Below are 144,179 nucleotides of genomic sequence, written 5' to 3'. Positions count from 1 at the left end.
TATTTGGGTACCTACGAAATTAAGCAAAGGACCGAAATAAGTGTGTATGCACATTATCAAAACCGCAGCGAATACAAAACGTGCGAATGAATGCAACGTGCTCGCCACACAAAAAATACTGTATTTAGTTTAGTTAGCAGCGTAGTATTTCTAATAGGTATACCAAAAAATATTATACATATTCCTTAGTTATATGACAAACGAACATTGATATAGCATAGTAGAATAAGTCAATTGTGTTATCCAAATGGTGCAGAAAAATATACTGATTTTTAAGTGAGTATTATTGAAAAAATAACGTTGCGGACACCATTTTTACTACACAAACGTTGTTTAAAAATAAATATACTTATTATTTTAAATGCTCCAAATAGGCTTTTAAAATAAATGCTCGCAAACGAGCGCCATAAGTCGTATGCGTCTGAAGTGAAAGCGGTCTTACGACTTATGTAAACGTACGCTTTGATACAACGTGCAATACAAATGGAATACGCCATATTTATCACGTAACTGATGCTGAGAGTTAAATAATGAGACTTCTCGTTATTTTTCCGTAATAACGGCAATACTTTATTTGTTGTGTCACTTGACAGTAATAAAAATACAACAAATGTGAATAAAATATAGATAAGTTCGTTCCTGTAAATATTATTGAACAATAGTGTGTCTAGTCAGTCGGAAACCTTATTGGTGAGTAAACTAGAATGCAATATGTATTTTATTGTCATTCGCCGAGTAACAAATTAAGTGTAAACATTTTCTGAAGAGAAACGTTATATTATTCCTCAAATACTCATATTTTTGCATACTGCTGTTATTGCGTGTAGTTATAAAGGCCTCGTAAGGCACAGAAACGATTTTATAACTAAATCTTCAAAACATTGAATCGGAATCATGAACTTACTTACTATAAATATTATATCACATGAAAGCGATGATTAACTCATTTTTTTAAAATAATAAGCTAATAAGTACTTGCGATGTCTCGATGGGGTGCTTGAATATATTGCTGGATGCCTATTAAGCACGTTATTCCATTAAGTTTTAATGTATAGTACCAGTGCCTCTACCATGAGTTTACCTACCGAGCACCTCGCTATCGAGGGCGTAAAAAAATGTATGGCAAATTGTACAGCGCCTCTAGCGGTTAGTAGCTGAACCACAGCAAAACTAAAAACACTACCATGAGTTCATCTCAAATCGTTAGGTAAAAAACCTATCTAAATGAATACGATAGCGACTAAAGTTTTTATTAAGTTTCATACAAATAACTTACCATGAGTTGCAATTTTCAAAGATGTCATCGAAAAATACCTTAGCTGTCACAGTAACGTAACTCACTGGCTTATTGACGTGTGAAAAGCAAAATAAAATTGTGGTTTTAGGTCATTTTAGGTGTTTTTTCATTAAATTATGTCGGAAAGAAGTTTATTACGATGGAACATGTTATCAGCATGTGGGCAGACCTCCCACTAGGTGGACCGACGATCTGGTGAAGGTCGCGGGAAGAACCTGGATGCGGGCACATTGTGAAGATCCTTGGGGGAGGGAGAGGATGCTGCGTTTCCCAGAGATATGCGAGGGAATTGTGTCGTGCGAAGATGTCTAGCTGTGCTGTGAAAATGTGTGCGGGTTTCCACCAAAGCTGTGCGAGGAAAATGTATCGTACGAGGATGTGTAGCAGAGATTTGAAAATGCTCATTAGTGTTGTACAGCCTGAGCCTTTTCTACCAGAGATGTGCTGACCGAGGCGAGGTAAATGAAGCGATTCTATTGGTTCTTTACAAACACATCCTTCGCTACGCATCCTCGCACATCTCTGGTGGAAACGCAGCCTTACGAGATCATGATAGAAAGCTAATCCGACAATGAATATGTATTTTCATAAGTTGAAATTTACTTTTGTTTTTAATCAGTCTGTGTATTATGTGTATTAGGTTTTGTGAAATAAATAGTCAATAAAAATTTATCATTTTATTTTCAACTAGCTTTTGCCCGCGGCTTCGTCCGCGTGAAATTTAGTTTGTCACAGATCGTCATAATTATAGCCTTTATGTTAATCTGGGTTATAAACAATAATACTGTAAAGTTTCATCAAAATCCGTTCAGTAGTTTTTGCGTGAAAGAGTAACAAACATCCAGACATCCAAACTTTCGCATTTTTAATATTAAGTAGGATATTAGTAGGATATGTATTTACTTAATTATTATTACTGACGAGATTGCTACCATGTATGTTTAGTGACCATGAAAGATTAAAACAATATAATGTATTTAATTAATTATAATATCTTAAGTTTTACAATAATAAGGTAGGTATATCCATCCAGTTACCCTAGGTCTTTATTATGGATTTAATTTACAAGTAGTTATTTACAAGCACTCTGCTCTAAATCCTTTGGCTTCAGGGAAGAACCTGGACCGCCACCAGTCCAGTGTTCCCTTGGCAGCTCTGTGTATGCGAGTTGCCTTCTTCTTGCTGTTTAAAGTCACTCCACACCTTAACAAATAAACATTACAAATAATAATGACGAAATAAGATAAAAGCAATCAAAATGAATATAGTAGTAGGTATTTATACACACTTTTCTCAATTTCTCAGTAGTTTTCGTGTCGCCGGTGGCATCAGCATTTCACGTTCGCGTGTCCGTTAGTTCCACCCACCGTTGACTATTGTTGGCTCTTTCTTGGGGCCCTTCAGTGGGCATACTCAGATCGCCATATCTATAGAAAAACAACTTTATTGTATCTAGAAAATATAAATCTAGCACTCATATTACTGAATTTTAGCTAGGCACGTGGAAGTTATGCTGGAAAGGTTGTATTTCTCCAAAAAAACCAGCTCAAAATTATTCGTTTAATTTCGAAATTCCTCCACTACATAGTATGTTTATTTTTACTTAACTTACCTTTCCATAAATTCTACAATCGGTTTAAACGGATAGGCGCAGGTTCTCATTTTCCTATCGTGGTTAAAATCCAATTTTTTGTGGAAAATTATTCATCAATAATCCTTCAACAAAACATGTTTTGTTATCTGTTGTCATGACAACAGCTGCGTCAAAGTCGCAATGACAAGAAATAAACAATACAAATTTAAAATCATCATGTTAATTCAGCTTTAAGCACTGTTCTAGGACACTTAAATTTTGCTGTGTTATTTTTGACATTTTTGTTATTTCCTACTCTTTCTTTTCTGTATAGTTAGAAAGGAGCGGCATTCGTTCTTTCATTCATCCATTCATAGAGTGTGAAGTTGGATACGTTAACATGTTCACCAACATGACATCACAAAACCATCGAATTATCGCTGGCGAGTAAAGTATACGGTAATTGAACTCATGGTATGATTTTAATGCAAACTTCATCGATCCACGTTTAAACTCTATCGACTGTAGTATACGAATACAAGTTTTCGATGGCAACTCATGGTAGAGGCACAGGACATTTAAATTAATTTAGATAACTACTCTACTCAAATTAAGTAAGGTGTGACTGAAGAGTTGTAAAAGAAGCTGTACAAGTAGTTTAATACAGTATCATTCACACGATACAAGTTTTTTTGCTTAGCGCAGAGACCGTCAGAATAAAATTGCACATGTGACATCTTTTAGAACCTACTTTTTTACTTTTTTTACTTCCCGACTCACGCCCTGTGTACCCCCCTTTCACAGCCTCCATTTAACCCCTTCATCCCATTTTTCTTACTTAATCAGCCGACTAGACAGGGTTAATTTAATACCACTATCACGAGACAACTTGTCTAGATAACGTCAGCGCAAGTGTCGCTCGTTAATGAACACGATCCGTGAGGCACAATCACATACACGAAGCTCTAAAGCAGTGGCAGACATGCTTCTGTCAGTAGTCAGTAAGCTGCTTAGGTTCTTTTTGTAAGCTCGAAACTGTAATAGAACGGTCCGTTCTGTTCTGTTCTACTTTAAGAAGAATTTTAGGAATATTATAGAGATAATATTCCGAAAATTTGAACGGATTTTGTCGCCGAGATGAACCTATTTACCAATTTTATGTAAAAAAAAAAGAAATCTAAGTGTGCCTGTTGTACTTTAACTGTTTGTTGTAAAGGAACTACTTACATTCAATCTAAGGAATTGTTTTTCTCTAAAGAACACGGACAGTTCACTTACTTTTATCTTAAGTATTAAATATTTCAGTGTCGTTTATTTTGTTTCTGGTCGAGATCTGATAAACAGAACAAAACACAGAATACATTCAACATCGCAGCATAAAAATGAGCAATAATGCCATTATTCTATTATGCTACATGGCAAATGTTCCTTTCTTGTCTAAAGGTAAAATAATAATATCAATATCACTTAATAGGCCGTCAGCATTCAATTCGAAAGTAGATAATGACGTATCCGAAGCAGTTCGAATTACCTTCCGAGTTCCGACAGCGCATCTGATAGCGTCAACGTCACGGATACGTTTGGGAGCCTTAATGACCGAGGGCGGGTATACGCACGTTTACCCTACCGTTTTGATTAGAGCCGGGTTGCGTGAAACCTGTTCACACGGTACCTACAAAAGTTTAAATTATGCATTGTATGTTAGTAAAATATAAAATATAAATACGAGTAAATACTTATTATCGTACATACATCGCGTTGAATTATCGTATTGGAAACCTCTATGGACTTAGTTTTGATTCTCTCTACCCAGTTAGAAGTGTCAGCCTTAAAAAAAACAATCATCATCTTCATTTGTTTGGAGTAATCAAATTAGTTACTCGTTCCCCATATGGGTCACTTCGATTAACAACACATATTTAAGTTTCCAGTTTGATTCAAACGAATTTGATTTGAACGTTGCAAACATGAATCTGCTTTGACATGATAAAATAATTATTATTTTTGATTCAAGTTTTTTAAGGCATTGAGCAAACTCGGATTACAGCCCACATAATTGAAAAAGTCTGAAATCTCAATTCAAAGGAAACGACAACCATAATTGAATCATTCAGTTTGCTAATTCTATGCTTTTAAGGTAAACGCGACGACGTAAGCAGAAACCGCGTGTAGGATTCACACGATCCGATCCAATTTAACAATAGACGACGTACATAAGTAGTTCGAATTACCTTTCATGCCGCCGTCGCGATGGAATACGTGTTGTGTTCGCTAATGAGCGCCTCCCGCGCCTAGGAGAGATTTACACGGTGCGTCTGAGTCGGGCTTAGGCAATTTCGGTGCACCGTAGCGCGTTTTGGGTTAATTAACGTCGAAGCTTAAAGATTTAAAGCAATTTATTAGTTTCATAGGAGAATAGGCAACAATTACCCTTTCATTCGATGGTTCGTTTCAGCCGAATAATGTCCACTACTGGAAGGCCTCGTCCAAGATTTCCATTTTGACCGATTTGAACGACCTTTGCCAGATTAAGTTACCCTTTAATTGCTAAATATAGGTAGCTCATGATTTGCTACCTCAATCTCTTAATTCCTTGGTGGATTATAAAAAAAGATTGCCTTTAAAAGTAATAAAGTTTTTAATTTTATCTTTAAAAAGCTGCCCCAAATCCATTTTTCACAGATCTTCTGAATTCTTCTTCATTGGACGTCGCATATCAAACTAAATACTGTGGCATCTTACATTGTATAGTTATTTAATTTTTAGCGTTAAGAGTCGCATCTCAAACTAATTTGAAAATTATAAATAACTTGAAAATTTTACATTGTAGTTTTGATGAGTGCCATTTCCTAACTGAAATATAAGATAGTACATAATATTACCCAAGTCTGAAACCTTACACATATGTGGAAAAGCCCTTGTCTCTCAAAATAAACTCGCTTTGAAACTGTAGATGCAGATGAGGATGACAAATAGCAGTTGGAGGGTTCTCAGATGTACAGGCGACCGCAGAAGTGATGTTTGCCTGTCTCCTTATTTTTAAGGGCATAAAGGTCAAAGCGTTTAAGTTGCGAGTGGCATGTGTCACGGGCATTAGGGAGTCTGTTAGTAGTGCCACTTTGGGAACGTTATATGTCAACAGTTTTACCTTTTTGAGAGGCATGGTTGCCGCTTAAAATGCGAAACACAAGAGACTGGTGTAATTGCTACAGAAAATTATAGTAAATATTTCATATTTTGTTTGACACCTAAATTAACTTAATTAAATACAGTTGGGAAATACTAAATGCTAATAACATTTCATTCACAAATTGAGAAAAAATAATTTAGACAAGTATTTTTTCATTTCATTTCATTTTGAAAGTTTTGATGTAGAAATCGATGTTTTTTGCTTTTAAAATAAATTTATTTATTTATTTATTAACACCAACAAGACATACACCATTTTAGACAATATAATAGGTTAAGTGCTATCTTAATTATAGGCGTTACACAAAAGAAATTGAATAAACGTTTATGAAGTTTTTCTTTTTACGAGATTTAAAATTAATGTTATTAAATTTTCATTTATTTCGGTACCACTGTAACATTAAAGTGCAAGAATACGAGTGTACCTACCACCTGTATTCTATAGCGCTAGTACATACCTCAAACCATGTACAGTGGCATAAAAAGCAATGAACCAAGCCCGTGAAACTTAGTATATTATGAGTACTCGTAGTATGACATGCACTGATGCAATGTCTACAGTCTCTACACCGTCTCTAATCTACTCAGTGCTACGAAATTTCTGCTATGCTACGCGACAAGACGCGACTCACAATCAGTAACTACTAAATGCTATGTTACGCGACAATACTGAACACTGTCGTTTCAACCAATTGTAGGTACCTATATCAAGTACTTAATAGCTTAGTTGCGTCGTGAACAATAAAGAGTATATCTATGTTAGTATAATATCTTGTTGAAACTCAAACATCACTCATTCGCAGCTTGTGTTTCGAAAATGCATCTTTACACTGAATTGTATTTAGTAAAAAAAACTGTTAACATTTATGCTTGACATGGTGCATATTTTATAGCTACGTCACATAATTTGCATAAAATTTGTTAAAAGAAGAAGGGTAACAAAGACAAGTATTTCTTCATGCACTTGTGATTTAGTAAAGTATGTTTTCTGTTGAAAAGTTCAGAAAGTTTGATTCAAAATTTTTATAGCAGTCAAAACTGCTGACATCGTTCATCTTGTCATATTACTCACAAATATCTCACGCATCAGACGTATGCTTTGCGGTTTGGTTCCGAGCATGAAACATGCATGAACATGCATGAGCATTCATCTCCATGCGGCCAGCGAATCCGTGGCACAACTTCGGAACATTCCGAACTATGTGACGTCATAAAATTGTTCCGAATATTACGACACGTGTCCCGTTTCTGACGGGTTGCAGTTGTTTTAATTGTTGTAGAGCTTTTCAAAGTTTCATTGCCTATAATAATATGTAGTTTGTCCAGTGTCATAATACGAATATTTATAAAGAGCTTACTTAACTATACCTACCAAAGTAGTAAAAGTTCACATTAGCACTCAATCAAAGTACAGATATCTTGATCAAAGATATGGCAGTACTTAACTAAATAAAAAAGCGTAGTATGTACTCGTAAATGATTCCTAGTAATACATTCTGCTGACAATACTATGCTGTCGACAACCGCAACCAGTTCCAAACGACGATATAACATTTGATTCAATTCGATGTTGAATCAAAGTTGCTACAGTCAAATTCCACTTTCCAAAGAGAGTTCGCCTCAAAGACTCTCATGGTTGACGATCCTCAACTGGGAACACAGACCAGCACATCTGAATCAATATAAAGGTCTAAAGGACTCGGTCTGCGGCGCCTGTATCACGGTGACTGCATTCAGAAAGCAATGAGTGATAATATCAGTGTAACGGTAGTCGATGTTACAACTCTATTTTGAAGGTAGAATGTTGTGTGCACTTGATATTGGACTTGCAACAAGTTTTATTGCATTATTTAGGGTTGCATTTCTGTTATGTCTACACAAGTAAATAAAATAAATAAATTAAAAACATATTTATAATTTTAATTAGTTATTTCGTTATACCATTCGTCTGAAACGTTACACAGCACCCAAAACCTAAACAAGATTGTACGTTGATGTAATTAATTCAGCAAGAAACAAACATTAATGTTTACGTTCCCATTAATTAATGGGTTAGGCGCAGTTTAATTAATTACAAAACAGATTCCACTATTAATACAAACAGGGCATTAGTGTATTAATTTTAATGAGACGACTCATTTTGTAGCTCCAAAACGTTTAATATTGGAAAATATCGTGCATTTATTTCTGTTACATTTACGTTGCTGGTTCCGAACAAAGGGCGAATTAAATCAAATGCGATTATGAAGTAACACAAATTGCAACATTTCGCGTTTTCAAAGCAAATTGTACTCTATTCCGTAATATTGTAACTTGTTTGCGCCATAATATCCTTACGTACACGAGCTAAAGACGAGCGCAAGCCAATCTGTCTTTTATAAGACATGGAGACATTGCTCGAAGAGAACCGACAGCACTTCTCATGCAAAAGCATAACTTCAATTCACTTGACTGTCACTTTTTTTTAGGTAGAACAAGATAGAACTTGTTATACTTTATCTACTTTTCTTTCTAATCAATTAAGCCTAAGTAGTTTAAATTCGCAAAATACAATGCCTCTCTTCCTAAATAATTACCTCTGCCCATTCTCACGTATCTGATCGCGATCGTACCGGATCAAATATACATAATTACTTTGTCTTGTTCGTTCGTTCGTTTCAGCCAAATGACGTCCACTGCTGGACAAAGGCCTCCCCCAAGGTTTTCCACAATGAACGGTCCTGCGCTGCCCGCATCCAGGCTCTTCCCGCGACCTTTACCAGATCGTCGGTCCACCTAGTAGGAGGACATGGACCATGGACAAGACAAAAATCATGTCTAATGTCCGTGTTGCACCCACTCCTCTGAAGGTTGGAGACTCTACACTCGGAGTTGTCGACAATTATGTATACCTGGGACAAACAGTCCAGTTAGGTAGGTCCAACTTCGAGAAAGAGGTCAATCGTCGAATCCAACTCGGATGGGCAGCGTTCGGGAAGCTTCGCCATATACTCCGAAATACCGCAGTGTCTCAAGACGAAAGTCTTCGAGCAGTGTGTGTTGCCAGTGTTGACATATGGATCCGAAACGTGGTCGCTTACTATGGGCCTCATAAGAAGGCTCAAGGTCACCCAAAGGGCGATGGAGCGGGCTATGCTCGGAGTTTCCCTGCGTGATCGAATCAGAAATGAGGAGATCCGTAGGAGAACCAAAGTAACCGACATAGCTCGCAGAATTGCTAAAATCAGGTGGCAGGGCACATAGCTCGTAGAGACGATGGCCGTTGGGGCAGGAAAGTTCTCGAGTGGCGACCACGGGCTGGAAAACGTAGCGTGGGCAGGCCTCCTACTTTGTCTTGTGTTGAAGGTAATTTCAATCTTCATTTACATTTTCTTTATTTTTCCCTCAAAATATGAGGCTTGTAAGGAAGTTTCGGTTTCGGTTTCGGCCGAAATAGACACCGTTGCCGAAATTCGTTTTCGGTTTCGGTCGTAAAACTAGTTTCGGTCGGACACTATTCATTTCATTGATTTTGAATACTTATAGGGACGTATAAAAAAGTTCTTTAAAATTTTTACACTGCGCTGCGCCATCACTAGTCTGTTAAATAATAAAGCACTCTTTGGGACCTTATTTCAAAGTGTCGTGGCTGTTCTCCCTGTCCCTTGTAACATCGCTCGAATGCGCAAACAAAATGCTCGCTGCAAACTGCATTAGCAAACGAGGTTCCTGAGACGGCTCGCTCTTCACCACATTGACAAACTTTACGCTGGAATTGTATACGAGACGTGGGGAATGTTAGAGAAAGATATTTAATGTAACTAGTATTGCTAACAAAGTTATTACGGCGTGAGTCGTGGAAGTGATTAAGATGAAAGGTTTGGAAATGAAATATTAAGGTAAGTACCTATACTGGGATAAGTGAAGTAAATATTATGCATGGTTATTAAATTTTTTAGCGTTAAGAGTCGCATCTCGAACTAATTTCAAGCAAGCGGAAGGTCGTGGGCTCAATTCCCGCCATAGGCAGTTTTAGGTTTTTTCAAGTTATTTATAGTTTTCAAATTAATTATGTATGGTTATTTTTCAATCTTGGTTACATCCAATAATTGATGTGCTAATGTCAATTTGTACTAAAATTCTTATACTTAAAAAAATATTTACTGAATTCTATTACGTTTTATTTAACTTTAAATAAAATATTTATGACGACGTTTTCCTACATTTCAAACAAATTCTGACAAAAGCACTTTTTGTCCTTTACTTTTCTAATTGCCGACAACGCCAAACGCACCTCCGAGACTCGTAATAGCGTTTTAGCAAATAAACAATATTTGAATAAATTATTAAACGGGTCCCATTCACCGAATCAGTCGGCTGGAACCCCGCCGAGTCTTTGATACACCGCCAATTCAGAACGTAACAACAATTTAGTTAGGTACAGACAGCACGTCAATCCAAAATTGTAGTCTTATGCTATGTGTAATAGAAGCGATTTTGCTACAAAAAAGTATTAATCTCATGTGCCGAAGTCTGTACATACAGCTCTGATGTGGTTCGCGTTCAAAATGTAAGTTGATAAAAGTTATTACACGCATTCGAACAACTGAATTTGTTGTCTGTTACAAACGTAAACTACGTAAAATTAGATATTTCAGATGAAACGTTCTCGCTGTGATTCCATCAAGATAATGTTTGAAAGATTTATACTAGTGATGGGCCGACTATGGTCTTTGCCGACTAACCGACTAGCCGACTAATCGGTTTTCAAATTGCCGATTAGTCGGCCGACTAATCGGCAATGCCGATCATTCTAATATCTACTTGTCCGAAGAATAAATTATCTAGATTTTCTCAAAGAAATATGAATATCTAGATTTCTAAAGAGATAAATATAACTTTTTGAGAAATGAGATTTCTTTAATAATAAGATAAAATACAAAGCAACATTACAATCACCTAACAGTAACTGTACCTAAGGTAGATTTCATAATTTTCGGCGGCGGAGGGGTCAGAGGAGGTGACAATATGATCGCCTCCTGCTGGGTTAGGATGCGCGCCGTGATATTATTCTTACTTATCGACGACAAAATGTATGGTCAAAATTGCGCTTATCGCGGCACGCATCCTAGGCTCACTGATTCCTCTCCACCCTCCACGGTGATGGTCAGCAAGCTGGGGGCATGGGGGGCCGCCTGCATAGCACGGACTTACCACCACCGTCGGATAGGCAGGGCCCGCCATACAGGTGGTGGGCAATTGCCGGGACTGACTGTGATAGTTGATGGCTTTGTCCGGATTTCCATAGTTCTTCACACTAAGGCGATCGCGATCTCAGGGGTTATTTATGTGGGTATTCCTCATCCTTCCGATGAGAGGAGCCCCACATAATGTACCACTTCCCCGCAGGATAGGTATGCAATTCCATGCATTTTTTCCCCGAAAAAAGTGAAAAAAAATTTTGGACAAATGAAATTACATAAACTTTACACTATTTTGATGATTTCCTGGTAATTTTAACTAATGTTAACTTTGTATGAATTTAGACTGATTGCCAAAATTATAAATCAGGTGAAACCACTTTTTACTGATTTTTTGCAGTCAAAAGTGGTTTAGATAAACGCCCTTGGTCTACATCATAATCATCTTGGTGATTATGAGTTTATTTCATTCACATATTTAATTTTGTAATGCGCCGATTATAATCGGCATATTTTGCCGAATAGTCGTCACTAGTCGGCCGACTACAAATGATGCCGAATAGTCGGCTTTCCCGACTAGTCGGCGACTAGTCGGCCCATCTCTAATTTATACTAACCATTAAGATAGGTATGAACATTTCAGAGTTGACTCTTACGCGATTTTAATTTGCTTCTGAAACAAAAGACGTGTATAAAGTAAAACTGTAAGAAATCCCAAAAGTCTACCTTCCCCCATTGTTAAAAATCTGTATAAATACCTACAGCCTCAATTACATTCACATCTTAAGTTTGCAGTCACTTGCACATACATTATGCTGTCCAATTTTCTTGCAAAATCACACCTCTAGAGAATTTAAGAATCAAAAATATAACGGCTAATATTATGTAATAAATGAATAAAATAACCTATTATGAAGTCTGTTAAAAACAAGAAAAGACTCCCCAATGTTAGTTAGATGCGCCGTACAAGTTCACTAAACATTTATAAAGCCGAGAAAATTCCTCCGCGAAATCCTATCCGCTGTCAATCGGAGTTTTTGTATCTTTACGAGTTATTTAGGGGGGTACCCCCACCCCCGTTGATGTGTAATAAGGGACAGCTCTTAAAATGCCTCGGGTACTTTAAGGTTTTACTCGGGAGTTGATAAAAGTCCCCCGAAGATACTCGTAGCTAGGAATTGGGAATGGCTATAGTTTTGGCAGGCTTTTCTTTACGCAGCGTTTGTCTTGTAATTACAGTTTTAAAAGTTGGTATTACCCAACACTGACAGATTAATCAAACGTCTAAATGAAAAAAATCAAATAGTTAACATAACGCATAAGTTTAACATATTAAATTAACCAATTATTCCTGAATAGGTAAGTACACGACTAATAAATATGTCAATATTTACAAACGTTTGGCAGCCCTACTTGTTGTGACAGCTGACATTCAATGTGACACGTACTTTTTGTTTTATCCCCTGTGACATCTTCGTGAAAGCCAGGATAAAGTTGAGAAAAATAAATAGTTACCAAGTCTGCCGGAATATTTTTAAAGGAAAATTTCGATTTCTTATGAATGGCACGTGAAGGACACGTTTTATCGTGTATATTACCTTTAAAGGAAAATAGACTTAATATTTGTGTTTCATTCTTAAATTGGTTAATTCTTTCTTTACTATCTGGGGACTTTGATCTACACAACACTACACATCTGCCTACGACGAAAAATATTTTTTATTCATTGATATTCGGGAAACATACAATTTTCATAGACACAGGTAAATAATCACATATTAACATTACAATTATTTATTTATTCTGAAGTAACGAACCCTAACAATAAACGAAACATTATTTTTTATTTAAAAACTACGTTGTAATATCGCGTTAAAATAAAAGACTTCCTGTCGCAACAGTCATCAGTATCAAACAATAAGCGTGACAATTTTCCATCTCGCACAACCATCCTCCACCGCACACGTAGGCTCCACCACGACCCAATTACGGCTGGAAGTTCGCGAACTGATAATTAAAACGCATAATATTACAATATTTCATCCGTGTCGAAATTATCACAAGTGTTATACATACTGACTCGATTAATTTAATTGAGGAGGTGTTACAAGGTATTGTAAGGTGTTGCAAAATTTGTGTCATAAATTCATGAAACCGGAAAATAATGACGTTTCTTAAGGTGTTATTCATACTTTACTGTAAACAACAAAATATACCAAGCTTCAATCATCTTTACTAGTATTACAAGAGGTTTAGACATACTTACTTCAGTAGCTCAGGTTTTCAATAGGTATTTTGAATTTAATTTATCTTCGTCTAAATAACACAGATATGAACTGCAGTTATCTGAAATAGCTCTACAGCCACAACTGGCTACTTTTACATACAAATATGTCGATAAGTTAAAAAGTTCGAATAATGATTTACCTATACAAATACCATACACCTAATGTAATATACATCTATCATTACAATAACCGTGGTTATTGGGCTGAAACTTTCAGGAATCGCATTTGAGCGATCCTCAAGCTCCGGTTCCGAGCGGAGTTTCAGAACATCCCGGGAGTATAATTTGGAACTGGACTCGATGCTAACTACCCGCGTTCTCTACGTAATGGAACTAGAAAGCTAGAATGTGGACTGTGTTATTACAAGTATTGTCTGTATGAACTTATAAAATAGTGGCCTTTGCATGCGGAATTCGGTCCTCATACGGGAACTAAACGCACTGAAATTATAAAGCTTTTATTTTTTTTACAGTAAGCAGCCAATTTTTACCCAGAAGACGTTACTAAATTATCTTTGTTCATTCATAAAACAATAGAAATACCAAGAAAGTGTAATTTATGAAAAGACTAGCGGCCGCCCGCGACTTCGTACGCGTGGATCCCGTTTTACCCCCTTTTTCCGAATTTTCTTTGCTATAAACCTCACGGAGCCCGAGACCTTTCCAACGAATGCAAAACCGTGGAAATCGGTTCCTGCGTTCTGGAGTTATAGCGTCAGGGAGGAAAACCCGACTTATTTTTATATAGTAGATTAAAAGAATAAAGTTTTACTGTGTTATAAAAAACGTCACTATCGTCGGGACCAATAAAAACTGACGAAACGCCTTCACACGAAAACATGTTTGTGTAACTCCTGTCAACCAAGTTCAACATAAAATCACACGTCATTCTCACTCCAAACCAGCCACAAATATCGACAACCTAGACGTCCTTTCAGCACGATAAATTGTAAAGCTTTCAAAAACCGAGAATCCGAGTAAATCGACCGTAATACAAAACAATTTAGTCGTATAAGACATTATCGGGGCGTTCGCAACGTAATTTCACATAAGTGAAAAGGAGAATAACCCAGGTACCGATTCGGGTATGTGCGCAAACGGTCCATTTGTATTCATAGAGGCGTCGCTGGGTTGGGGCGCAATCTACACAACGCAACGGTGGGATGACCTTGGATTCCTTTGTTTGAGTTTGATTTTTCATGTGGGAACTGGGAAGGTATATGTGGGTTATCATGTCTTGATTCTGAATGAGTTTATCTATGGGAACGTAAGTGGGGCAATGTTAGTAGTATGCAGAACAATGGAATCTTTGGCTTGTTTGGTAATGTGTTTCAAAAACTAATTTAGGTTTAGCGCGTAACTCAGCGCCCGTATTCACAAACAATGCTTGCTTAAATGAAGCAGCAAATCGAACGCATAGCGTTGAATAGAGCTTTGTGATTGGTTCGTGTCTTACCCTGTGCTTCCACGCGCACTGTGAGACCTCATAGTAATGTTTGTGAATAAGGGTGTTATAGCCTGACCAGGAACATAAAAACCCTCGCCATGTTGCGGAAAACTAATGGTACTAATTTCTTTTAATGGCAACAGTAACTGAAAACTTCATTGACATGTCACCTTGCATGTCAGTCTATTGCTGTCAAAGTGTAAACAAACTTTATTTTAAGTGTGTAAAAGAAAAGTGGTTAACAATAATGTGTTAAAGTATTTGCGAAGAGAAATACTAAGGGTTCGGACAATATTTTCATTGAATAATGTTTCCGACAAAGGTTGTCAAATTGACTGACATATTTATCGTATAGTACAGTCCACTATGAAAATTAGCTGTGGTTTGTTTCAACTACCTATTTTAATTTTATTTTGTCACTTTCTAAGTGTTGAATTTTATGGAATTGGGAAAGAAGTACCGAGTTTGAAGCGTTCATGAGCAGACATTGCAGTTGAATATTCAAGTTCTGAATTTGATTATTGATGAATAATTAAATAAATCCTACTAGCTCGATTGATGGTTTCATTTAATTTATTTAAACCAGGTTACCTATAATAATATTTTTTCGTTAATTTATGAAAATATCAAATTAGCCCGTAATCCTAAATCCTGATACATAAAGTTAGCCTATTAATTTAACACAGGTACGACTGTACTCAGTGTTGCACTATCAAATGCAATTATGCCAGGCTGGGGTTTTTATGTTCCTGGTCAGGCTATAGGTATGGAAGCGGCGAGAGGGGTGACATTGACATACTATGACGTGACAGAGCATACAAATGTGAATGTGAAGCACATTTGAAGTCCCGCTGACGTTTGACGTCCCAAAAACACCCTCCTGTGCTTCTCCCATACCTCAGGCACTACTCGTATAATCATCCTATGCAACTGTTTATGCAACCATCCATGCGACAATAATTATTCTTAACAAACATCATATGATTCTTATCAAATGTTACAACAAACATCACAAGCTTCAAATAAAATGTTACAACACCTCACAAAGTGTCTCAATGCCCGTATCTACAGCTATAAACACTACACAGATGGCGCTGATAGAGGACGGAGACGAATGGCCGTGCGGACGGATGAAAAACTGCGGGTAGGCTTTGTTTAACTTGGACGAATAGGGCTGTGTGCTGGGGTCAGAGCTGTGAGATAAGAGGTGTGAGGTCCTCAGCTGTTTCAACACGATTGTTCGAGGACACTTATAATACCTTAGATTATCATACTTCCTTACCTTCTAGGTACTTAAAATATGTCCAACAATAACAGTTAGTAGTAATTAAAAGAAGTAACTTAGAATAGAATAATTGTTTATTTGCATAAAACATGGTATACCTACAGTTGCTATGCTATGTTGGTAATTTGGTATGCTTACTTTAAACATTCCACATCATACAAAAATATCGCAAAACAACAAACTCTAACCAAACAATGTATTTTGCTTACAATAATTATAACTGTCTAATTATCCAAATTCGCTAGATTGGAGTCAAAGATTTCTTATTCAGGGAGACAGGGTGGTACAAAAATAGTGCTACAATATTATGAGAGGTGCATCTTATCTCACCAGCGTAGCTCGAATCGATCAATCAACAATCGAATTTCACAATCGTTAAATGGTATTTGCTACATTAGGTACTGCATCATGAAGTTTACACTAGAAAGTAGAGTATAGACTACACAGGTTGCTATTCAAAAAGTCTTAAAGCCAAGTTGAAGACAGTTTAATTACGCCGAGACAGTGCGGCTGAGGCCCATTTATCAGCGAGATATACTGGCTAATTTATCGTGCCACACGTTGCTACAACTTGCACTAACTACAGCTGCTGTAAGGAAAAGAAGTGCATTAACTGCAGAGAAACAAACGTGTAAACTTATTTTTAGATATAGAGCGCTTTCGCATTAGGGCGTTAGTAGTGCGACTGCAACGCGGCAGCGGCGTTTTTATAATGTGAAGGCTCCGCTGTCCGCTGTCACATAGTATGAAATTTTCGGCAGCGCGTCTGTCGCGCGTTTGACGCGCTGCTAAATCGCCTAAATGTGAAAGCGCTCTTTTAGTTCGCTTATGAACAAGCTCGATAAGTAAATATCATTTTAAAAATGCAAAGGCCTTACTTACATACCAAACATATTACGTACTTATGTATGCCATCTTTTCATCATCTAATGACTGCCTTTATAAATGTTTGCCCAAACGTAATCCAACCTGCTGATAAATGGTTAACAATAGTTAGTCAGCCGCTCAGCCGCTTTTATAAATCCCATATATTAATCTTTGGATGGAGGTGTGGTTTGATGAGAAATGCTACTAACCACTCTTACTACCAAACATTCGTTGAAACTAACCGAAATCGTTAGTTACAAAACAGTAGGCTAAATTGATCCAGTAGAAATGTAACTGTAAACTCGGGTGCTATGCATTTGCACAGCAATTAATCAGCTCGTCACGAAAATTTATTAGGCTTACGAGTTCAGCTGCTGCAGCGTAAGACGAGAATTGCAATTAACTTTAAGAATTCACAAACATTACTATGAGGTCTTACAGTGCGCGTGGACGTATAGGGTGAAACACGAATCAATCACAGAGCTCTATTCAACGCTCTGCGTTCAATTTGCTACTTCACTTAAGCAAGCATCGTTTGTGAATGTTTACTTTGGTCTATCAGAGCAAATATTATGTCTTCAGGTGCCCCAGCCGTGGTAATATGTAGCACGAATAATGTTCTTGCAATTCTCGCTTTCGTGGTTTCAGTATAATTTTGACGCAGTTTAAAAATATTGATAAAAATCTTCATGATAATATCTTCATATCTCATTATACATGTACACAAGACAAAAGATCTACTCCTCAGGCAGACGATAACAAAATAAAGATTTTTGAAAGCCCTAAAGTGTTTATGTCAAAAAAATTGGTATCCGTCGAAACTCAACACATCAGTAATAAATCCAGCAATTTGTGGATACCACAGAAGTAATAAATAACGTTCCACGTGATGGATCATCTCTCACTTCTTGTGGCTAAAACCCTCTAATTTTTTGTGTCTGCGGGAATATTTCAGCCAGTTTTTATTTGAACTTTTTATGCCGACCCTGTAAAAAGATTCGATAATGTTAATATCTAATTCAATTTTTTTTAATATTGAATTGCAGCATCGAAACTTTGTACTGAAATACTCCGTATTCTGAAAGAAATGTTAAAACTTATTCAGGTGTAATACAATGTTATCACGTTTACACCTTTTTAAGAATCATAGAAGATTTTATTCACTTATTTTAACCGGGGTACGAACTGCGGTTGTGTTAATATTTCTTTTTTGGTGTATGCTCATTCTATATCGACTTGTTTTAAGGCAGGTTGTTATCAAAAAGGTTTAAATTTTCTTTCGATTCACTTACTCCTAAGCCAAGTTAAAAGCTCTGACCGTACCTATTGCAACCTTATCTCCGTTTTCCACTCCATAGTAAACTTTTACCTTTCAGCACTCGAGCAATAAAATGTACAACTTTGCTTTTAGCATAAATATCTTCAATAAATACCCCAAAAGTTTATTCAGTAGTTATTCGTTGTTGACAACAAAGCCGCCCGTTTCCGACGCTGCGTCGCTCGCGCAAACATTCGCGCGAACTGTTTGTGTTGGAGTCAGCGAATTCGCGGTGTGACCTACATCGTGAGGTTATTGTGTGGTCTAGAGTTCAGCGATTTAGAAAAACATGGAAACACTTCTATAATGTGAATTAATGGCTCTGGAAAAAGGAACCAGTAAAAACGAAGAAAAATAAGTTTTAAGTCTTGGATCTACAGGGTGTCATTTTGGCTCCATATGTGGTTGTTGTATTTGGGTGCTTTTTCACATAGCCATTTGAGCTAGTCTGATGAATGAACAAAAAGAGCTCATTGCTCATCGGTCAGCAAAGAAAAATCATCATTCATCACCATTTCTTTTTTACTAATGTTCTAAATCTAACTTACATTATAAACGCTTTTTGGAGACATATGAAAATAACTAATGCTTTAAGTAGGCACTACATGCTCAAAGGACGACTACAAATGCCGTTGTAAAAACAAGAATAAAACTCACTAGGAAATGAACTAATTAATTCAAGTACTTATCCTAGTACATGTATACTACCCGCCGCGTATCAAGACCCAACTTTAGTGTGACCAGCTGCATATAAACTTCGCAGACTATTTCGTACACTTTTACTAATGAGAAGTAGCCTAACATAAACTAGTTACATATGACCGTTCGACCGGACATCTCTAAGGCTAATGTGATTAAAACCCCTCTAAAGAACGACTTCCGGAAACTGAATATTGAGATGTCACAGGCTCCCTAAAAGCATAGGTAAGTTTTGGAGAAATTCGTAGACCAGGCGAAGTAGGTATTCATACTTGTTGCTCGGATATACCTAATAGTATGATTAATTTTAAATAGAAGCTAATAAATACATAGTTCGCAATTGATTTAATAAGAATTAGAGTAAGTAGCCTAGTAGTTGAATGTGTAGAGTAATCGAATCGTAAAGTTCTCGAATTAACAATGTCAAACGAAGTCGTCATGAAATTAGCTGGTATTGACTGGATAAAAAAGCAATGGAAGTTATATATTTTGTGGCGTTAATTTGACCTTACGTCTAGCACTAGACTGTTAAAATAATTTTGAAGCTATTATTATAATAAGTAGCTCTTCATGGGTACTTACTTAGTGTTATTGAATAGGGTTGGAAATCAATTACTACATACAATTACAGCTTCAGGTGATAAGATTGAAACCTAATAGCTCTACAATACTAAGCACAGCTGTTCCAATTACTATAATTATTACTATTACAGATTCAATTACAAACTGAACATGTAAATCATGGACTAAGAATATTGGCGCTACTAATTGAGGTGTGATAGGTTTGAATGTACCTGACTGCACAGTGGTGCGTCTTGGGAGGGGTATTAATTAATTTGAGATCTAGCCCATGGAGCGGAGAACCACGCTCCAGCGCACACCAATATTCGACGACACACTTCAGCTCACAGATAGCTCAAATTTACCTCTGTGCAAATGTACTTGGACCGAATAATATACAGAATATACTTTGGAAACTGTACTAGTTACTTCTCTTGGCCAAAGTACGGTTTAGTGGTCATTAGTGGTATAAATGCACATGTTTAATTTTGATAATTTCATCTAACAGGTACATGGGCGATGGAGCGGGCTATGCTCGGAGTTTCCCTGCGTGATCGAATCAGAAATGAGGAGATCCGTAGGAGAACCAAAGTAACCGACATAGCTCGCAGAATTGCTAAAATCAAGTGGCAGTGGGCGGGGCACATAGCTCGTAGAGACGATGGCCGTTGGGGCAGGAAAGTTCTCGAGTGGCGACCACGGGCTGGAAGACGTAGCGTGGGCAGGCCTCCTACTAGGTGGACCGACGATCTGGTAAAGGTCGCGGGAAGAGCCTGGATGCGGGCAGCGCAGGACCGTTCATTGTGGAAAACCTTGGGGGAGGCCTTTGTCCAGCAGTGGACGTCATTTGGCTGAAACAACAACAACAACATCTAACAGGAAGATTCTGACTTCTGAAATACAGTTTTTGCTACATCATCATTAATGAAACTATAAATTACACAAAATCAAGACGTTTTCCTCAGGATGTGATACTGTGAACAACACTTTCAAATATCATTGAACTAAATTATTTTAATCTCAAATCATTCCAGACTCTACAAAATAGAGACTTCTATAGATAGGTATTATGAAATGCAAAACATGTTACAAACTAAACGTCAGAGCGTGCCTCAAAGCGTTGTAACTTGTAAGGTAAAAAGGGACATGCAGAAATGTAATGTTCATATTCAATAACTTTGAAAAAGTGCTTCGTGAGTGACAACTCCAGAAACTGTTAGATCGGCCCTCGGACCGCGCCCGCGGCGTGTCACCGTCATCTAAATTCTTGTCACAGCAATGTTAGGATCTTAATTCAGTGACGATTGGATAGCGTGTTGGTAGATATAGTTTGTTGGCAATAAACTAAACCATAAAATGTGATAATAACCTTGCCATCCCCTAAAACACCATGTAAATATAATCGGCCTCTTTATTTGGAAAAATCTGCGCAGAAACTACCTATATACCCTACCTTTCCGGATTCCGGATTACCTAATCCGGAATTGAATTGAAATTGAAGACTCATTTTTACTTTGTAGTGACATTATGGCCAACCCATCATAATGGACTTTGTTCAATGATGGCCCATCCAATACGTATAAATCTTAAATGACAACAAAACACACACTGACAGCAGACGAATATCAAATGTGTACATTTCATATTTAACTTATAAAATTTCGCAGACAATAAGATGAAGAAACGGTGAAGTTGAACGCTCTGTAACACCACAGTGGTAAATCCCTAACGTTGAGTGTATTGTCTGCCATAATAGACTCAACTTGAAACAAAAGAAGGTTTTACCGAACAATTCGTGAGGTCTCAAGAGTAATATTTTGGGAGTCCAACCCGTTTCACTCCCAAGTTTCTATAAGGTTTATTTATTCTAATGACAATTGTTCTTCTTTCATTTGTTAATACTTCGCGTGGTGTGTGGCTTCTTCGAGACTGAGAATGTTATTTTAGTGGTATTATAAATTATTGAATTGCCATTGGTAGACATTTAAAGATGAAAAGTTTTTATTGTATTTTCGCGTCTGTAATTAGCCTACCAGAACTGAAAAAAATTGAGGCAAGCCTAAGTTCCAAGTATGAATCAAGTTCAAAAGAATTTGAAGAACCAACATGTCAAAGAATGAATGAAAAATATTTCACCAACCAATCGTAAATAGATTTAATGTTGGTTAAAACTTCAGTTCATGATAACAATATAAATTCTCACATGTGTTTTGGTACACAACTTAGCCACATTATCCTCTTATGCAGCTCCAAACTTTTAACAGAATTTAATAGTGTTTGTCAACATCAGTTATTGGGGCAAAAGGTCTGCCCAAGGTCGACCCTTTAAAGCTATTTGTGCCTAAACCCGCAAACTAGAAGTACATATAAGTACAGTCAGCAACACGATCCTGCATTCCATGGTGTGGTGTGGTAGATACCCGTAATAGAAACTTTGCTTAGACTGAGTTGTACCACGAAACTTTGACCGTAACTTTTGTGTGGAGTTTGACAGATTTTTTACTTTTGTCAAAGGTAAAGTAAGATGGTTCAACCCTGCCTTAGGTTAGTAGTCAGTTTAGTTAGTAAAGATAATATTAGGTAGTATATCAATTAATGTACTTTAAAAACGATGTAATATTGATTTATTAAAAAAAAGCTTTTGTGTTTGATCGTGCAGTTTTTGAAGGATAAAATTTACTCAGTTCTGATGATGACTGTACGAGCATTAGCAAGCCCCAAAGTCGCTCATGTTTAACGAAAAGGATACAAAGTGAATATACGTCCGCAGGTAGAGCCGCGATAAATAATTTAATTTCAATAGAAATGGATTAGGCTCGCTCTAATTGAAATAGGACAAGTTTGAAATGAACAAGTGAAGTAGGTAACAATGGACTGCTTAAATTTTAAATGTGAAGCCCTGTGAATAAATCAAGGCATCCAATCTAATTTTATCTTTCTGACGCCACTTTCATTTGATTGGTTTTATTCTGTGGAACTACTTAAATCATTTGTGTTAATCTGCGGTAAAAAAAGTTGCCAGTTTGAACTATTCATTTAAACAAAAAAAAATATCAGTAAAGTATCAACAACACTTAATAACACGCTACTTTCATAAATACCACACTGAATACATAAATCAGGAGGATACAACGACCGTATTTTCCCATATGGGAAAATTTACCCTATTTTCTTTCCATTACCCGTCGAATAGCGGGGACTATTACGCGTATCTAGGGGTATTCGCACGGCGGGCACTATGATGACGTATATATCGATGGGTCCGTACATAAATCAATTACTTTGCACAAGGCCATGGGTAAAGGGGCTTTCCCATTTGTCAACATCAAAGTTACACAGCGGGACATGTTGTCAAAATTCCATGTTGTTTGTTTTGGACACAATTTAATAATGTTGTACCTCTTGGCACACATTCGCTGAAGGGTGGTTGTATGATTCAATTAGCACTTGATAAATAAATCGTTTATTGAACCTATCCATACAAAGGCTGGGTTGCACCATCTTTAGCTTTAACAAATGTAAAAAAATCTGTCAAACTCCATACAAAAATCATCGGTTAATGTTATAGTTACTGTTAAAGTTAGGTGGTGCAACTCAGCTTAAAATACATGACTTACTTGACTTAAGGTCCTATGTTTCCTAGATGGGGTAGAGGGCGTCCACAACAGTCCTCCATCTCGTTCGATCTTGAGCTTCGCGCTTGATCTCGCTCCAGGTCTTGCCGATTTTCTTCGCCTCGTCTGACTGAAAACTTTAATACTCATGGAAATAATTTGTAATATGTAAATAAACACAGTTGCTTGCGACCACACCATAATTATTTTCAATAAAATTCTTTACTTTCAAAAATTCCCCCTTTACTTCTGAAACGTACATGAATGAAAGGAAACATCGATATTTTGTGTTAGCTTGATTTCCGACTGTACCTACTTACGTTCGTTCGTTCGTTCGTTCGTTCGTTTCAGCCAAATGACGTCCACTGCTGGACAAAGGCCTCCTCCAAGGCTTTCCACAATGCACGGTCCTGCGCTGCCCGCATCCAGGCTCTTCCCGCGACCTTTACGAGATCATCGGTCCACCTAGTAGGAGGCCTGCCCACGCTACGTCTTCCAGCCCGTGGTTGCCACTCGAGAACTTTTCTGCCCCAACCAACCTACTTACGTACAATGAAATAAATAGCATATCTCGATGCCATTCGCTAAATCCCTGGCGTAAACTCATAGCCCCTGTCGAATATGTTACACAGTACTAAATAATTAAATGCGTAAATTATGTAGCACGTAGTTTTCTGTGAAATACTTTAAACAAGTGTCCCCAACTAGTGTGGAGAGCCCGCAACAGCGGTCCTGTTAAGCGGCTCTCCCGCGGGACTCTCTTATTATCCCGACCCAATTCTGCCCAGTTCAGCTCACTGGAACTAAATATAATGAAATTATTATACTTTCCGGGGACAATATATTTTAATGGCGGAACATTTTTTAGTAACATTATTAAGTTATAATCATGACTGAGTTTAATGTAGGAGAAAACTAATGAAATCCGTCGGCACGGAGTGTACCGTGTGAGCGTTTTATTTTAGGTAAGAATAACTATGCGAATAACGATATTAGATTAGATTTAAAATATAAACCAAGTAACCTAAATTTGTCCTTTTATGATTCATTATTAAGGCTGAGTTGCACCACCAACCTTTGACCGTAACTATAACGATAACCGGTTTTTACTTTTTCTATGGAGTTTGACAGATTTCTGACGTTTGTCAAAGCTAAAGTAAGATGGTGCAACCCAGCATAAGTTGTGCCTATTCTTTTGCAAAAAACGCAGACTGTACTCATATATTTCAATAATTTAATAGTTGATTCGAAAATAAAGAAAATGCAAGCTAATATATTCATATTTTATTACTAACTAAAGCCACACGGAGGTGTAGAATTACATGACCTAACACGAGCCTACAACGCAAACAGTTAAAAGTGGAGTAATCGCTTAACCCACTTAAACTTTGTACCCGGTATATTTAAGAAACTTTTATAATACGCTGGAGGTTCCGTCGTCTACGCTTTAAGACTATAAAAAGAAATTCTCTGGTACTTAAAGCATTTTATTGACCAAAGTTTCGTCGAAACTGAACGAACATTCGGGCAGCAGCTTAACGTCCCAAAAATTTTTTTCATCGCTGTTATTTCATGCTTTTCATCTTCATGACTACTTTTTGTCTTATTTCATTGTGTTAGCTTGATTATTTGTCACGTTCTAATATAAAAAAGTTCGTATACCTTCACTAGCTATAATAGTGTAGTTTTATCAAAATCCGTCCGAATAGTTTAACACCTATCACTCGAAGGCTGAGTAGCACCATCTTACTTTAACTTTGACAACCGTGAAACATCTGTCAAACTCCATACAAAAAAAATAGGTTAACGCTATGTTATAGTTACCAAGTTAGGTGGTGCAACCCAGCCTAAACCATCCTACCTAACTATCTAGAGTTGTATGAAGTTAGACTGTCACTAACAGTTAATTAATTGATTGATCAACAACCTCTGCAACCCTCCTTACTTACAAAGCAGTACAACATACCATAATTAACCTAATCTCAATCTAGATAGGAGTTACTTTTCCTAAAACAAACGTAACAACATAATCAAAAACGTCATCAGGCGAAACTTCTAGAGAATAGAAGCCCATAAAGCAGGCGGCACTGGGGCACTCATTAACTCATCCCACGTTAACGGTGTCGTAAAGCCTGCCCTTCTGGACTCTACGCGGGTTAGCATACAATGTTGGAACTGGCTCTAGTGTTACTGGAATAACCGCCAAAAGCCGGAACCGCTAAATCTTGATTTTGAACCCTCCTAGGACGCGACGGGCAAACAGGCTGAGTTTTTGACATTTGTTAAGTTAAAGTAAGATAGTGCAACCCACCCTTAGAGTATGCCCGTCGCGTGAGCAGAATGCAAAAAAAATCATTTTCATTACTCTCTCGTCCCATCGTCTTTCATCTATTGAAATATTTTATTCGTTCGTTCGTTCGAACGAACATCTATTGAAATATTTTATTACATTTGGACTAAACAGAGAAGTTATAGAGAAAAATAGGGTAAGCTATCTATTATACATAGGTATTACAAGGATCGATTGCGTTCAGTAGGTTTTTGTCGCATTATTACTTTTTATGTATGTCCCGATTTTTAGGAAAATCTAGCAACGCTACAGCTCTGGTTCACTTTAGATAGCTTGAAGGAAATTAGATCTACCAAGCTTTTAGTGGATTTAAAGTTCACTATTAGTTGGTTAGTACTCGTACACGAGTATTTTGTCATCTTGCTCTACTTCAAAAAATATAAAGGTTTTGGTATACTAGTCTAACATAGAGTACAAAAATAGAGTTCAGAAATATTTATAACTTGGGAAATTCCCAATACTTCTGTAATAACCAAAAGACGTACTTCAACTAAAAAGTGAGTGAGGGTGAGTAAGCCTGAGCGTAATTGACTTGGATATTAAAAGTATGAAGCTTGACATAATAGAGAGAAGGTAATAAACCTAAGCAACGTTCGCTTTGCTTGCCCGTCCAATATAGCACGAATAGAAAATATTTCATTCACTGACGGAAAATTAAGCTAAACACCGTGGCATCTTATTATAGTTGTAATAGATGTCATTTCGCAACAGAACTGTAGTCTGGGGTGCTAGTGACTAAACAATATCGCACAGCATGGTATTTATTTAATTAACTTCTCTTTGAACAAGAGGTGAATAAAAAGCTACCAGGTATAAAGCACAGTCGATAAATAGTGCATAATTTTTACAAAGAATATTTTCGTCATACCTACTTAGCCACTTTTTGCAAAAATGCATTGCGACATTTTTGTATATTTTGTAAAAATGCATTTCTAGTAATCATTTGGACACCAAATTAGATATTTGTTGATTTATTTCGAAATCCGATCCTATTTTGAGATGAAGGTTGTAAGAGTGAGTCCCTTTCCAGGCTGTCAGTCGTTGTATCATGTTTTCTCAGCCGTAACTTTCATAGCCATAATACAAATATCAATTTTTATTTTCTATTCCATTAACCAACATTATCACGTTCCACGTCAACGTTTGAATGAGGGTCGGCCTAAACAACGTCATCGGCCACAAACACGGCCCGTGAACAATCCAACTTGTTTTAGATTGTTTTTCCCGAAGCAGGCGTTTTATTCCAATAACGCAGTCAAACACTCGACCGCGGTCGGATTCATTAATTAAAACGGAAGCCGCCTCAAAAAGTTCCAATATAAACGGAGTTACGCAAAGTTGGCTATAATAACTCACGGGGTACTTAGGACCCTAAACAAATTGCGTAGGTGAGGGGTAATATCGTTAAACCGTAATGAAGCATCCTCGACATCGGCGATTCATCACGTCATCTGCTCAAAAGCGTCCACTCCGGCCAGAGAGATGGCCGATCATTTTTCTTAAGTTCCATTAGTAACCAACGGCCGAGATGGATATGCGGGTAGCACAAACATAAACAAACTAACGGCCGCCCGTGACAAAGAACATCCCATCAGCGGGCGGAGCCTCGAATCAATACCGAATGGACGGGCCTTGCTGTTATTCGGAGCCGTGTGCCGATACTATCTGTCGCTGGTCTTGAGAGCTCGCAACCGCTTACAATGATTAAAGTCAGGGTATGAGTGGGCCCTTTGTGCATGGCTGCATTGTCCCCGCCTGTAATCTGCTCCGTCGATCGTCAATGACTATTCAGAGACGTCACTATTACTTGCAATAATTACTCTGTTAATTCGTGCGAGTGGCATTGTTTGGTGCGCGCGGCGCGTGATGAGGCGCCTAATGCGGAACTCTATGCATTTGGCTCTATCAAACCGAAGCCACGCACTGCATTGCATCGATCCTGTCAATATTTCAGCGCAAATACATTTAGCTCCATTTTCACCGCGATTGTACATCACACACACAATATCGCACTTAAAAATGAATCAACATTGCAGTTTCAATAATCCTCAGTTCCAAAGTAAACAACGGCTCGACGTCAATTCGTTCGATGGCGAGCGAAAATATTAATTTTCACAGTTGTTTTCGCAGAACCAATCGTAATTTAAAATGTAGTTGAGCACTCTATAATGTAGGGCGGGCGGGGCAGAATAATAATGTAATTATAATTGGTTTCTCGCTCAGTTTTTGTGTCTGCATTTCGCTGAAAAGTAGTGAAATGCATGCCCATATAATTATTTCCATTGAACAACCATGTAACAACTCATTATATTGTATGTGTGTGACTATATTTAATTCTTCCAAATATCTCTGCCCGTACCTGTTTTCCACTAATTGTTATGCTTCACGGAAAATCCTGTGCCCCGCAGGATATTCCTTGGAAATGTTTGTTTACCGAAGCTTTGTTCTCATAAATGTAGTTTATGAGCAACAATACACAATATCAATAATACCGAGTATCTATTTGCCAGCGTGTATTTACGGATATAAGTGTTATGAGGTGTGTAAGCAATATATCTGTAGTTAAAAGTAAAAGTCAAATGTTAACAGACTGTAAGGATATTCACGCGACTCTGTGGGCCAAGATTAATCTATTTACGACACTAAAATCTAGAGCAATCTGTCTGCAATCGACTCTGGAGCTAAATTCCTCCGCAGTCAGATCCATTTTCGGAAAATGGATCCTTCGCCCAAACAATCTCTACTTTCACCTAATTCAGCAGTTTTTCCCAACGAAAAAGGAAAGTATAAATTCGTGAAATTTCCGTTCATTTTCGAACGGCTTTGTTTGCGGACCGGCCCGTCCTAAATTAAAACCGAACCATGGAAATTAGGGGCCGAGAAATTATGTTCCAATATCGCTGATACCGCTGTAAAGCCTGTAGCGACTTACGCGGACCAGTAGCGAAAGCTGTTAACAGCTGCTTTGGCTTTGATTTAGAACTAGGTAATATCTTTGGAGCACCACGTTCTAATTCTAGTTAATCTATACTTACATTATGTGTCCTCGTAGTGCAACAAGGGAAGTGCGATTCTGTACAATGAGTAATAAGAAACAATATTATTGGGCCTGTAGAGTCCAAATATATAAATGGAGATTTGTCTGTATGTAACTCGTAGTATAAGTTTTCTACTGAATTAAAAAAGGCTAGTTGATCATTTATCACTGGTTATCTATGCTTTCTCTACAGGCAACAAAAGGTGCAATTTCTCTCGATCCAATACAAAAATAAATTAGAATTAAGAAACATAGATTTCTGCATATTTATACAATTGACAGCAAGGAAAACGTATTTTAGAATAGTCGAAGCTTCAACACAAAACGAAGACACCGTTTCTTCATTATTTCCACGACGTTGCGATAAGTCAAATGATTCTGCAATTCTGTAGTTACTGAAAATGCAGTTGACGAAGAAACAGAATATCGACAATGGAGTCGCGATCAACAGCGGAATATTTTCATTTTATAGAATCTGATGCGACGTTGGAATTAAATTGATGGTGCGAATGAATAATTTCAACACTCCAAAATTATAGGGAAGAAATATGAAGGCAATTGTTATTAAGAAGTGTCTGCTTCCTGGTTTTGTAACCAGCAAACCGTGATAACTGAACAGGAAAAAATATATCTGGAAATAAAGGGACAGTATTTCCAAGCAGTGAAACATTGGTAAAACTAAATATTGGTTCCAAGTGTCAAAACTTGGGGAGGTAGCTATACTGGTATTAGTAGGCAAACATAACTTGGAACATTTGCTTTTTATTTTCAATACCTAACTATAGTTATTTTTATCGGTAGTTCGTCATCCACCGTAGTTACTCTTCTTCCATTCTGTACCCACAAGATGTTCACAAGCTAACTCAAGGTTTTGTTCCACAGACTGCACGTCGTCATCAAGCGGGCTGCTGACGGGCATCACGAGGGTGTCAGTAGCTGTAGCAGGGCTGGAGCGTCCTCAGCTCTCCGCTAAGAAGGTCCGGCCGAAGCCCGCCTCGCCCAACCGGCAAGGGCCGCAGCAGTGCCAAGTAAGTGCCTATAATGAGGATCAGTACTGTTGTAGAAAATTCAATAAAACTAGTAACTACGTTAATCTTTAAGACATAAAAAAGATATATCTTTTTGAATTATCCAAATCGGACCATTACTTACGAAGATATTAAGTAATAAACATAGGCCGTTTTTGCCGCTAAAAGTCAACGTACGCAAGGCCGCGTGACGTCATTATATCCGAATCGAGCGCAGCCGGCGTACTAATGNAATCCGCTGCTGCGGTTTGAGAGGCGCCTTGGAGATGTTGTCCAGGGCTCGCCCAATGTCTTGCTCTAACGTCACGCATCCAGATGCCTTAAAATCGACACCGAGATAGCGCCAACGTTCAACGCAACTAACTTGACGCAACCACTTCGACCCAATACGGAAAACCCGGCCGGTCAGATAGTGATGCTTCTTGCGCTTCCCGTCGGGCACCATTGAAATCACCGCGCTTTTTGCACAGTTCAACCGTAACCCCACGAGTTGCCCCGTTTGGTATACGCTGTCAATGGCTGTCTGCATCCCCACTTTAGATCCCGCGACAAGGACTAGGTCATCGGCGTAAGCCATCGCCGAGACACGCTCGGTTTCAAGCCTGTAGCCTACCTCTTGTGGCAGGGACGCAAGAACAAGATCCATTGTCATGTTAAAAAGCCAAGGCGAGAGTGGATCTCCCTGGCGGACTCCTCTACCGACTTTCACAGGTTCGCTCGAGTTCCCATTCACGGCTAAGGTGGTAGTTGCCGTCTCGTACAGTCGAGCGATATAGTCGCAAAAGGCCCCGGGCAGCCCCCGCCCTCTAAGCACCTCCACAAGTGCCTTGTGGGACACTGTGTCGAATGCCTTCGAGAAGTCGAGCACCGCCACGTGACACTCTCGCAACTTTTGCCTGCTATCCCCCAGTACAGCGTCCAGTACCGCGGAATTCTCCAGGGTACCGTCGGCGCAGATAAATCCGCGTTGTCGTACATCAGGGGGGCAACACCTCTCCAACCTCCGCGCCAGGATCGAGTGCAGGTGCCTGAGCGGTACCGACGCGATTGAAATCGGCCGGTAGTCGCCCGGGTCTGCAGGATCATCCTTTTTCGGCACGAAGATGGTCCGGCATTGTCGCAGCGGTAACTTGTAAGCGATTTGTCAACTGAAGCTTTTATTTTGGCCTTGCGCCGATTCATGTCACGCCGAGGAAAGCCTCGCCAAATCTTTTGTGACAACGGCACTAATTTTGTTGGAGCTAGTCGAGAGATTGCTCGGCTTGTAGAAACCTGTAGTCCTTCAATGTCAGACCTTGCAAACGAAGGTATTAATTTTAAGTTTTCACCGGTTTATTCACCGCATTTTGGAGGCCTATACGAAGCAGCTGTGAAATCAGCAAAATTTCATATGAAAAGGGTTGTAGGGAACACGCATTTAACTTTCGAAGAGCTAACGACTCTATTTGCGCAGATAGAAGCCATCCTCAATTCTAGACCTCTAGTTCCACTATCTTCCCATCCCAATGACCTTTCCCCTCTCACTCCCGGGCACTTCCTCGTAGGGAGACCTCTAACGTCATTGCCAACGCCTGATTTAAAGGACGCTAATCCAAGCCGTCTTCACAGATATGCCCGCATAGAGCAAGCCAGGCAGCATTTCTGGACAAGATGGAGCCGGGAATACATTTGCGAACTACAACAACGCACCAAGTGGCAGACCAAGCACCCTAACATCGAGCCTGGCCAACTGGTGCTAATAAGAGACGAGCGTTGCCCGCCATTGAAATGGCCACTCGGGCGCATCACATCGGTGTACCCAGGTTCCGACGGCGCCATCCGGGTCGTCGACATTTTGACATCGCAGGGTCAGATCCGTCGAGCTATAAACCGGGTCTGCCCCCTGCTAGACGAGGAGTAGCAGCGGCACGATTCTTCGAGGAGGGCGGAGGTTGTTCACAAGAACATCACTACGCCGCGTGCCCCGCCGCCCGCGCCCGCGGGGCCCCGCGCGCGCCTGTCACATCTCTTTGGTTTTTACATCGTTCACATCAGAGCAACTACGCAATTTTAATGTATTTCCTTGTAACAAGATATTCTTGGTAGTAAACCGTTTGAAACACGAAACAGCGTCTCCTTCATCTATAAGAATCCCGAACAACAGGTTGTCACAAAAACATTGTGTCAAGCAGTCTAGATTGGGGGAGGACTATGTTCAGCAGTGGACGTCCTATGGCTGAAATGATGATGATGATGAAGCAGTCTAGAGAGCTAGAGCATCACCAGGGCTACCCGTATCAGGTACAGGATTTTGAACTTTTTTAGTTTACATTCGTTTTATGGATGTAAATATGTAGGGAATCAGCTCGACCTAACATAATAAAAAAATAGGTATGTACCTTAACTATTTGCGTCACATTGACCAAAAAAGAATTCGCGAAACATACATGAAGATGATTCGGGTAGATGATGCTCTATCTCTGGGCTTCGGTTTGACACGATTTTTAGGACAACCTGTGGGTCTAGACAAAGTGCAAATTATAATCGCAAACCAGTCGAAAAGTGGTCGAAAAGCCCCTTTTTTGTATGGAGTTTTGACGGATTCGATTTTCGATTCGATCAAAAAGTGCGTTTTGTCTAGGGGGGACTGTATCAAAATATATATTTTTTTTGTTGATACCCTTGTTACAACTACATAAGCTTGATGTGCTGTCGTCTGTACCATGAGTATCAAACTACTTACAACGGCTTTGACGAATTCATATTTTGTTAAATGTGTCTCTCTCGCTTATCTTAGCGTAGAAAAATGTTGAGGAGTATTAAAATCTTTGTGTAGAGAAAACTATCGGCAGTGCTGTAATAAACGTAGATTTGGTATCGCCATTTTTTCTCATCTGAGTCATAAGATCGATCATGAGTCACGGGAACAGTAGACAAGATAATGGAAACTGAGTTCAATTAGAAAATGCATGACAAAGGTGAATAATGCGGCAAGTTAAAACTTCCATTATACTCCTCTGATTGCATTTCGTAAAAACCAAAATCGCAAAAGAAAACCGACGTTAGTTCAGCTCCAATTTCAATATCGGATTGAGTCTACGGACCATTGTGACCACCGTCCGAGTGGTCGGAAGTAGAGTAGTAGCGGGATTACTACCTTTTAATTCCTTCCTACAAATTCTACAATCTTTATTACGTTTAGATACGATTGAATTTCGAATGGGAATGATTCAGCAGAAGTGAAACTGCCAGTTCGTATATTCCATTCAAATTTTTACCCTCAGAACGCGGCACGCTCGATGAGTGCTCTAACGGCCATTCAATGCAATTTGATGAAGCCAGCGCGGTGTACGCCATTCAAGCTGAATGGGATTGGCCACGACAATACCGTGATTTAATGGAACCATTCCCAAATATGCGTTTACATGCTGCCCGTACCGTGTCAACGTGGATTTGGTTCTGCTGAGGATTAATGCCATTACCGCAATTATTATGGATTAGAGTGGATTAAAAGCTTTGGCAGAATAGATTTTGTTGAATCTGAAGTTGTTAAACCGGATTTAAAATTAAAAGTAAATAGTACGTTGAAGTAGTTTCACTTACAGCTGATCATCATCCTTTCATAAATCATGGTGTCGTGGAAAAAGTTATCTTCGTAAGTATTATAATGTGCACTATGTACCTAGAAAACGAAGACAAAACTCTTTTATATTTGTCTGTCTAAAAGAAGAAGCCTGTGTGATATTGTTTTTCAATTTGAATTAAAAATCAGCAATTGAAGTCATAAACTAGCCCTTTGACTTTACCCAGTGTCAGTTACCCAGGTCAAAGTAAATGTACCTAATATGCGGGCTGTGTTTTCTTTGATCAGACCGCAGACCGCAGACCGCATCCAGTGTGACAAATCCCTTACTGTCCCTTACTGAGTAAAAAAAAAATCTAATCAATGACAAATTCTTCTTCTTCTTTAAAATTTGTGCCAATGGTGCAGGTGAAAATTGATGAAAATTTTGGATAATAGTGGTCTATTTCACTATCAAGTTGATGCTAATCTGCCTTTTACATCGCCTATGGCGTGTTAATTTGAGCCAATTAAACCAACACGATATCTGTCAAACAAAACAACTGACAAGGCGCTAATCCGTTGTTATAGCCTTGCTCCGCGACTTTACCCGCCTTTATTCTGAAAGTCCTTCCAAGCAAAAATAAAAATATTACTGTACTTTTTTCAATATTCTCATCTCTAAGCTTTTTTATACATAACAAGTCAGGTTCAGGACCACAATCGCACCTGGTATTAAATGTGTAATATATGTTTAGGTATTAGGGTAGGTATTTAGGGTGGATTCGACCAAACAAAAAGTAAATATTAATCTCAGAATAAATCGATAATGTGCTAGTAATACCAGGAGTTATTCTCGTATAAAAGTTTGGTCGCATCGGGCAAGTCTTTTAATGTTTACTACAGGAGTACGATTATCTCGAAATTAACGAAAGGAAAAATTCAGTAGCTAAATACCTAATTTGTCTTTACAATATATTTTTTTACCTGACTGCGCCAGAGAAGATTCATTATGGACGATGAATGAAAATATTTTTTCCTTATTGCAATCAAAAATAAATTGACTATTCCACTTAATTTTTGTTCTAATAAATCGATCAAGTCCCCTAACTGACCTACATGTGGGCGGCTCATAAGAATCCGCAGTGGGACAAATCCCCACGGAACGCTAAGCGAGGATAATCCCCTTTCATAGAAAAATGAACAATAGCTGCACTTTTATGTAAATTAAATGAAGGGATCGTGTGTACATTATCCTAGATAAGTATGAGATCGATTGCTTTTCGCGAAATTAAACGCGAATCCTTTAATTCTGGACAACTGTGCATTTCGTGTGATTGATTTTATTGCTTTTAAATCTTGCCTTTTACATAAACAATTTAAATAATACAATAAGGAGTTCGTTCGTTCGTTTCAGCCAAAAGACGTCCACTGCTGAACAAAAGCCTCCCCCAAGGATTTCCACAAAGGCCGGTCCTGCGCCACTCGCATCCAGGCACCTCCCGCGACCTTCACCAGATCGTCGGTCCACCTAGTGGGAGGCCTGCCCACGCTACGTCTTCCGGCTCGTGGTCGCCACTCAAGAACTTTCCTGCCTCAACAGCCATCAGCTCTACGAGCTTTGTGCCCCGCCCACAGCCACTTGATTTTAGCGATTCTGCGGGCTATGTCAGTCACTTTGGTTCTCCTAGGGATCTCCTAATTTCTTATTCAATCACGTAGGGAAACTCCGAGCATAACACGCTCCATTGCCCTTTGGGTGACCTTGAGCCCTCTTATGAGGCCCATATACAATAAATACAATAAGGTGTACTACATGTGAAAAAAACGATTTTAATTTTATCAATTACCTCATCATAAAAAAGTGGATCGTGAATTTAGCAGACACGACTAGGAGGACCTCGTTGAAAACTGTAATTTACAATATAATCCAGCATTTTGAAGGCGAGAGTGATTAGGCACTTACATGGCAGGATGGTACCTAGCCTGCTTATCACCCTCAACATCATAAGGTGCGATTGCGGTCCAATAGGTACCTGCCTTGTTTTGTGTAAAAAGAAAGAAAAAATAAACAATTTTCACGCGTACAAAGTCGTAGGCACAACTGACGAAATCAGTAATAAAATAATACCCGCAAAAAATCGCAAATAACAGTCCACAACAACTGAAAGTATCAATTTGCTTCGCTTTGACTATTTAGCGACATTCACTAAAGCAATAAATCTGCCAACGGCGACAAACAACTAAAACTGAGTTATAACAACAAAGTCAAATTACTGTAGGAGTTTACCGCAGAGGGCGGGAAGGAACCGACACCGGGCGTCGGCATGAGTCGAATACTGATGCAACCCAACTCCTAACTCACCCAAGATTTTCGGATAGGGATTTTCTTTTCTTTACAATGGGCCTACACTTGGGGCATATCAATTGCACGGTTATGTCGTTAGAAAGTTTCCTGAGAGGGCACAATCGTGCTGAGATCGATTTTCGACAATATTAGATGCGGATACCCTGTCTTTCTGTTACGTTTTCATGAATCAGGCGCTGAATCATGTAATACGAATTTTACAAGACATAGGTCTTTCGTCGTAAAAAGAAATCTTTGGGCGTAATATTGGAATTATACAGTGTGAGTCACGTTAACCTTTAACCGACGACGTGCGGTCTCACAGACCGCTCCGGTTTTTGAAATTTCTGGACTGCAATGTTCTACTTACTCCCGTGTCCCGAGCGTCTCAGTACCTTCGAGTTTAGTTGCCCATACGCGATTACAGGTAGTGGTTACATCGATAAGGGCAGTTTTGATAAGATAATTCGATTTAAAGTTCAACAGCGGTCTGTGGGACCGCACGTCGCAGACTACGTGACTTTTTTGTACCATACTAAAACATGTGTTTTTGTTTTAGACGACTCATTTTTTGTAAAATTGATGGATCCTGGGCCACCACAACCTAGCAAAAGACATTTCCTAATGATATATTGATATTAGGACATAATATTATGTAAAAGATGGTAGTCTGTAAAAAAATACCGCGAAACGGGTGGTAAAGCAAACAGTGACATCTACTCTAGGCTCTGACATGCCAAATCAGCCTGATGTCATTGCACCAGCTGCAAAAAGGACGTACATTAAATTGAAATCGAAATTATCTTACAGGTGTTACCTATGCATACCGAAAATGCTTGGCATGCGGTAAAAAATAATGTCCTGATTGTGCCTAATGTTTACCCTACGTCAATTTTTTTTGTGCATGTAATGTACGTGTCATTTATTTTTATTTTATTAATTATGTTCAGTATATTTTGGAAGGAGTATAGTTTTTCTTGCTTTGATTAAAATTTACAAGTTATATAGGTATTATTGAGCTCTAGTGTAATTTCAATGAAATTAAGGGTCAAAAAAGTTTTCGCCATATTTAAATAAATAATATACATTTATTCCTCACAAATTATACGTATGTTTATTTGTAATACTATAATGTTCTCAAAAAATATAAAACCAATATACTTTTATACAAAAAAATATTACTTTTTGAGTAAACAGTATAGCGGTCCCACAGACCGCACGTCGCAGAGGGCGTGACAAAAAAATCACGTCGTCGGTTAAAGTTTAAAGTGTACATATGAAAACAGATGAAACTAGACCTATTTTTATCGACAAAAAAGAGGTCAAAATTTTTTTGAGATTTTTTTAAAAAAAATTATAGAATTTTTTTTCTTCCAATTCATTACTTATTGTAAAGAAAACGTAATAACTTTTAAACTAAGCGGTATATCCTGATAAAATAAAAAAAAAATAATGCTAAATAACAGGCGATACTAAAAAAATACATAAGATACACAAAAAGGCCAACAAATAATAAAAAATGATACTTTTTGAAAAAATCTGCTTTTAAATTCGTGTTTTTTTGGTTATTTGATCAAATTCTCCAAAAAATGCCCCTATAACCGGTGGTTTTTATTACTTTGTATTATTCTCTATCGTATTACCTTCGTAAAACCAAAAATCACATGTCTCTATCCCTATCACAACGTTTGCAATGATCGTTTGAACTAAGCCTCTCCGGGCGCGCCATTTAACGCTTCGTTAACAACGAAACTGAAAATGGCTCTAGATTTGTAATTTTGATAAAGACAAGTTAGATTTCAAATAAAAACAAAATATTTCGAAGTAAAATAAGCATTTTAGTTAAAATTAAAATTGTCTCTACCTGTAGCGGAGAATAATGTTGTGGCAGGCCTTTGTTCAAACGATCATAGCAAATGTTGTGATAGGGATAGAGACATGCGATTTTTGGTTTTACAAAGATAATACGATAGAGAATAATACAAAGTAATAAAAACTACCGGTTATAGGGGTATTTTTTGGAGAAATTTATCAAATAACCAAAAAAACACGAATTTAAAAGCAGATTTTTTTCAAAAAGTATCATTTTTTATTATTTGTTGGCCTTTTTTGTGTATTCTTATGTATTTTTTTAGTATCGCCTGTTATTTATCATTATTAATGTTTTTATTTTATCGGGATATACCGCTTAGTTTAAAAGTTATTACGTTTTCTTTACAATAAGTAATTGAAAGAAAAAAAATTCTATAAAAAAATTTAAAAAAATCTCAAAAAAATTTTGACCTCTTTTTTTGTCCATAAAAATAGGCCTAGTTTCATCTACTTTCATATGTACACTTTAACGTGACTCACACTGTATTATGAAATGAAAACGCATTGTGATGGTCAAAAAGTATTTATATAATGGCGCATACCACATTCATGTTTTACATAGAATAATTTGTTTGTACACAGTTGACAAACATACAATAAAGTACTACATTTTTAGTGCAATAAATCATTTTTTGTACAATACAACCACTTGTAACAATTTTTAAGGCGTTCTCACACAGCTACGGGGCCTACGCGGGTCTTTGCGTGGTCTTTTCGTTCTAGTCGTAGCCAGAATGCTCTTACTGCAATAGTTCCGTACGCCCCACGACCGGCCCGCTTCAACGAAAATATACCTGAAGGTGGCAAAAATATCAAAAGGGCAGCATTCGAGCCCACCCTCTATGCGACAGACGACATCTGCTGAATACCCTCTATTCATTCTACGACTTTCATTCTCTAATGGAGTTGCTTTCAAGGTGCAAATATAACTTCAACACTCCAATTAATTAAAAGAGAGCACGGACCACTGCCCTAACAAACTTCGATGTATTTTTATTTAACCTAGTATTTTATTATTACCTACAATAGGAAAAAAATAGTTAAGCCATTGCTTTGCATTATTATGAGGGTACTAAAATATTCATACTAGACTTAGTTGACAGTTGTAGTTAATTATATTTATTCTAATTTTATAGCCAGGCTCTATCACTAATAGTATATTGACTACGACTTATCTATTTTATTATAAGAGTACACATAATAATATTAATTTAATTAATAAAATACATTTATTACTTAACAAAACTTAACCTAGATACTCGTACATTTGGATTCAGTTAAATAATAATACAATAATAGTAGATAATATTATTTAGCCCGTCTACACTGGTAAAACGACAAAATAGTAGGTAATTTATCTTTCGCTTTCATGTGATAGACAACTTATCACAGCGCGCAAAAGAAGCTTAGATGCTGAATAAATGGCTCGTATATTGAAATTTAATCCTCCGCTGATCGTAATAAATGTCGGGAATCCGAAACCCTCGTAAATTAAACATTATTTGACACAAAATAGCGTAAATAAAAGTATTCGAATCATTCGCTGTTCCGTATAATTTGAATTCGCATAAACGGGAGGCGGGATTCCGTTATGCCAACGCCAAACGCCAGTCTTCCTTTAGATCCAACATTCCATGCGCGTCATCGAAGAATCAAATGCTCTGATTTCGGTTACTAAGTATTTCGTTCGTTCGTTCGTTTCAGCCAAATGACGTCCACTGCTGGACAATATTAATCTAAATATATTTTTAAACTATTCAATGTACAGTCTTTATGCAGTTTATACTCGTATCTTCAAGATTTTTATTATATGCAACGAAGCACGATGGCGACCCAACTGATTTCTACTGATCGCCATCGCCATCGCCATCGCGCACACGGGCTGCACTGCACGCGTTAGTTTGGCCGAACCTCAAGTGAGGTAATCAAATTCCTTGAATTCGCCTTTTTTTCATATTTCTAACAAAACAATAAACACAGAGCTAGGTAAAAAATAACTTTAAAAGCTAAAATAAAGAAATAACTTTCAGAATGATCTAAACACATATCACATAAGTTAAATTTTATAAAAAAAAATAAAACCGACTCCAAAAAACCTACACTAAAAATTGAATAATAATTACTAATTACCTACTTATTTATTAGGACGAATTATTAATATTTATGTAGGTATACCATGATTGATACTTCTGGAGTCGGTGCCAAGATTATGAAACATGTAAAGTTTGCCTGCACCGACTCCAAAAGTATCAATCATGGTATACCTACATAAATATTAATAATTCGTCCTAATAAATAAGTAGGTAATTAGTAATTATTATTCAATTTTTAGTGTAGGTTTTTTGGAGTCGGTTTTATTTTTTTTTATAAAATTTAACTTATTTCTTGCTTTTTAGTTAACTAATTATTACCTTGATGTTACCACTGAAGGTAGGCAGTACATTGAGACCATATTCTTAATGTATATTATAAAAAAGTTCATCCCCAATTTTCCACCTTTGGGGGTGAAATATTTTCTTCAAATTCACATGAAACCACCCTTTTGATAATACCTATTCAACAAAAAAGTAATCGTTCAAATTGGTTTATAATCGGCGGAGATATTGCGTATAAAAAAAAAAAAAAAAAAAAAAAAAAAAAAAAAAAAAAAACATACGGGTCGAATTGAGAACCTCCTCCTTTTTTTGAAGTCGGTTGAAAATCACAATTTATAAGAATTTTAAAAATTATCCATTTCCATGGGTTGGGACCAAGGCTGTGAGCTACTAGTCTGACTATTTTCCGATTGATTCTCACTATACGTGCCTTGAGAGTCTTGAGACTCACTGATCACAGATCGAGATTCATCAGTCGAGGTTTGAGACTGGCTGTAATAAGATTGAGAGTTACCATGACTCTCTGACAATTCGCACTTAGGAGGTAACTTGACGAAAATTGGCTGATGGGGTGCGGGTATGTACTGATAGAATCCCATTTGATCCCCGTTAATTTTAATATTTCGGGAAAGCACTACATCATTTGGTTCTTCATTTGAAATGCTGCACGATAATTCCGTATTTATATTAAATTGATTAAAAAAGTTGATTAAAGAAGGTGACATAATAATATTTCCAACGAGAAATATACATTTTTCATTTCGTACATACTTAAGTATAAAATTTTTGACTGCTTCAATAAAATCATCGTCACTCAAGTCTCCTTTTACACCTGTTACAATGTATATAGAATTCTCGTATAAAAATAATGTCAAATACATTTTGTTTTCATCATCTAACATGGAACTAATAACATCTATCAATTTATTGTCCTTTTTATAGCAAATTATTCCCCCACCTGACCTCAAAGCGGTATCATTATCTGAACGAAAAGCTATCTCAAAATTTGGTATTTCAATTATATCCGATCCTATAGTGTTTGTTTCTGAAAATATTAGTAGCGAAGCATTGTCGTACCATTTGTCAGTAGTAACGAATTGGTAATGTTCGTTAAATGTTAATCCCGTATTTAAATAAATTATAACATCCCCATTATTATCCTCAAAGGTTTCATAAGCTAATTTAAGTTTCTTTTCATTCCGCAGTCTGTTTATTTCTTGTTCGGTGCGATTAAATTTAGCACTGTTCATTAAAGAAAAATTTAACTTCCCCATAATGTATAAATCTTCAAGACGCTTAACACGTGTTAGTGCAACATATTGCAAACTCTTATCAGTGCGTAATTTATCATACGCATCTTCTTGAATGTGTATACAGACACCCTCATGATAAGTCTGACCTTGACTTTTGTGAACAGTTATAGCCTCTGCTGCTTTCAAAGGAAACATGTTACCGACAGTCTTGCTAACTTTTGGATCTGATATCAATTTAACGACTATCTTTGATCGCGGTATGGGAACCCAGTTATCAAAACCTGACTTATTATGCATCTTCAAATAGTCGGACCTTAGTTTTTTACCAATCTGGCTGGAATGGAATTCCATCCAAATTGCAGATACACCGTCTTTATCATAATCAAAATCTTTGACTATTCCAGTTGTACCATTTGCTAAGCCATCACCTACGTCGATATTATTTGTTATCATATAACGTATACCAATTTTTACACGTAAATGAGATGGATTCCAGTTTTCAGAATCTTCAACCGCGTTAACGATTTCTTCTTTTTCAGTGGACTTATTTAATTTCAAATTGTTATACTCATCAACATATTTATTCTGATAAAAAATGTGAATAACTGATTCTGGTACTTGATCGTAATCTTCAATTTCTCTAGATCTCAACAAATTGATATCTTCTTCAGTCATTTTAGAATCTCTAAAATTGTTTAATGCTGTAATGAACTTTTCATCTTGCTGTCTTATGATCTTTGTTAATTCATAAAACTCACAACATGTCCATAATTTAGATTGAGGGTAAACTGGACGTTGTCTAACTGGATCAATTTGGTATAAATCACCAACTAATAAGACAAACCTGTCTCCATACAATTTATCGTTATCAAATATTTGTTGCAAACGCAAGTTAACTGCACTCATAGTTCTCTCACCAACCATTGAAATTTCATCGCAAATAAAAAATATGCAGTCTTTAAATAATTCTTTTTTAGATTCTATTCGTTTTTTAGAAAGTCTTGTTGTTTTATAAATAGGAATTGAAAAAGTATAATTTAAAGTGAAACCTTCAATATTAGAAGCAGCTTTCCCAGTGAACGCACATTTTATTACTTTTAAATTATTTGGTGCATCAGATGTTTTGTTCTCTTCCCACGTTATCAATTTCTCAATAAAATTTATGATAGTACTTTTACCGGTGCCCGCCGGTCCCTGCAATATAATTTTTGGGTTTTCTTCACAAACCTCCCCAGAATCATTCTCATAGGTAAATTTCTTGTTATTTCTGTACATGTAATACACGTGCATCACAATATTTCGTTGGTCATCTGTTAATTTGATAAAAATTTCTTTGATGTCATTTAAATCTATAGATAAACTTTCGCAGTTGAGTTTGTCCAAGTTATCTGAAAAAAGAAATGTAAATAATACAGCTACTCTTACAATAAATTGCTAAAATAATTACAAAACAATGATAATGATTCTTACCATCTGCAACTTCGGGTTTTAATCTCCTGAAGACATAAGGTTTGCCATTGTGATCGACGAAACATAGCTGTGAATGTAATAATTATATGTTATGTACAATCATTTAATCACAGGGTACTTAGAAAACCGTGCTCCTAGCAACTTAATCATGTAAAGAATGCGGTTTAAATTATATAAAATAAAAACAAAATATCATCACATTTGAGTGAGTGGTGTGGTGGCCCGTGGACCAAGCTAAAAGTAGGCCAAGTCGCTGGAAGACTCGTTTTAAACTGTCAAAACATATTTTTTAATCAGACTCAGAACCGTCATTGGCCAAACGCATCATCTTACAGCGCAAGAACTAGGTAATATTTCATTATTCAGAAATCTGTTCTGAGACTGTTGTTTACCTCATATAACTGATCCATCGGTGGCAGATTTAACTGGTCAATATTGACGAACCTCATGACTTGTTTCTTCTGCATATTGTAACCGGTGATTTCTTTTAATTTGCTCATGGTTCTAAAATAAAAAGGAATATTATTTCATTAAAAGAAGGCTTCGGGAAAGAAGGATGCCGGGCAGTTCATATTTAGAAATTTGATTTAGGTGTTAATAAAATCGCTTTTTAGTTGTACAAGGTAAAATATGCTCCAACATCAACTATTAAGGTTATAAACAAACAAGCAGAGTGTATTTATAACACACTTTGAATGTAGAGTTAATGCTTTGACTAATATTGGCGTTGTACTCCTTAATATATTGTTTTAATATTATTCTTTGTACTCCGTAAGTTGTTGCTTTAAATAATCAAATAACAAAACAATATTTAACATACCTGATTTGTCAAACGATTCAGTTTGTTAATCCTGTTGTCACTAAAACACAAACTGATGTAAATACTTACTTGTAAGTACCAACTGATTAATATCGAATGTGAAGCTATGATGCGCACACCACAACATCAAGGGCAGGCCTGCCAAACTAAACTAGACCTAAAACAAAGCGGGCGACGAACATTTAAAAGTCTGAGTCGGCACGCGGGCAGGTCTACCATACTAAACTAGACCTAAAAGCTAAAGACTGAAGGGTGATTGGGAGTATTTGGGAACATGTCTAACCGGTACGCCGCGCCGGCCAGTGATGATGTCATGGTCTCGCAATCTCGATGTGTGAATACCTACTAAATACGATAGATGGCGCCAGGCATATCACATATTCAAATTAATTTATTTTGCAAGTAGGCTCTTTTACATGTCCTAATATTATTTTAACCCTACCACTGCTTCAGGACAATTTGGAAAAAAAAATTACTAGCCAACTGGTTTCGGAGTCTGTTTTGGGTACAAATATCGTAGGTACCTACTTACAAATTAGCTTGACCTACTTCATAGAGTTTTAGTTACATTTTTAATCGAGTGTTTTTTTTGTATGTATGTTACCACCGCAGAACTCCGTCAATAATGAAACGATTTCCAAAATGTTTTTTTTTGTTCGATCTTATTGTGTATAGATATCTATACACAATAAGAGCTCTAATTCATTTTCAAGAGTATGGTTATATTTTAATCAATTTATGATAATAATAATAGAATATAGCGGCGTGCAACTGTTGATAAGTGCCATGTTTTGCAGTTTACAGGAAATACAATATTCATAATTTGTTAACACTAGAGTACACGCATGGCCTACTATGGGAGAGGTGACATTTTAAGCTATAACTTTTTAAAAACTTACGCCAGAGAGTTGGTATTCCGCGCGTGTATTGGTGTAAAAAATGGGGCGCGTGTACTGTAGTGTTAAACTTTATGTAACAGGGCAATAAAGTTTATTATTATTAAAAAAAACACTGATTATTCATATTGGAATGCGTATCTGCCTAGCTCGCATAAATATTTATAACTATGTATATTTCAAAGCCTGTAAACCTTTGAAAAAGAGGCTGACAATAGTGACTGAGTTTCTTGCGCTGCTTCTTCTCAGCACTGCACTGGCCCGTAAATTGTCCTGAAGCAGTGGTAGGGTTAATACTAGTAATGCCAGTTGCAAATCGCATAATCGGCAACAATAAACTTCTGCAACTTGAAATCTAAAACCTCAGTATGTGTACATTGAGTGAACCTATCTCTTATTACTTACTCGTATCTACGAGTACTACAAAGTGAAATAAAATAATGTTTACATATCACATTAAAACAGTTTGCATGAAATTTGAAAGAGATTGAAAATAACTTATGTGAAAATTTTCAAATTGATTACTTTCAGAATGAAAGTGTTTAAAGACACCTCGTACTGATGAATACTTAGAAGCGTATAATTACTATTTGCAACATGCAAAAGGCGTATGAAGGAAGGGGTTTACCCTAAAGAGTACTTTACACTAAAGGACTGACACGTCCAGGTCCAACTTGTTCCTAAGGAGAGACACCCAAAGATAAGTAAACAAAAATTAAATATGTCCTATCGAGTAACAGTGTGACTTGGTGGGAATTCTTTACATGTGTGAATGATGTGACACGTTGGGAACAAGAAACAAAATCTTAAAAATACACTTAGTCTTTATTAATATTATTGGTGGAGGAAGATAAAACTAAGTGGATAGTTTTATAGTATAAAAGTGACTCGTGCCTGTGGAGACATAAGATATTTTTTGTGTGAGCATTAACTAAAATAGTTGTGATATTAACCCCTGAGTTGCACCAGTTTACATTAGGTTAAACAAATGCCAAAACTCTATCAACTCCATACAAAAACACCGGTTATACCTAGACATATTACGGTTAAAGTTAAGGTGATGCAACTCAGCTTGATTATTCAGTGTGTCAGGAGAATAGGAGCTAAAGCAGTTATCTAAAAATGTTTGCACATTAAGGCCTGATTCGACCAAAATTGTATCCGAGAATAACTCCTGGTTTAACTAGCTCATTAACAGTTTCAGTATGGGAAATATGTCAAAACTGAATATTTATTCCGAGATAAATATTAACTCTTGTTGGGTGGTCGAATCCACCCTAAGAAAAATTTCAGCAAAAACACCCATAATAATTTATGGCCTTTTAAACAAACTTTGATACCAGGATAAACGCTCCTTAATATTTTCAATGATCGATTGAAAGTATTAGTGCGTGTGAGCGTATAGCCGACACGTTATTATAGTTTGCGACTTCCGCGCCGATAATGTCTGTGGAAACTTAAGGCCGGTTCGCATATATCACCCTGCAATTACAGAAATACAATTATTTACTTCGTATAGAAACAAATGTAAAAACGAAGAATGGACAGTTGACTTATGAGTACCCAAAGTGAGTATTTCATAGTGAAAAATAAATCTGAAGCAAAATCTGACTCCCAGTGCGTACTTATAACAATAATCACTTTGATCACAACGAGGTAGAGCGCTTTCACATTAGGGTGCTAGTAGCGCGACAGAAGCGCGGCAGCGGCGTTTTTGTAATGTAAATGGTGTAATGGTGCCTCCCGCACCAGCTGTCACATAGTATGAAATTTTCGGCAGCGCGTCTGTCGCGCGTTAATTTTCGGCAGCGCGTCTGTCGCGCGTTTGTCGCGCTGCTAAATCGCCTAAATGTGAAAGCGCTCGGTTCGGCCTAACAACGCGTGCAGCCCGCGTGCGCGATGGCGATGGCAATGGCAAACAGCAGAAATCTGCACGCGTTGGTTTGGCCGAACCTTTACAGATTCGGTTTCTGAAAGAGCGAAATGTCACCTATCGATCAGTAATTGTTAAAAATAGAAATTGTGAAAAATAGTTATTGCCATGTCCAAAAATCGCGTTTTCAATACATACTAGGCTCATACGATTTGATGGAATGCGGAAATGCACTGATTGTCTAAAACTTAGGATGACATAATAATAATTACTTCAAAAAGTTTTTACTTTTGTAGGTAGGTTAATAACATGTTCAAAGGCAGAATTAGTGGGAAAATTAATGTACCTAAGTATGTTTTAGTAATATTTGCTGAAAATTTTTTATTTTAGAAATATTTTAATTTTCTTTGGTTATTTAATTCCGTTTAATTTTATTTAAGCCAGTTGCAAAATATTCAAAGTCATAATGTCAGAAATATAGTTACAATAAGTCAAACCGATAAGCATAATCATATTTTCATCATCATCATCATTTCAGGCATAGGACATCCAATGCTGTACATAGTTGATTTCCATAATGACCGGTTGGTAGTGGCCTGCATCCAGCGCCTTCCTGCTATCTTTTTAGTCATCTCTTAAAACAATTTAATACAATCCACTGTTTTCCCAAACATCAAAGCCCATTTCCTGCGAAGGTCAAATACAAAAAAAGGTAAAATCAATTTCTTTTAAATTAAAAAATAAAAGAGTACGGTGTCCAAGGGGAAAGTTTCACGAGATTAATTCTCTTGATAAAATTTCACGGTTCGAGAAATCCAACTACCGGTTGCGTGGGGCGATGAGCGGTACTGATTACGTACGTCTCAACAGTTCGGCTTGAAATGTTTAGAGAGGGCAGGGCAGTAAACGGACTGGTAGATGGTTGATTAGCCTAAATTAACTGACGCCTTTCCTTAAGCAGTTTTATCATTATCTTATTAATCTAATTTAGCACTGGATATATTTTGATACTTATTTAATTCATTTGGAGAAAAAAAAAATAGGGAAGTATGTTTTGGTTTAAAAGAACATAAACTACCTTTTTAATTAGGTAATATTCAAATCACACATTATTTGAGATACAAAAATGACACAGGCAAAATGACTGCATAATTGTGATGGAAATAAAAAAATCATAGTCGACGGTTAATTTGGCTATAGCCTAAGTTTTTCACAAGTGATACGAAGTTAATGCAATTCAGTCACACAGCTCTGCATAGAGTGATGATGAACCTTATGAAATTCGTATACATAGTTCCTCAATGTTGATTTTTTTTAACCATAACGAGGAAGATCTTGGCTTGTATCTCATCTGATGGTAAGTGATGATCAGACCGAAGGTGGAAGCGATTAACTTTTTCATTTTTTAACTAATATCTAAATCTTCCTAAGTCTAGCTCCGTTACCGTATCGCTACGAGTTCTACGCCGTAGCTACGCCGTCGTAGCTACGCCTCCCCAGAGACCCGCTCGTAGCAGCAATGTCGGGCTCCGCTTAGAGCTAAGCTGCCTTATTATTTTCTGTATCACCTTCGAAGCCTGTTTATTAAGGTGGATAATTTTATACGGCTTTTACCTGCTCTATGTGACTAGTGTAGTTTCATGTATTAAGTGCTCATCAGGTAAGGTTGTACTTTCAGCGCACGTGAAGTCTTATAAAAGGCTTCCTGCCTTCCTTCCTTCCTATGGACCACTTTCCATAAGTATGTCCAGTGTCTTTGATTATGCAGACCATTGTCTCATTGCACAGGCAATTATTTGTCTAAAATGAGGCTATTTTTATTTTTAATAGGTATGGTTATATGGTAGATATGGTTTGATAAAACAAAAACTTATAAATAAATAAATCTAAATTAAAATAAATCTACGAGAAATAAAAGGAATAAAGGAGAGGGTTATTCGAACATTTAATTTTGTCCTGAAGCCATTCTGACTGGGCCATTAAGTGTGCAATATTAGATAAACTATCAAATTAAGTACGGAATTGAGCCACAAACTGTGAGGAACAATTTCAAGATGTTGTTATTCCTTTTTAAGAGTTGCTAGAAGTGACGGACATTAACAAACTGATAGGTTTGATTTATATTTTATGTATATTGCACCACAGGTTAGTTTGGTCCTCAGAATGTCCAGATCTGTTTATTAATCTTATTCCATTCTTTATTTTTTTCTTCTCACTCCTATTATTTTATTTTTTCCTTTCTTATTTTTATTCCTTCCTATTTATTCTTTTTTACTTTATTTATTGCGGATCCAGCTGCGTATAGACGTTAAGTTTGTAACTTTACGTAGTACATAAATAATGTGACAAGAAAAAATTAAAATAATTATCGTTGTTAAAATATTACAATTAATTAAGAAAAAACGACTCCAACTCCAACTCCAACTCCAACTCTTCCCGCGGGTGTCGTAAGAGGCGACTTAGGGACACTACACATCAAACAGAGAACGGGCAGCAGCGCTCTCTGAAAAACATCAATCTTTTAAACTGCGATCTCCAACCCGCCTGCCAAGCGTGGGGATTATGGCAATACCCTCCACTATAGTGAAGGAGGCTCATAGTCCAGCAGTGGACTGTAAAGGGCTGTTGATGATGATGATGAAGAAGAAACGATACATCCCTGGTAACTTGACTGTTGATCCTTATTTGTCCAGTGATAAAATTCAATATTTCAAAGTACACCTTTATGTTCAGCTGACTGTACTGCAATAAAAATGTAAAGCAACAAATATATTTAAATACGTTAATAAGTCCCGTTAACCCCTAGTGGCATATTTAGCCATAAATATGCTAAAGTTAGCATCAGAAGGTGCCAGTTCCATTATTTCATATCTCAGTATTATCGTTGTAAACTAACTTGTATGGAACTTCCCACTCGGAGTTGGCGCGGTTCAGACCTCAGGCCATGAGCCAGCCCAATTTTAGCTGTTATTCAACACAATTAAGGAACATTCCTCTTTGAGCCGATCTCAGACTAACATTTTGCTATGCCTGATAAGTTTTGTCGTCAAATATGACTTGCATCTTCTTGTTAACAGTCTGATCTGTCTGTTAGTGCAGACTTAGGAAAACATGGAACTAAAGGTCTTAAGGTTAACTCAGCCAGTGCTTGAGGCATGGGAGCGACACGGGAGGTTTTTGTTGATGTCAAACGTCAGCGAGACTTCAGATGTACGTATGTGTGAACGCCGATTATCCGAATTAATTGGGACCGGGGTCGATTCGGATAATCGAAAATTCGAATAATCGGACATAGAATGGTAATAAAGAAAAAGCGTGTTAAAACGAACTGTCACACATAGAATAAACTTTATTTAACTGTGTTTACAGTTCTACAATAACGTTCAGTTGAAATATATCTAGACTCCTGCGATTATCAACTTGTTACAACAAAACAATACAAAAATTAGACTTGGTTTAAATTATTTATATTACGCTTAGGACCGATTCGGATAATTGGCGATTCGGTTAATCGTCGTTCGGATAATCGGCGTTCTACTGTATGCTCTGTCACGTCATATGTCAATGCCTCCCGTGCCGTTCCCATACCACAGACACTGGCTGAGTTAGGCGTTAGACCTTTCATACATCCATAACTTGAGTTTTATTACTTTTTCATGCAGGGAAATTAAACTTCGTGTCTGCTTTTGTCTCGTCACATTCCTTGTCTCAGTAAGGTTATTACAAAATAATGTTCTTGAACATTCTCAGCCTTAACAAGGGCTTGACAGGCCATAATTTATGTGGTAGGGGACCTCCGTGGCCGCATCTGGATCCTATCGCGACACCTACTTGTACCGTTTTATTTTAAAGTGGGATCTAAATTAAAAACGTGTAGAAATAAGATTTACTTGCTAACAGACAGAGTTGCAATTGAAAAGAAATTGCAACATGAATGCATGTATGTTAACAATAGTGACTGAGTTTCTTGCGCTGCTTCTTCTCAGCACTGGCTCATTTATTGTCCCGAAGCAGTGGTAGGGTTAACACTGAGATGTGTAAAAGTGCTTTTGAAAATAAATGAGTTATTTACGAGAGTTTTTTTTATGTAAACGGAATACTATAGAATGATACCTACCGTTAAAGATATTATTAAACTAGCATTAAATTAGACTAAAAAAGAAGACACACGCCCGTATTCAAAAACATTACTATGCGGTCTCACAGTGCGCGTAGACGCACAGGATACGAACCAATCACAGAGTTCTATTCTTCGATTTGATACTTCACTTAAGCAAGCATCGTTTGTAAATACCGGTTTTAAATTTCAGTTACTCAGAGGCCACTCAGCTCCTATGGCAATATTTATAGCAATATCAAAACTGTTGTCTAGTGGTGCGATATTGCTGTCATTTTAATCCTAAAGTGATGTAAATGTAATACATTTTTCTCTCTTTTATGTCCAACTAGCTTTCCGCCCGCGGCTTCGCCCGCGTGGATTTTTGTCTGTCACAGAAAAACTTTATCGCGCGCGTCCCTGTTTCAAAAACCGGGATAAAAACTATCCTATGTTCTTTCCCGGGACTCAAACTATCTCTATGCCAAATTTCATCAAAATCGGTTGCGAGGTTTAAGCGGGAAAGCGTAACAGACAGACAGACAGACAGACAGACAGACAGACAGACAGACAGACAGAGTTACTTTCGCATTTATAATATTAGTTGGGATTTTTAAAGTGAAAACTTCGTATTTGGCTAATTACTGATTAACGCTTGTAAGAACCACCTAAAGGTTTACTTCAGCTTTATTTATATAAAAATGAAACCCGTTTTCCGTTGTCACGACATAACATGAAATCGGCTTGACCGATTTGGCTGATTTTTTTTTGTAGTTTTCTAATACTCTGTACAAGGTTTTTACGGAAAAAAATACAAAGAAAATCTCTACGCTAAGGCGGTACGAAGTTCGCCGGGTCAGCTAGTGAATTATAAAATATCAAGCAAAACCCGTCATAAAAGAGGATTAAATTACCTTTTCACGTAATAACAGTTACAATTTGTGCGGAGAAATGAGATCGCAACTTATTAATTATTATTCATGTTTCCGAGCCTCCTGTGCGTATTTCGGTTAAGTTTCGTAATGGAAAAACTTTTTTTAACTACCGAAATCTCCGCTGGGCCATAAATATCTGTAGCTGCAAGCTGCTCCGCACGGGTGCCTGGCCTGAGGGGTCAGCCTGCACGTAGGTAATTATTTAAAACAATGACCCCCGTAAAACATTTTGTAAGGGACGATTTTTCGCAATGAAACGTGGGCGGAATCAACCTTTTACTTCAAGTGTTTTGAAATAAAAAGTTTTGTTACAGAGTTTTGCAATTTATTCAAAAAGTTTATAATATTGTCAATAATCGTTTATTTCTTCTTCTAGTCTATGGACTAGACATGTGGATATGGACTAGATATGTACTGAGACATAACCTGGTATCAGATTTGGCTTATTAATGGGGCGAAGAAAAGACCTGATTGACTGAAAAAAAGTATAAAAGCCTGTTCGGGGCGTATAGAAAGCTAGTTACAGCACTGATTATAGGGCCATACAATCAAACCAAGCTATATCCATAGCGTGAATTAATAAAATAAAAAAAATGGACCACGAGGTGACCGCCATGTTGGATGTTGACTCGATGATCATTGTCCCGATAGTTGTCATCTAAAGGAGCTCTCGCTAGATGGTTAGCTCAATGGTCAGATACAAAAGGCGGTGATCCTTAGCACGGCACGCATTTTCCGGAGGTTCCTCAGTCGGTGACCCTGACCACCGATAGCTTGGGCCCTGCTCCGCTGCCAGCGGATTAACTAGTTTTAAGTCTTTGTTTATAATGTACTTTTATTTTTAGTAATTTACATTGTAAAAAATATTGCAAATTAAGAAAAAAAAATAATGAATAAAAAAAATAAACTCGTACATTAAGACTTTGAATAGGCATCTACAACACTTCGATTCTAAAAATTAGTATGTGTGTAGCTACCATTCACAACGAAAATGTAAATCCGGTTAGGATAAGAGAGTTTTATGTGCCAGTAAACACAACCGCTCGCGCTCGTAAAGCAAGAAAAATACCCAGTACACGAAAGCAAGTGCTTATGTCTTTATTAGGAGGGCGTTAAAAGTTAATAGAATCAGCTGATTCCTGGATAGCGATACTGATAAAGTTTATTCCACTTTTATAGAGGTTAAGTTTGCTCTGTTTAAAGAATGAAGCACACTTATCAACCCGGAAACGGATCGTGGCTGACCGCCTCATACTTTTATTCTTCGAATGAAATTCCGTACTGCAACGCACACTTATCCGCACCGTAAGGCCCGGTTTCCACCAAAGCGGAGCGGAGTGTAGAAGAGCGGAGAAGTGTTGGGCTGTCAAATTTCTCTATACAATTTGACAGCGGTGGCAGCGCGGCGAAGTGCAGAGTTGTGCGGAATGGAGAAGAGAAGTGGAAATAATAAAATCAGAGGTGGAATTGTGTAAAGCAATCGTAATCATTTGACAGTTCATAACGAACGATAAAGTCAGTTATACAAAGCGTTTGACAGAATAATCGTACGTTATGAACTGTCAAAATAATGATTACGATTGCTTTACACAATTCCACCTCTGATTGGTTATTCAAACACTTCTCCGCTCTGCTCCGCAGTGAAAGGTGATACGATGTTGTTCCCTTTCCAGGTTGATAAGTGTGCTATGTACTTTATGGTGCAATCGATAGCACATCAAAGTATACATTTTTGTTGGAAAATGTCACTTATTACAACTGCTTAAGATGCTGCAGTATCAAGCTTGATGAGCTCTCGTCGTACGTGTTGTTTTTATTATTTTTATGACGTACTATTAAGCTTATTTATAGGCAGTCTTCATGTTTAAACCGTAAGTTTGAGCTTAAAGTAGATTGGTTATGTAATATTATTTTCGGTAATGATCATGTAGGTAGGTATGTATTTTTATACGGTTACTACTTCATATTAGTATTAAAAAGAGCTTTAGTTAAATAGCCGTTTTAATACCAACAATCATTAGTTTTTATAACAACGATATTTCACTACTCTGTTCCATAATGGAAATTAAATTATTATTTTGTGATATAGTTGATGTTAAACTGCCCCACAATTTGAATATTTTTTAAACAAAATGTCATTATAACGGACACCATAGACTAAGGTCATCCTGAAAGATATCACACAGCCTATTAGCAATGATACATCGTGTATCGTACTAGAGTTGGGGTAGGTATCGATGCCGGAACGCTCGCCGGAAGTGGTCGGTCGTAACTCAGGCGCCGCTTCCGTGGTCGATAATGCACCACAAGAGTCGAGGTGATTGTAACAGAGGAGAGTTGGCAATGTCGATTTTTGAAAACCTTTATCAGCGAGCTCGCAACAGCGCGCATTTGTTAGCTCGAGACTTGAACCACAGAATAATATAAGTACTACGTACAGAAGTTTTACTTCACGAAGGTATTTAAAAAAATTATGCTCAATGTCATTAACAATATGGTGTAATTTAGCTTGTCTCAAGAGTCAAGCACCATTTTGTTGACAAACGTCAGTGATCGGCACTGCGCCGAAGCTTAGGGCTGACTTCGGTAAAATGATGTGACGTGAGGTGCCAAACTGCGGAAAATGGCGGAGGAAATACATGATTTAGCATGAATTATCATGAATAATATTAACTACTTATTTACTTCTCAGTGTCTTGAGGCAACTTAAAAAAGTACATTCTGTGTTTTTATTATTATTTAGGCAGTTAAATACTGCACAGTATTTAGTACACCATTTTCTTTATTTTCTTCCATCATACACAAGAATACGCGTGCGTGAGTCAATGTTCGCTCGTATGTGAGGCCTTGTCGAATAGTATCCTGTACCTACAGGATACTATTCGACAAGGCCTCACCACCTGGGCCATCGTGCGTGTTTTGTTTTCGATGTAAACTCGCGGAGATGAACAGGCCTGCTTGAACTAAAAACGCGCTCAGTTACGAGCTCGCTAGTATAACTAAAACTCCAAAAAATCGACAATGTCACAAACTCTACTCTGTTACAACTCAACTCGGTCTCCCCTTAGTAAGGTCTCCACAAGAACGAATCAATGCTCATGGTGAAAGGTTGGAGGTGAGGTTCATATTTTTTAATTATAATAAGTACAAGATTGTTTGAAAAACCTGGCAGGAATAGATAGCTAACATAAACAAAGTTCAACAATTTCATTATATGTAGGTACCTACATGATATCAGATTATGTTGTGTGAAATATCTAACTTACATTGAAATGATCTTCACAAAAATACATCCTTGATTTTGTTGATAAACAATGGACATCATATTTTACGTATATAATGTTACAACAAACACTTTTCAAAACTGGATCGCCATGCGAACAAACTTTAATATATTATGCTTCTATGATAAAATAAAATAGAGACAGAGAAATCCATAGTTCATCGGTCAATGTAATCGCTCATATATTACGAGTAATATGATAATAAAAAACCTCAGTAGTTTAAGCGCTAAATTACACTGAAGTTTAAGTAAAAAAAATGTTAAAATGAACTAATAACAATAAAATAACTAAATACGCAAATTACTAGATCGTATTACGTAAAAATTCATTTTTCCATTTACATGTACAGAATATTTAGGCATTCATTAATGTTTGACTTTCTTTCCGCGATGGTTCTCGCAACAAACCTCATAAATATGTAAGCCTGGAGAGCGGGCTATGCAAAATTTCCTTCCTTAAACAGGTCAACTTCAATTTAACATTTCATAGATTTAAATCAGAAATGAGTTAAGCGGTGATAAGGAGAAATGCTAAGCTTCATTGATAAACGAAATGAATTTAAGAGTTTAATGATTAATGTGCAGCAAGTTTAATGTTGATGCTGACACAGACTTGGAGGTAGGTAATTATTTAATTTGGTTATTAAATTCCACCGTTAAATTGTGTTTGGAGCCTGTAGAGCCAAGCAAGCAAGAATTCACTATAACGTCACATGGCTGTGGTGTGCAGTATATTTTTATGATGCACGTACTTTTATACGTTACAATAATTTCAATGATACTTAAGTCACAATGAAAAGTTTTTTGAGTATTAGGGTACTAATGCCCGTTTTCACCATCAATCCCTAATTTTTAAGTGTCCCCTATGAAAATAAACCTGTTATGTGTTACCATAGTGGTCAGTTAAGAATTAGGGATTGATGGTGAAAACGGGCGTAAGTCTAACGTCAAATGACGTCCACTGCTGGACAAAGGCCTCCCCCCAAGGTTTTCCACGATGAACGGTCCTGCGCTGCCCGCATCCAGGCTCTTCCCGCGACCTTTACCAGATCGTCGGTCTACCTAGTAGGAGGCCTGCCCACGCTACGTCTTCCAGCCCGGGGTCGCCACTCGAGAACTTTCCTGCCCCAACGGCCATTGTCTCTACGAGCTATGTGCCCCGCCCACTGCCACTTGATTTTAGCAATTCTGCGAGCTATGTCGGTTACTTTGGTTCTCCTGCGGATCTCCTCATTTCTGCTCCTCAAATACTACGGCTGTACCTATCTACCTGTGGCTTTTAGTATCCTGTAGAATAAGAATACACTGCATGCATGTTTCAACTCTAACAAACTGAATGGTTGAATTCTTGATTCTTGCTCGATCTCATTTTTAAATATAATTATTTTTCAATAACATACAAAAGACCAAAACTAAATATATTGCATGGTATCGTATTGACAATCATCTTACATTATCAAACATTACAAATTCTACTCCGTTTCGCATCAGCTAAAACTTGTATAAAAAGTCACCCCTTCCGCTTGACCGCTCGGGTCCTCATAACTTGACTCGTCCAATAATAACGTCATATTTTTTCCAGCATTGCGAAATTGGTATACAAGGGAGGAAGGGAAAGTTCCGCATCGAAATTGCGAGGGCCTTGTACTTGCCATAAATAATAGACGCAATCTGTTGGCTTGTAGGACTGGACGTGCGTTGCCCGACGCCGTCAAATGAAACTCTAAGCTACGTGACCATCAAGGTTTTTGACACAGTTCAGAATGAATAAGATCTTTTTTATTATGTCGTAGGAAATGCAGTCTATTCCTACTCATTGCACAATTCTGAAACTTCAAGTGGCTAAAATCGGAACTAATAACCCAGTATGGACAGTATATTTTTTCTGTAAATGGCAAAATCATTTTTCTGTAAAGTAAATGTTCAGTGTTTTCAACGTGGCAAAAATCGGAACTAATAGATAACCTAGTATTGTTAGCAGAGCCCCCTATCAATGTCATAGCTGGGATGGCTCAGTGATGGACAGTTAAACAAGTCGGCGACATGATTCTTTTGAAACAGCTGGGCAGCTGGCGGCGGCGGGCTTGGTGTGTACATTTCTAAGGTGTCAACAACTATAATGGGACGCTTTTTTAAACTGATTAGGCCCATGTGACTTGTAGTGACACTGACTCACTGATAACCAGTGTCAGGTCTCCATATTGTGATGTTCCGATTGGAATAAATAGAATAAAATATTCAAAATAAATGGCCAAGGAATCATAAGACGTCAGCTTTTTTATGTTATTTTCCTGATTGCTAATTTATTTAAAAAAACACCGCCTTGGACACTGAATAAACAAATTTTTTACATTAAATATTCATTTTCTACTTATGAATTTTAGAATCTTATAATTCTTAAAGTATAGTATGAAGTGTATAATAAAAAGTATAGTTGGGTAATACACATTCTCATAGTTTATATTAGAATAGGTAATATTCGAACTGGAAGCTGGCTTGACACGCTGCTAGTTGACAGTATCTGTGAAATAAAGAATTTACATCATATTACCAATTTATCCTAAATGAAGTTTTTAAAAATAATATTTATTTTTAACATACCCAGATAGTTATAATATTGGTAAAATACCGTACATAAAGATAACTGGTACATTTAAAAACAGTTGAGTTTATCTAAAAAACAGTTTTTCTTTTTTTTTTTCACCTTGCGATTCGTATTTTTCTGTTGCACCTTTTCTATCGCAGCTTGATTCCCTCCTGCACTTCAAACGGCCCTATCGTCAATTATCGTATATAAATGAAACGTATAACGTCACTCGGGGAGATAGCTGATAGCTGAGAACCGCCTCTTCCTTGTCTGTGGCAAATGAGACGGAGCTGTGTGCCCCTATCATCTCCTGGTGCTTTAAAGTAGAGCCAAATCAGAAGAGGAAAGCGGAAAATATAAATCCTGAGGAGACATAATGTTAGTGATTCTATTGATAAATGTTTAAACAACTGTTTATTTAACACCAAATGCTTAGGTACCTACCTACTTAAAGGCCAAATTTACCTTCCATTGTGTTTCCGGACAATCATCATTGGGGTTATTGCCAAAGGTCCACAACTCTATTCGGTCCATGAAATTTTACAATTTTCAAAATGCTTTTTTATTTTTGATGTCTTGGGTCTACGAATCAAAGTATGAACTAAACAGTAGAGCTTTGGAAATAAGCCCATCATTATCCTGATTATCTTGGGCAACTGAAATTCCATGTCAAAAGACATAGGCAATATTTCTTGAGAATAATATTTTAATTTATCTGATAGGCAGGAGGCTATGGTAATTTTAATTTGAGACACCATGTTTATCACTGACTTGAGATAGTTCAGTCTCTGCTTTCAGTCATTTTATGTTAAAAGTAATGTAAAAATTCAACCATAACCTTTCAATTTTATTACTAAAGTACGGCCAACGAGAAGCTATACCAAATGTAAACAAACCCAATGTCATGGTCATTTGGAATAGTAGGGGTGGGTTGCACCACCTATCTTTAACGGTAACTATGACGATAACCGGTGCTTAATGTATGGAATTTGACGGATTTTTGACGTTTGTCAAAGTTACAGTAAGATGGTGCAACCCAGCCTAAAGGTTTGACTTTGACATATTTTGGCGGGAGAACGAGACATTACGACAAATTTTAATACACAAGATGGGAAGAGACAGAATAGATTGTCAGTTTGACAGTCGAATCGACCTTTTGTATCGCTGATAGTTGGCCGTACTTTAGACTAGTTATATTTGTATACTCTTAACTTTATTTTGATTTTAGTCGACATGTGAAGATAAAAAACAATGAACAAAACGCCATCTCTTTAGAAATGCGACATGACCCGGATCCATGGCATCCTCCATTCAACCTATTCAAATAATCATCAATAGTCTTAGAACCGAATCCAAATCCACTCAGGATTCGAATAGCATAGAGTTGTGAAAATCTTGTTGTAAGTTTTGATGGAAAAATAGGTGAAAGGTAGGTATGTTAAAATGGTTTTGTAAAATTTTAAGCTTAAATCAGTAAGTTTCTTGTGAGTTTGTACTAAAGTGCTACTCCATTGTTACTGGTACTCTTAAAAATAAAGATAATAATGTTAAAAAGGTTATTAGAAACAATAAGAAATACTTGTAATAAGTACATAATTATAGCTACCTATATGTTTTCTATCATCCACCATTTAACATAATCTTAAAGGTTACGTTTACGAATATGACAGATTTTAACGCCCGTATTTACAAACGATACTTGTTTAAGTGAAGCAGCAAATCGAACGCACAGAGTTGGATAGAGCTCTGTAATTGGTTCATGTTCATGCGTCCACGCGCACTGTGAGACCTCATAATATAATGTTTGTTAATACGGGCGTAAAGCTGCGTGACTATCACAAGCTGACGTAATTGTCGTTAAATTGATTATGCATAGTTTGTTTACATTTACGAGTATTGTGTGAAACACCAGCTGTGTTTATTATACGTCAATTAAAAACACGAAATTCCAAAGTAGGTATCGTAACTATCCTTGAATGATTGGTTCATAAAAATACCAATGTCGTCTCATTGAATACTCTATGAAAGCCTCAATAAGTCACTGGGAATATAGTACCCATCATAACAGGTACTCATATTTGCTTTGAATGTTGATGTTGAAAAACAATAAAAAAATCTATAAGAACTACATAAATAATATACCACTCTCGGATTAATCACGAAAACCCTACAAACTTGAAATTTGACAGGTAGGTTCCATATAGGGTGTAGATATCCACTAAGAACGGATTTTACGAAACTCCACCCCTAAAAGGGAGTAAAACGGGATCCACTAATACGAAAGTCGCAGGCGGCCGCTAGTATGCGATAAATTATTTTGTAAGTAAGCCTGATAAGACGTTTTTTTTTATTGTAAGGAATGATACACTTTTCGTTTATTTTAGTTTAACACTGCAGTACACGCGCCCCTTTTTTTACACGAATACACGCGCGGCCTACTCTGGTAAGCCAATTTAAAATCACTGTAAATCAGTTTGTGAGCAATTTATGAATAGAATTATTATGTAAATGATAAAAGTGTTTATTATAGTTATTTTATAAACAAAGTTTCTTTATATAACTATTTGGGATCAAACATTATAAACAGATTTAAAAGTTGTAAATTTTTTGGACCAAAATTGCACTCTGAGACCAATGTTTAAAAAAAAAAATTTACTGAAAAATATGATTAGTTTTTTATCTGTCATAGTATTCATGACTTTCTACTGCCTGGTACACGGTGTAAATCCATTTGTTGCAAGTCTTTCATAATTTTTTTGTCGAGTGATTTCAGGCTTTTGAGTAGACCCGCAGTTTTGACGGCCAATTTCAGAAAAGTGCGCAGACTCTAGCTACCCAAGCTTTACTGGCTTACTGACAAATTTAGTAAACGAGGCTTTCCTGGAATGGCAGCTCTCTGGCGCAAGTTCTCAAAAAGTTATAGCGTAAAATGTTACCCTGGTCTACTATAGTAGTCCGCGCGTGTACTCTAGTGTTAATACATCTCACGATTTGTCAAAATCGAGCGAAATTATTAGACAGGAGCGCGCGCGCATTAGCATAATACCAAACAAGGCAGTGGGAACCCGCACGTGGGACAACATCGGGACAAGCGGGCTGACTGCGTACAAACGAAAATGTTCCACTCACATAATATAATATGTTAAAGGTTATTTGTGTTTCATGATTGAATGTTTTTAAATCGCTCATTCGTGTGAGTGATCAACGACATAATAGAAAGCTATGATCATTAAAGGACGCTCTTTGTTACACAGTAAAATAAAAAATAATAGTGTTTTTATAACAAATCTAAGGTAGTACAATCTTAGTTATCTATAATCTTAGCAAAAAAGCTTCTTTTTGACACTTGTTGTTAGACAGAGGGCATTTTAATATTATACACCACTACATTTTTATCACCGAAAAATTTTTAACAGGTTATATTGTAGAAACGTGTGAAAAATTTAAAGCAAAAGAAAAAGAAATGTTTTTCATAAAGTTATTTTTTTATTAAATTTTCTTTAGTCCGTATTTTACGCGTCACAGCTGGGTCACTCCGCTGGTCGCTAGAGTAGTCGTATGCGCTCGCATATTGCCCCGATCTGTCTGTCTCGCTCACGCCTCGACCACGCTTCCAGTGTTATTATTACATACGTAGCTAACTTAGACCATGTTGAGTTCTAATAAGTATTACATTATCTTACGTAAATAGTGCTAGCGACGCGTGTGTCCATAAATTACCAATTTTGAGAGGAAATTTTGAGTAACTTTATTTACCTTTTTTTTGCATAAATAGGATCAGTATCAATAACTTATTACCCACATTTTTTTTTCGGTGATAAAAATTTAGTGGTGTATTATATTTTCGAGTGTATCATCAATTTGGTGCTCAATACTTTATTTATTTTACCTATTTATTTTTATTTTATTTGTTTAACAATGTTTCAACAGCATTAAATTGTACATAAATGTGCAGGAAGATACAACTCGAACATAAGCCTATTAAAGAAACACATTCTATTACTAAAACATTTTTAAATATGTAACCTTGTTTGAGTCTTATATCACAGAATACATTTATATCTTCGGTATACATCTAATATAAACCAAATACATACGTAGGTCCCTAATGGCAAGTTTTCTTGTTAAATACATACCTCAAACGCAAAACGGAATAAACTGTAATACGCAACGCAGGAAAAAAACCTTTAAAGCATCCTTTTATTATATCATGCTAATGAGCTTATAATACATTTTTATTTGTGCTGCTCTTTATAAACCACTCAGAGGTCGTCATTCGTACCAAAAATAGCAACTCTTTGCCACTTCTAAATATTGTTAATACAAATAAAAATCATAAACATGTTGCGAAGTGGAAAATAACAATAAAACTTTATTTAGTTTAACTTTTAGCATCAAAACCGATGAGGCAATATTCGCTTTAAGTATCAAAATTAAGTCAAACTTGTTGAGCCTCATAATGAGTGGACGAAAACATCTACTTCGTACGTTAATATTTTAATTACTTCGCTCTTATTGTCTTACAAACTTTTGAGCGCATTGTGCCGCCCCTAGCCTAATTAAGAAGGCTTTTAATTAAGCCCTTCCGTACATGCCATCACGAAGATTTCACACGCGTGTTTTCTGTGTAAGCCATGTTCAAAGTAAAGGCCATGTCAAATGAGTAACGAGGCGGGGAATATTAGATATTTTGCACACTCTAGACTTTTTTGAGCTAGCTTTATTTTATCCGTTGTCTTTAGTGAGTACGAATGTTGGTTTTTGTATGTGATTCTCAGGTGGGACGCATATAACGTAAGATTACTTTGTGTATTGAAAAACAAGAATGTATCTGGCTTTGTATTCTCCGTAATAGTGAAAGAAGACTTGCCACTTTGTGTCAATAAAGTACCTTATCATCATTTCAGCCGTAGGACGTCCACTGCCGAAGATAGACCTCCCCCAATGATTTCCATTATGGCCGGTTGGTAGCGACCTGCATACAGCGCCTTCCTGCTACCTTTATGAGGTCAAAAGGTACCTAATTCTTATTTGTTAAGTTAATAATAAGAAAATTTAAAAGTTGTCTTTTTTTGTCGTCAGTCTGACAATGGCCTAAAGGCCTGCAAGTCTCTGAACTGCCGAAAAGCTGAAGCCAACATGGGTCAAACAGAATTATAAATGTACAGAGATGTGGACGGTGAGATAATGCATGAGTTTATAACGATGAAAGTAGGTCATTTACATACGAGTACGTTTCAGTGAAGACAGAATGTTATTAGGCATCACGTTTTAATGTTAAACTAGCGATCGACCCCTGCTTCGTACGGGTAGATCATTATACTCAAAAACCTTCTTCTTGAATCACTCTACATATTAAAAGAAACCGCATCAAAATCTAAAGATTTAAGAATGCATAGGGACAGACAGCGGTAAGCAACTTTTTTTTTGTTTTAAGTTCCAACATCGCAACATGAAGCAAGCACAAATAAATTAAAGCCAATAAATATATTGAAGCCAATAAAAGTGTAGTTTCAGTAAAAAGTATTAGCCTGCAATAATTTCTTACTTCCATTTGAAACAATCATTACTAACTTTCAAAGCGATTTGTGATTTGACTGCAAAGACCACTTTGTTGGGCGAGGCATAGATGCCACATTAGCCTGCAATACACGTTGGCCGAGGGTCGCCGAGTGAATGCCAATACCAAGGTGTAGACAGTTGCATTGTCTTGCCGTCGCTCGGTGTCGTTCGCCTAGTATCCGAGGTAAGTCAACCGCCAACGTGTATAGACCTCATTTGGCGTAGCTTGTTACAACTTGCGATCACTCGCGACCACTTGCCACACTTCGGAACGTTGTCGGTTTTTCAGCACAGATCAAAGGCGCTCGCGCGCTGTCGCCCAATAGTGTTCACATGTTTGTCCGCGTATTTTGCATTGGTTTTCGACAAACTTGCCAAACGTCGAGGCAGTACCACTTGCCTTGTATTAATTTGACTACGCTCGCGTTTGGCCTAAGCTCAGCCAACGTGTATAGCAGGCATAACGAGTAGGTACAACACACTCAACTCAACTTAAATGTAGAGTATTATTGTTAGTTGTACCTACCTAGCATACCTACCCCAGGTTATGTTTTCAACTGCAGTATCATTTTTTATAAGTTGTGTAATGTACTTAATAGTGCTTAAAATAATATTTAATCGATGCTCAATTCACGAGTGAATAAATCTAAATAAAAAAACGACGGTATCTAAATATACCCAATGTTGCTCACCTTTTCCTTATGTGCGATTTTGGAACAATCTTATTATTATCTGTGCGTATCTACAGTCAAACATACTTAGTCTTACTTGTTTAAGAGATAAAAAAATTGGTTGCCATAATAAACACGCTCGAGCTATCTTGTATCTTTCCTCATACTTATCGTATATACCTAGCTATTTGTCTTACAACCGAGAACCGAGTAATGTATTTTATATTTTGAAGTGTATACATTTATTTAAAATCTACTCTCTACGTATCAAATGTATAACTGACTCGATCTGACTGAAAGCTGGGGAAATAATAATTTTTTAGGGTTCCGTAGTCCTGACAAGTTTCGCTGTGTCTGTCTGTCTGTCCGGGGTTTTGCTTGGAATTTTTGGTAAACTTTGTTGTCGATAAAACACGTAAGTCTGAAAGTACTCTTCAAAATGTGTGAGTAAGGGGTCTATGTAATCAGCTATCTACATTTGAATGCCTATAAATAGTTTCCCTTTCAAAGAAAATTATGTGAACCGCAAGCCTGCCTCCTTTAGAATTCAAGACAACTGATTATCAGTGAACAGGAAAAAATAACGGGTTTATACGACAGTTCCCTTTGTAATTGAAGAAATTATGTATAAGTTAGTGTGTGAAAGTGCAGTCAGTTAGGCTAATGAACTTCGCAATCGATTATAGGCTGTAGCACTGTTGATTGGTCAATCACCAATGGACATGAAAATAAAGGCTTTGTATTCTACTGAAATAGTTATTGATGAATAAAATTGTTCTTTACTAGGTACTGATAATTTCAAAACGAAATCTTTGTAATGGTGACCTACAAGGCTCTACGTTGATAAAATTGTATGAATAAAATACAATAATAACCTTCAATCCCAAATTCATTTTCCATGGACAAAAAGATACAACATTGTAATTTGCGTAATCGTACAATTAAATAGAAAAGAAATATTGTTTCTGTAATTAACTACAATAATGAATCCATTCTTCCAAGGGAATACTCTAACGAAAATCTGGCGGAAAATTGTAGGTAATCGCGAGATTTTTCTTGTGGGAACCCTTCTGTGTAATTAACGTCTTTGTTGAGCCCACGGCTCTTTGTTTGGCCGCGGAACAATAACAAAGGCAGCAGACAAGAGGGCCGAAAACAATGATGTCTGCTAAGTACAAAACGCTGAGTATTTTCATGATATCAAAAATCAATAATTTCATGAGGATATTGATGGAAGAATACGGTACTATATTAGTTCGTTCGTTTCAGCCGAAAGACGTCCACTGCTGGACAAAAGCCTCCCCTAAGGATTTCCACAAAGACCGGTCCTGCGCCGCTCGCATCCAGGCGCCTCCCACGACCTTCACCAGATCGTCGGTCCACCTAGTGGGAGGCCTGCCCACGCTACGTCTTCCGGCTCGTGGTCGCCACTCAAGAACTTTCCTGCCCCAGCGACCGTTAGCTCTACGAGCTATATGCCATGCCCACTGCCACTATTATAATTAAATTTTAATGTTTGCGTAGGTAGTATATAACCATGAATGCTTCTGGATTTTTTTATGAATGGATATTGGTTTTGTTAAAAGGGTTACTATGAGTAGTTTTTTCATTTCACTATAATCAGTCACATCGCTTTTTGATTAGTTATTTTCTTATAATAAATTTGTGTAAAATTAATAAACAGATTTTAGCGTTGTTACAGTTATGGAAACACAGACATGATAAAGGTCCTTCACCTTCCAAAACCAAACTTCTCCCTCTCATTATTCGTATGGACCCACCTAAGAACTTTATACGAAAATTATTCACTCCAACGGCTATCCATTGATAGTTTTTCATCTGGCAGACATAATGCTCGATTAACACTCCATAACGGTCAACCGGAAGTGTGGACGCCATGTTGGCTGAGAGATAGCGGAAATATATCGCCGGAAGTCGGCGGCCATTATTCAGAAAGGAAGCCTTCCGTTGTCACTTCATAAGTGCTCTTAATATTTCGGAGACGTAAAGGCCCGGTATACGATACGGTGGGAAAGTTATTAATGACTGTTTATATCGCATAATGAATAAAGGTTTGGTATTAAATATCTCATACGAGTATATTATGATACTAGCGGCCGCCCGTGGATCACGTTTTACCCCTTTAGGGGTGGAGTTTCGTAAAATCCTTTCTTAGCGGATGCCTACGTCATAACATCTACCTGCATACCAAATTTCAGCCCGATCCGTAAAGTTTTTGGTCTGTGCGTTGATAGATCACTATGATAGTCAGTCAGTCAGTCAGTCACCTTTGAGTTATTATTTTAGATAGATATACAATTTGTCTCTTTCTCTCGTTATGGATCATATTCTATTTTTTAAATTGAATTTATTATTAGTATTGGTTCCAAAACAAGTTTCGTCCAAAAAAAAAAGAAAAAGAACTAATTTTAACAGTGGTTTTTGAATGACTGTGGTGAAAAACAAATAATGTTCCGTAGAAAATACTCGAAAACATGAGACATTATTTTAATTCATGTAAATTATTACTACTTACATTTTTTTTCTCTTTATTTATTTATAGAGGGTTTTGTAAATTAATTAACATGCCACCCTCATTGTAGGTTACATAAAGTAGGTACATAAATACAATAAAATTATCTACGTTTTACACCCTTAACTACCATTTTGTAAAGCATTCGGGCTTCCCCGGTCTACTACATTATTTATACAAACATTTTTTCTACTGTAATTTATGTTCATTGACATAATTTACTAAGAAAGAACTACTTAAAAATGTATAGGTAGCTACTAACAGTATTAATTAACATCGTTTTCAGCCAAATGACGTCCACTGCTGGACAAAGGCCTCCCCCAAGGTTTTCCACAATGAACGGTCCTGCGCTGCCCGCATCCAGGCTCTTCCCGCGACCTTCACCAGATCGTCGGTCCACCTAGTAGGAGGCCTGCCCACGCTACGTCTTCCAGCCCGCGGTCGCCACTCGAAAACTTTCCTGCCCCAACGGCCATCGTCTCTACGAGCTATGTGCCCCGCCCACTGCCACTTGATTTTAGCAATTCTGCGAGCTATGTCGGTTACTTTGGTTCTCCTGCGGATCTCCTCATTTCTGATTCGATCATTCGATCGATTAATTAACATACTTAAAGATAAAAATAAAACATGCTTTAAAAATAATTACCTACCAAATGACAGTAATACACAGTAATTGCACTAACTCGGTCATTGCAGTGGAAAGTAAAAAGCCACCCTTTCTCTAACAGCTAGGGTTGCAATTTGAAAGAGAGTAGCGTTTCTTCACTTGCATTTTTATACTTATTAGGTAAATATACACCGTGAAATTTTAGTGGTTGTTTTCCCGCAGTAAAATGATTGTATCTTACTAGTACAATAGACTAAGGAAGTTTTTTTTAATTCAAATAAAAAATTAGCCTGTACGGAGCGTGTGCAATTCAGTTTATGCTGTAGGAATTATGGTATTACTTAGTGCGAGAGCTTCTTTTACTTTAAATATTGATTTCGGGAGGCAAGCAGTATCGAAGCAGAATCGCCATAATAATTATAACAAACTAAATAGCTTAATGTTGGTACAATATTTCTCTGACAGAGCGAAATTCACTCACTGTCATTTCATTCAGTCGCCTGCAAAAGCTATGTTGCATTTTTCTTTCTTTATTTCTTTTTAAATGGCGAAACATACAAAATAAAAGACAAAGCGATAATTAGTTGCTTTGTCGCAAAACCGGTTACGTCAAACGTATGTTTACCAAATCCAATGTTATGATATCCAAATAAACAAAACAATTTAGAGGTCGGACACAGGAAAATTGTATAACAAAAATATTAAATTGAGTAATAACCCGCAGACAAGTTTAGTGAGCCAGACGGGTTTGTTTTCCTTATGATTAGGTATAAATAGTGCAGATATGGGCGCAGACTTCACACATCAAATCTTCAGCTCTGTGGATTCGATTCTCCTGACTACAAAATAAACAAAATGGCCGCCATGAAGACCGCCCTGATGCTGCTGCTCGTCGCCTTCGCCTTGATGGTGGTGACGGAGGCCGCCGTCCGCGTCGGGCCCTGCGACCAGGTCTGCAGCCGCATCGACGCCGAGAAGGATGAGTGCTGCAGGGCCCATGGACACAGCGGATGGAGCAGCTGCAGTGGCGGGATGTATTGCTATTGACACCACAAGCACCAAGCCCAATTATAGTAAATATTTACGCTGACACAACTGGCATGGAAAAAGCACTGATTGAACCTACGGAATTGTTTAGAGTCTAAGAATTGTTAGCTTTAAGTTTTTTTTGTAAATGTTGAGTCAAAATAAAACCTATTTTGTCTTTAATTTTTGTTTTTAAATTCTTAAGACCTAAAACTCTTGAGCGACGACCTAGATGAAGGTGACGTAGGAATTATGAAAGCCACATGAAGGAATAGCATACTTCTGGCCTAGTCAGGGACATGTTAACTGGGACTGGGTCGACCTTCCAGCAGTGGGACAGAACAAAACTTGACTGGAACTTTTTCTTTACAAGTCTTCGAGACCCTCATCATCATCATTTCAGCCATAGGACATCCACTGCTGAACACAGGCCTCCCCCAATGACTTCCACATCGCACGGTTGGTAGCGGCCTGCATCCAGTGCCTTCCTGCTACCTTTATCAGGTCGTCGGTCCACCTTGTGTGTGGACGTCCCCCCACGCTACGTTTTTGGTACGCGGCCTCCATTCCAGAACCTTGCTGCCCCATCGGCCGTCAGTTCTGCGTACTATGTGCCCTGCCCACTGCCACTAATTCAGCTTGCTAATCCGTCGGGCTATGTCAGTGACTTTAGTTCGTTTACGAATCTCCTCATTTCTGATTCGATCTCGTAAAGAAACACCGAGCATAGCCCTCGAGACCCTAGTCCTGTTTAAAGAATGATCAAAAGGAGGTGACATGAGGTTTTTGAAAGCCACTTATAAGAATTAAAACTTTACAGGAATAGGTAGATTCTGGAGCGACCTTTTTGTCCTACAATGAGACAGAATAAAAAATAGCCATTTAACAAAACATAAACATGCACTTATTTGAGCTTAGCTGTGGCACATGAGTAACAAAAAATAACACGTAGATGTGTGCATGATTGTACTTGTATTAAATGTATGGAAGCTCGGAACATTGGATTTTTAGATATATCCAGTTTATTCTGTAACCTATTATGATTCTGCTTAATGGAGCTCTGAAGCACTTCTAGGATCAGTAACCAGTTTTACGATATTATCTTGTATAGTTTTTAATATCGTGTAGCTGTACTGGCTGGCTCCATCAAGCTGGAAACATTGAATTTTCAGGTAGATCCAGTTTATTCTGTAACCTTTTATTGATACCGTTTGAAAGAGCTCTTGGAGCACTTTCGGGATCATTATCCAGTTTTTATCTTGTATAGTTTAGAAATAATCGAGTGAAATCACCTTATTGTTTCCACCCTGAATACATTAACATTTGCAAACTAGTTCCGATGTATATTTATTTTATGTCGTATACACAACACACACACAAAATAAAGCAAAAAAATGTGTGTTTACATCGTGACATCCTTTAAACATGAGGAAAATATGTAAATAAAAGATTTTACTTGCTTAAGTTAAATTATAGTTTGTTTACAACAAACAGTTGTAGTTAAGGTAAGTGTCGGTATAACAAAAAATACAATTTGTTAGTAAAAATCATAATTGACACAGTCGGGTAAAAAAAAGAATAAGTTTTATACTCTAATTTACCTACTGTCACTTATGTAAGCAAAATGTAAATACGGTTTTTAATGATCTAAGACCTACATAATATTTTTTATATTTTTTATCTATACTTATAATAAATCTGTAGAGAGGTCAATTCTGTACATGAAATATATTTTCAAAATAACTATCAGAGGGTGATTAGTGATCGATACTGATGCCAAAAATGCAATCAGTAAAATTTTTGTCTGTCTGTCTGTCTGTCTGTCTGTCTGTCTGTCTGTCCGTCTGTATGTTCCTTATAGAAACAAAAACTACTCGACGGATTTTAACGAAACTTGGTACAATTATTCTTCATACTCCTGGGCAGGTTATAGTATACTTAGGAATTCCCACGGGATCGGGAATTAGCGGGAAAATCCTTTTGTAAGAAAAATCTGAACCGCTTAAGGTAGACGCTTGAAATTTGGCATGCAGGTACCTTAGTAAACTTAAAGCTTAGTTACAACAGGATATTGCAAAATTCTCACGGGAACGGGAGTTAGCGCGAAAAAAACATTTGTATGAAAAAATCTAAACCGCGTAAGATAGATGAAGGGGGTAAAACGGGATCCACGCGTACGAAGTCGCGGGCGGCCGCTCTCTAGTACAGAATAACGCAAGTATTTGACCGCACTTGACGGTGCTTACTTCACTCTCGCCTAGAAAAAGCCCGGATTATAGTGTTCTTACTTATTCTGTGGTTCGAGAAAGACAGAAGCAGCACAGAGTAAGTAATAGTACCAAGGCAGACAATTCATTGTCATTCATCCAGTCCCTAGCGCTTTGTCGCGCTCATCCCTGTCTCAAAAACCTGGATAAAAAAAACCTATGTCCTTTCCCGGGACTCAAACTATGTCTATAGTAAATATTATCTAAATCGGTACAGTGATTTAAGTGTGAAGAGGTAAGTAAGACACAAAGTACTTTCGCATTTACTCGTATTAACACAAATGTGGATGTCGCCTCACCCAACCAAATGCGATGTGTAGCACTGATGTAGGTACATCATCGTCAAAATACAAGGTGATTTACAAAATCACCTTGTATCATCATTTTAATTTTTCAATTTTCATACAAAATAAATTTTATAAAATCCTATTTGTATGAAAAATAAAATAATTAAAATGAAGATGTCAATTTTCTGACTTCACCATACCATTTATATGACCATGTTAACATGGGCTAGTGTTGGCTCATATACCCATTTACCTAACACCCAGTATAGCTTGGCCGTTTCGTTAGTAGGTACAAGAAACACGAAGAAAAGTATGAACAATCAATAAAATTATTACCTTGTAGCCCATGTATACGATACGATAGAGAAACGGCCATACCCCATTTTGCCTAAGGTCTACTACAGTTAGGGCGTGTAGAGTTGCAACCTGGCTCTACCTGAGATCTGATAACTTTAGATGAAAAATTTTTGGTGGGATATCATTTTTCGGAGTAATCCCGCTGGTTCACTCAGTTTTTTCTTTATTTACCAAATAATATTACAGAAAATTAATTTGTTATGACAGCATTCAGGAGACAACTAAGGTTTGTGTTGATGCTGTTGCAGTTCTACATCGAAACTTACAAAGAATACGTTGCAATGTCCATACAAAATTACCCCAATTTGGACAGACAATAACTAATTTTACTGACAGAAACACCTTTAATCATCCCGAAGACATAAATTGAGAAGCAAATGCGTTTTAAGTTTATATTTAATATTAATTGGCGTTATATTATATTATATTATTTAAGCTCCGAGCGTTACTCGAGAGTTCGATCCCCCAGTGCTCGCCTTCGCAAATGACTTAAAGCACAGACCATGGCACAACTCATAACTACTCCCTCGAGACGCGTCAGGCTAATGACGAGCCTCCGCTAGACACGCGCCGGGCACGTGCCGGGATAACCCTAACTTTACCTATGTACGGTAAGTGCACTTTTTGGCAATTGTTAGTTCAGCACCCAGTGGGCGCTATACCAGGCCTGTTCATCTCCGCGAGTTTACATCGAAAACAAAACACGCACGATGGCCCACCTACCGGATACTATTCGACAAGGCCTTACATACGAGCGAACATTGACTCACGCACGCGTATTCTTGTGTATGATGGAAGAAAATAAAGAAAATGGTGTACTAAATACTGTGCAGTATTTAACTGCCTAAATAATAATAAAAACAGAATGTACTTTTTTAAGTTGCCTCAAGACACTTAGAGGTAAATAAGTAGTTAATATTATTCATGATAATTCATGCTAAATCATGTATTCCCTCCGCCATTTTCCGCAGTTTGGCACCTCACGTCACATCATTTTACCGAAGTCAGCCCTATAGCTTCGGCGCAGTGCCGATCACTGACGTTTGACAACAAAATGGTGCTTGACTCTTGAGACAGGCTAAATTACACCATATTGTTAATGACATTGAGCATACATTTTTTTAAATACCTTCGCAAAGTAAAACTTCTGTACGTAGTACTTATTATTATACTGTGGCTATACATACAACTACTCGTGAGAATATTTTTTATTGCCCATTTGGTATACAGAAACAAACAAAAGGTACTTATAATATGGAATAAAATATCATGAATTCTAACCTAGATGGATTAAGGTAGCATGAAGCTGGTAATATAGAGAAAATACATAGATTGTGATATGCCTCTTATTTACTAACTAGCTTACCGCCCGCTGCTTCACCCGCGCGGAATCGCTTGCCGTAGGACATTTGAAGGATGCTAAGTTGACTCATGCATTGTTATTTTCATTTAAACACATTTTAAATTATAGGTACTTATATATTTTTTAATTTCCGCTGTAAACAGAATGCATTATCCAGTAACAGGTACAACAAATAAATAATGATCGCAAAGGTAAATAAGAGATAATAATAACTAATGAACTCCAACATAACAACGGGACACTAAAACGTGCTAAAAATGTAATATTACCTATATATACATTCAACTAATATTTAGTTAGTAGAAAAATAATGATAGCCTCACGATAACCCAATACTTGTATCTGTATAACATTGGACACCTGTAATGTCATAAGTGTCGAAAACAAACATAACCTCCCGATAACCTTCCGACAAAAAACAGGAAAGCAATAATAAAAACAAAATTGGTGTAATAACCCAAACACAAATGTCATATCAGACCATTTTCCTGCACTTAAAAGTTAGTATAAATAGCAGAGATTCATTCGAAGACTTCACACATCGACTCTTCATCTCTGTGGAATCGATTCTCCTGACTTCAAAATAAACAAAATGGCCGCCATGAAGACCGCCCTGATGCTGCTGCTCGTCGCCTTCGCCTTGATGGTGGTGACGGAGGCCTCCGTCCGCGTCGGGCCCTGCGACCAGGTCTGCAGCCGTATCGACGCCGAGAAGGACGAGTGCTGCAGGGCCCATGGACACAGCGGATGGAGCAGCTGCAGTGGCGGGATGTATTGTAACTGACACTACAATCACCAAGCTCAAACAAACATAATCCTGACGAAAAATCGCTAACGAAACAAGGCACCGTGTTTACTATCTACTTAAATGCAGGAGCATCAGCGTCTTTCTTTGAAAATCTAACATAAGCTTTATATATAGAGTAACACAAAAGAAACTGTATGAACTGAGTTTTAAAATTGTATGTTTTATTTGTAAAAATACATTTTTTAACAAAATTTTTGTCTTTCAAACACACAATTTGATATCCAGTGTCATCCAAAATCAACGTCGTTTGACAGCTCGTGGTAGTTGCTCTATTCCGAAGGTAAATTAACTTTATTTTGACACCCAGCTCTTACGCAAGCTTTTATTTTTATTTCTATCAGGTCCAATTTGAAAAATTATTATTTTTTGTAGTTTCACCTATTTTCATGTACAGTTTATCGTGACTCACACTGTATAGCCCATTTATCGAGGAAGGCTTTAGCCTACAAACAATAGGGACGGAGCGGTAAAGAAAAAAGTTCCAAAAACGGGAAATACTTAATAATATTTTGAACTATTTTCACGCGCACGAAGACGCGGGCACAGCTCCTAACTTATATTTGCCTTAAATTTTTCCAACAACAATGACATCAAAATGTTAATCGAGCATTATTGTAACTCGTTTTGTATAATTATTTATTTTGGATACATTAACTTATAGGTACTTTCTTTATCAATGCAATCCCTTAGGCCTAAACACTTCTTTTTCCTTATTTAAATTAATGAAGTCAGTAAATTGATAACAATGTTTGCTTAACACTAACACCTAAGAGGTTGCGCAAGCGTTGAATCTAGTGTCGTATACAAACCACCATTAATAATCAATATGAATCAGCGCAGATGCGACACAAAAAGTGTCTACATCTAGACGCTTATTGAAAGAAAGAAAGACAATATTTTTATTTAGTCCAAATATCCTTAGACTACTTACAACATAGTTACTTACATAGTTTAATTTGAACCAAATTAATGGCAGCCACTCAGTATGTGTTATGCTCTAGGTTTGCGTCCAGTGGGCTGAGTGTGAGTTTACATCAAACGCGCTCACTAGTGAGCCCGTTTGAAAATTGTATGAACATTTTAGTTTTTGATAGTTTCCCGCTAGGGGCGCTGTACAATCCGTGCTCACTAGTGAGCGCGTTTGAAAAAAACTCACACTCAGCCCTCTGTTGATTCTCTGCGTATTCGTCTCCGATCAAAACGTATGCGCTATCGGTAACCGAAAACTAAAAGTAGTGGACGACCCAAGCTACTTTTTAATTTTGCCGGAAACTCGGTTTGCCGTGTTCCACCAATGTGTCTGTCAATGGTCTGTGATATTTTTATTATTCTGTATAATGGCTTCAATGGTGCGTATCTCAAGAAACCCTTTGCTAAGCCAGGGTTTCTTTTTTTACATAAATTCGAATAGTTTCAACTTGGGCTGACGATGAGTGAGATAGGGAGGCGAATAGGGGAATTTTCGGCAATACTCGAGCATGGCAGTTTAAGATATGAGAGATACCTTAGACCTAATAGAACAACCTTGTAAAGTATTTAGCTCTATATGTAGTGACGCGCGCCTAGGATAGACGATCAGATTAGTAAAAAAAAAATGGATAGTCTGGAATACTCGAGCGAGTCAGATTAGATATTGGTGTTTAAAGACTAAATTTAACTAATCTGACGATAAGTCCTTGACGACGCCGAGTTATAGGGTCGCGAACTTGTAAAAAAAAACGTTAATCCGGCATTCTCGAGCGCGATTTTTTATTTTTTATTTTGAAGAATATAATCTAAAACTTACTAAAAATACAAAATCTGCCGGTTTCCGCATGACCGGAAGTGTGGAGAAGCCATTTCGTCTTCCTAAGAACGCGTTACGGCATATAAGTCGCGAACGATACATTTCACAAAAAAAAAGTTTAAATAAACATTTACGTTGGTTGTATCTATCGCTTTATTGACATTCTTAAATTCCCCATTTTATCAAGGAGAAAGAAAGGAAAAAAAAGAAACCAAAAAACCTTTTTCGGTCAGATTAAGAGAACCCACCAACATTTTTGTCAGATTAAAAAAATATGCTTTTAGGATACCGAGATAAACCTCCCCTATGAAAATCTGACGCGCTCGAGTATTAAAAAAAAACTTTTTTTTTTGCATTTTCAAAAATTCATCGTAACTTATCGTCACGCCGAAATCGTCAGTTTTTTTAAAGGGAGCTTCCTTGGGTGGGGCCTACTTAACACCCCTTCCGAAAATCGGACGCGCTCGAGTAATTTTTTTTTTCATTTTTGACTACTTTATATGCCTAATCTGCCGGTTTGCGTGGTGGGGACCACGCAAACCGGCAGATTAGTATACCTACCGTTGTTATCAGAGGCACTCGGGGCATACGTAGTATGAATATCTGACGCGCTCGAGAATGCCCAAGTAACTGTTTTTTTTAACATTTTTGAAAAACCGTACACGCCAAACCCACCACCAAAATGTTTTTTGCCATACGAGCTTTTCTTTTCGAAATTATTTTATCTTTCGATTTTGATAGGTCTCGACGGCGCCGTTGAATTACGCCATTTAGCTACCTCGCCTCCCTAACTAAGAGGAACGTGCCTCGTTTGGACTGAAACATTTTTAATGAATAAGTTAGTTTATTACATAAATAACTTAAAAATATGGTATAAAACTTTCACAAACACAAATTTATTCTATGATAATAATTTCGCAATTTTCGGCTTTAACATCAAACGTAAACAATCAACAAGTAAGTTTGACATTTTGTTTTGTTTGTAAGAGCACAGATTATGACGTATATGCTATGAATTAGAGATTTTTGGTTTTTAACGTAAAATATACCTTAAATAATTTAGATTAGGACATTTTAGCTAAAGATACATTTAATAATAATTATAACCTTTGAACCAAAATCCCAATATTTTAAATAAAAAACTTGAATCGAAAAACTCGACTAACATTTTGCTGCGTGTGTCAATCTCTAGGCCGCCTCACTGTTCACTTGTCATCACTCGTGCTGAGAAATGTTTACAGAATGCCGAATCAAGGTCATTCTGTGAGTATGTGAAGGGACCGTGGATATTGTTGAGAGAAGTGAGTTTTTGTTAGAATTTTATAAAATCGACACACAGTATAACCAAGGTTTTCGGTCACCGACAAAAAGACTCGGTTTCCTGTGATGGTATGCCGTGTCGGCAACAAGTGTCTACGTTTGGCAGCGTCTTAAATTGTATTTCCACTACTTAAGTAGGTTACCTAATTCTCAAAACTTAATGGCAAAAACAGGAAAAGTTAATCGAAAAACAGAATGAAGGTGCGTTCTAATCTAATCTAACAGCAATTTACCTGAAGTGTAATTGGTATAAAAAGAAAGATTTCAGCTGAAGACTTCACACAACGCATTTGCCTGTTACTGGAATAGTTTATCCTGCAAGAAAACAACAATGGCCGTTATCAAGACTACCTTACTGCTGCTGCTCGTAGCACTCGCTGCGGTGGCTCTGGTGGAGGCCGACTATCGCTACAGAGCGTGCGATGAGGTCTGCAACCGCATCGATCGCGAAAAGGACGCGTGCTGCAAGGCGAACAATTTTAACGGCTGGAGCAAATGTATCGGCAGTCAAATGTACTGTAGGTACTAGCACAAACATCAGCAATGCATCAACAGCGACAGACCATCCGTTGCCAAAACTCCGTGACCTAAGCTTATATTCTGAGTGGACCTTACTGGAATTTCTCGTTTCCATTAAATGTATGTAAAAAAATACATTTGTCTTTCATAACACTAACAAAATTAATAAATTTTCTTTCAACGTCATATTTTTTAGTATTTTAATGTTCCGAAAAAAATCCTGATAATTAAGGTGTTTTATTACCAATTTTACTATTATAAATTTTATTGTCTTGCCAATATAAATAGGTACTTTGTAATAATGATTAATAGGGACGTAATAATATGACAGATGAAGATTTAAAGCCTACAGTGTATTTACCATGTTCTTACATTAGGTTTCGTTAGATGAGGCTCGCTAAACTACGTTCTATTTTAATTATTAAAGTAAATACAACAATAGGGACAACTTTTGATACACTATCCAAAATATAAAGATGTAAAATTACATTTTTTTTTAGAGAAAGCCACATTATTAATTGTGAGTACCCTAGACTGTTACTAATCTGAAATTTGAACTTTCTGTGTCAAAACGAAATTCACGCGGGCTAAGCAGCGGGCAAAAGGTCGTAAAAATATATATTGAATAACAATAATAATTATACATATTATTGTTCGCATTAATCTACACTCCCCACGAAGATGTTTTACACTTTTTGTATTCAGTTGCGGCAGTTGCTTCCACTTGACGCCTATTCGTCTTCGATGAAATAGTTTTCGGTGTCAGTAGCCGAACACTAAAAGTACAGTCACGGAATGAAAAGGTTCGTCAGTTTTCAAATTGATTCCTTCAACGAATCGCGAGCACATATTACCTTTTGAAACTATGTTACAGAATAATCTCGAGTTAGAGAAAATAATCTTTAAATGTTCGTCAGTAAAATTCAAAATTATTCAGATCAAAGTTGTTTGACGATTTAACTTGACAAGAAGATTATTATGATTGATAAACTAAAACCTTCTTGTTGGTTCAACCTGTCATTATCTATTAAATAAAAAAACTACATTTTGTAACATTGCACTGATGAGATAGAAAAATAAACAAGCAAAAAAAACCTTATTCGTTAGCAACCGTCATATTTATTTAAATGTTAGCAGCACTGTTTCTTGCACGGTTATGTTGGCAGGTTTGACTCTTACAGTACCTAGTGCAAACGAAAACCGACACTAAGGTGACGAACCTTTTCATTCCGCGACTGTACTTAGGGTTTATTCGACCAAACAAGAGTAAATATTAATCTCAAAATAAACTTGTCATTTTGACTTGATTACACAGGCTACTTTTAAATTTCATTTCTATTGTACCTACTGGTAACGCAAATTCACAAAACCTGAAAGTCACAAACAGGAAAAGTTAATGGAAAAATGGAACGTATGTTGTAATTTAATTGAACTGCAATTTACCTGAAGTACAATAATTGGTATAAATAAGAAAGCTGCAGCTGAAAACTTCTCACAACACAACTGTTGCCTGTAACTGAAATCGTTAACAAGAAAACAGCAATGGCCGTTATCAAGACTACCTTACTGCTGCTGCTCGTACCATTCGCAATGATGGCGTTACGGAGGCCGCGATTAATCGCGTCAGGGAGTGCGACGGGGCCTGCAACCGTCCCGACGTCGATAAGAATGAGTGCTGAAGGGCCCATGGATACATCGACTGGAGCAGATGTACTTCTGGCGAAATGTACTGTTACTACTGACACCAAAAACACCAGCAATGCAACATCAGCGACAGACCATCCGTTGCCAAAACTCCGTGACAGCTCAAGCTTAAACTTATATTCTGAGTGGAACTTACCGATACTAGATTCTTTCAATTGCAATAATGTCTCAATTTTTTTAATCTTTTGCCATTCATATTCGTATGAAATTAATAAATTCTCTTTCTATGATATTTATTAATGTTTCATGGTCATGATATTTTGGTGTAGGTATATTATCAATTACACACCTACTATTATATACTTTATAAGATAATGTTTGTTAGCGACGCGCCTAAAATTTACANACTTGGCTAGTTTTTTACAGAATGTTTTTGGTGGGATTCTTTATACAAATTAGAAGTCAGAACTATCGGCCAACTAAAAGTCTGTAATGATACGCCATATTCATTTGCGGGAAGAAATCGGCCGACTAAAAGGCAGTAGTCTAGAGTTTAAATGATAGGGCATTTTTATTTTCGGGAAGAATAACATTGTTTCGATATTTGGGAGTAAGATAGCCAGTTCCTCTGGTTGAGGATTTCATGAGGGATTTCACGTGAAGCTTGCTTCTACCTTCGGCCTGATTATCACTCCATCAGGTGAAATGCAGCCCGCAGGACATAGCTTCTTTGAATTGAATGAAAAATGACTTGCATCTATTCTTAAATTTTCAATCGAAGCACATCAAACTAAACACGAGCAATACGAGCATATTATGTAATTTAATTAAGAGCAGTTTTACTATAAAGTATAGACTGATATAGTGCTCTCGACTACAAATATTTATGATTAGCATCCTTTTAAATTAGACTCAAGATCTAAACTTAGCTATGACATAATCTAATTTTTTCCCGTGTTACATTCAATTGTTATCCACCATCTAATCTAGATTATTATTCTTAACTCCTATCCCACGTATTGTTAAGAGCATTGTTATAAATACTTAATTACTTTGTGTAATCGAATGTCCCAATTTAAGATTACTTGTGTTTTGAGCAACCATCTTTGTTAGCTATACTAAATTTTNTTGAAAAACCCCTACATCAGATGCTGAGATATGTAGTTGACTCATCAAGGATTGGCGCTCCCTTTGATTTTTAACACACTCCGACAGCAAGTGTTGCACATCTTCTACCGTATTACAAATTGAACAGTTTGGGGAGTCAGACTTTTTCATTAGATGTGCAAACTTGTTAGACGGAATGTGCCCAGAACGAAGTCTGAACAGGAGAACCATAACTTTTCTACTTAAATCTACATTTGTGAACCACGGTATACGAGAAGGCTCACTTACTATGGTCCTAACCAGAGGTTAACCGCACCGTAGTCTCATCTAGGATTTCTATAGCACGTTTATCGCTAGGACTACTATGAAGTTTCTTTTCTATGCCAATGGAGTCTAATTTGTAGTAGTTTTTAACCAGATGTTCTAAATTATTGTCCAACTGGTCATCTTCAACTTGATTTACATGATTGACAAATTCTACCGAACTAGCCGTGTTGCCCATAAAACCAAAAAGTACCCAGCCCAAAGGGGTAAGGGCAGCGGCAGGCTCAGATTTTGTACCACGACGTACGCTTTGGGTCAAGAGAAGATGCCAGTTGTCCGTTCCTATAAGGCATGTTGGTTGAGCGTTCCCATAAGCTAAGACGTCGGCTAAATCTGTAAGGTGACTGAATCGCTGGACATCATCAAAGCTGGCAGTTTGCGCGCTGAGATTGAGATTGGGGATAGAACGGGCGCGAATCTCGAAAGTGTCTGAGCTATACCGGCCTCTCACTTTAATATTAACAAAAGAGACGTCCGACAATTTAGTGAGACCCCCGATGCAATTAATTCTCACGAGGTTCTCTCGGTCCCTCATCCTCTAGTGCATTAGCAACTGATCTATCCAACAACGTCGCGGAACTACCGTCATCCAATAGCGCAAAGGTATCGACACTACCCTTTTTACCTGAAAGCGTCACGGGAATAATCTTGAGTAGGGGTTGTCGCTTACTAACGATCGGTGCAGCGTTATGCGCTACGATGGCAGCTTGCTCTTCCGGTTGAGTCGTGAAAGCCGACAGGTCGGACCTAAGCTTGTGAAGTAACGTATGATGTCTACGATTCGCCACGCAGCCATCAACTTCACATTGCTTTTTACAGTTTTTATACAGATGAGAGCCCTTCCTTAAACATTTGCGGCAAACCTTATTATCCATGACCCAATGCCACCGATCATCTACACCAAGCGATTTGAATCCTATACATTCGCTTACCTCGTGCGTACCGGTTGCGCAATATTTACACAATGATTCGGAACTTTTTGGTTGACTAGGCGAACTAGACGAAACTACATTCTGATAAATTTTGTCTTTGGTCTTGACAGGCTGACTTTGACTTTTGACAAACGTCGGCTCTGACATGACAATGCCAAATTTCGTTTGTAAATTTGCTTAGTTTTCCAAAAAGTCCGACAAAATTTCTAATTTAAATTTGCCAGAGCCAACTCTTGCCACCGCAAAGTCAGCCCATCTAGACCTGAGAAGCGGGGTCAATTTAGTAATGATGGAGTTGGATAACTCTGGCGAGGCGAGATATTCACTTTGATTGAGTAGGCGAACTAGATCAATACAATTGCGAACACGACAGGCAAAAGTAGGTATTCAATTCGCGCGAGTTGTCATAAAGACCGAGTTTAGGAAGGGCTCTTACCATGGCAAGCTGGTGAAGAATGATGACTTCAGGCTGTGCAAATCTAACCTCAAGAGCCTTCATTATCTGGTCCGGATCATCAGCAGCAACCAAGCGCACTGCGACGGCCTCCTTAGCAGCTCCACACAGTGCAGCGCTAAGTCTGGCAACATTTTCGCTTGGGGTGAAGTGTGCCTTCGACTGGTCGTACGCCTTCTTGAAAATGAACCAGTCCGCGACGCGCCCGTCAAAGGATGATGGGCAAAAATGTATGGAAAGTGGTACCCGCTCCAATAGCCATAACCAATATATATTTTAAAAGGCCTTTAGATGTAGGAAAATGTCTGCTATGGGGCCAGTTCTAATTCACGTTTTGAAAGCAGTAATTCCACTAAGTATTATAATGAAAGTATAACACAATCATCCATGTATACGAGTATGTATTATGACTACAATCTATTAATATAACTAAAAGAAGCATTGAAAAGGAAAGGATTATATCTACGATGAACTACCCAAGCTATTAGCCCTTTATTCGCTTTCATCATCATCATCTTGATCATTTTAGCCATAGGACGTCCATTTGAACATAGGCCTCCCCCAATGATTTCCACAATGGCCGGTTGGTGGCGGCCTGCATCCAGCGCCTTCCCGCTACCTTTATGAGGTCGTCGGTCCATCTTGTGGGTGGACTTATTGGGTCTTGTGGGTTAATTCGCTTTAGCAACCCATAATAAAACCCTTAAGAAGTAATAAAACTTTAACCCCTTTATTAATAAAAGTTACACCCTAGTCGAACTCTGGCTTAATTGTCATTTGGTGTCAATCCAAGGTTCTTCCTAGGTGTAACTTTTTATTAATAAGGGGGTAGTACTTCTTTAAATAAAAATATTTATTTCACAATTATCCCCATCAATAATTATAGAGTTAAGGAAGGATGCTGGAGCAGTAAACCCTTCCTGCCTCGCATAACCTAAGTACCATACGATGGACACGTATGATACTTCTTCTTCTTCTTCCTCGGTCCCAGGATCGTGACCACAGATAGTGTTCCTCCACAGGCTGCGGTCATAAGCTGTGTGGACCGCACGATGCAAACTCCCGCCCACCGTCTTCCTCACCGCGTCCGACCATATTATTATCGTCAGTGCCCTGCCCCGAGCGCGTCCCCCTTCATACTGTATGATACTTAGGTTACACAAAAAGTATCTTTATCTTCGAACGCAACCAGATCTGAGGCTGGTGGCCATAGTAAATGTTGTTCGTCTTGGTAAGACCTTTCAAATGACACTACAAACATAACTATTGAAGCCGGGTACCATTCTGCAAAAAAGTATGTATATCTTCGTACACAACCAGATCTGAGGCTGGTGGTCATAGTAAAAGTTGTTCATCTTGGTAAGACCTTTCAAACGATACTAGACACATATCTATTGGAGCCGGGTACCAATTTGCCCATTGTCCTTTAAGGAGTTCACAAACCTGTGTAGGCCGCTTAAGGTCCGCAATTGCGTTAGCCAGCTGATAAATCTGTGTACCCTCATGATCAGTCTTTTTATTTTGGTAGCAATTACAATGATGTTCTTTACGTGTGCCTAAATCTATGTGTTGTGTGGTTGGCTCAGCTGGCACAACTAACGCTGATTGCGAACATGTAGCCATCGGTAGCGCTGTGTAGACTCCACCAGCAGTGGCGGATGGCGCCGGCCGTGGCGGTGGCTGCGGCTCCGCAGGGACCGGTAACGCAGTGTAGGCGGCTCCATCTGCTGTGGCGGGTGGCGCCGGCCGCGGCGGTGGCTGCGGCTTAACGTTAGGAAACGGTTCCCTGTCGAGTAATGCATTAGCGTTATAATCTGTGTCCTGAGTTGTCGACTGTGCCAGCCAACGTTCTACGCTCGACCTAGAATTACTAAGAGACCTTTGAGAGGAGCTGGCTGCTATGGCGGCCAGCTCGGCCTGTAATTCCAAGTTAGCAATATCACACTCACGTTCTCGCTCGCGCTCAAGCTGGGCACGCTCGCGCTCAAGCTGGGCACGCTCTCGCTCTGCGTCGAGCTGTGCTAGGCGTCGAGCGTGCTCCGCTTTTGCAGTTAAAATGCGAGCCTTCATAGTACTGATAGAGCGATTAGAACGCGCACTCTTAGGAACTGATGTAATACTAGCGGGAGATGGTGTCGTAGACGGGCCCGCCGTCTCCGGGACGACGCTGGAGGCGCCGTCTTCCGAGGTCTGTTGCTCATTTAGTTGGTTTGACATTCTCCTGCTGAGGGTAGAGTGAATTGTGTGAAGGAAGTAATATAAAGTTAATATGATGGGATATGATTAATTCAAATGTTCCTAGAGATAGGAGGTTTGTAAAGGGATAAAAATATTAAATGACAATATCTACGCTAATAATTTTAAATTCCATTATGTCTCATTTATAGATTTTTTGATAGTTTCTGAGATCTCGTGTTTGAGATCCTGGATATTGAAGAAGTCGATCGCAGTCTCAGCAGAATCTATCTTGACCCCCTGTTCAGAATAGGCTGAATTTATGTATCTGATAACGGTCTGGTTGAGTGAATTCCACGCTGCTACGGGATCCTTATTTTTGAGCTGTTCCCATTTTTTTGGATAGGCTTGGGGATTCGTATCATATAAACTGTTGAGATAAAGGGGCCTTAATGTATTGACAAAGAGATTTCGAGGACAATGTATTTTAGGTAGATGGGGAAACTTTTTTGTGAACGAGTTTTCTTCTACAAATCCTTGATTCTCCTCATGTTCTCTAATCTCATCCTCTTGATACGAAGAACCAGTAGGGATAGGATAAGATACCTGATAGTTGGGTGAAGCTTCATCATCGTCGGTGGAGTCCTCTTCTTGTTCATCATCAGGTGAGACTTTGAGTTTCTTTCTTGATGGGGACTGGATCTTAGGAGAAGGTGGAAGTGGTGTTGTTCCAGAGGTTGATGCCGTTGGTTGATCTTTTCTCACATTGTCAAGCTCAATAAAGATACTCCCTGTACTATTACTTTCTAATTTCCTCCCGTCTAGATATTGTAGTATCTTCTTATTTAGGAAAGCTTTTACATGCTCATCAGTGGGCTTCTTTATTAACCCCCTTGGAAAAAGTACATTATGTTGAGTGAAACAAACAGAAGCTAGTTTGACACTGGTTTATTTTTTCTTAATAATTATGTAAATCTATGGTACAAAAAAGTATGTAAAAGGCTTATAAAAAAGGTGGTCGTGAACAGGTATGATGTGGTATCCCGCGGACGACACGTTAGGTTTTGATTTGTCACTAAAGCGGATCCCGGAATGTATTATTGAAGGAACCGAACGCCCGACGAAGCGTTTAATGCTAAAGGTAATTATGTCAATATTTGATGTCATAGGCTTTTTAGCTCCTTTCACCATCCAGGGCCGCATAATGCTACAAGATACTTGGCGACTACATACTACATGGGACGAACATATTCCCGACAGCATTTACGAGAAATGGCGTAAGTGGCTTGATTTATTAAAATCGGTTCATGCAATACGCATACCTAGATGCTATAAACAGTGTAGCAAAACATCGGTGACGGCGGCGAGTGACGGAGAAGCGACATCGATACCTGCGAGTGCGAGCGAGATGGACGACGCGCCGATCGACTCCACTGCTACGACACAGGCTACGGTAATACCTGTCCCGGTGACGTCATCGCTCCCCGCGCCCGCGCGCGCCACATAATGCTACGAGCGCCAAAGGCTTCGTAGCAGAGACTACGAGCCGCGGCCGCGCTACGACAGCAGCCGCATCCGATTATACTAACGAACAGCTACACATGTTTTGCGATGCTAGTACTAAAGCGATGTGTACTGTTGCATATTGGCGGTGGGAATTGAATGGTGTTATTCACGTTGCATTCATCGCAAGTAAGTGCAAAGTTATGCCTGTAAAACCTTTGACGATGCCCCGGGCCGAACTGCAAGCCGCCTTGTTAGCCGCTAGGTTGTCTAACACTATTGGAAAGGAACATGGAATAGCGCCCGCGCGTAGGTATTTTTGGTGCGACTCGACTACGGTTCTCCATTGGATTCGTAACAACGCGCACACGTACAAAGCGTTCGAAGCGAACCGCCTAGAGGCGAGATTGACGAGTTGACGCGTGCGGAGGACTGGAGGTATGTTATGTACTTACAAAATTAAACGTTGCAGATTTAGCCACTCGGGAGAACTTCGATATGGCATTGCAGGAGGAATGGTTTGCAGGGCCGAAATTTTTATACTGTGATGAGTCTGAGTGGCCTAATGATGTGATTCGGCCGAGCACAGTTGAACCGACGGTGACGTCAGAGTGCGTTGCAGTCTTGAAACACGTCTCGGTTGATCTGCCCGTACCAGACCCGGAACGATTTTCTTCCTGGCTTCGTTTGTTGCGGACTACGGCTACCGTGTTAAAATTTATAAATATCTGCAGAGGACGGTCCGGGCAGATCGACCGGGACCTAATGGAGTGTGCTGAGCGGTTGTTGATAAAACAATCGCAAAGCGATAGCTTTCCGGATGACTTGGCTGCGATCACGAATGAGAGGTCATTGCACCGCAGCAGCAGGTTACTTTCCTTGTCTCCCTATCTAGACGAACATGGCGTGCTCAGAGTCGGCGGTCGCATCGACGCCGCGGCGAACGTGAGCATGGAGGTGAAGAGACCGGTAATTCTAGATGGTCGACATCCCGTAGCCAGACTTATCGTACGTCACTACCACACGAGGGCGGCTCATGGTAATCAGGAGACTGTTGTGAACGAGTTAAGACAGCGTTACTGGCTGTTGCGGCTGAGACCTACCGTCAAGGCCGTAGTATCCAGGTGTATGCTGTGCAGGATTCGCAAGAGCAGGCCGCAGGCGCCACGGATGGGTGAGTTACCCAAAGCCCGAGTTGCGCAACACCAGCGACCTTTTTCACACTGTGGGCTGGACCTGTTTGGGCCGATGGAGGTTTCCATTGGCCGGCGACGGGAAAAGCGCTATGGTGTCCTATTTACCTGCCTCACGGTACGCGCAGTCCATATTGAACTGGTTTCCTCCCTCACGTCGGACTCGCTGATCATGGCGTTGCGTCGGATGGCGGCCAGGCGTGGCTGGCCTCTTCATCTCTACTCTGATAACGGTACTAACCTGAGGGGCGCCGACACGGAGTTGAAGCGATCGATGCTGCTTTTGGACACTGAAAAGTTAAGTAACGAGGGCATTAACAACGGGATGGAGTGGACTTTTATCCCTCCCGCCAGTCCCCATTGGGGTGGGGCGTGGGAGAGGCTCGTACGTAGCGTGAAGACATCGCTGAAAGTCATATTATCTGAGCGTGCACCACGGGAGGAAGTGTTGAGCACTCTGATGGCTGAGGTGGAAAATATTGTCAACAGCCGCCCCCTGATGCACGTGTCTGTCGAACCAGGGGACGTTGAGTCGCTTACCCCCAACCATTTTCTTCTCGGTACGTCTTCCAACTTACCTGTCATAGGAAAGTACGAGAACTCAGACCTGCACTTGCGCAAGCTTTGGCGTACGGCGCAACGACTGACTGACATGTACTGGCAGAGGTGGGTGAAGGAAATCCTGCCTGATCTCATCCCCCGGAGGAAATGGCGGGATGAAACGACATCAGTAAAGGTCGGGGACCTTGTTTTTCTGGCAGACCCCCAGTCTACGCGCAACACCTGGCCGAAGGGGGTGGTTACACATGTCTTCCCGGGCAAGGACGGGGTCATCGGGCTGGTCGAAGTGCGTACTGCGACCGGGAGGTTACGGCGGTCGGTGACCAACGTAGCACCTATCATCCTCAGTGATGAGTGCTGTGACAGCACTAGGGTGGGGGATGTTAGCGACGCGCCTAAAATTTAAACTAATTCGCGCCTAAGATTTAAATTCGATTGGTTCCGCTACCCGCCGCCCTGCGGCGCCACGTGCGAGGGGGGGCGGGCACGGCGGCGGGGAGGGGAAGGAGCGAACCGATTCTGGAAAAAATTGTTAGTCCTTTTTTGTCTGTCACTCTCAATGTAGGCTTACCATGTGACTCGTGTGCAATAAAAACAGTGCAGTTTGGAATAAGCAGTTTTTCATTTGTCATCGCGTCCCCTGGCCCCTACACAAGCAACAGGCTTCATTTGTTACTCATTAAGACTATCCTAAATTTTCGTCTTNTTTGTCTGTTACTCTCAATGTACTTAGCATGTGACTCGTGTGCAATAAAAACAGTGCAGTTTGGAATAAGCAGTTTTTCATTTGTCATCGCGTCCCCTGGCCCCTACACAAGCAACAATGTTAAAAGGTACGTAATATGACTGAGGAATATTTAAGAGGACAGGCAGATAATTATTAAAAGAAAGATTTTTAATCCAGTCAATGAATGCTCAAAACACAGTGTAAAGGGAAATGCTTAGAACACAATATTTGAGTTCGTGCGTTGGGAGGTTGAAGTTTTAATTTTTAACACATTCTTTTTCACTGTTGCTCAAAGGTCTGCCTCAAATCCTTCCAATTATTCAAGATAAGATTCCACTCTTTGTACCATCCCTTCCTCGTCTTCACGCCCACTTTTTTCTACGTCATTACGTGACAAGTTCTAGATCACACTTTACAATAAAAGAAAACGATCAAGACAAAATAAGTTTAATTTTGCCACAAATAAAAAAAACTTACAACTAACAATTTTAGACTCTAAACATTTCAAGATGCAGTCAGTGCTCTTTTCCTAGCAGTTGTGTCGTCGCGAGTATTTGTTTGCTTGGACGTGGTGCTGTGGTGTCAGTAGCAATACATCCCGCCACTACAGCTGCTCCATCCGCTGTGACCATGGGCCCTGCAGCACTCATCCTTCTCGGCGTCTATGCGGCTGCAGACCTGGTCGCAGGGCCCGACGCGGACGGCGGCCTCCGTCACCACCATCAAGGCGAAGGCGACGAGCAGCAGCATCAGGGCAGTCTTCATGGCGGCCATTTTGTTTATTTTGAAGTCAGGAGAAACGATTCCACAGAGATGAAGATTCGATGTGTGAAGTCTTCGGTTGAATCTTTCCTATTTATACAGACTCAAGAGGATAATTAACTTGCCAGATCTGAACTGGTTTTTCTAAACGTGAGTTTAANGGAAGGAGCGAACCGATTGTGGAAAAAATTGTCAGTCCTTGTTTGTCTGTCACTCTCAATGTACATAGTATGTGATTTGTGTGCAATTAAAAACAGTGCAGTTTGAAATAAGCAGTTTTCATTTGTCATCGCGTCCCCTGGCCCCTACACAAGCAACAGTTACCGTAATCGGGGCTCAGATGTTCGCAGATTCGCTGAGTCATCTACGACTTAACAAGATATTTGATTATTATTTAGTTGTGCTAAGTAAATAGAGAGAAAACAGAAAGGCGCTGGACGCAGGCCGCTACCAACCGGGCAACATGGAAAGCATTGGGGGAAACATATTATGTTCAGCAGTGGACGTCCTATGGCTGAGATGATGATGATAAAGTAAATAGATAGAATATAGTAGAGACAAGCGCTGCTTTGTTTCTTTTGCTCTTTGATCTTTGAAAATGGCCTAAATAAAAAGTTTTACATTTTTATCAAACAATTGATCTCACGTGAGTATTATTAGTTTTAGTTTACAAAGTTGGTAAGTATGACTAAATCTTGACGCGTGGGCGCGACCGGTGGTGCAAGTATTGCAAAACCCATATTTTTGACTACCCACACAAACGGCCTAATCTAAGTAGGTAGGTTTTTTGTTAATCTCAATTGACCAGTTACAAATCTGAATTTGTTACGTATTTGGACAAGATTACTTTTTGTAATTAAATGATTTGTAATCCTTTTATAGGAGAGAGATTAATTCTGTCTGATAAGTTTTTTTGTCCAAAGACTTGATGGGAATCGAATTTAATCATTATGTTAATGAAAATGGCGGGCATTAGCCTTTGGCATATCAATAAAACGCTGTTTCCACTTAGGCATTGTTTTCTTGTTTACTTATTCTTGTGTATGAAAATATCATTTTAATTTTTTTTTAGCCAATGGGGATGTTGCCTGGGTCAAAAAGCAAGAGTTTTAATTAGTCCGTCAGTTAACTTATCAAAAAATACTCTACACGTATTTTTCACTTTTTCAAACTAATGAAAATTTAAAGAGATAAAGACGGGATTTTCCAAAATTCAACCCCGAAGGAGGTAAAACGGGGTCCACGGGTACTTAGTCGCGGGCGGCCGCTAGTTATTATTAGTTTAGTTACTGAAATATTTATTTTTGTAATATCGGCAGACCACAATTTCTTCATGCAAATGCAGTACAACGACCCAAGTAAACAAACGGTTACCGCCATTTTCATGTGACATGTAGAGCCTAACAAATAACTATGTAGCAAGTGATTTCCCCGTTTTCTATGAAAAACTTGTAATTACAAACGATTGTACGACATAGCAAATTACAGAGTTGCCGTACTGTAATTCTGTAATCATATGTTATTATTACGGTGTTTAAGATAATGTTTTGTTGGCTCGTGAAATGCCCCTTTCTTTGTAAGCCTCTTGATTTTTATTACTTTGATTGGTGTAATCAAATTCTTATTCAATATCTTTCTCATTTCTGCTAAGAATTGATTGGGTACTCTACTAAATACGGGACTGTTCCCACGTCTCGTTCCCACCGCTGCAACTCCTGTGTAGCCAGGATATACAGCTTGACCGCCAACAACCCAACCAGTGAGGGTCAAGTTTGCCCCGGGGAAAGCTAAACTGTCATTGGACCAACAACAAAACTAATCAGAAGAACTATAGTAAATACCTAAATGTATTTTATTTCGGGTTAATTAAGTTTAAGGTTATGGTAAATTAGCCGGTAGAGTTAATTAGGACCACCCCCACTCTTCCCGTGGATGTCGTGAGAGGCGACTAAGGGACAAATACGCGAGCATCAGGCCTCCCCAACCCGTCTGGCCAGCGTGGGGAGTGTAGGCCAAATCCTCCATTTGCCTCTGGTCAATTAGAGGGTCGTGCTCCTGGAGTGGAGACGAAATGACCTGATGATGATAAGTTATCTTTCTGGTGTCATTTCTGTCTTTTTTGTGGTAGTTTGCGACTTAAATCCGGTTAGAATGTAGCAAATCATTGATACAAAATCAATGATCTAGCTTCACTTTCATTTCAATTTTGTATTACTTAATTCACTTTCTATATCTATTATCACTTAAATGACATTAGTCGATTTTGAATTATCAGTTTTGTCCATTTTTATTGACTTAGATAAACGCCCGTATTCACAAACGATGCTTGCTGAAGTGACGCAGCAAATCGAACGCACAGCGTTGAATAGAGCTCTGTGATTGGTTCGTGTGTCATCCTGTGCGTCCACGCGCTGTAGTACGCGCTCATAGTAGTATTTGTGAATACGGGCGTGTATCTATTATAACTTAAATGACATTAGACGTTTTTGGATTATCAGTTTTGTCCATTTTTATTGACTTAGATAAAGATTTTACATTATTGTGTTGTCGTAACACTCATAACGTAACCTAGAAGGCTACTAGTAGGGTATAAGTTACATCTTACCCCATATTTTCTTAATCCTCGCACTCTATTTACTCCTCAAGAATGTGTAACCGGTGAAGTGTAAACTAGGGCTTGGAACTCAGGAATCTTTGCATCATTAAGGTTTCCATATATTACGTTATCAGTACACTTCTTGATGAAATAGGTCTTTCTGTATCTACGAAATTACCAAATTGTATTGAGATTCTGTAAGACATAAAACGTAAATAAAAAAAATGAGTAGCGAGACCTTTTTTTTCGGAAACGGATGGATGCTATTTAGGACGACTTCTGAAAAATAACTTGAACACAATTTTTAACAAAACCTAGATACTAAACATAAATTAGAATGGCTAAACTCTAATACTGGATAACTCGAATTATTACCTCATGAATATTAAAGAAAAAGTAGACATTTGGTAAAGATTAGACCTATTCGATTATATCCTTAGCACAAAAAACCGTTTCAATACGTACAGCCCCATCAATAAAAGGGCATACAGAAGTAAGTAAATATGACATAGCAATCTCCAGAAACAATCTACAATGTCATTCAACCATAGTAAGACCAACATCTGACGATCGAACTACATTACAGCAGCCAGAACAATGAGTATGACATAACTGTGTAATGGCCCATTATACAAACTTCCGGCTATTGAAAGAATTATAATTACTGACCCTAGAGCTACTCATTATGGCGTACGAGAGAAGATATGACCATTAATCATCAGTTAAAATGGGGCTGAGAACGTTTCTATGTTATTTGCATTCATTATTCGAAGTTTTATGTTCTAAATGAAAAGTGGGTCTATTTATTATTTGAGTAATTCGATGTCTAAAATGGTTTGCACAATGATTACATTTATGTAAATATGGATTATAATAAATTACTCGTATATCTTTAACTTTACACAGATAAGCATTGTAAGATCTAACTAGTAAGATTTTCCCTAATATAAATTACACACAACTTGTGTTAATTAAAATAAATAAACATCTAAATTACCAACATGACACATGTCATGTCGAAAATATCTTGTCCGTAATTGAAATAACAGCCAATAAAAAGTAACAGGATATAAAAAGCATGTGTACCGCGTACTGTCGGACTATTTCCCTCAGCACGTGCCATCACAACATAGAACATAAACAATTGTACCATGAGAGCGTCTGGCTCAATCCCCCCTTCCCACCACCATGATACAAACGTTACTACAGCTCTAGCGTATAATTCCACATCACTAACTATCCATCGACGAGCGACTATGCGTTCCACGCTCGTTCACTGACTTTAGAAAAGCGTTGGACCATGTAGCACTCGATTGATCCCCAACTATAGACATAACGGAACGTAGATCGCCCGTCAATTCAATACCACGTCATACAGTCGCACCGCCCACGGAAGGTAGACGTGCGCTTGCGTTTAAAACCGAAGTGAAATTAGGCGTCCCACAAGGCTCCTTATTTGGACCACAGTTTCTTATCAAGCTTTGAGTATCCGGCAAATGCAGTGATTGTGCGACGTGTGATCGAATTGAATCGAGTGAAATTAATAAGAAAATCTCATACGTCACTTTCGTTAGTGAAATCAGCTGGGTTCTGAGACCCATAGTTTTTGTACTGATAATTTTATGAGACATTTAAAAGTTCAATCACATCTTGGAAAGTAAAAAAGTAGAAATGAGTTTATGATCCGAGCAGCGTCTACGAAAGTTTAAGATGCATGAAATATGTAAGTAACCCAATGTGCTTTTATCTCAAATCTAAGTTTAAAACTTATTGTTCAAACGCTTTAGTGTGAAGTTATCGTCGTAAATTCGTTCTTGGTTTCAGTTTATCGCCTTGTAAACCAAGACAAATTACTAAAGAAAAAAGTAAGTGGGACGGCTATTCAAATCAACGAAAATAAACTTTATTCGTGTGACAATAAAGCTCGGATCCAACTGACGAATTGTACTGATGAATCATTGCAAGAAATGGTCAATGCATTCAAAGTTGTTAGTGAAATTTCTAGCGTTCTCCGAGTGTAAACAAATTGAATCCGTTTCGAAGATTATGATTTGTAATTAGAAATTCATAAACATACTTTAGCTTCTACCTGTGGCGTTGCCCGCGTGAATTTTGAGCTAAGAAAGTCTAATCATTAACCGACTTCAAAAAAAGCTGAGTTTATATTATTATGTTCGACTGAATGTATCTTTTTTTTTAAAATCAGTGTTAGTCCCGGGTTTAACTTTTTTGTAATAAGACCTATAGTGTTAGCTATTCTGAAACATAAATTCTAATGCAATAATCTGTTTTTTTTTCAACTGTGATTGGATTGACAATATTCCCCGTTTTTGCAACATTTTTCTTTACTGCTCCGCACCTATTGGCTGTAGAGTGATGTTATATAGCCTAAAGCCTTCCTCGATAAATGGGCTATCCAACACAAAAATATTTTTCAAATCGGACCAGTAGTTCTTGAGATTAGCGCGTTCAAACAAACATTCTTCAGCTTTATCTATACTAATATTATAAATGCGAAAGTAACTCTGTCTGCCTGCCTGTCTGACCGATTTTGATGAAATTTGGCATAGAGATAATTTGAGTCCCGGGAAAGGACATAGGATAGTTTTTATCCCGGTTCTTGAAACAGGGACGCGCGCGATAAAGTTTTTCTGTGACAGACAAAATTCCACGCGGGCGAAGCCGCGGGCGGAAAGCTAGTTATAAAATAATGCGAAAGTAACTCTGTCTGCCTGCCTGTCTGTCTGTCTCTCTTTCACGCCTAAACCACTGAACCGATTTTGATGAAATTTGGCATAGAGATAATTTGAATCCCGGGAAAGGACATAGGATAGTTTTTATCCCGGTTTTTGAAACAGGGACGCGCGCGAAAAAGTTTTTCTGTGACAGACAAAATTCCACGCGGGCGAAGCCGCGGGCGGAAAGCTAGTGTTAGTATATTATAGTATATTTTATGTAGATAGGCCGTATACTTGTATGACTTCGATTGTAATGTGATTATGAGTGTGAATGACTCGAGCAACAGGTTCTAAGTCGGTCCCGGGCTTTCCATACATTATTCCTATTCATGTTGTTTATTTTTACTACTTTGCAATAAAATTTCCTATCTTGAGGCATATTTTAAAACTCTGAAGGAAAAAAGATGATTTTGTCATACTAATAAGGATTTTAAAGAGTAAGGATTTGCATTTTTGTATGTTGTTTAACGCGAACGGACCAACTCAAAAACTACTGGACAGATTTTAAAAAGTGTTTAATAATTGAGTATCTGTATATTTGATTGGTTTTTGATGTTTTCTTCAAGATTTGTAAAAAAAAACGATTTCTGTGACAAAAAAAATCCCCTAAGTTTTGGAAATAGTAAATCTTTTTCTTGAATTGATTTTGCTTTCTTTTTACATCAGTGAAAAGTTTTATTAATTACCTACATTGCTTTCAACAAGTTTCAACTTAATAAAAAATAAAACCTATATACATACTTACTTAATAATGAATAACTAATAACACGTACGATAATACATTAAAAATAATTATCATGCCAATTTGTTACACGTTATTGCCTAAAATGTAAGAAGTTTATTGGCCAATATTTAATAGCTTCGATATCGTCTATCTCATCGGAATCTAATATAAAACAGCTCCAATTATGAATGCAATAAAATGTCGATTGTGTTTTGAAGCTTAAAACCAGTTTTCGTGTTTAGTTTTTAGGGTTCCGTATCCAAATTAGTCTCTTACTAAAGCTTATTTATGATGTGTGGTCATGCTTTAGGAACTTTCGGCTGCGGAACTCGTCTCACTAATGTCGCTAAGGAAACAAAACAGACAGAAGAATATTGAGATTGAGAACCGCCTTTTTACCCGACTGCGCCAGAAGGAGGGTTATTTTTTTCGCATTCGGTTAATTAATACGTAATCAGTAATCACGGAAGAAGTTGCTAAACTAGGGTTTAGTAAATCAATAAAAAGATTTCCTGTTTAAAAGCCGATAAAACGCTACAAGCATGTTTTTTGCCGAACTTTCGGCACCTTCCTTCAGCAAATATTTGACTACCCTATCTGTAATAATTTGTATGATATAATCACAGGGGTATCTTTTGAATCGTAAACGTAAAGTACCTACGCGGAAATTTTCATTTAGAAAGTTCCAAATAAAAGGGAAGCTAAAGAAAGAATCGTGTGCAAAAAAAAATATGAACATCTTGTAGTACGGAATCCTTCGTTCGTAAACCTGCCTGAATCGAACTTGACTCTTATTTTATAACACCACTAATCGCTAAACTGCAGAGTTCTTGGGAACCAGAACGTCCTACTTCGCAGTAAATGCAATGGATTTTTTGTTGTGGAGACCATTTTGTCAAATTAACTGTTTATGTCATTTTAACTGTTATAATAACTAGCTGTGCCCGGACTTCGTACACGTGAAAACACTTTGTTTGTTTTTTTTTTCGTTTTTAAAAACAATTTTTATGGATGCTCCGCTCCTACTCGTATTAGGGCTGATTTTTCAATCGTCAGTTATCTTTTATCTGAAGAATAAACTTGTCATTTTGACATATTTCTCATACTGAAACTGTCATGTGCCAAACTTATTCTTCAGTTAAAAGTTATCCGACGATTGAAAAATCAGCCCTTAGTCGTAGAGTGATGTTATTTATAATTAACTAGCTTTTGCCCGCGGCTTCACCCGCGTGAAATTTAGTTTGTTACAGATCGTCATAAATTATAGTCTATATGTTATTCTAGGTTATAAACAATAATTCTGTAAAGTTTCATCAAAATCCGTTCAGTAGTTTTTGCGTGACAGAGTAACAAACATCCAGACATCCAAACTTTCGCATTTATAATATTAGTAGGATTATAGCCTATTAAATTCCTCGATATAATTATGGGGTGTCCAACTCAAAATATTTTTTGAAATCGGTCCAGTAGTTCCTGAGATTCAAGCGCGTTAAAAAAAACTAACTCTAGTAAAATATAGAGTTTTAATCTGAATGAATATTGGTGTACCACAGTGGGGGCTCCCGATGTCTACCGACGGAAATCCACTCAGTCAGGAGCACCTAAAGAACCACTGTATCAAAAATGAGCCTTCTATACCAAAGTGGAGGGGTTCTTGCACTAAATTCCCTACTAAATGGTGTCACAATGCATTCGAGCCTTAATCTGGTGAGATTGTTATAATAATATGTATTGTATATTGTCATCTATAATTAATTATTCTTCCTTCGCACTTGGAGGCGCCAAAAATGTCATCAAACATACTCGTACTTCCCCTATCTCATATTTCCTAAACCATCGTTTGTATTCCATGAACACACACCATAAAGCTATGGCGGTGTAATTGCAAAGATATTCTTTATCTATTGATTTTAGATAAAAATGTTCGTCGCTGACACGTTCAGTATATTGTCGTTAAATATTGGAAACTTTTGTGCTTGAAAAGCTTTTGTTTGAACAAGTAACTTTGTTTTTTACCTACGTATTTACGCCTAAATTTCATAATCATTGATGAGAGATAAGATTCGTTAAAGCGAAAAAAACTATTCCTCTAATCAGAAAAGGCATGTTTGAACCATTATTAATTTAAACTAATTTTAATAAAATTTTACACTTGACATCAATAAATTTTACTTAGGCTGAGTTGCACCACTTTCTTCAACCGTAACTGTAACCTTAACCGGCGTTTTTATATGGAGTTTGACAGAATTTTGACGTTTTTTATAATTAAAGTAAGACACCCCCACTCGGGCGATGACGGAACGCCACGAAGGTTTTAGTGGGTATACCCCGTTCTTTTCAGGACAGAGGAGCGCCTTTTTCAGGGTGCCGGGAATCCCATCACACACCACCATGTCCCCCGGCAGCGGTGACGGTGCGCAAAGCATTTCCTCGGCGACAAAGAAAAAACCCAGCCTTAATTTCTCAGGATTTTCTCATCTCATTGTGAAAATGATAAAAAAATCTATGCCAAAATTATTTCTACATTCGACCCAAAAATCTATTGCATTCGTAGGCTAAGAAATTGCATTAAAATCTCGTGTATTCGTCGTGTGCTTATGTCATCTGTAGGAACGGCAGCCATGTTTGGTTTTCGTAATACTTTCTAGGTTAGTCAAACGAATTGATTTAGCAATTCAATTCAAAAGTCAGTTTAGTTTCTAGGTCTTAAGGTTCAAATTGCAAATAGTGACTTCGAAGGATAGCTTTAAAATTAGCATAACAGTGTTTTGTTTACAAAAGTTTAGTAAGGCTGGGTTGCACTATCTTACTTTAACTTTAACAGACGTCAAAAATCTGTCAAACTCCATACAAAAAGCACCGGTTATCGTTATAGTTACGGTCAAAGTTAGGTGGTGCAACTCGGCCTAAGTTGCTTATTTATTGTGACCATAGAGAATGGTAATATCCTTTTTAAAAAGACAGTTGACTCGTTCTCGTTTTACATTTTTATAAACGGTAATTTTGAGTTAAAATAATGAAACTCAAGGAGCTTTGCCTGTTATTGTATTACTGAGAAGGGTACAAGAAAGTTTACGGGACTATTCCCACCACTCGTTCCCACCGCTGCAACTCCTGTGTAGCCAGGATCTACAGCTTGACCGCCACAAACCCAACCAGTGAAGGTCAAGTTTGTCCCGGGGGACAGTTAAACTGTCATTATAAACCCGCAACGAAATTAATCAGAAAAACATAGGAGGAGTTCGAAGTTAAGGTTCGGCTTCCCTCCAGTGCAAAGCGGATGACCGGAGACAAAACAAAGGTTTAAAGTAATCTTTAAATACAAGAATGTTTGTAAACTTCCGTCTCTAGTCCAAGCATCCAAGGTTTGTCCAATACCGATTGCCACATTGGCTCCAACCTCCAAGAATATACAAATATGGCAGAAAAGTAGAAGATACCGACTCAAAAAATTTGGAGCAATGTTTTCTGCTTCCTTCGACTTAATGAATAGGTAGATAGAGGAATTCGTACACATACTACATTAGCTTTTACTTGTATCAGTACATTTGATCAGAAAGTGCCTCATGCATAATGTATCTGTAGCAGCCGAGGGTCCACAAAAAACAGCTGTTTCCCGCGCTTTCGTTCGACTTTCCTTGTCTGTGGTGATGAACGAGAGTTGCCATTTGAAAAAAGTGACATGTGTCTATGCTTCGACCAGTCGTTAGACTAGGTAGCTCAACAAGTTATACGAATACTCCAGAATACATATTTTTATAAAATTTGGATACTCTTAGAATTTGGTTTCTATTCCCGATTTTAGGAAATTTTGAATTCAAACTTCAGTGTTGCTATTTAAATCCCACAGATCATAAAAGAAATTTCTATGTTCTGTGTTAAAATCCTATCTGTGAACCGTTTTCTTAACTTGATAGGATGTTCTTTTATTTTAAAACATTCCTTATTTCTCACTAGAGAGATAACCCTAAACTTTCAGTCACATTTTGCGAATGACCTCTCGCAGAGTTAAGAATTTTAATGGATTCGTATGCAAATTATAATTTTAATTATGTAGAATATTAACAAACACATAGTAATTCACTGGGATATCTTAATTTCATTGCAATAGGTGCTACTTTGCCACAAATATGTATAGCTAATGTGTTGCCGACACATTCATTTGTTTGTCATGAATTCACGATAGACTACAGCTATTAAATGCATGCCTTTACCCTTAACTCCCTTGAGTCATGATGAATGAGATCCAATCACGCCATTATGACGTATTGGCGTGCAAGCCACTGTATGAATTGCATACCTACGTTTGCTAGTACATATTTCGTACTTATAAACACAATTGTTTCAAGTATTACAACTAGGTACTTAATCTGTGGCATTACGCGCGCTACAGCTGCGGGGTCAAAGAACTTTTGACGCAGACATTTTTTATGGAGGTCCAACCATTTTTCAAGATGGCGATTTAAAAACTCACAAGCTTTTGGCATAAAAAATCAGTTTGTTTCGTTGTCCTTTTAGGTTTCTAAATAAATAAACTAAAAGGACAACGCGCGCGAGATAAAAGCTGGACGTTCAGTTAAAACTGATGACTAAGTTAAAAAATTTGAAAAGGTTGAAAGACCGAAATCCTAGGGAAATCGGAGGGAAAAATCTCGTAGTAAAAGTTCTCAATGTTTTTAAAACTTGCATTGTTAAGCTGTCAGTCACAAAAATAATCAATAAGAAGTAACAACCTAAACTATCTTATCCCACCAAAAAAAAAAATATATCGACCATTATAATAACGCTTACAAACCCACATAATGATTTATTTATCAACCAAGTCCAAAGGTCAGAACATCTTGGACATCACCTCTTTCCATCACTCTTACCACCATCCGAGACGAGTGAAAAGGACAGATAAATCGAATCTAAATCGATTCTCGTTACGTCCGTAAATGCGTGACTAATCAAATAAATCAGTCAATTGCCCAAAATAGAATTATCGTTCGTTTCTACAATTACCAATTTGTACGAATCACCGTGGCTGGGGGTCGACTTGGTTTTTGATGGGGTTTGAACTCTAATAATGCTTAGTTAGCTTAAAGTTATACACCGTCTCTAATCCCAAAGGTTTACTGGAGAAAAATTCTATGTATTGCATTTTCTTTTTGTATATTCATCAATATGCAAATAACTTTAAATACACAGAACACCTAATTTATTTAAGTTAATTAATTTATTAAAAACTTACAGGGTCAAACTTCTTCAAAAACATAATATAAGGCTGAGTTGCACCACCTACCTACCTAAATTTAACCGTTTACCGTGACTCTAGCAATAACCAGTGTTTTTTTACGGAGTTTGACAGACTCTTGACGTTTGTTAAAGTTAAAGTAAGATGATGCAACCCAGCCTAAGTGTCCCATGCTTCCGAAGAAAAATGAGATCGTTAAAGTAAAAAATAGTTTAGAACCTTAATGGATTTGTATCGTACTTAGCTAAACATATTATTTTTACAAATAATGTCGTCAATCGTCTAAAAGTTTGTGGTTAACGCTATTTAGAACTTTGCTTGGACACTACAAGTACTTAGGTGGGTATTTCAAAGACAAAGGAATCGTCTTTCCAACTATGTTATTTCTCATTTGCGCCAAACGGTATCTGAAGTACTGGTACAGACAGACAGATTTAATAAATGCTTTATTGTTGACACAAAAGGAGAAGAGTCAGTTGCTCCAATGGCTTCTTCCCGTGTGAAATAAAATTTTAACCTATGTCTACTATTGTTACGTCGTGACAAAGAAAAGCATCCGTGTTTTTCGGAGATTTTGTCACGCGTACTGGCTAGACGTGTATTTTTTTTAAATCCAGGAACCGTTGGCCTCAACCCACTAAAAACCTGGGGTGTTCCCTCTGGATCTGCCGCATAGTGGTCGGTGGTACTAGAAACGACCAAGGCGCCTTCCGCGGACGTCCCGCCCTACACGGCGGGATCTACCACGCCCCCACCCCTCAATGTGGGGCTGACAGAATTAGCCGGAACCACCATAATTAGGTCCTCTTAATGTCACCCCTGCAGCCCTGTACGTGTTGTATAGCTCATTCTCCTGCTCTTTTTCAATCTTTCGTCTCCCGGTTCGCAATGGATGGAAGTTGATTGTTTTCTTTTGACTTAAGTCTTTGCAGTTTTAACAGTAGTTCTCGCTGGTCCTACTGCACAGTGCACACCCTTGCTCGGCTATCGGCCAGATAACTCAAATTCTAACACAGAATCATTCACCTGCCGCGGCCGGTCAGTCACGAATCACGACCGCGGTCAACGACACCACTCTTGCGCAACTATTGTTTATGGTAATCATAGCTTTTCGCGGCACTTTTCTTCATGTAATGCTGGCCGGTAACGGAATTTACTACGTTTAAAATTGGTGGGAACTTTTTGACGTTTACAAAATTGTGTTCGGTTTTTAAAGTTTGCATTTCAATTCATTCTTCAATGAGGTTTACAAAGACTGTAGCTCTCCTTCGTAGGTTACATAGATAAAGCTTGTACGATTTCGATGGAAATAAAATCCTATAAAGCAAATAGCAAAAATCATAAGGAATTTAATTACAATACTTGTTGTGTGCGGTCCACCAATGGATTGTTGTCTACAGTACAAAACGTTAGATTTTATGGACTGCTGAAAACTGTTTTTGCGACATGATAAATAAGTGAACATCGTAACATGATTAATGGCCATTTCCTTCGAAAAAACTTAATCGAATAAAAGCAAAAACATTGCATGCAAATACATATAAACTCAATCACGACATCTGGCGGATGTGGAAAGCAGAATTTAACGCTCACTTTAACTAATCGCTCGATTATAACAGCCAATAAGGAATCGATTGTTACGATTTTTATCGATTACGTAAAACTCTCGTGGGTGCACTTCCGATACATTACATACCGTGGTGATTTTATTACTGAAAAGATTCGATTTCTATCATTCGATCTGTTACAGAAACCTAATGCGTGTCTCTTTAACGACTGTCTGGACAAATGATTCACATATCGGATTGCAAAACTTTAGTAGAGAGTTCGAATTCATCTGGGGGCAATATTTTGTATGATAAGCACGAGCATTAGATGATTTTTTTATCCACAACGAGGAAGCTCTTGGCCTGCATCTCATCTGATGGAAAGTGATGATCAGGTCTAAGGTGGAAGCGAGCTTCACCCAGAATCCTCAACCACAGAGGAACTGGCTATCTTACCTCTAACTAACTGCTGGAACATAACAATGCTGCTAACATTGTTGTTATGGCGACAGACTTATTTACTTATGTATTGTTGCCAGCCGATTTTCGATAGACGACGTGCCTATTATTGGCTCCGTGCACGATTACAGCGCCAACTAGCGTCCACAACTTTGTGGGCTCTGTCACATTGACATTATGGAGCCTAGCTGTGTGTCGAGGAGAAGGTAGGTGCAGGTAGATGAGTGAAACTCAGAGTCCAGATTTGAAGTGATTATTTATTTACAAAATGCGCTATATTTATAGTACACAGAAAGGAGACAGAAACATTGGTTGTCGCACACGACATGAAAATATTAAAACTTTCAGTGCGTTCCCGCGCGCGCACCATAGAGGAGGCGGGACAGCGATATCTGTCCTCTCGCGCGTAGGTTACATCCACGGAGCTCCCGCGGTGGGTGTGCGAGCGAGACAGCCTCTCGGACCTCTAGGCCGGAGGTTATAAATATAAGCGGCCTCTTCGCGGCCAATCTCGCAGTACGGTGGCTGACACGATGCGACTCCCACAACATTTAGGTCGTATATTTGTGAAAAAATATCGAAATGAAAAAATAACAAATATTTTCAACTAATAAATTGTTGTGATACCACGATTTGGGTGGAAAAAAGGTTTTGAAATCATTTTGGTCATTCAAATCAAATGAGGTAAGTCCAAAAAGTGTGTTTAATTTTGATTGTGTCAGGGTTTGTTTACTTCATTTATAGTTGTAGTTTTACAGTAAAACAAAAAGAAAAAGCTACTTTAACGGTTTCATTATATAACAGTAAATATATTTAAATGTTTCTGTATCGCTAGTAATAAATTAAATATCGTTTTCAGATCGAAATGAGTATCGTTTTGAAGACCGGGTTTGTGAGAGTTACAATATCAAATTCCAACCACAAACCGTATTTAAAGGAAAGTTGTTGGTATTGGCTGGACAAGTCCGAGATGTAGAAGAATTAAGAACAAAACAAGGGCAGAGTTCAATAATTCACGCTCTCATCATAAGGCAAACATCTGTGCACAACAACTACTGTGACTCATTTTTGTACTACCACGTTGTATAGTTTAGTTATTTCCAAATTGTAAACGGCTATTAAAACAGCCCTATCGAAATACAGTCCACTCTTTTATTTAAGTTCCCAGTAGGACCCTTTTCATGCGATTAATTAATGATATTAAAATGGAAGTGTTGAGCACTCTGATGGCTGAGGTGGAAAATATTGTCAACAGCCGCCCCCTGATGCACGTGTCTGTCGAACCAGGGGACGTTGAGTCGCTTACCCCCAACCATTTTCTTCTCGGTACGTCTTCCAACTTACCTGTCATAGGAAAGTACGAGAACTCAGACCTGCACTTGCGCAAGCTTTGGCGTACGGCGCAACGACTGACTGACATGTACTGGCAGAGGTGGGTGAAGGAAATCCTGCCTGATCTCATCCCCCGGAGGAAATGGCGGGATGAAACGACATCAGTAAAGGTCGGGGACCTTGTTTTTCTGGCAGACCCCCAGTCTACGCGCAACACCTGGCCGAAGGGGGTGGTTACACATGTCTTCCCGGGCAAGGACGGGGTCATCAGGCTGGTCGAAGTGCGTACTGCGACCGGGAGGTTACGGCGGTCGGTGGCCAACGTAGCACCTATCATCCTCAGTGATGAGTGCTGTGACAGCACTAGGGTGGGGGATGTTAGCGACGCGCCTAAAATTTAAACTAATTCGCGCCTAAGATTTAAATTCGTTTGGTTCCGCTACCCGCCGCCCTGCGGCGCCACGTGCGAGGGGGGGCGGGCACGGCGGCGGGGAGGGGAAGGAGCGAACCGATTGTGCAAAAATTTGTCAGTCCTTTTTTGTCTGTCACTCTCAGTGTACTTAGCATGTGACTCGTGTGCAATAAAAACAGTGCAGTTTGGAATAAGCAGTTTTTCATTTGTCATCGCGTCCCCTGGCCCCTACACAAGCAACATATACTATTGACATTGTAAACCGGACGGGAACGATTTTTTAATTTACACCTTGAGTGACCTTCAAATACAAAGTCTTTTATTTGAAGATATTGTTAAATATAGGTACCTAATTGATAAAATTTTGAAGATGGTGACAAATTCATTTGAGTTGTTAATTGCAATAAAACAGCACTCAAAAAGTTCCCAATGCTTTATGTTTGAACATTATACACATTATCATAATGCTTATTGTCAAAGTCGTAAAATTCAGATGTCTTTGCAAGAATTTCACTAATTTGCATTTTAAGTCAGCGCTGGTTTAACTGGCTCTTAAGATACAGAAATATCCCTAAATACTGAGAGATAAGGGCTGGCTAAATTGCAGACCTACTTTTAGAAAATAAGTAAGTAAGTACCTACTTAAACTTTACAAAACTGACAGTTGTTAATCAACTGTTATTTATTAACTACTAGCTTTCCGCCCGCGGCTTCGCCCGCGTGGAATTTTGTCTGTCACAGAAAAACAATATCGCGCGCGTATTTGCTCACCGTTTAGACCTACCCTGGACTACGACAAACATTTTAAAATCAAAATCAGCTCAATCGGCCCAGCCATTCTCGAGTTTTAATAAGACTAACGAACATCAATTCATTTTTATTTATACAGGGTGTTAGGTAAATGGGTATATGAGCCGACACTAGCCCATGTTAACATGGGCATATAAATGGTATGGTGAAGTCAGAAAATTGATATCATCATTAATTTTTTTTAAATTTTCATACAAAATAGATTTTATAAAATCCGATTTGTATGAAAATTAAAATAATTAAATTTAAGATATCAATTTTCTGACTTCACCATACCATTTATATGCCCATGTTAACATGGGCTAGTGTCGGCTCATATACCCATTTACCAAACACCCTGTATAAATAAAAATGAATTGATGTTCGTTAGTCTTATTAAAACTCGAGAATGGCTGGGCCGATTGAGCTGATTTTGATTTTAAAATGTTTGTCGTAGTCCAGGGTAGGTCTAAACGGTGAGCAAATACGCGCGCGATATTGTTTTTCTGTGACAGACAAAATTCCACGCGGGCGAAGCCGCGGGCGGAAAGCTAGTAGTTAATAAATAACAGTTGATTAACAACTGTCAGTTTTGTAAAGTTTAAGTAGGTACTTACTTACTTATTTTCTAAAAGTAGGTCTGCAATTTAGCCAGCCCTTATCTCTCAGTATTTAGGGATATTTCTGTATCTTAAGAGCCAGTTAAACCAGCGCTGACTTAAAATGCAAATTAGTGAAATTCTTGCAAAGACATCTGAATTTTACGACTTTGACAATAAGCATTATGATAATGTGTATAATGTTCAAACATAAAGCATTGGGAACTTTTTGAGTGCTGTTTTATTGCAATTAACAACTCANTATCAAATTCCAACCACAAACCGTATTTAAAGGAAAGTTGTTGGTATTGGCTGGACAAGTCCGAGATGTAGAAGAATTAAGAACAAAACAAGGGCAGAGTTCAATAATTCACGCTCTCATCATAAGGCAAACATCTGTGCACAACAACTACTGTGACTCATTTTTGTACTACCACGTTGTATAGTTTAGTTATTTCCAAATTGTAAACGGCTATTAAAACAGCCCTATCGAAATACAGTCCACTCTTTTATTTAAGTTCCCAGTAGGACCCTTTTCATGCGATTAATTAATGATATTAAAATGTATTATGTAGAATCGCTTTGCCATTGACAGATACATCTGATGACAGAGCTAACATTATTTCTACTTTTGACCACCATGAGCGCTGCGATAGATTATGTCCCCCCCACCTAGTATTTTTACGTAATAACGTAAATTACGTACGATTATAACGTAAATAGATGTTATGTTTATTAACCTGTTAAACTGCTTGTGTCTATTGGGGGAGGACACTGTCGTCCATACTAGGTAGGTACAGGCAAATGCCTATTTTGGAAGACAGAAGATTCACTCAAAATTGTAACACTTTTTTCTTGCAATAAAGATATGATAATTATATTGCAATAAGATAGGTATTATATGTATTATGTAAAATATGTGTAAACCTTCGACTAAATCGTTATGTATCAACCTATGGTTTTAGGAGAAAAACACAGAATTTTACTAAGTTGAAGAGAAGTTAGCAGGCACTGCTGCATTTCTTGTAATGTGCTTAGCTAAGTTATTGTCTTATAGTAGCATATTAATAAAGGAATATTAATTATAGAAGATAAGTCACTAAGGTATTTTTTGATGAACTGGATGGAGTTGGAAAACAATTTAATCTTTTTGTGGCACTTTAATACAGCTGTCGTTAATTTCGACAATGCGTGTTGATGTCTCCCCATTGTAAGTTCCCAACACTAGCGTCCCGTTGCCGTTGGTTAGACATGGACAAATTGCTCTATCGCACGCTAAAGTAGACTGTTGATGGACAGACATGGATCTATCACAGAATAAATGGACCCAGTAAGTCCCAAAACACTGGTTTGTTGGGCCAGACCTTATCTACAGGGTGTTAGGTAAATGGGTATATGAGCCGAGACTAGCCCATGTTAACATACTCATATAAATACTATAGTGGTGTCAGAAAGTGGATATCGTAATATTTAATAAATAATATTTTCCCATACAAAACTAAATAAATAATTATTATTTTAATTTTTGGACAGCCCTACGATCGCGCAACTCCCTCCTAGGTCAAACGTGGTCAAACGGTATTTCATTCACAAATTTTGACGCGAGTCGGCACCGCCCACTTTTATTATTACTTTTGAACCAATTATTCACTTACCTCTTTTTATTGACTCTGCAAGCAATCTAAGATATTCAGGGGGTAACACTTCACTCTAATTCACAAAACGAATCGCAACACATTATCACATCCATCCACTCACTTATTTACCTTCCCACGCTTTCAAGTGACCGGGTAGGTAGGTACTTGTAGTGAAATCCTATTTTCAAGAACGGGATCTCCGGGTCTCCCTTCGGTGGTATGGTGGTGTCGATTCACCCACCCGCGAAAACATTATGACACAAGGTATCGTGGAACGGAAGGTCTCCCGGACATAAATCGTTCATCACACTAAAGAAAACACAAAGTCCTATTGCACCAACACCACTCAACACCATAATGTCATTGTATTACTTAGCTATTTGAATATCTAATTATCCAGAACGTCGAAAATCAAAACATCGCAACAAACTGATCAAATAATAATGTAAACAAATAAACATGGTCGCATGGCGCATGCGCGGTGCAACTAGTGCGAGGTCATTATTTTTTCCATAAATTCGGTAATCGATATTGATATTACAAAAAATCGATTGAAATATCAAATTGTTTGAAACCCATCTGACTAATTAATAGGAATGTCTTAAAATCAATTATCGAATAATTGATAGATCCTACCTACCTGAAATCGCTCATACTATCGATTGGTCTAAATCAGATAGAAGATATTGAAAAAAAAAAACTAACAACACAGTTTTATTTGGTAAATTAAGAAAACCGTAATCTGCCATGCTTTTGGAAATGTTTTAGCTAAATTTAATTTGCGATAAACGCTGTTATTTTTCTTAGAAAATAATTAATATGATATTTTACTAACGATAGTATGAGTGATTGGGTGGCCCTTCGATAGGCTATTGATAGACAATCAGCAAGATTACTGACCAACTAGATTGTAATTACGGCACTGTAATTACGACACTTTGACCCCAGAGACGACTTGACCTTCATTAGTCAATCATGAAATGAAAACTTAACCCCAACCACATGTCGTCTCCATTAATGATTGGAAATTAATTAATGGCACCTGAATTTATTATTTGTACAAAAAAAAATCCTTCAACGATTTATTATTGAACAAGAGAAAAATCTTAATCGATTTTTTGCCTTCAATGTCACTTCCCTACTCCTGCGCCGCGATGATCTTCCAACTCTTTCTTGCAAGTGAAAGCCGCCGTGCGATACGTCTTGCGTCTCACTCTCGCTACCCTGCGCCGCGATGATCTTCCGACTCTTTCTTGCAAGTGAAAGCCGCCGTGCGATACGTCTTGCGTCTCACTCGCACTACACGTGCCGGTTCCATTGTAAGACCTTTCGTTGACCTTCAAAGATTAAACAGTGCGTTGGGCACATTTCTTTAATGCCTAAGGTTTTTTTTTCAATGGTGTCTTATTTTTAGTTAAGGTATTTTTAGTACACAATATCGTGATTTACGATGATAAAATTTAGATGATTACCTACAATTTCTCATTTTCCTTAATCAAAGTTATCAAGTTTAAAGATTCGTTCCTTCATACATTTCAGCCGAATGACGTCCACAATGAACGGTCCTGATTATTCAGTTTATTTGAATAAGTAAGTTACAGTCAATGAAGTAAAATAATTCTTGACCACTTTGTTTACTTTTACTTATCCAAAATCCAAATCGAATCAAATAAGGTAAGGGAGTATTTGACTTGTGCTAAATCTTTTTAGATGGACTGATTTTCCTGGGGGATTGCTTAAGGTTTTTGCCTCTCAGAGACAAACTTTTAGGCAGAAAATTATAATGAATTCTGTCATTTGTTTTATCTACGCTAGTTTGTCGTACTATTAATTTTCAGGGGTGTCACGACGCAATTTGGCGACAAAAACTGAATCAGCTGATTACTCAATAATGGTACCTTTCCCAGACTTTCTGACACCACTATAGTATTTATATGACTATGTTAACATGGGCTGGTCTCGGCTCATATACCCATTTACCTAACACCCTGTATACTACTATTATAAATGCGAAAGTAACTCTGTCTGTCTGTCTGTCTCTCTTTCACGCCTAAACCACTGAACCGATTTTGATGAAATTTGGCATAGAGATAGTTTGAGTCCCGGGAAAGGATAGTTTTTAACCCGGGTTTTGAAACAGGGACGCGTGCGATAAAGTTTTTCTGTGACAGACAAAATTCCACGCGGGCGAAGCCGCGGGCGGAAAGCTAGTCAGCGAATATTCCTGGCATTTACGTCATCATATTAAAATGTCATCATCCTAAAGAACGCTGGACAAAGGCCTGCTCCAAGGATTTCCATAACGACCGGTCCGCTGCCCGCATCCAGGTGCTTCCGTCGAACTTAACTTCCAACTCCTCCTATGTTGTTCTGATTAATTTCGTTCCAAGTCCAATTATAGTTTAACTTTCCCCCGGGACAAACTTGACCTTCACTGGTTGGGTTTTTGTTGGCGGTCAAGCTGCAGATCCTGGCTACACAAGAGTTGCAGCGGTGGGCACGAGAGGTGGGAATAGTCCCGTATCCAGATGCTTCCCGCGATCCTTGAACTTCGGTGCACTGAATGGCGAGGCTTACCATTGCGTTTCATCATCATCCCAAATTGATGATGACTCTTTTATAATGCGAACAGCAGAATATAGGGACTGGAATTCATTGCCTGCTGCTGTCTTTCCCGAAGACTATAATCCGGGCCTTTTCAAGACGAGAGTACGGCGAATAGGCACTTACAGGGCATGTACCATCCTAGACTGCATCCCACTTAACATCAGGTGCGATTGTGGTCAAATATCTGCCTTGTTATGCATAAAAAAAATTACATCAACATCTTCAGTGTGGAGAAAAATCATCGAATAACGATTGATGTTGTACGAAGACTGGCTTCCAATATTTGATCAATGCACCAACTTAGGTCCCTAAATGTAAAGTTGACTTCAACATATTACTACATATTGGACCAAATAGAATCTCAAAGAAAGTCTACTGCACGTATCTGTATTAGAAACAGCAGACAATGGATCTAGTCTGAAATAGATCTGCTAATTGATGGTCGCAAATGAGAGATGGGGTTACATGGAATTCCTTTTTAAATTGAAAGAAAGTGCCTTTAAAGAAAGTTGTCACAGTGAAAGTTTAGTATTACCAGCTTTTACTATGTCTGATTTATTTGTCTACTTTGGAAGAAAAGTATAAGAGATTTTGTGACTAAAGCTGGCTCAAATTGACTAAATTCAGGTGTGAATTACAAGTAATAAAAGCAATTTACAGAACATAAATGGCTTGCCAAGCAAGCATGCAATGTAATGTAATTCAACATCATTTGCGTATATTATAGTTGAAGATGGAGTAAAAGAGATCTCGATTCTCGAATAGAGACCGACCCGTTTGGCGAACGTAATGCAGAGCGATAAAGGGAGGGAAAAAGAGGTCAGCTGCGTCCTCCTGAAAATTTTATATATTTTCCTTACGTTTCACCCTGGACCTAGGCTAGTAGGTACACTCGTGGCCCTCCTACTTGGTGTGTCAACTGATAGCTCAAAAATAATAGCTGTATTAGCTAGAATAAAAGCTTGTCAGATCATTCCATGCAGTAGACTCCATAGGATATTCTCGGTCGCCTCAATATCTCCTTGCCTTCTTGTCATGATGCCCTTGATCCTGATATTCATACAATCCTGACTCCTAATGAGTGTAGTCACGCCATCGTTTCCGTATAACCAACGATATGACCGTTACAGGGTTATAAATACTGTAGATACGCTCTCGTGGGAAGTCAATGTGGGAGATTATAAGTAGACAAGATCATATAAGTACGTCAATTTTTCCAATCCAACAATAATTAATTAGTAAAGATGTAAGTTATGATAAGCTTGTACTATGATTACTAGCTAACGGATAAGCATAGTGTGTTGAATTGATAATAAATAAATTGTTTTATTCACATGAATTATGTACTTACCTCTATCACAATCTAAGCAAAGCTATTATAAACAATATGATATGAGTAGCTTCTAAATAAAATTACCTATGCATTGAAATATATTCTGTCAGATTCTTTTATGTTGAACCTGCTGATATTATCTAAACTATGTTGATTGGTTTTATGAAAGGGGGCCCCTAGGGAAGTGGTAAAAATGTTACAGTTAAAATTTCGAAATCCCTTCGCTCCAGCTTTTTTTTTGTAGATGCTTCGCTCCGTGAAGCGATTTCGATTTTCGATCTACAACTGTCACGTCTTGCCACATGTCTAGGAGGCATGAGATTGTAATAATTTCCTTATGTTATAGTGCCTAATGGTTAACTTCATCTAGAATTACGGTCTATTCAAAGCCAGGTGATTTAAGTGGAATAGACCAGATTTACCTATTTATAGAAAAGGTTTTATGCCACAAAATAGGGAAGAAACATTCAACTCGTTCATAGTACAGCCTGACACACCCTTGCCACTGCCTTGCCACATTGGTGCCTTTTTATAGTCGTGCACACGCAATATTTTGTTTTTGTTGAATCGCAATTGAAATTAGTTGAGAAGGGTTGCTATCCTACTCTAAAAACTTCGAATTCTGCTATTCTTCTGATTAATTTCGTTGCGGGTCCAATGACAGTTTAACTTTCCCCCGGGACAAACATGGCCTTCACTTGTTGGGTTTTTATTGGCGATCAAGCTGTAAATCCTGGCTACACAGGAGTTACAGCTGTGGGAACGAGAGATGGGAATAGTCCCGTACTAAAAAACCTACAAACAAGACTCACATACAGATACACCTGTGTAATACCTGTGTACCTACACTATCCTACTTAATACCTCTTGGTCCCAACATCAGAAAAAGAGTAGACCTACTAGGATCATGGGAAAGGAAATCCAGTTATTATTGAGATCGCACAGGGAAGTGTCTAGGGCCACTGGGAATGCGATAGGAGTGCCGTTTTATGGTCGTGGTACGAGTAATGCACTTAATACTGAAGTAGAAGATCTACTTTGTATGGAAACGTAAAATCTTTTCAATTTGATCCCCTATGTTAAAGAAAAAATTTCTTTAGTTCTTCAGACTACTGTACCTCAACTTACAAATCCTTTTAAAAAATACGCGACTTTTCTCTGTATTTATCCAACTCAGTAGGCTTACTGTGTCAATCTGTGTTGTTGTTACAGTTCAAGTCAATAAAGATTAATCAACCACATGCCAGTTTAGGCAATGGATTAAATGGCAGCGTGGTAGGTAGGAAATTTAATTTTGCTAACATTTATTTTTTGTTTCGTTTAATATTCCGTTTGGGAAAATGCAAAGGCGTGCAGCCAAAGGGATTTTGCAAAAATTAGGACGTGATTAGGATGTTCTTTTTAAATCGTTTAAGTTCAAGGTTTAAACATCGAATTCTGAAAAACATTTACGAATGTTGTTCGTTACATTAATTTAATAACTTTTTAGGTGTTTTAATTTGTTTATGTATAGCCTGACCAGGAACATAAAAACCCTCGCCATGTTGCGGAAAACTAATGGTACTAATTTCTTTTAATGGCAACAGTAACTGAAAACTTCATTGACATGTCACCATGCATGTCAGTCTATTGTTGTCAAAGTGTAAACAAACTTTATTTTAAATGTGTGCAATTGATTTCGTGAATTAAATTGCTAAAATATTTTTATAGTCGTGAAAGAAAAGTGGTTCACGATGTGTTAATGTATTTGTCGAAGAGAAATACTAAGGGTTCGGACAATATTTTCATTGAATAATGTTTCCGACAAAGGTTGTCAAATTGACTGACATGTTTAATTGTCCGTGGTGCATAATCTTTTTCTTAAAGGTTTTAAACCTTTGTTTGTCACCTGTCATCCGCTTTGCAATGGAGGGAAGTCGAACCTTAATTTCGAACTCCTCCTATGTTCTTCTGATTAATTTCGTTGCGGGTCCAATGACAGTTTAACTTTCCCCCGGGACAAACTTGACCTTCATTGGTTGGGTTTTTGTGGCGGTCAAGCTGTAGATCCTGGCTACACAGGAGTTGCAGTGGTGGGAACGAGAGGTGGGAATAGTCCCGTAGCTCGATTGATGGTTTCATTTAATTTATTTAAACCAGGTTATCTTTAATAATATGTTTCGTTAATTTATGAAAATATCAAATTAGCCCGTAATCCTGAATCCTGATACATAAATTTAGCCTATTAATTTAACACATGTACGACTGTACTCAGTGTTGCACTATCAAATGCAATTGAAGCGCCTCTGTGCCAGGGTTTTTATGTTCCTGGTCAGGCTATAACTATCTAATTTCGTTTTCTTTTCATTTCTAATCCTTATCTGTGTTCGTGTGTTGTTGTGTGAGTATCTTTTGTTTGTTTTAATGCTTGTTTCTTTTCTAATCATGTTTTAGACTACTCAGAACCAGTACTCGTTAAAATGTCTTATAATTAATATAAAATTAAATTCGTAACAACAAGCAATCCATCTTAAAGATAATTAATTGTACTTTTAAACGAGTATTGGTTCTATAAAATTATCACTTCACGGGATTTATTGCTTCTTTATTAAATATTAGAGTATTGGTTCTTTTTTAAATATTAATGTAAATATTGTATATTTATAATATTGGTTCCTAAGAATAAAATTCAAGCTTATAAATCATTATAATTAACTATTTTGATTGAATCAGAGTTAAATTGCTGCGAGAAATAACTATTTTACTCTTAAATCAAATGACTAAATGGCCAGCTTAAACGAAAATTAATTCTGCATATTCGCAAACGCCTTTGCACAGACCTTTCGTACAAGATGAAAAAAATAAACTGTTTGTTTTTTTTTTTTTGCAGCGACCTCCCCGACGAAGAGGACAAGAAATCGCCGGTTCTGCTTTTAGGGGTCAACAAAATATCTGACTCCCCGTCGTTCGTGAGACGAAGATCTACTGACCCTCACTCCACAGGCAGTATCAGGTTCTTCAGACCACCTAAATCGAAGTATACCAGAGGTCTCCAAGGTGATGAGAGACTGGAGAAAATCCGCCAAGACCTATTAGTTCACAAGCATAAGCCAGACAAATACATTCCAAAAGACCACGACGTCTCCCTCGAGCCTGAAGACCGGAGATGCATAAAACTCAACTGCGTTGGCAACTGCATTTGTGACAAAAAACACAACTCGTCAAACCGTGGCTCGTTCTCGTTTCACAGACCTGAAAACAGGCAGTCCTCTCTATGCCCATCAGAACCGTACGGTAAAACGGAAGATAAGAAAGACTACTCTGAAAATGATATAGAATTCAAGTACACAGAATACATTCCAAATTCTCAGCCTTCTAGCAGCAAACAGAGTTCGTACAACGTCACCCCAAAATCGACTGAGCGTAGACATTTCTTACTAGCGAACCTCAATGAAAGGTTCCGCAAAACTCTCAGCCTAGATTCTCGTAAAATAGAAACCAACAGAGTCCCGCTAAGTCTCCCAAAGGAATCTCGACCGAAATCTCTCGTGAATACGAGCAACATTTGCGTGCAGAATTTCAAATCGGGTGATCCGTTCGTGCAGTCAAATTTTGACAAAGCCAGCCAGCCTAAGAAAAAGCGAAAGTCCTTTTTCTCCCTCGACACATTCTTCGATTCCAAAAAGTCTGATACGTCGTCAATCGATGACTATTGCTCGTCGAAGTACAAACGTTTCGAGCTAGAAAGCGATGACTCACCGCTTTTCAAAAGGGAGAATCAGAGGGAGAAGACGCCGGATCTTCTAAACCTCCCGATAATAATAGATTCAGTGCGCAAGAAGCAGTCTTCTGACACAAAAAGACAGCTGGAAAAGCTCGAAAGTCATTACTATCGCAGCCTTATTAAGACCCAGCCAGTTATAGACGCGGTCCCTAAAGACGCGACGCCCCAACAAGGCCCGAGCGGACATTCCAACGGCATATTCGTTGATGATGACGACGTGGAGTACATAGAGCCTATACGCAGCAACTTCACAAGCCAAAGCACTCTTATATTAGACAAAAATTTGTCCGGGGAATTTTCATACAATCCCGATTCGATTCTGACCATAAACACAGATGAAACCGACATTAAACTGCCGAGTTCTACTGTCTCTCCGAAATCTAATGATGTGAGGAATCTGGACAATGATTTAGACAGCATTGGGGTGTACGAAATTGAAGTTAAAGAGACGGATTTGTTAAAAGAAGGTGCTAAAGAGCTCACTGTAAAAGTCATGGATAAATCGGTGGATTCGATTGGCAGTTGTTCCTTGGACGTTGACGCCAGCACAGACTTCTCAGGTAAATGACAGATTTCAGTGTTTTTCTACCGTTTCTTTCTATTATTTAGCATGTTATTTTGTATATCGTTGAAATTATTTACATTTTGTTTTCTTTGACGACTTCACTCTCTTGTACCAAGAGAGTGGATTCGTTACTTTATTTCATATTGTTTTCGTATCACAATAAATTATATCTTAATCATTTTCATTCATTTCTGTGTTTTCTTTACATTTCCTCTTTGTGTATGTGGTTGTGATGTTTATGTATATGTATGTTTTTCTATTTAAAATAGTTTTGGACCGTCTCAAAGTAGCCGTTCAGTGCGTGTTTTTTCCCTACACAATCAACAAAAAAATGTCAACATTCAACAAAATTGCCTACAAGAAAAGATTGTGTAGGACAAAACACGCGCTGGAGACCCGGCTTTCAATACACATATTCAGATTCGTTTCAAAATTAGAATACCTTTTTTTACTCATTTGAAATTTGAACACTGATTGAAAATGTAGTAATCAGAACATTTACGAAGAAAGCTCAAAGCTTAAGCATTCCGTAACTTAACTCTCACAAATAACTCGGATTAACTGACCATTCCCTTCTGTTTCTCGTCGAGATGATTGCATTCCGGATTTTCGAAGACATTCGTGTCTTTATTTAGCTCCAAAACTGTTCAGGACAGATGCTTTCGGTGACATTCCAAATTACGTGTTGAAACTGACTAGAGATTTCACAGTATAGTTCGATGAAACACCCTTTCTTTGAAGAAGCGAATGCCAATTTTGTTGTAAAAAAAACGTAAAGGGGCCAAAAATACCAGAAGAATAAAAAGGTTGGCTTTTTTCAAAATCGATGTAGCTCTAAGTAAACAAAATAATATTTATTACGTACAAATGTACAATGTAAAAAGTTGTGTGCGTGCTTACAAACGATGAACTTGGATTTTATAGTTTCTAGATAAAAGTGGCAGCCTTATTCACTATAATAAAAGTAAGTTTGGTCTGACTATTGACCTAAAATTCCGTATTTGAAAAATTATTGTGTTTTGTTCAACCTTGTCCCACTTCATTCGTGTAAGAATGACTAATCAGCTTAATATTATGTATTCTCTTGACCTTTACGATCTGTAATTAATTAGTCAAGCAATGCCGGTTAGTTTATTTGGTTTGGATCGATAGGACATCCATTTTCCTCAATTGCGTAAATCTAATACGCGTTAGTTAAACAGAAGTTGAACTATTGCACATACAGTAATCACGTATAAATCATATCTAACATACTAATATGTAGGCCGCAAACAATGCAGGTTGCAAAATGTAAGTCACAAACGAAATAAACTCCGCCGGCCTCGTTTTAACCCACGCAACTCTATTGAAGTCCGGTCATTGTCGCCAACTCGTTGAAGAATACAGATGGATACGCGGTGCCGCTATCTGAAACATCAAAAAATAAAATCGTAATCGGTGCTAATAAATATAAGATAAATAAACGGTGTTGTGAATAAATTAATAAACACAACTGCGTGAAACTCGGTGACCGTGAAACGGAACGGCCCAGACTGGCCGCATACACGCGCACAGCTCGACGTCGACGTCTTGGTGCTGAAAAAAAGTAAAAAGTTTGACGTTTCTCCTTTGTGAAGTGATGTCATAAAATTTTGTGTAAAATTGTTTGAAGTGAAAAATTAATTGAAAAACCGCATTTGTGCCGTTGTAATTATTGTGTGTTTTGTGTCTAAGTTAATGCACTATTGTTTGGTGAGTTTCATTTTTTATATTGCTGCGAAATGACGTTGATAATTAAGTTTTGAAGTTGAGGTCCGTGTTTTCTACCTGCAATCTTTAGAAACTTTAAAATCTTTGCCGTGTAATTTTCTAACGGACAGGCGAATTGCTGGAGTTAGAAAGGATTTACAGCGTGTTTTATAGTTAGTTTCTACTAATAGCTTTCTTAATAAGATGAGTAATACGCTAAGTTTGCCATAATCTTCTGTGTTATGAATCACAGATACACTATAGCCCGTATTTACAAGCATTCTGTTTCAATATCTGCAATGCGTATTTTTTCTTTATGTACTGCTCAGAATGTACTGATATTTTAGTTAAATACCAGCCAGTAGTTAGGCTAAAATACCTACTCATTTTATGCAATATCCTAAATAATTAAAAACAGCAATTATAACCTCATAAAACTACAATAAATTGGAATTTTAAACAAACAATTATCAGTATTTGAAATTACTAAATGCTATGATTTTATTTTCTATATTTTTATAGGAAAAACACATTAATTTTTTAACAATTTCATGTATCTTATCAAACCAAACTATAAATGATTATATCATAAGATAATATGAGTGCAGTACAGAAAGTGTGGCAATCTGAACGCATTCAGCTATCAGTGCCTAATCTTGGTAACAATTTATATTTAATTAAACAACAGAATTTTAACCTCCAATATCTTATTTGACTCAATACTCAATATGTTTATCGATTCCATAATAATACCAGGTTTAACTTCCAGGTTTCTTATTTTTTAAGACAACCTGGGTTGCAACGTCTTACACTATAACAAACGTCAAAATTCTGTCAAGTTTCATACAAAAACACAGGTTAATTATAGTTACGGTTAAACAACTGAGGCTAAGAACTGTCTAGAATACTGTCCGTCTTCAAGGCAGTAAAATTAAATTATTTATTGTTAGAAGGTCAAGGTTCAAGGCTTACTACCATTGAGGACTTCTGTTTATCTTTCTGTGTCGAAAAATGTTTAACATTGTTCGGGCTTTTGAATATCGGTATTCATTAGCAAACCTTGCTTGGCTTGCGGCAAGGTAGCTATTTTTCTTTGTTGGTAATTTGTATTTTACTTAATAACACCGCTTTTTATATTTTAACTAAGGGTCATTCCATCGTTTCGGGTGTTACGTTCGTACACACATATTCAACAATATCATGTATTTTGAAATAGTATTTTAATAATGTTAGTGCCTTAATCTGTCCGTTTTTAGTTGTTTTATTTAAATAATAAAGTTTGTACAGCTTAGAATGTAGGATAACGAAAATATGAGTCGAAAAGTGTGCGTTTCGGGCGTTACGAGATTTTGCCTCAATGTTCTGACTGTTGCTGCATTTACTCGAAATTTAGCGAATTTTCTTAAGGAATCATACCTAAAACTTACAGGACTTCTAAAGTATGAAATTTACAAACCATGTAACATACAATCACTGTTAAATAAAACGTTTTACTATTTTTTTATAAATTTTTTCTTTGTTTCGGGTGTTACAATGGTTTTGTTTCGGGTGTTACGAGTACGAAAATTCAACGCGTTTTATCGATAAAATCGGTGTTTTATTAGTATCTAGGTACTACAAAATAAAAAGTACAACAAATAAACACAATTAGAGCGAATTCTGGTTTGAAATTACGAAGCAGCTTTTTTTTAAAAATATACAAAGTTCAAGTTTAATTTTTCCTCAGAATATAGCTTTTTCTATTGTTTTTGGCTTGAAATAGCATTACTTTAATTTCTAATTACGATATTTATTGGAAATGTCAAACATCGACCCTTTTTAGCAATACCTTAATTTTAGTGTTAAGTCGACATTTCAAAAAAGTCTTAAATTGAGAAATATGACTCCTTTTCCGATTCCAGCGCTAGTGGGAGGTCAAAGGACCCTCACAGTAATACTTTTTCACTTCTCCAAGCAATATGCACACAATATCGACACATAAATAAAAATGTAATACCCGAAACGTTTCGGGTGTTACAGTTTTTAATCATGAAAGAAACATACTAAATTAGTATCATGCTCAGATATTAGTTAGTATTTGAAATCATTACTACCATGACCTTACTTTTACCAAATATTGTTAACCTAATCCATGTGTAAGGTACAATAATAAAACAAATACCTGTTTTTCTGTTTCGGGTGTTACATCGCCGAAGTAACAAGAAAACACACTTAAAACTTGATGATTATCAATTTTTTTGGGACTATGACGTTATCTACCAATACTATGATAAATACCCTCGAATCATATAGTGGCAAAACGTTTCACAGATTGATAGTTTTTTTTTTAATCGTATTACTAATAATTAGAGAGAAAATGATCATTCAGGCAGTTGACTTAAGTATAGACTTTGAAGACTAATAACTTAAAAATTACTTGTTTCTCTCAGATTTTTTTTGGTGCACATTATAATTTGGAATGTATACTTTCAAAATTCATCAGATTTAATGCGAAAAGAACATATTTAGTTTTTCACCCTCGGTAACATTTGTCATGGAATGACCCCTAACTGACCTAGCAAATTCTAATAGTTTTGTACTACCTCTGTTCATCAGAAATTAGGATTCTAATGATGAAAGAATTTTTAAATCAGTCCAGTCCAGTTTGAAAGCCTGTTATTGAATAGTTGCAAAAATAAAGTTTGCATTGGCAAACAATCAAATCTTTTCTCTTTATAATATTAGTGTAGATTATAATTTAATTAAATATCAGCCAGTTCAGTTCAGGTTTCAAACATTTCTTATGATGTAGCTAATTATTAGTTTCTGTAATACAACTAACGTGGACTTACCGTCTAAAGTAGATAAAATGCCTAGATAAGACATTTTAATACTGCACATCCTAGAACAGCATATCGAGCTTAGCCTTGTTACATCTTATGTAGCTGTAATTAGAGCCATTTTCCAACAAAAGTCACAACTACAGTCTGTGCTGTCAATTGTTTATACGTAAATTATTTACAAAAACAAGGCTGTTTGTTCGTCAGACGGTTGCATGCAATTGCTTATTATTTGCTTAACTAATTTCTCATTAACAGTCGAATTATTTAGTGACAGCCAGTTAAATTAATAAGTAGTTTCTTTTCTTTTTAAATGAAAGTGTACGAATATAAAATTAGTTATTTGACAAACTTGAATTATTTTCTTTACAAGATAATTTATTATATCAACTTTACTGTTGTTATTTATCCGTAAATTATTTTGGGATTTGTTTCGTTTATTATACTAAAACCCTGCATTATTTCAATGAAAGAAAATTGAAAAACTTATTTTTGGATTAATATCACAAAAGATTTAAAAGTTTGGCTTTCTAAAAGATTACAAAGATATTAGGTAGGTATTTTAATAAAGTTTGGGTAATTTTTCTGCAAAAATTCAAATTCTAGATAAAATGATTATAGGTACATTAAAGTGTGCACTTAGAGATACATGTTGATTAAATGTACAGATAATGTTATTACACTATGCAAGTGTACTAAAGGCCTATTTACACAGTATTTTGTGTACTTTACAACGAAAAAATCTAATCTAAATCACGTTACGTATCCTATTATCAAATGTTGATAAGATACAACGACCTTATGATATTAACATGCTCGATCGTTGTTAAAAATCATAAAATAGTAATTTCTAATTTGTGTGCATTATCGTGTATGTAAAATGTTTTGTTGATCGAAGATGTGCGATTATTTCACTATGTTTATGAGTTGTGAGTATAATTTTTATTTGGGAAAGTTTGTATAATGCTGTGATTTACTTTGATTTGATAAAACATAGTGTATAGCCTGACCAGGAACATAAAAACCCTGGCATAGAGGCGCGTCAATTGCATTTGATAGTGCAACACTGAGTACAGTCGTACCTGTGTTAAATTAATAGGCTAACTTTATGTATCAGGATTCAGGATTACGGGCTAATTTGATATTTTCATAAATTAACGAAAAAAATATTATTATAGGTAACCTGATTTAAATAAATTAAATGAAACCATCAATCGAGCTAGTAGAATTTATTTTATTATTCATCAATAATCAAATTCAGAACTTGAATATTCAACTGCAATGTCTGCTCATGAACGCTTCAAACTCGGTACTTCTTTCCCAATCCCATAAAATTCAACACTTAGAAAGTGACAAAAAATTTTAAAATAGGTAGTTGAAACAAACCACAGCTAATTTTCATAGTGGACTGTACTATACTATACTATAAACATGTCAGTCAATTTGACAACTTTTGTCGGAAACATTATTCAATGAAAATATTGTCCAAACCCTTAGTATTTCTCTTCGACAAATACTTTAACACATTGTGAACCACTTTTCTTTCACGACTATAAAAATATTTTAGCAATATAATTCATAAAACCAATTGCGCACATTTAAAATAAACTTTGTTTACACTTTGACAGCAATAGACTGACATGCAAGGTGACATGTCAATGAAGTTTTCAGTTACTGTTGCCATTAAAAGAAATTAGTACCATTAGTTTTCCGCAACATGGCGAGGGTTTTTATGTTCCTGGTCAGGCTATAACTATTTTAGTTTTTACTTTTCATGCTAAGATCTTCTTTACATTAACTGTTACTTTAATCTGCATAACTGAAAACTTAACTAAGGTTAGTGTTTAACACTGCTAGTCAAATAGGAAAACGTAAAGAAAGTAGCCAATATTATGGTATAAATAATTATTTAATTTCAATTTCTTAGGTTGGTACTGTTGGTAGTTTATATCAGGAAAAGTATTTACGAAAATGTAATTTTTAATTTTATTTCGAAGTGATAAACATTTTATTTTTATAGTTTTATTACTTTCCCAAATAACCAAAAATAAAATTATTTAATTAATTCATGTGACATAAATTAACACCCGTTTTAATACTGACATAGCTTTTGGCTCACTAAAGTAATTTCTTAAAAGGTCAATGCAATTTAACTATTGACAGTACTGGGGTTTTTTAAAGCAAAAGCATAGTATTTCCCATATTTTGAACAACAAGTTTGATTTTCATTGCATCCCATGTTTAGTACAGCATTTATTAAGTTCGGGACTATTCCCGCCTCTTGTTCCCACCGCTGCAACTCCTGTGTAGCCAGGATCTACAGCTTGACCGCCAATAGAAACCCGACCAGTGAAGGTTTGATTATTAAATGTAAACTTATTGAAAATATCTCTTTTCAGATACCACATCTGGAAGTTTGAATCTCTTGACGCCCTCGTCGACCACCAGCCGAATCCGGGACTTCAACTCCCGGTTCCAGGAGAGAGCAGCGTCTAACCTCCAGCCCCCCATCGCCCAGCATCCCACGCCCACTATCACCCCTGTCCGCACGCCTGACGACCCCACTCCAACCCCCAGAAAATCTGAACACCTCCTCAAACCCCCTCCCAAAGTTCACATAGACGCCGGCAGCCATCGGTCTAGGGGACACCATAAAAAACGAGACGATATCCCCCACAAGAAACCCAGCTATCTAAACCTAGCGTGTTCTGTCAATGGTTACACGAACTTAACTACATACGACTCCAAACTTCGCCAGGACATCAATAAAAGTCGCGAAGCTTCCCCAATAAGACCTATCACACACACATATCAATACAAAACCGAAAATAACTCCCTTCTGGTACCCGTGCCGGTTAGCGCTAACAAACTGCTTGTTCCAACCTTCGGCCCCCATGATACACGAGCGGATTTGACAGCGAAAGCGCCTGTCAAGGCGCATACGGATCCATACTTGGCGACGTCACCACTACATGTGTACATGGCAGCGGAAAACAAACAGTTGAAGAACGATTTCCTCGGAGCCAACATGACGACGACGAGTCGACCTTACATATCGAGCGAGAGCAAGAATTTTGCAGCTTCCATGCTCCATCAAAAAGACGAGGTCGATAACACTAAAGAGCTCACCTTTAAATCCAGCTATTCAGAAACGAACTTCAGGAAAACCGTAACAAATGGGAAGGAATCAAGATTCAGCTCGGAATCCTATACAATATCTTCAAACGGCGTCTCAAAACGCGTGGAAATCACGAAAGAAAATGGGGAGAAATTGACCAGTCCCATGAAGAGTTTCATTCAACAAAGAGTGGAACGTCTGTACGGACCAGGGGCGTTGGCTCAAGGGTTCTTCAACCAGAAGAGGCATAAGCTGCGAAGTCAGAGCGACGACGACGACCCAAAAGTGTTGACGGAGAAGTCCATGAACTGTCCTGACAGATTCGTGACGCCCAAGAAATCAAATAGCTTAGAGAGTGAAAATTACTATTCTAGTCCAAATGGAGAGATGGATTCCAGTGTATCCCTACCAGTCCTCAGGCATCTGAGGCCAGAGTTCCGCGCACAGCTGCCGATCCTATCGCCAAAGAAGAGTTTGAAAGCAGAACTGTCGCCCCAGAAGTCCGAGGACATTCCCAGCCCCCAAAAGACTGAAGAGTCGCGAGTAGTGACAGTGACAAACGGTGTATCTGTGATAAAATTGGACGATGTTAAAGACGAACCAGTGAGTGTGAACGGGATGGGGAATGGTGTGAAGGAGGTAGTGAAAGACGGACATTACTTTTTGGATGTGGAGAAGAAAGAGACGGAAAGACTGATCGCGTTAGCCGCCACTGCTGAGAAGGAGTTGGAGAATTTACAGGTGAGAATATAACTAAAATTTTTAAAATTCTTTATCTTGTAGTCGGTAGAACTAAGTGTTATTTCGTATTAATGTAATTGATAATCAAATGATCTGATTGGTCCTAATCGAATCTGAACATAAAGGAGTACTTTAAACAGCTTTTAAATCTCACAAAATATCCCTAGAAACCATCAATACTTTGATCCTTCAAAAGGATTTGACAGTCTTAATTTGGCTTGTGTCTAATTTTGTTGAGAATAACCTTAGGCTTTAACACTACGATCGAATGTAAGAGAGCTTATTAAGCTCCATAAAATGTTTTCTTGGCATTCTAAAGAAATATTCTCATTGGGGATGATATTTGCTTCGCGTTCAGCAGAATCTTCTGTCTTGAGTTGACAGTTACAACCTCGTTGTGGTGTCTCATTACTTACTGCTTTCCGAAAGATAGAAATGTATTTCTTACTATCTTTTGCTCGCCGCTCCGCACGCGTATATTTAGATCTGTCACAATGTCAAAAAGTGAATATATCTCGTGCGTGTTCCCTTCCAAAAACCGGGATAAAAACATGTTTCCCCTGGATCTCAAATCTCAATACATTTCTTATAGGCAGGACATTCATAAGTAGCTAAACCTATTCTACCTTCCATTGTGCTACCACACCTAAATACGTCTTCGGCCGCCTATTGTCTCACCAAACAATGGACCAAAGAAAACCAATGTAGTTAGTTGGGGAAGGACTCAAGGCCAAACTGAACTAAGATCATTGCAATTGTTAATTACTGTTGATAAAAATCTCCATTAACTTTGACCCTTCCTCAAATCTATACTTCTATGCTAATATTATAAATGCGAAAGTAACTCTGTCTGTCTGTCTCGCTTTCATGCCTAAACCACTGAAGCGATTTTGATGAAATTTGGCAGGGAGATAGTTTGAGTCCCGGGAAAGGACATAGGATAGTTTTTATCCCGCTTTTTGAAACAGGGACGCGTGCGATAAAGTTTTTCTGTGACAGACAGACAATATTCCACGCGGGCGAAGATATTTAATAAACAAGATACAGTCAGCGTCAAATACTTCGTGACACCCGAAGTAGCCAAAAAGTTCGCATCACGTCTTTGTTATAATGGGAATAAGGTTGTGTTCTCAACTTTTTGGCCACTTTGGGTGTCACGAACTATTTGATACTGACTGTACAAGCGTGTATACTTTGGAATTAACTAAGCATGACGTAAATTATACACGCCCATGCTAATTTGAATAAAAATTTAAACAACATATCATTAATCTTAGGTATTTTTAGAGATTAGTCAAAAAGAACTAAGATTTCATAATGAAGGCTAGAGGCAGCTATCAGCAATTCATCATCCTATCATCGTCAAGATATTTAGTTTCCACTGCAGGAATATGACCATTTCCTATTTATTAGAGCCAAATGAATGATTAGGGCCTACACTCCCTCCGCTGGTCAAATGGCTTGGGGAGGCCTGATGTTCGCATATTTCTTCCGTCGCCTCTTACGACATGATATCCACAAGGATCCGTTTGGTGTAGTGGTTTAGATGCCGAGAGGTCCCGGGTTCGATTTCCGGCTGGGCAGAAATTGAAATGATGAATTCAAATTTTTGTGACGGGTGTGTGTTCTATGTATAATAATTTACAAAAAAAAGGTTCTATATTGGCTCACATAAAATTCTAAATCCTATTCTTTGTCTTACTACCGATTTGTGTTCATAATAATCTCTCTTCATAATTTTATTTTTCATACTTTTTTTATTCATACATTTTTATTACTACCATCGGAGCTCATAACAGTTAGTAATCATAATTTTTTTATCAATAATGTTACTACCAAGAACCATTTAAATACATAATTTTTATTTTCAGATCTTTTTTCTTCATAACATTCATTGATCATATTGTTTTAATTAATAATGTTGTTACTAAGAACATACTTCAACTCATAATGTTGTTGTTCAGAATAATTTACTTTATAACAGACATACTCGTATCTTTAAAAAAACATATATAATTTAATAGAGTAGATAACCATGCAGAGCATGCAGCATGAAAGCAAGCATGCAGCATGCATTGGTATCTCCTCGTCTCCGGCGCTGCGGGATGTGCAGCCCTTCCGCCCTTGCGTAACGAGGCTCAGGCGCCCACGCTTGCTTCCGCAGCTTCGGCTTTTTGGATCGCCATCGGCGCCTTCGGCGCCTCGGCGACCAGCCTCAGCCGCTCCAGCTCACCCGGGCGCCTGAGCCTCGTTACAGCGGGCGAGGGCTGCCCTCCCTCCGCGCCTCCGGCTTTTAAATTACACTCTAGGGGTAGGGCAGACAAGACTACGTGGAGTCGGTTTTGCAGCGATTCGTTTCTGTCACGTTAGTTTTGTGGCACAAAATATTGCCTGTTTGGACCATTTCAAATTAATTTCATGTTAAAATACGATTTAATACTAATATAGACATCATGATTTTCAATAATATGGATAAATACATACACTTATGAGTAATAAATTTATGAAAACAAATATTAGGATACATCACATTTATGAATATTATAGTTATTTATTCGAATGATTATGAGTTTCGATCATTAGTATAGAAAAATATATGAAAACAAATATTAGTAAAAACGAAGTGTATGATTAGTGATATTATGAATATCAATGATTATGTTTTTAAATATGTAGGTTTTAAATTTTTTATGAAGAATGATCATTATGGTATCAAATTGTATGAGAAATATTTTCGGACCTCCAATGATAGGAATTGAAAAGTTATGTAAGAAAATGCGCTACCCAAAAAAAAAGTATTTAAGTATGTTTATAGCGGTCGTCCGTCTAGTACCCATAGTACAAGCTTTGCTTAGTTTGGGACTATAGGCGCAGTGTAACATGTCCAAGGATATGTATATTATATAAAGCTCGTTTATTATTATAAGACTACCTCTTAAATAGACCATCCAAGGTCCAATGCCAAGTTTAGTCTCAACGGCCTCGGTCTTCAAGAGTGACTCCAAGACTGCTTCAAGATCATTACTAATTGCCTCGGCTGATAACATCTACGCTTGTCTCTTATCAATTAACGCTAAAAGCAAAACAATTAACTTCCTACGATTGTTGGTTCTGAGTAAATTTTTGGTATTTGCTAGCATCCGTACTTCCGTGCTATACGTATGTACGGGGTTGCCGTATATATGATTTGATAGGGTTGATTTGGAATGATAGAAGTGTTTGTGAGGTAAAAATAACTTGTATTCTAAACTGATACGCTAGTTATGGATTTTGATGGTAAGGTGAGAACGCGCGACTTAATAGTATGATGTATGCGAACGAACTGAAGTGATTTGTACAAAAAGTAATTGACGCGTATTTACAAAGTAGGTCAAAATATTGATCATGCGGCGTAATGTACGTGCTTGCCCGTACAACGTATTTCCTCACTATCATCAGTACCTCCTTACTATTAGTCCAGTCAATAAAGCATTATAGATGGAAAACTGTAGAACACAATTTCTGACTGCAGGACTTTATTTAGAATAGTTAGGAGGTGAACATAGCAAAAGTCCCCACCCTTAGCCCTTGAGCCGGCGGGGAGAGGGGGGTTTAAAGGTGCCACTTTTCGGTTTTTCGCTTAATCCTCGGAAACTATGCGTCCTAGTGACATGACTACTATGAACCAAAAAAAGCTTATTCAATTTGCTACAGATGAGATCGTCAAGTTTTTGTATATCTTGTATAGTTTTCGCGGCATCTGCTCTAGAAGGTCTGTAATATTGGAAATTTTATTTTTGTCTTACATGTTCCCATCAAGAGAAAATCGAGTAAATCAACATTGAGCAATCATTCTAGACATGCGGGAGCATGTTAAAACTAGTTCCTGTGAGGGGACTACACCGTGCGTATATTTAGACGAATCACTTTGAGCCACTTTTGACTCCTCATCACTCAAAAACTACTGTGCATTAACACTTCAAATTTGGCTCATGTGCTGAGACTTGCAAGATATACATCAGTTTCAAATTTCATAAATATGCCTCAAACGGTTCTTTAGATATTGACGTCCAAAAATCTACATGTCTGACCTATAGACCAAATTCTAACCACTTCCAGATGACCTCGAAGGTTCAAATTTGGCATCCGGAAAGGTAGTTATGTAAATACGAAGGAACAAATAAAAAACCAGTAAATTTTAACATTTCACATGTGATAGATAGATTTTAGTGCTCTAAATATCGATTTTTGAACGTCAATACCTAAATAACCGTTTGAGGTATATTTATGAAATTTGAAGCTGATGTATATCTTGCAAGTCTCAATACATGAGCCAAATTTGAAGTGTTAATGCACAGTAGTTTTTGAATGATGAGGAGTCAAAAGTGGCTCTAATTGGTTCGTCTAAATATACGCACGGTGCAGTCCCCTCCATGGAACTAGGCTTAACATGCTCCCGCATGTCTATAGTGTTTGCTCAATGTTGATTTAGTCGATTTTCTCCTGAAAGGAACATGTAAGACAACAATAAAATTTCCAATTTTACGGACCTTCTAGAGCAGATGCCGCAAAAACTATACAAGATATAGAAAAACTTGACGGTCTCATCTGTAGCAAATTGAATAAGCTTTTTTTGGTTCATAGTAGTCATGTCACTAGGACGCATAGTTTCCGAGGATTAAGCGAAAAACCGAAAAGTGGTACCTTTAAACCCCCCTCTCCCCGCCGGCTCAAGGGCTAAGGGCGGGGACTTTTGCTATGTTCACCACCTAACTAGGCTAAATAAAGTCCCGAGGTCAGAAATTGTGTTCCACGGATTTCTCTCTACACCGTCGTTAAGGCATTCATTGACTGGACTATATGTAATATTTGAAATGCAAAAGTAACTGTCTGAACTCCTCCTATGTTCTTCTGATTAATTTCGTTGCGGGTCCAATGACGGTTAACTTTCCCCCGGGACACACTTGACCTTCACTGGTTAGGTTATTGGCGGTCAAGCTGTAGATCCTGGCTACACAGGAGTTGCAGCGGTGGGAACGGGAGGTGGGAATAGTCTCGTAACTGTCTGTCACCTTGCACTCTTAAACCATGAACTGGTTTAGATGATAAAGGTTTTCTGTGACAGACCGATTCTGAAAGATATCAAAATTGCTTTAATGATTCAGAAGTGCAGTAGCGGGAAGGCGCTGGATGCAGGCCGCCACCAACCGGCCATTGTGAAAATCATTAGGCCTATGTTCAACAGTGGACGTCCTGTGGCTGAAATGATGATGATGATGATGATTCAGAAGTACATACAAACATACGGACTTTAGTTACTTTTGCTTTTGAATTGAATAATTGCTTAACATGATTGATCCAATTTAATTCACAGACCAAGTCTCATACATTTTGTATTAGCCATGTATGGTAAAAGACTTGATCAACGGCACAGATGAATACTAAGTCACTAGCGGGGTACAGTCGGCTCCAAATAAGTTTTTGTAAATAAGAAACATACTTAATTGTACTTTTTTTATTGTTAGACAAGGCAGATATTTGACCGCAATCGCACCTGGTGTTAAGTGAGATGCAGTCTAGGTATCTGCCCTGTAAGTGCCTTTTCACTCTTGCCTGGAAAAGTCCCGGATTATAGGGTTCAGGAAAGACAGCAGCAGGCAGCGAATTCCACTCTCTTCTTCTTTAAGTTATCAAAATGCGAATATGTTGTGTACAGCGACCATATAGCCCAATGGTTTCGGATTGATGGAATCGAGATCCGAGGAACAGAGATTCGAACCCAGTCGATATGATGCACAAGCTTATTATTTAGCTTGCCACAAGGAGTTAACAGGACTTCTTTAAAAAAATCTACCAGCTCAAACTACTAAGCTTTTCGAACTCTTATAATAGGTCTATTCCACTTTGATCACCTGGCTTTGATGACCCAGGTGATCAAAGTCCACTTCCAGCGACAATTTAGTGTCCTTTGATCACCCACGGATACGATGCCCTGGGTGATCAAAGTGGACCCCAGTTAAATTATTATTTTAGTGTCCTTTGATCACCTACATACAAATCACACTTCCTCTTATACTTAATGTACGCACAAACATTGTTCAGGTAAGTAACGCTTTAAAATATTTCATGCTGTAAAAATATTTCATGCTGTAAAAAAAAAAGTCTATATTAAGAAAATGTTTGTACTTACAACGATTGGACATGACATGTCTATTCAGAGGAGGTGTGATTTTTATGTAGGTGATCAAAGGACACCAAAATAATAATTTAATTGGAGTCCACTTTGATCACCCAGGGCATCATATCCGTGGGTGATCAAAGGACAGCTACACACAGCAACAGCTAGGGACTGGAATTCACTGCCAGCTGCTTATCCCGAACACTATAATCCGGGCCTTTTCAAGGCGAGTGAATAGGCACTTACAGGGAAGATATACCATCCTAAACTGCATCTCACTTAACACCAGGTGCGATTGCGGTCAAATACCTGCCTTGTCCATGGGGCCTTTCATTTATTACGTAACACTATTTTCGCTAGTTTTTGACCCCCTCCCCGCTATTATAAGAAAAAATAACACATGGTCGACAATTCAACTTAACAAGAATATTACGTACCTGACTGTACAAATTGTGAACAAGATATAGCCTCATGAAAAATTTATTTGCTTGTTCAATAGAATTATTAGCATACCCAGAGATACAGTGCGGGTATTGAATGACACTTTACATTGCTTGGGACGTAGTGGGTCACATGTGCGTCTATAGTATAGCAAAAGTCGCTTTCAGTAGATCAATAGTATAATCTATTGACTGTTATTGTGTAAAGCCTGGTCTGTGAGCACGTAGAATTTTGTCCAATGACCCCAAGCTACCCACCCTTATCGCTTGCGCGTAATTATGTTGCTGTCGCGCTCGCACACTCACTGCGGCCGCCCGGCCCGTCGCACAGTCGCGACAGCAATATAATTACGCGCGAGCGATAAGGATGGGTAGCTAGGGGTCATTGGACAAAATTCTACGTGCTCACGGACCGGGCTTTAGAAGGTTTTTTTTTTATTGGGCAGTGTAAAAAGTGGTTTTTAGTCTAGGCGCAGACCACCGACTTTTAGTTGGCCGATAGTTGAGTCGGGCTGTTAATCAGTATGGAAATGTATGAAAGTGCGCTTGCATCGGCCGATTCTTCATACAAATTAGAATCGGGCCCAACTATCTTACAGAAAATAAATTAAACTTTAAGGTTATGAACAATCTCTCGTTTTCTTCAACTGACCAGACAGACTTGTAAAGAAAAATCATCCAGTGTCTCACTGATGTTTGACATTCGTATCCAGGGTTTCCTTTTTAATCTATACTAATATTATAAATGCGAAAGTAACTCTGTCTGTCTGTCTGTCTCTCTTTCACGCCTAAACCACTGAACCGATTTTGATGAAATTTGGCATAGAGATAGTTTGGGTCCCGGGAAAGGACATAGGATAGTTTTTATCCAGGTTTTTGAAACAGGGACGCGCGCGATAAAGTTTTTCTGTGACAGACAAAATTCCACGCTGGCGAAGCCGCGGGCGGAAAGCTAGTTTTAAAATAAAAATCCCTACAGTCAATCCTCGGATCGAAATGTTTTTCTTTACATAAAAGTATAATTTGTTTATATATTTTTATTCCAGGATCAAGAAGTAAGTGAAGAAATCCTGGGCTTGCTGAGAGCCGCGTCGGGCAAAGCAAGACTTCTGGCCACGCAGAAAATGCAGCAGTTTGAAGGTAGATAGATATTTGTTGCTCACATACTATCACACACGCACGCGCGCCAGCGTTTGCAGGCAAAGCCATTATTATACACTACCCGCTATGTTAATAGATAGTACTGGGACGTGTAAAAGCGCTTAATAAAAGCCTATTTGCAGAAAGTAAATGACTTGTGTATTTAATTAAATGGTACAGTCAGCAACAAATGTTTAAGGGTGGCATACCCTGCATTGTTGAAAAGACGCTGGCTTAAAACTTCGAGTGTGTTTTTACGAAAAAGATATGCAGTTGTGTGTGTCCAAAAATACAGGAACACGAAGATTTTCGGCTCCGTATGCCGTACGTCATCCCAGTAACGTCACCATAAAAAAATAACCTGTAATCAATTTACTAGGCCATTCTGCTGCAACTCCTGTGCAACCAGAATCTCTACAGCATTGAAATCAAGTTACATTGTACCAAGTTTCTGGTTAAATATGACCCAAGCCGTATTTCTTTAATTATCATCCTAGACTGCATCCCACTTAACATCAGGTGCGATTGTGGTCAAATACCTGCCTTGTTATGCATAAAAAAAACAAAAGTCGTCCACTTTTTTCACGATTTCAACGTAGGTTATCATCACCATACAATTATTAAATCAACTTTAATAATTTCCCAGGTCTATGCTACAACAACATAAACGAGCGTCTCGACGAACCCTTTCCGACCACCCTGGAGGACCTGCAAGGCTTCTGGGACATGGTCTGTCTGCAAGTGAGGAACGTGGACGCGTTGTACGAACACATCGCCCAGCTGAAGGCCAATAACTGGCAAGAGGTATGAACTATCATCATCATCATTTCAGCCATAGGACGTCCACTGCTGGACAAAGGCCTCCCCCAAGGATTTCTACGAGTTTCTCCGACCTTCACTAACTCTTCGGTCCAGCTAGTTAGAGGCCTGCTCACACTACGTCCGGTCAATGGTCGTCAATCTACACTCGACAGCAAATAAATCGCACCACCCGCGACGCGAACTTTAAAGATTTTCTTTTGACACAATAATGGTGCCCCAACAATATTGGTGTTATTTGAAAGCCCAATAAATATCCTTAAAGAAAAACACATTTAATTTCTTAATAAATTATTAACATATACCATAAATGTGACTTGAAAAAAGACCTCACTTTGGGCTCACCTCTGGGATCAATAAGACCAAATTTTATGGTTATAAAACCAAATAATGATCACACGTGTCCTCTTTAACAGATGGATAGCGATTAATCCCAACTTAACAGTTTTATAGTCATAAAAAATGGCTATAGCGTAGCTACCTATTTTTTGAAGAAGTGACTCTGGATCCTTGTAAAGACACATTTTTGGGGTAAAAACCTTTCCTTTAATAAAATGAAGTTTAGAACTAGGATTTTAAATGGTGCCAATATTGGTGGGGAGTAGGGATGCATACGTTTGAAAATGCTTGTCGCGGGTGGTGCGATTTATTTGCTGTCGAGTGTATAACTTTTCTGCTCCAAAAGCCATCAGCTCTACGAGTGTCCTGTGCACTGCCTCTTGGGGGATCAACTTACTTGATCTACTAGGGAATCACAATAAAAACACCTCGATTTCCGGGGTCCCATTGAGATGAACCTTGATCCCCTGGGGATCGAGTGAGTAGGACCATGATACCCCGAAGGAGACTATGATCCCTTGGGGTTTGATTTAGGTGGAATCTGATCCCCAAGATATTATTGCAAACGAAGACCAAAACTGGAACACAAGAGTGGTGTGTCAGTAGCCTCCATTAAATGTTCCTTTTCCTTCCTTAACTCTACGAGCTATGTGCCCTGTGCACTGCCACTTGAGCTTAGATGAAGGTGTGTCAACATACATGATCCTGGAGAATCACAATGAAAAAACCTTGATCCCCAGGGCACCATTGATTGAGATAGACCTTGAACCCCTGGCGTTCAAGTTAGGTAGAAACCAAATCCTGCAAATTAGAGACTGCCCGTCGTTTGTGCTGTTGCATTATTGACTAAATAACTTGATGATGATGATGTATGTTTCCAGGTGTCATCCCCGACCCCTAAGCCGCCGTCCACGCCGTCATCCAGCACGCCACGTGCTCGGGCACGCGCCACGCCTGCACTCAAGAATGAAAAGGCGCGTTTAGCGGCAGAGAAACGGGAAGCTGATAGGAAGGCCATGCTGGAACACAGGAGGTGAGCTAAATAACATCAAAGGTAGCTTAATTGATTCTCAGGGATCACAGTAAAAATACTGCGGTCTTCGGGGGATTTAGAAAGGTGAGCCTTGATCCCGGGGGATCCACTAAGGTGGATGCTGATTACACGGGGATCAAGGCTCACCACCGGAGAAACGGAAGGCTGATAGGAAGGCCATGCTGGAGCACAGGAGGTGAGATAGATGGTTATAGAGGGAGAGACACTATAATCCCCAGGGTTTCAGTTAGGAGAACCCTGATAGTCGAATTATCTAGTGCGTGGGGCCATAAATCAAGTTTCTATAATCAGGGGATCAACTTGATCCCCAGGGGATTCAGTGAAGTGAACATTGAACCACAGGGGATTGAGCGAGGTCAGCCTCAATCCCTTATTTCTATGACCCTCGGGAATCAACTTACTAGATCCCCAAGATTGAGTAAAGGGATCTTTGATTCTCGAGGGATCGAAAGAGGATTGTCAGGATACTCTGGGGATCATGGTGAATTTACTCTGATCTAGGAACCCACTGAGGTGGACCATAATCCCCAGGGGAAACTAGATCTCCGGGGATCAAAAGGTGGGGAGCATGATCCCCGGGGATCGAGCTAGGGGGATCATGGTCCTCCGGGGATCGAGTGAAATAAGACCTTGAGCACCGGGGATCGAGTAAGGGGATTAAGGTCCCCATCCAGTGAGGAGAACCTTGATCCCCAGGGCATCTAGTGAAGCAGTCTCCTCTGTTTTCCCGGGTATCCCCGCCCCCTAAGCCGCCGTCCACGCCGTCATCCAGCACGCCACGTGCTCGGGCACGCGCCACGCCTGCACTCAAGAATGAAAAGGCGCGCTTAGCGGCAGAAAAACGGGAGGCTGATAGGAAGGCCATGCTGGAACACAGGAGGTTTGTTGACATTTCTATGGTCGCCGGGGATCAAATAACTTGATCCCCAGGCGGTCACAGTAAAGATATCTTGATCCACAAGCGATCTAGTGAGCGGAGCCATGATCCCCTGTTTCTATGATCTCAGGGGATCAACTTAGTAGATCCCCAGGATTGAGTAAAGGGATCTTTGATTCTCGAGGGATTGAAAAAGGATTATCATGATCCCCTTGGGATTATGGTGAATTAACTCTGATCCCTGATCCCCTAGGGACCCACTGAGGTGAACCATGATCCCCAGGGGAAACTTGATACCCGGGTATCGAATGAGTAGTACCTATCATGATCCCTGGGGAATAAGTAAGTGGAAGCATAATCACCTGGGGATCGAGTAAAAAGGAACCTTGATCCTCCTGGATTCGGTGAGAGGTACCTTGATCCCCCGGGGATTCAGTGAGAGGAACCCTGATCCCCTGGGGATCGAAACGTAGACACCTTGATCCCTAAAGGATCTAGTGAGGTAGACACCGCCGTCCACGCCTGATCGGACGAAGCTGATCGGAAGGCCATGCTGGAACACCGACGGTTGGTTTGCTATTTGTTTCTATGATCCCTCTGAGATCCAGTGGGAGGATCCCTGATCGCCTACTTCTATGATCCCCGGGTATCAGCTTTATTGTTCTCCCGGTTACTCTAGGAGAGCCCTGATCCGTCGGGGATCACAGTGAAGGTAGCTTGATCCATGGAAATCCATAGAGGTGGACCATGACCCCTGGATATTGAGTGAGCGGATGAAAGCCTGATCCACTGGCCCATTTATTGTCCTGAAGCAGTGGTAGGGTTAATACTGGGACGTGTAAAAGTGCTTTTTTAAAGCCTATTTGCAGAAATAAATGAGTTTTTTGAGTTTTCTCGGGGATCAAGCTAGGTGGACACTAATCCACTGATACCCTAGGCATCAAGTGACTCTGAACCCCCTGATTAAATTCAAATTATTTATTGCATGTCACATGGGTAAGGGTTGACAAGAACATAATATTGTACATGTGACGCCCAGTGAAGGCGTTGCTTATTATTATTGTATAAACAAAGACAGACCAAATTGTCATTCGTTTAATAGATTATCCGACTGTTTTCTGATACCAGTCTTGATACTTTAACTACAATAACTAAACTAAATGTTTGTTCGCAGGCGCGTGGCTCGTGAAAGACAATTGGCAGCCCGTACTGCTGCTGCCTGCAGCCGCGAGCAAGATCAAGACATGGGCATTGAGGGTAGTCAGGTAATATAATACATCTATTTTTAGCGAGGTAATGAATTACGCCCGTATTCACAAACATTACTCTGAGGTCTCACAGTGCGCGTGGATGCACAGTGTGACACACAAACCAATCGCAGAGCTCTATTCAAGGCTGTGCGTTCAATTTATTTATGTGCTGCTTCACTTAAGCAAGCATCGTTTGCCCATTTATTGTCCCGAAGCAGTGGTAGGGTTAATATTGGACGTGTAAAAGTGCTTTCTAAAAGCCTATTTGCAAAAATAAATGAATTTTATGAATTTTAATTTTTTAATTTAATGTGAATACGGAATACTTAAATAAATTTTGCATTATAGTCAGTGTTCTACGGTCTGCAGTCGGTCTAAATGAACGCAGCCATTTTGTGGTCATTACGTAAAGGCATATTTAACAAAATGGCGATATTAAGTTAAACACCATGTTATTAAAAAACGTGCATTTTGTAACCTCACAAAAGATCGCAACTGAAGCTGTTCAGGAAGCTAGTATTGACAGTTTAAAAGGGCCCGAAATATCATTTTTTGCTATGTTTGTTAGGGTTATTTATTTACCCTTACTAATCAAAATTACGCGCGCGTTGATCACACGTTTAAAGTGACGTTTTAAACTAAACCTCACTTGGAAATGTTGGAACTACCGTTCAACGCGTGTAACTTTTTATAGGTAAGGTCCCATATAATAAAATTGTACGTTTAACCCACAGGAGGTAGAAATCTTCGTCGGCAAGTGCGCGATACCCGCAGCGGAGGCGCCGCGTGGAGACGCCGCCGAGCACCGGGACACGCAACCCTGAGACATGACCGCGCAGAGCCACAGACAAGCACCATAGACTAGCGACACCATAGACAACCGAGTGTAGACGATACAACAACACAAGAAGACTATACAACAAAACCAGAAGACTAAAATCTGTGTTTAAAGAGTTTAGGTAAATAAGTGATTCAAATTGAGCCACAGACAATCACCATAGACAAGACTAAAGTACCACAAAAACTGTTTAAAATGGGCTATGTAGATTATACGTGTTTGTAATTAAGCCACAGACAACACCATAGACAAACGAGAGAAGACTATACAACCACAAAAACTGTGTTTTTAAAGGACTTTGTAGATTATGCGTGTTTGTAATTGAGCCACAGACAACCACCATAGACAATGGACAGAAGACTATAGTACCACAAAAACTGTTTAAAAAGAGCTTTTTAGATTAAACATGTTTGTAATTGAGCCACAGACGACACCATAGACGATACAACCATAAACAACGGAAAGAAGACTAAAATCTGTGTTTTTAAAGAGTAGCGAGTTGAGTGATTCAAATTGATTCACATAGACAAGCGACACCATAGACAACCGAGAGAAGACTATACAACCACAAAAACTGTGTTTTTAAAGGACTTTGTAGATTATACGTGTTTGTTTTAAGAAGTTTAGGTAAAGTGATTCAAATTGAGCCACAGACAACACCATAGACTAGAGACACCATAGACAACCAAGAGAAGACTATACAAAAGAAGAGACATACTATACAACCACAAAAACTGTGTTTTAAAGGACTTTTTAGATTATATGTGTTTGTAATTGAGCCACAGACAATACCATAGACTAGCAAGACCATAGAAAACCGAGAGTAGATGAGACAACTACCAAACCAGTGTTTTTAAAGTGCTTTGTAGATTAATGTTTCAAGTTGAGCCACAGACAAGCGAGACCATAGACAACGGACTTTAGTACCACAAAAACTGTGTTTATAGAGTTAAAAAAGACTTTGTAAGGAATTAGGTGATTGAAATTGAACCATAGACAACAGTGACAGTATACTGTGGTACTATAGCATAGACCAGTGACAGGGGACTATGGAATCGCAGTGAAGTAACAATAAACTGTGGAGCCATAGACAAGTGACAGTGAACTATCGCGATCTGATTGCATGGCAGATTAGATATTTGAACAAGTAACTGAAGAATTATTCGAAGTGTTTCCATATAAAATGAACTACCTAACTTACTGTTATGAATTTTCCAAATTCTCTCTCACCATAAGGTCGCGGTAACCTAACCTAACCAAAACACGTATATTGCTGAAATTAAACACTTTTAAAATGTAAATGTAAAATTGTGGTCTAAAATACATGTACAGTCATACGCAAATGTGTCTAAGCTTCTATGAATTAAGATATGTACTTGTTAATGTAAATTAAATGTATTTTGCTGTCCAAAATGAACTAAGCATTTATCACGCTTTAAAATTATGAGAGCTTTGCGGCCATTTTGAGGAATTTCGACTATTTGTATAAAAAAATTTGAAAATCAAAAGACAAAATTCAAAAAATATCAATCAAAATCGTAACTTGCATAAAGTTCTGTGTAAAAAATTATGTACCAGCATGTTAACCTAATATAAACTGTAAAAAAATATTTTGAACTCTAAATTGAAGAACATTTATTTGCTGTGGACTGTACTGTCTATTATAAATTGCTTTGCGAACAAATTGTACATAAATATACAAATATTTGACGAAAACGTGTTAAAAATCTACAAACACAACATGAGCTTGAAATATTGTATTTTCCCTGAATTTTATTAATGTTACCCCTCCCATTCTCATTGTTAAACCTTATTTATACTATACATGTTAATAAAAATAATATATTATGCTTGTAAACATCGAATTTATAATAATGGCATCTGAAAAAGCGGTCATGTGGTTTTGTAAATTCTTTAGACATTCTATTAGACTGTTAATAAAATAATAATATACTGTGGCAACACTGCGCATTTATAACATTTTTAGGCTGGCAACATTGTAAATATGATTGTGTATTGGGCGATGGTATGTAAAATCCATTTGACAAAAAGCACGGCGATATTGTTCTAACGAATTGATTGTATTTACGATGGAGTAGTAGAGTGAGGTATACCTGTGAAGAGGGAGACAGCACAATTGGCTAGAAAAATATACATATTCATTTATTTGAAGGTCTGAAATAATAATATTTGCACATATTTTTCTAGCCAACTGTACTTCGCGTTTTTTTAATAAATAATTATGATACTCAAATGGAATATAAAAAATCGTATTTTTACACCGTTTCTATTGTCATTTGTTTTTGTATTTGAAATTATGGATTGTCTGAATAAATTATTATGTTGAAGTGTACATTTTTTCCTTGTAGAATATATTGGCATTTAAGGCTGGTTACATATTTGCGTTATTTCTATTATAGTTTCAATTTATCAGTGGATTACCAGCAGAAGTATGCAATCACCTCTGTTTTGTTCCGAGCGATCTTAATTTGACTATTTCTAAAGCCAATAAAATTTTTTAATCGCAAGTGTGTAGCTGGCCTAACACTAAAAATAGTGGAATACGATTTTGTACATTCCTTATTTATTATTATATTTGACGACATCAAGTAATTAAGTATTAATCTATACCTTATTCTAAATCTTGCTGTTTTGCTCACACTTTTACTGAAATATGAAATAGATTATTGCACTTTTTAGGTGTACATCACTTTGAATATGTCTAACAAAATATGCGCTGGTTTGTATGTAATTTGAAAAAGGTAAATTAAAAAGAAGTTCAATTTATTCTTTTGCATAGGGTGACCGTGAAATCTAGAGTAAGTTGGTATAAATTATATTGATATCAGTTAAGTTTGAATCTGTAGTATTGCAATCTATCGATTTTTTACCTCTTTATCTGCTTGCTATACTTGGTAGTTCAAAATATCTTCTATTTATAAAAATTATGTCCTATAACTCGACTACTAAGTGTAATGACTGGAATATGGAAATCTATCTTTCTCAAATGACATACATATTCGCGCATAGTAATTATTAATTTCGTTATGTAGCCGGTAAGAATATGAAATAACCGAATTATTAAAAATTAGCAAAATTTACAAAAAATATGCTTATGAATTTACAGTTTACACTTTGGAATGCAATTGACAATGTTCTTATTGTATTTATATTTGTTAAAATTTATTGTAATACCTATGTTATGTATTTGATATTGGTTGATGTTCGTAATACTTGTCAGGTACAAGTGTTAATTATTATGGCATATTTATGTATTTTATAAATTTTTAAGTACCAGAAATATATTGCTACTACATTTTAAACTTTTCCTGACCGAGGAGACAAATAATGAAATAATAATTCTCTTTTTTATCCAAACAATTTTTATTTAATGGTTAATTAACAGGTTGTTTAATATTATACCACGCAATTTGAATCAGTTTAAATAACTACAACTTCATTTTAAAAATCAAATTAAATCTTAAAATTAACTTAAAAAATAAACTTTAATGATAGAATATGAAAATAATTTTGTTAAAAAAACATAAACAACAATCAATTAAACTTATATTTTGGTCAATAGAACTCCGAAACAAATATTTTTAAAGCGAATAATTATACACTATGTGATCCTTTCATAAATATTTATCTGAGGCATTTCCAAAGTGTAGCCATCACAAAAAATATACTAAAATCCTTCACTCGCTTAAAAACAAAATCCATAGATATAATCCTAAAATGTATATCTGCTGAATATATTGTAACTATAATTATTGATTTTTAGATAATAATGCAAATAATTAGTCATTGGAATTACATAATTTTACTTGGAAATATAGTTTTAGTAAATTTTGTATGTTAAAATGTTTTTTTCTACTCAAACCCCCACCCCCAACATCATTATTATGGATACCGAATAAAAAGTATGCCAGACTCTTTAAGAAGTTCCTGTCTATCAAGGATTTCCCAGAAATCATCTTCCTCACATCCTTCGAGGACATCGGTAGAGGTTATAGCGGACACTATTTGGAGGAACAGTACAGTACCTCTGCACGAAAAACTTTCGACTTCGAATCGCCATCAAAAGATTTAGTACTAGCTTTCCGCCCGCGGCTTCGCCCGCGTGGATTTTTGTCTGTCACAGAAAAACTTTATCGCGCGCGTCCCTGTTTCAAAAACCGGGATAAAAACTATCCTATGTTCTTTCCCGGGACTCAAACTATCTCTATGCCAAATTTCATCAAAATCGGTTGCGAGGTTTAAGCGGGAAAGCGTAACAGACGGACAGAGTTACTTTCGCATTTATAATATTAGTTGGGATGAAAATAAAAACAGCGCCCCTGTGAACGTGACGTAAATGTGAACTTATAGCACAGAATAATAATACCAACCACGAAACTAATTTAGACACGATATCGTTGAATTCGAAGATTGGGTATCGAATTTTGTCGAATAAGCAAATGATTCGAAGACGACAGTTTTTCGTGCTTGAGGTACAGAAATGTGTAGAAATAGTTGTGGACCACCCACCACCTGAGTTCTTAGTTAGTGCCCTGCTACATAATAAAAAAAAGTCTTGTTGCAGTACAGTACAGTACAGTGGTTCTCAGTTTACATCTAAGCACATAGGAGAGATGTATTTGAATAATAATATTATTCAAACATCTGCTAGTATTTTAGTTTATCTTTCAAAGTAAAGAGTTGAGTACAATTTGAGTAGAGTGAGTATCAGTAGGACGATAGTTCATTAATAATAATGAAAGAAGAACAGTTAAAACCACTGTAAGTTCAACGTGGCGGACAGTTCAATGCAAAATGTGAGTGAAGAGTGTATTTTCATTACTACGCCTCTCTAAACAAATACTCATATTATTTAAGATAATCTATTTACTATAAAATCTTGTCTGCGTGTGGTAACTCGGAAAAGTTTCACTATTTTAATTTGTAGTTTGAATTTCCCGCGTCCTTGACGTGCTGCAGCTGCTCTTGTTTTTTTTTAAATTATAGGTATGGTCAATGAAACTGCACTTATTAAGCCACTAAATTCGATTATGATTCTGTTTGGAGATACCTCACTATAGATGTTTTTCTTCAAAAATCATGATTATTCATGAACTGGTTACCTATTTGTGTCCTAGTCAAGCAATACTGAATCTTTTGATAGAGACTCGAACGACGAGACGGCTATGCGTTTTATTTTTTTTATTACTGAATTATTCATCAATCTTCTTTTATTTGTCTATCAATGCCTTCCAGAACTCATTACTTGTTATTTCAGCCAAGGATATCCACTACTGAACATAATATGATGTTTTTCCCAATGATTTCCATAATGACCGGTTGGTTGCGGTGAGCATCCAGCTCGTACTACCTTTATGAGGTTGTCGGTCAACCTTATGGGTGGACGTCGTATGCTGCGCTTTTCAGAACGTGGCCTCAACTCCAGGACCTTGCTGCCCCATCGCCATCAGTTCTGCGTACAATGCCCTGCTACCTATTGCCACTTCAGCTTGCTTAACCATCGGGCTATGTCTGCGACTTTAGTCGTTTATGGATCTCCTCATTCTTGTTTCGGTCTCGTAAAGAAACACTGAGCATAGTCCTCTCCATAGTATGCTGTGCAACTTTGAGCTTATTTTTAGGGCCTATAGTTATAGTGAGAGGTCACGATTATTCCGAACCGTATGCCACCAATAGTGGTAACACACTGATTTTAGACTCGTCTTTAGGCACAGAGGTATTTTGAACGACAAGATGCGTTCTTTCCCGACCGCTGCACAGAGCCGAATCAGATTCGACGATTTTCTCGAAATTAAACCTACCTGCCTGAATCGTTTTCGGACAAACTAATCAACAATCTCAAGAATCGAGTTCCCAACCGAAACTGAGTAGGGCGCAATATGGAAATTCGATATAAGCTTCGTTTCGTCCGTATTCATCCCAAGTATTCATCCGAAGGCCTAAGTACCTGTTGGGTAACTCGATTAAGGTCTTCGAGCATTGTGCCGAGGTCTTCTAGCTATTCTGCCATGACCCACAATATCGTCGATAAGGTAAATTGTCATGCGCTTTGCAATGAAGTTGGAGGGATAAGTCGAATCTTAACTTCTAACTCCTCCTATGTTCTTCTGATTAATTTCGTTGCGGGTCCAATGACAGTTTAGCATTCCCCGGGACAAACTTGACCTTCACAGGTTGGGTTTTTCTTGGCGGTCATGCAAGCTGTAGTAGAACCTGACTACACAGGCGCGGCGCGGTGGATAGTTTCGGAGATTTAATATTATGGATTATGATTCAGGAAATAATTATTAGATTCATAAAAACTTGCATCACTAGAGAAATGTCTATGGTTAAAAAAAATTAAAGGTCTGTCAAAAAAAATTAAGTCGAAAAAGGAAATAAAACAATTTAATTTAATATTTTACATACTTTAGCTATATCTGATAAATAAAAGCAAATAAATAAAATATATTTACTAAATCATTTTAGTTAACACACGTAGAACGGAACGACTACGAGTACTATATTGTCTATGGTTAACTACCGTACATGTGAGTCAGTACAGTGTTTATTTTACTATCAAACTTTAATTAATCGCAAAAAATACGAAATATTAGTTTGTAAATAACTAAAATAAAATACTAAAGGTAATTAAGTTGTTAAAATATTGTCAAAAAACATAAGTCATTTGACAGTAACAAAAATGGCGGAATCGTCCCCGCGTGTTTCCTTCCCGCGCACGTCGTGCTAGGTGGAAGTTGGTCATGGTCGTCCGCCAAACGGAAAGCCGCCATGATGGCTTTCTGTAAAGTACGCTCAATATGTAAAGTTTCGTTATTGTTTTTCATTAATTGTGACTGAGTGCGTGCAAAAATTAATCATGGGAACGAACTAGAGTGTGCAAAGTGTAGTTTACGGTCCTTTGGGACCTCCTGGAGGAGCTATAAAGTGTTTTATTAGTGCATTTTAGTGTCGACGCTAGCGTGTTTTGTTCTGTCAACAAAATGTCGAAGCTCTCGTTTAGGGCGAGGGCCCTGGATGCGTCGAAACCAATGCCCATATATCTCGCCGAGGAGCTTCCGGATTTGCCGGACTACTCGGCGATTAATCGTGCAGTACCTCAGATGCCCTCTGGAATGGAAAAAGAGGAGGAAAGTGTAAGTATTTTGCGCATTTAATGTGCAGTCATTGAAACTACTGTGTGGTCGGCCATTATGTTTTTGTTTCATACGCTCACCGCTAGAGGCGTTTTAATTTGTCCGAAACTGTGTTATTTTTGCGAATATCTTCAAATTTAAGCTATTTTCAAGCTGGGAAGCTTCGAAATCTAGGGCAAAATATTATAAAAAACCTATAAAATTCACGCGCCACCGGATTTTAGCGAAAATAGCGTATTGTCAAAATTTGGCGCGTACCTGCCACATGGTATTAAATGATACGGTTTCGATACCCGTGCTCTCTTAAATTCGATTTTCTCGCTGAATATGCGACGTAGAGAGCTGATTTTTTGCGGTTAGCTAGCCAGATAAATACGGACTCCGTAAGACAAAAATCTCTTGTTGCCGGCCTTTCGATCATGTGTTATTTGTTTACAAACAATACGTATGCCGGTACGCGTAGTGACAATTTGTTTGAATTTTTATCATTCTTCATAATTATTGAATTACTATCAAATTAACCTTGTTAAGCAGAGCTGGTGTTTCTTATTAGATTTTATTACATTAACTAAATAATATAAAATCGTAAAAAACTTATGAAGATATGAAGCCACAATACTCAGTGTATTGATGATTCTATCATTGCATTTTGCGAATATTATCTTTATTCAGTGTTTTTAGTAAACTTGATAAGTTTTATTTTAACAATTTTACAAGTAGATCTTTTATTTATTATTGTATTGTGATGAAATACTTCTACTCAAAACTACTTAACAAACTTGCTTGTTCATCTTCGTTGATATTTTTTATTCTTGATTGTTGTCATATTTTATGGTTGAATATTTTTCTTAATGAGAAAATTAAAAAGAAAGCATCCCTGCAGTGATTTTAAAAATATTTTTAATACGTTGAAGCATTGATAGTTTAACCTCGTAAGACCGAAGAGTAAATTGTGTCGACTTCTAAGTATCGCCGAATGTGCTTTCAGAAGAACGAATAATTTGAAGTAGTAAACGCCGAGCACTTCGAGTAAAAAAATTTCTATGTTAGAGATTTTCTTTTGCATTCATATTTTCAGGGGCCCTATATAATAGTGCATAGAGCTTATTTTAGGTGAAAAATAATAAAAAAATGTTTTCTCTTAAAAGAACATTCGGTATTACAGACTTTAAAAAGGAAAAGTAAATAAATTGTATTTTATACTTTAAAGTAAAACATAAATGTAACCTTCTTAATAAATTAATACTACATAAAGATACAATAACGATATTAATAAATGTAACTGAAAAGGAACAACGGTTTTAATTTTATTTAATGTTTCATAATTAGTACTTTTAAAAGTACTATCGGTTTTATAACATACACTAATGATAGGTTAAAATGTACAAGAAGTAAAGTGAATATTCATGTTAATTATAATATTTACTAAACTAAAAATCAGAACGTTCTCATGGTAAATATTCTCAATCATATCATAATTTTAAAAGTCCAATACTCAATCCTATCTCAATAGAAAAAATATACAAAAATAAAACTTTCACCATCAAGACCGAATGTTCCTTGCAAAGAACTTTTATTTTTAAACTAAAAAAAATCTTACAAAACTACTTCAAATTGGGAAAAATAATTTTTTTGCTTGTTTAGCAGTATTTTAACTTAAATTATACTGGTCAGTTTTGCAATTAAACTACGTTTACATGAAGAAAAAAAATTAATCGCACATCATGTCTTCTTGGACGAACCACCTTGTCAAAGAAAAATGATAATTTGACAGTGACATTTTGTTTTTTTTATTTT

The 144,179-nt window shown here is 37.8% G+C and overlaps 6 protein-coding genes across 7 annotated transcripts; 4 read left to right on the top strand and 2 right to left on the bottom strand.

Annotated features, from left to right (window-relative positions):
- Positions 1-40,196: 40,196 nt before the first annotated feature.
- On the bottom strand, positions 40,197-43,545 carry LOC114359323 (uncharacterized). Its single transcript, XM_028313652.1, has 4 exons — positions 43,411-43,545; positions 42,983-43,094; positions 42,591-42,657; positions 40,197-42,508 (listed from the first exon to the last, which is right to left on the bottom strand). Exons 2-4 carry the CDS (start codon positions 43,088-43,090, stop codon positions 40,212-40,214), a joined length of 2,472 nt encoding a protein of 823 aa, XP_028169453.1. The 5' UTR covers positions 43,091-43,094; positions 43,411-43,545; the 3' UTR covers positions 40,197-40,211.
- A 23,701-nt stretch (positions 43,546-67,246) lies between these two features.
- On the top strand, positions 67,247-67,590 carry LOC114359321 (spodomicin-like). The gene has a single exon (XM_028313650.1). It carries the CDS (start codon positions 67,309-67,311, stop codon positions 67,498-67,500), a length of 192 nt encoding a protein of 63 aa, XP_028169451.1. The 5' UTR covers positions 67,247-67,308; the 3' UTR covers positions 67,501-67,590.
- A 4,686-nt stretch (positions 67,591-72,276) lies between these two features.
- On the top strand, positions 72,277-72,575 carry LOC114359322 (diapause-specific peptide-like). The gene has a single exon (XM_028313651.1). It carries the CDS (start codon positions 72,346-72,348, stop codon positions 72,535-72,537), a length of 192 nt encoding a protein of 63 aa, XP_028169452.1. The 5' UTR covers positions 72,277-72,345; the 3' UTR covers positions 72,538-72,575.
- An 11,253-nt stretch (positions 72,576-83,828) lies between these two features.
- On the top strand, positions 83,829-102,854 carry LOC114359319 (uncharacterized). Of its 2 annotated transcripts, none has more exons than XM_028313646.1 (2): positions 83,829-85,987; positions 102,104-102,854. In XM_028313646.1, exons 1-2 carry the CDS (start codon positions 84,824-84,826, stop codon positions 102,599-102,601), a joined length of 1,662 nt encoding a protein of 553 aa, XP_028169447.1. In that variant the 5' UTR covers positions 83,829-84,823; the 3' UTR covers positions 102,602-102,854. The 2 variants fall into 2 exon arrangements, with proteins under 2 accessions (XP_028169447.1, XP_028169449.1); XM_028313648.1 differs by having other exon boundaries at positions 83,829-85,994; positions 102,111-102,854.
- On the bottom strand, positions 87,238-87,654 carry LOC114359320 (spodomicin-like). The gene has a single exon (XM_028313649.1). It carries the CDS (start codon positions 87,578-87,580, stop codon positions 87,389-87,391), a length of 192 nt encoding a protein of 63 aa, XP_028169450.1. The 5' UTR covers positions 87,581-87,654; the 3' UTR covers positions 87,238-87,388.
- Positions 102,855-105,187: 2,333 nt separating the features above from the next.
- On the top strand, positions 105,188-139,005 carry vlc (disks large-associated protein 2). The gene is made up of 8 exons (XM_028313645.1): positions 105,188-105,210; positions 112,447-113,900; positions 120,852-122,311; positions 129,955-130,048; positions 130,695-130,852; positions 132,088-132,239; positions 134,312-134,402; positions 135,122-139,005. Exons 1-8 carry the CDS (start codon positions 105,188-105,190, stop codon positions 135,209-135,211), a joined length of 3,522 nt encoding a protein of 1,173 aa, XP_028169446.1. The 3' UTR covers positions 135,212-139,005.
- The last annotated feature ends 5,174 nt before the right edge of the window (positions 139,006-144,179 follow it).

The sequence above is a fragment of the Ostrinia furnacalis genome, unplaced genomic scaffold (genome assembly GCF_004193835.3).
Source record: "Ostrinia furnacalis isolate ACB-3 unplaced genomic scaffold, ASM419383v2 OfSCF4314, whole genome shotgun sequence".
Lineage (NCBI taxonomy): Eukaryota > Metazoa > Arthropoda > Insecta > Lepidoptera > Crambidae > Ostrinia > Ostrinia furnacalis.
Note: the sequence above shows the minus strand (reverse complement) of the source record. Positions and strands in the feature narration are given on the sequence as shown.

Bases quoted from the DNA above. Each gene is read 5' to 3' on its own strand.
- LOC114359319 (XM_028313646.1), top strand. From the start codon at position 84,824: ATGGCATTGCAGGAGGAATGGTTTGCAGGGCCGAAATTTTTATACTGT. The intron at 85,988-102,103 runs GTGGAAAATATT...CTGATGGCTGAG, and splicing joins TGAGCACTCTGATGGCTGAG to GTGGAAAATATTGTCAACAG.
- LOC114359322 (XM_028313651.1), top strand. From the start codon at position 72,346: ATGGCCGCCATGAAGACCGCCCTGATGCTGCTGCTCGTCGCCTTCGCC.
- LOC114359321 (XM_028313650.1), top strand. From the start codon at position 67,309: ATGGCCGCCATGAAGACCGCCCTGATGCTGCTGCTCGTCGCCTTCGCC.
- LOC114359320 (XM_028313649.1), bottom strand. From the start codon at position 87,580: ATGGCCGCCATGAAGACTGCCCTGATGCTGCTGCTCGTCGCCTTCGCC.
- LOC114359323 (XM_028313652.1), bottom strand. From the start codon at position 43,090: ATGAGCAAATTAAAAGAAATCACCGGTTACAATATGCAGAAGAAACAA. The intron at 42,658-42,982 runs GTAAACAACAGT...TTACATTCACAG, and splicing joins CGATGGATCAGTTATATGAG to CTATGTTTCGTCGATCACAA. The intron at 42,509-42,590 runs GTAAGAATCATT...TTCTTTTTTCAG, and splicing joins AAAACCCGAAGTTGCAGATG to ATAACTTGGACAAACTCAAC.
- vlc (XM_028313645.1), top strand. From the start codon at position 105,188: ATGCGTGTTGATGTCTCCCCATT. The intron at 130,853-132,087 runs GTATGAACTATC...GTATGTTTCCAG, and splicing joins AGGCCAATAACTGGCAAGAG to GTGTCATCCCCGACCCCTAA. The intron at 134,403-135,121 runs GTAATATAATAC...TTTAACCCACAG, and splicing joins TGGGCATTGAGGGTAGTCAG to GAGGTAGAAATCTTCGTCGG.